Source organism: Brachyistius frenatus, unplaced genomic scaffold, assembly GCF_029030835.1.
Source record: "Brachyistius frenatus isolate BFR_SWC_R1_liver_20210118 unplaced genomic scaffold, ASM2903083v1 Contig_5, whole genome shotgun sequence".
NCBI classification, from domain to species: Eukaryota; Metazoa; Chordata; class Actinopteri; family Embiotocidae; genus Brachyistius; species Brachyistius frenatus.
In genome coordinates, this window is record NW_027210604.1 from 5,592,606 (window position 1) to 5,736,784 (window position 144,179).

The window sequence follows — 144,179 nt, forward strand, 5'->3', positions numbered from 1 at the left end:
ATGCTTGAAGATACGACTGAACCTCATTAAAGGCCTGGAGTGTCGAATTGAATTGAATATAACTAAACTCCCAGGAAATGAATGCTATGTTAGTACTTCTATTAGGACACCCTAGCAAGCATCGTTCTGGGGATGACCATCTGTGGTGAACCCACCACTCAGGTCTAGACTGAAACAGTGTCATGGATTACTGTGACATGTTCCCCACGGACATCCCCAAAGAATGAATTGTAAACACTTTTGAATCCCTTAATTTTTCCTGTATTGTCGACATCAAGTCCAAATTTGACCTGTGGTGTATGTCTACATACTTGCAAAATCACAAACATTTCCATCAGCCTCAGCTGTACTTTGAGTTTAGTGGCATTTAACAAATGTCATTTTAGACAAAGACGGTGAACATGGCAAAAATTATACCTTATCTATTAGCAAGTTAGCATTGTCTTTGGGAGCATGTAGGCACACTGACACTGCTTTGTCTAAGACGCCAAAACAATTTGAGAAAGCATTTTTGATTCACCTTCCATTGATATCTGGTCAAGATACGTTTTGGATATATTTGGCCATTTTTAGGTAGCTGTCGCACACAGTTCTGCCTCTAAACAAAATATATGTGTGATATTAATTGCAGCCAGATCTAACCATAGCTTTTCTATAATCTATGACAGTTTCCATTGAAACTACCTTCTACCAAAGGCATGGTATCTATGGGAACGGGCTCTGAACCAAATTAGTCCTCAAGTCACTGTAATTACCTCTTAGAGAACACGTATAAGGTTTATGAACCTTTAAAGGCATTTGGATTGACTGAGGGAGAAGAGTGAGAGATAGGTGAATAAGAGGAGCTTGTAGAAAACTGTGAGGAAATTTCTATGGTCATATCTCCAAGTGACAACTGTGACAAGCAAAAATACACACTCATCTAGAGATGTGTGATAAGGTAATCCATTTACTGGTAGGGGCTGGGATCCTGCTATCCTGCTGAATGATGGAAACCAGCTCTCATCGTTCAATTCTCCCCCTCTCGCTGCCTGTAACTCTCCCACACAGAGACACATATACCTTATCTTTTTAAGGATCAATCAGTTTAGGAGTATATGTAGGTGGTGAGAAGAAAACTTAACCCTGCATATATAAGCAGTTTAATTTCTTTGCTTGAGCCAGTAGGTTGCTATGATGTAATTCATTCACATATTTGCGTTTGAATAAGAGCGATCCTTTTCTAATTGAAGTGTATACATTGTGATTCTACAGAAACATCAAACTTCTCACCAGGTTAAAATATAATACAGAGGTTTGATATCGAGACATTTTAAAACTGCATGTTTAACGCATGTGCAGAAATACTAGCTCGACGACAACACTGGTTGATTGTTTAAGGGGGTTAAAATGACCAGTGTTTGTGGAGGCGACCTCTGGCGGTACAAGTGAGCAACTGAGAAGGGATTAAATACTGGACTTACACCCAGGAGACCAATGTTAGTGTCCCGTGTGAAATCTAGTCAATATTAAGTAATGTATGTTAACTTGTGTCACGTACGTACAGTTCTCCTAACTGTAATCACATGGTATTTCACGTGTAGGCAAGGAAAAGCTGTGGTACTGACACATTGTCTTCTAGTGGACTTGCAAGTGTATTACACACTTTGTACAGAGCGTAACTGACATCACATATAAAACGGACATTACGTCGCCACTGCCGTCTCTACTCAAAAGTTGCGACTGCAAACAAAACTCGGCTAACAACGGTGGGTTTGTGCAGGATGTCCCGTCTCATGCATACGGTGAATTTGATGATTCTCTCTGACCAATCTGTGGTCTACAATTTTTTTTCAGCTTTTGGTATCAGCTCAGATGGCTTGGAACTGATGAAGCTGTTACCAGAAAAAGAACCAGGTGCCAGTTATTTTCCAAAACTTTTGACAAACAGAAATAAAGCAAGTCGAGTTGAGCCGAGCAGAGCCGGTACTTGCAGTGGAAGAGGAGCTCAACATAATTGACATACTAATTTTTAACCACTTATCAATTGTTGTTACCATGATGACAAAGGTCTGGTACGCCTGTCACTGGAATTGTTCTGTTATATAAGTAATTCTAAAAAATTAGCTATTGCGTCGTTTATATGGCAAGATGTGTTTGTTTTGGGAGCAATTGGAAATGAACCTATTTTGTTGTTTAGATATGAGCATGTGTTGGAAAGACGGTTCACTTCTGGTGTTTGTAATAAGAAAATATTTAAAGGAAAGAAAATGCTAATTAATATGATACTGCAGTAGTACACAGATACACACACTTTGACACACACTGCAGTGTGTGTGTACTGTCTCGCACCTGTCACAGAAGTGGGACTTCTGATGTTTAGTTTATTAAAAATTGTTTGTCTTAATGAGCTCCACAGAGCTGCTCAGTTTTGATGTTTTATTCTTTTGTTTATTCTATTGAAATCTAGTGCATTTGGCACCTCGTGGTTTTTTTTTTTTTCTTATTACCTCATTTCTTTTGCATATTTTTTCTTTTTTGGTGCTTCATCTATGTGTATATATAAACATGCAGAGAGACTTGCTAAACAATTTTTTTTTTTAATGTTTTGACATGGAAGGTGATTGACTAATGTTCCAGTTATATTACAGTCCCAATGGAAATTCAAATCAACAAACAAGGACCTTACTCCAAAAAAAACACAGAAAAGGCAGGCTGCAACTTGATCTCATGGTAATTCTTATAAAATCCTTGAAGAAGCAGTAAATCTGGTTTCATCGCTCTGTATGAATATTTCATTGGAAAAATCCACATCAGCAAATATGAAGCACATCAAGGAATGGTTAAACAGGCCGGTCAAACAGTGACTGTCAACACTGAATTTAAACAGAAAGAAAGATATTCAGTACTTGAATTAGTTAATAATGAATGGGTACTTTTCGCTTTAAGAAGATTTAATATGGTTATAACTTTATTTTATGAAATACATTGTAAAAGATGTTCTGCTTGCTTGAACATTTCACTCAGTCCCTTACATGGTTTCATCATCACTCTCACTTCTTAAAGCAGGGCTATGTGGTGGTCACAGGAAACACATCTTTGTTCGTGCTCCACCACATTGAGGCTACAGCAACAATATTGCAACATTCATTAACGCCACAATGTTTTATATGCGAGGCATAATGGGAGAAATATTTGGGGGTTGAATACTACAGTACCATTTAGACATTTTAACTTCACGTGTAAACATAGATGTTAGTTCACCTTGCCCAAATTCTTTTTTCAGTTTCCACCATAAGTAACTGGATCTTTAAGACTGACTACGAAGAAAGTGAGCCACAAGGAGAAACTAACACAAGTGAATGTTGAGACGGATTAAAAAAAAAAAAAAAATTAAATACTAGATACTGTCCAAAATGGTACCGGAATAAAACAATACAATTCACTGCCCATACATTTATTTCCCTTACTTATGGGATTTTTTTTTTTTTTTTTAAATAGAAATGAATGCCAATAATCATACTGTGCATTTTTCTGATAATTCTTGACTAATTAGATTTGCATTAGAAGTAACTGAACAAACAAATGTGGGAGGGAATAAGATTGGTGCGTAAAAATGCTCTGTTGGTTTCTAGAAGAGTTGGATGAGATCATCAATATCTGTCTTATCTGTCTATATCATATGAGGCTACTGCCAGCAAGAAGTTAGCTTAGCTAGAAAAAAAAAAAATTAGAGACAAGGGGGGAAATGTTAGCCTAGGTCGGTTTCAAGATTACAGAAACAGAAATCACTCATGGTGTGGTCAGATTTGGGTGATGTTAGGATATTGCACTAGGAGCTCGTCAAAATGAAAACTGTTAGATTAGAGGATGTAAATAACTTTGAAACATTGTTGGCGTAAGGTAGTATCTTTTTGAACTTGAGAAACAGCAATGCCAGTTGTTACCGCGTCGTCTCTTTATGCTAAGCTGGGCTAATGGCCTAACTCTGCAAGAAACTCAAATGCTGAACTATTCCTTACTGGCTGTACTCACTGAGAGAGTGGGGAATTCAGAACAACTCTATTTTGAAATGACAAGCGACACATTTTGCGTGTGACACACCAATATATAAATATATACTGCATGTATAGCTCTATAAATAATAACACTCCCACGTGTTGCCTATTCCTAAGATTTCTTTTGTACATCATTTTGTTGATGTTTTAATTCAGAGTGACATTCTGTCTAATGTGAATGACAGTGATAATGGATTGAATACGTCATGTGTGCCAGTTATTAGCAGAAGGAGCAATACATCATCAAACCAAGTCATTCATATTTTCAGTGTTTTCTTGTGTGAAATCAGTTGAATTAAGATGTGTGCTGCAGACTATTATAGTGTAAATTCCTTATTACTGGGATGTAATTATCGTAGAAGATGTTGCAGATAGGAGCCAGAAGCTTTTATAGTTTAATCGTCAGCTGATATGTTTGTTGTTAAGATCGGAAATGTCTCTAGGCCACATCTGAAATTTAGCACGAGAGGAATGAGGGCGGGAAGGAAGGATGGAGGACAGCGAAGGATGAATCCCAAAGACTTCACTTCATTCACACTCTCTCTTTTCCTCTCTGCACCGTTGCAACTGCCTTCGCAGCGCACACCTACACATTTTTCCGCACTGCAGCCTTTTGACATGTAGTAATCACACACACACACACACACACACACACACACACACACACACACACACACACACACACACACACACACACACACACACACACACACACACACACGCATACAAGCACACACACAGGCACACACACATACACACACCTTTGAGGTGCCAGCAGATGAAAGAACACCTACATCAATGGCAGGACTGTGGAAGCGTGTGTGCCACTGAGATAAAAACATTATGCAACACATGCCAGCCTGCAACAACCCTTCATGTCATGTCAACTATGAGGCACCCTACACACACACATGCATAAGGTATCTACGCACTTATCGATATTAGATCTGTATGGAAAGACGTACAGTACAGAGAAATTAATGTGACAAGACTGACAGATTAAAAAAAAAAAAAAAAAAAAAAGGCCTGTAGGAGTTTTCTCGGCCCAACGGATGATGATGGGTGACAGCAAAGCGGGGGCTCGCCTCTGTGTCTCTTGCAAGAGAAACATTTTTTTTTTTTTTTTTTTTAAACAGGAATCTTTGCAAGACACAATTGTGATGCAACTAATTTACAATGTGAATTAAGTATTAGCATGTTTGTTTCTCATGCTAAAGGTGCATAAATAAATAGCACAGGCTGAGTAAGACTGAGACCGAGAGGTAAGTCAGCATGTGGTATTTCCTATAAAAAAAATTTAAAAAAAATGCTCTCAGTTCTTAGACGTTCCTTTCTTGCAACAGCATGCCGACCTGCCAAATAAATAAAATGCCCCTTTCCATAGTCGAGGTCCTGTTCAACATGTAGATTGGCAGAGTTATTGTAAAGCTTTTATTTATCAAAGTTGATGCAGCACATTTGACCTTTTCCAACAAGCACTCTTCTACTGTTGCCCACTGACCGCACCGAGACACTACACAACACAAGCCCAAGAGCTAAAAGGGAAGCATCATTCTGTCAGAGCTGCTTGCCATCTACCCTCACATGTCACATCATCCAGCAGGAAATAGAGTGGATAATGTAAATGCCTTAAGACAGCATGGGGTCTTAACGTCATCCGGATCGCAAGTTACGAAATGACTCAATAGCTAAAACATAATTTATTTTACAATTATCAAAAATAAGAAGTATACAAAGTTTAAATTGTACATAAATGCCTTATAAGTCTTAAAAGATTTGCGTATTATTATAAAATGTTACCACTCATTTGTGTCAGTGCGTTAAGTACTGTATACTGGCGCCAGGAGGTGATTAGCATCAAGACTTGAAGCATATATCACAGACAAACACTATCGTCTCAGTACAGAAGCCACCATAGCAGCAAACAGGCCTGTTTCCATAATATGGAACTGTTTCTTTAAAGAAGATTATGCAAATGAGGCCCTTAAAATATATGTCACTGTAGGTTTTAGGTTTATGAGGACTTGGATTGATACGACTAAAAATAAGACAAGTTCATCCCTTTTAAAAGAGAAAATATGTTTACATCTGTGTGGTCACACTTTTCTACATACCATCATGTTATTATGCAGAGTAATCACATATACGACAGCTGGCGGTACACAGTGTGCCGAAGATTTTTTTGAAATGTTAATCTGCCATTTGGTGAACAGATGAATCATCGAACCACATTTTATCGTTGCTCTCAACTTCAGGTTTGCGCTTTTCACATCCATAGATTAGACAGATCCATGCACAGGCCTACCACCCGGCACAGAGGCCCCGGAGAGGTGAAGGGGCCCCTGCAAGAAAGGGCCTCTGTGGGAAGTGACTGTTTTTTTTTTTTTTTTAAGATTTCTCATGGCACAGTGAAATGGCAAGAAGTCTTTCTGGCAAACTAAACATTTACTTTGAAGTTGTCACAAGAAAGAAGCCATCATGCCAACTTCAAAGGGAGTGTTTATCCCCCTCAGGCAATCTGCAGGATGTTAAAGACCAGTGCTCTGAACTGACATCACACAATATGGGTCCTCTGAGTCCGCAGGGAGAAATCAGAAAAGGTGACCACACAGTTGCAGCAGAGGGAGGTCGCTGAGAATCTCTTGCCAAGGATCCTCATCACATCAAATATGCATGTTTTTGCAGGAAGATTTTTTTTTTTAAAGAAATGGTGGCATTGGGAGCTCTTTGGTGTCTATATTGGAACTCCACAGGTGCTCAAAGAAATATGTGAGCATGTTGGAAAATTACACTTCGACAAAAAAGACCAAGAAGAGCGGTATGAAAATCAGCATCCAGACACATTTTGAGCATTAAAAAGAATCTCTGCAAGAGCCCTTTCTCTGCGATGTTCAGACAAAAATGAGTGACATTAATTTACATTCAGCAGAGAGGCATTGCCGTTTGAAAAATAAAGGCATCCGGCACTCAGAGTTGTGTAAGGAGGCCATGAATTGTTTTGCCTCTCCATTGTGTTTTTTTCTTTGAGGAAAATGAATGTAGTGCAGTTGGGGTTTTGATAATGATAAATTATCCTGATGTTTATCTTTTTTTTTTTTTTTTTTTTTTTGTAACCCTTTGGGTTTTATTTGCTATTTGTTTGCCCTGTTGTGTTTGGTTTTTTTTTTTTTTTGACTGTGGACAATGTTACACAGTTTGTGAGACTACACTTCTTTCACAGTAATTTATTTTTCTGCAAAAAGCTTGTTTGACCTCATTCTCTTGCCTCACTTTGCTTCACGCAGAAATATGGTTTAAAGTTGACACTTACCTTTTAAATTTTAACTTTAAAGTTATATTTAAAGTTACCATTTAGAAATCCATTTTTTTTTTTTTTTTACCATTTGGTGATATGTCACCAATACTAATTAGCAAATTTGGATAAAAGTACTGCATTGTTGTTACTGAATTCGTCATTAGTCTAATCATTTCTAATATTCACCCACGTAGTTCAGAATCAAAATTGTAAACACGGCCCATATTTGTTTATTTAAAAGGATCCATCGCATATCCTCCTTTTTCTTGTCAGGCAACGAACATGAGGGTAAATTCTTCCTACAGAAGAACAAACACTGCAAAAGCAGGCAAATCTCTAGTATTATAAAACCATGTGTGTGACAGATTTTTCTAGTCAAATCCTTCCTACAATAAAAATCCTTCTCCTGTCGGTCTTCGAAACAAAACAACAAAGAACAACAAAAAACAATAAAAAAAAAAAAAATCTATGGTTTACACTGAGGAGTGGATCGGTGCCAATAAATTCCAAGTGTCCATCCATCTTTACACACAAACACATACAACCCAAAACAAGACAACTCTGCTCAGCAGCAGAGCACACAGGATGCGCTACAAACTGCCAAGGCTTCTGGCTTCAGGCTACACACCCCCTCCTCCCCTTCTCCACAATGATAATGTGTGTGAGACAGAATGAAAAACAGAGGGAGACGGAGGAAGGACAAGGATGAGACAAAAGGGTATCAGAGAGAAAGTGATATAAAGAGAGTATGTGAGGAAGTGTGCGTGTGGTGTGTTGGTGTGTGTGTGTGTGTGTGTGTGTGTGTGTGTGTGTGTGTGTGTGTGTGTGTGTGTGTGTGTGTGTGTGTGTGTGTGTGTGTGTGTGTGTGTGTGTGTGTGTGTGTGTGTGTGTGTGTGTGTGTGTGTGTGTGTTATGTAAACCCCAGGTGGTGCTTGTTGTCCTGGATAGAAGTATCACCAGGGGAACGACTGCTCCAGCTTAGCAGGTCTCTCCACACCTCTGGCTCTCTCTCTCTCTCTCTCTCCTCTCTCTCTCTCTCTCTCTCTTCTTTTTCCCAAACACACACCAGCAGGATTCAGGAACAGAAGGAGAAGAAGAACAGGAACAAATAAATGAGAGCAACGAAAGGAAAGCCACAAGAGGAGCTGAGATTATTAAGAGGAAGGGGGAGAGAGGGGGGAAGGGGGAGGGGGTGGCAAGAGTGCAGAATCCAACAGAGAGGTAATATCTGCAAGAGGTAGAGACAAGTTTGCTGATCGGAGAGGTGGAGAAGGGAAGGAAGTGAGAGGTGGAAAATATGCGCCGGAAATGTATTTAGCGAAAGCCCCAAACACTCCACCTTTAGCTGCTTGCTTGCTTGCTCCCCCCCCCCCCAGTGCTGTATTTTGCGCTGGTCTGTACGAGTTCATCATCACAAAAGAGCTTCTCGTAGTACATCTGCAGATATCACACCCATTTCCACGTCCGCCCACACACAAACGCACGCACGCACACGCACCAAAAGATCTCCCTGTGGGGCTGTTGTCAATAACAACTTGATGCATCTGTGGGGGATAGTCGTCTTCGTGCTGAAACAGCAGGAAAGAACATCAGCAGAGGTATTTTATGGTCCCCGTCCGACTGAGGAAGAGCTTCACTGTTCCAAATCGTGACCACTACTGATGCTGTGGAAATCCCAACTCTGACCCCACGTCAGCACTTAAAGGACCGATTTCGCCCCACGGGCCGACTGGAGGAGTCCAAAACATACAGCGGCGCCCAGCTCTGGGGCAACACTGCCCCCTAATGGGACAGACACGGGGGTGTATCAGGTAGAGATGACGTAAGTCCAGGCTCTGTGTCTGTGTGTGTGCGCGTGTGTGTGTGTGTGTGTGTGTGTGTGTGTGTGTGTATAGTAAAAAAAATTACAAAGTGTAAATTAGTTGGGGTTTAAGTGACAGCACAAACACTTGATATCATTTGATTTTTTTTTTTTTTGTGATTTGTACAGTAAAACCACATTAAATCATAATTAAAGGAACAGTTCACCCTAAATTAAGAACAAACAAATGTTCAGTTGGCGGTTTATTAGGTACACCTGTTGAAACTAATGCAGTCGAATGAAAATGTCCTGCACTAAACTTTTCGTTGAGGTTGTATTGATCAGTGTTTTTTGTGTGTTTTTTTAAATAGTACCGTGTTGATTCAACTTCATGGTCATTGAGGATGTATTTTGTGTTGCTTTGTTGGATTACACAGAGACGTGCTTCTGATAACATAAAATCTGTACCCGGTTCATTGATTTTGGAAAAATGATGTTGCTGTTGAATGTTTTTGGTAAGAGGAAGACATCTAAGAGCTTTACACGGCTGGATACTTTTTTCAGGGAAGTGATATAATGTGTTTTTTGGTTAAACTGAACCTTTAAAACAAACTAAATTGGTGCTTTGGAGAACAGTTAAATGTCCCTTATAATGACAGCCGGAGGAGAAATTTTGCAGCAAGGGGAAAGTCTATTTAAATTTGGATGAAGTTGAAAGGATTCAGCAGGACGTTCTGTGAGTCTGTTTGAACCACAAAGCAAATAGATTTCCTATAGATTTACCAATCCAACTGAGAGCTACTGAGGCTGAAGCAGCAACATTAGCAGCCTGGTCATTGCACAGGGAAGGAAAGATGTTACCACATGCTTGAATGCAGGTCTGCTTGAGGGAGATCCCGCTCACAGACAAACCCCCGGTAGGCAGCAAGCTGCTGGGCTGCTGAGCTGCTGGAGGATATATCCATCTGGGGCTGCTTAAGAAACGACGGAGCCTAATACAGACATAGGTAAGTAAGTGAGGACATCATTACTACGGTGACAATCCAAGCCGCTAGAAACGGCAATGCATATTGTGAGGACTCAAAACCATGCATACAGATCAGAGTAAGTCCTGTTTTAACATTGTGGAAAAGCACCGATTGGAGTTTACGCTGGGTATTTTTAGAAGCACGATTAGAGTCTTTACCAGTATCGAATATTTTAGGCTACAAAAATGTGGAACATATTTTAAAGATATTTGCAAATTGAAAAACGTCCATCTGTTTCTTTAATGTGCTTTGGTACACAGAGGAAAGGACAGGCTGTTCTTTGGTTTTATGTGTTTATGTTTATGCGAGTAAAAATTTATCGCAGAGACATACTGTACTTCAAGGGGAATCACAACCCCCAACTCCACCCTCCACCTCCTCCTTTAAAAAAAATGCAAAAACAAATATGTTATATATGCTTTCTACTGCTACTGGCATTTATAGGCAGAAAAGGTACGCATACACACCACTTTGTTCAATTCGTGCAAGGCCAACAATCTGAAATCATTTTCAGTAGCAATGTACAATCCTCCTGTTAACTATCGTATGGTATTGAGGAGGATTTTTATTAATATTCTTATAACCAACAACAAAATAATCCGATAAAAGAGAATTGCACACTGAAGAATCGCAGCCGTTTAAAAAAAGATGTATTTACATTTGGCAAATTAACTCATTAAAACAGGCAGTCTACTGTATTAGATTTTATTATTCACGACTCTCTCCTTTTTGACACAGAACCATTTTCTTCCTTTCCGTATTTCATCGGAGGCGGCTGCCAGGTGGGAGACCACATCTGGAGCAGTTAACAAATTACATATTTGCCCTTTGAGGACCCATCTGTTTTGTGTATAAATAACATTTTCATACCCGTTCTTTCTGGTTGGCATTTCAGGTTTGGGGGAACTACAGCAATCAGGACTGGAATTGATAATATGATTGAATGCCTGGGGGAGAGTGCATGGATAAAAGAATAACAGAAATATGGAAATCTGAGTTATTATCACCGATCTCGACTTGAACTGCTGACTGCAATCCGAGCTACGCCGTGGCCTGTACGCCTGATGATCAGACAGGTGGTTCTGCATTACGAATGAGTTTAGACACTTGCTTCATCCCATTCATATTTTAAAATATTACTTAAGAAACCAAATAACTTTTTAGGTTCAACTGAAGAGTCGTCGCGCTTTTCTTTTGCTTACCTACTTTTACTTGGATCTAATTTCAAATGTGACATTACAGGTGATTTTTAGATATTGTCCCTAATAATGACTTGTGTGCTCATTGCGGGTCCAGAAAGCATTCTGTTTCTTCACATCATCAGAGGGACACTGAACACATTAATGCGTCTGGTGACCTTTGGCATGCTAGACAAAATTAAAGGGGTCTGCCACACAAATTATAGGCACAAATTATTTCACACTCACTTCACTTATACAACTTTCTGACAAAAAAAAAAAAAATCTTTATAGACTGTTGTCAGTGAGCATAATGGAATTTCCAATGCACAAGGGTCATTGATTTTGTAAAGACATGATGCCTCTGAGTTTTCTAAATCTTCTTTGTTTTGATCAGCACAATCATTCTCAGGGATGTTCACAGAGATTGACTGAAGCTGTTTCTGAGACCAATAAGTTGGAACTTAGCATGCTTGAATTTGTTGGGGGTGGTGAAGTGTGGGTGAACAAATCTTTTATATCTTTATATAACAAAAATGCCTCAATAAATCAAACTTTTCAGCAGTATTCTATATGTATCAAACTCGTTTAATGACTTTGATAATGGCTTTGTCCTGATAAACAACTAGTTAAGATGATATTACATGTTTCAATAGTCGGCGTTGTTCCTTGTTTGGGTTAAGATGGAAACAACTGAATGGTAGGAAAACATTTAAATATTAAAAAATACTGACGATAAAATTTTGTTACCAGGTTTATTCCTAAGATTCTCTCACAACTGTCCAGCAGCAGTTTAAAGGTTCAGTGTGTCGGATTTAAGGGAACCTATTGGATGAAATGGAATACAAGATACATTTATATGTTTTCATTGATGTATCATCATCTGAATCTACAAATTGTTACGTTTTCCCTACCTTAGAATGCGCCTTTCATATTTAGGTAGGGAGGGTGTCCCCTTCGACGGAGCGCGGCATGTGGCAACGACAGGTTTCTACAGTAGCCCACCTCACCACTACGTGCCACTAAATCCTACACACTGCTCCTTTAAAGCTGGATAACTGTCGAAAAACCTGAGGCAGCTTTAAGCTCTCCTGGTTGGACACCAGAGTCGACACATTGATTCAGACCTCAAATGACTTTTCTCATTTACGTTATTAATCAAAATTTGCCCTTTCCAGGCTTTTTGGAACGTTGCATGATAAACTTTGAATTATAGTGTCAGGATCCCTGAGAGGCATTTATCATTTATTGCTATTCATACAACCAATTTCTGTTGCATTGCCAAACGACGGGACTCCTTTACCGTCGAGAGTTTCTTCAGGAGCTTTCGAGAGCAGTGGACACATGATAAGTCTGCGTCTTCATCCTCCGCTTCATCTCTCTTATCATCTGACATACAGCCAGAGGGTAACAGCAATGCACTGTAGTCCAGTCCTCACACACACTTCCCTGTTGGTAAACATGCAGGACAAATCGACGCATGCATACATGCAAGCACGAAGGAAGCAGACACGACAATGCAGCGGGAACACGTCCAGATCAAAGGGTTTATGCACATGAAAACACTTTAAAATATGAACACAAACATTCCTTCACGCGTCTCTAAGTGAACTTATCACTTAAAACCATACAGTAATAATAAGGCAATGTTTTGCAATTGGTAATCAGTTTGGCAGGTAGCTGCCGTTTACTGTGGAGTTTTAAACGTGGCTGAGAAATTACCGCCTTCATTTTCTAATGATGGATGTATTGCAATGATATTATGACCGGGGACGATTTTGAAAAGTCCACCCCACCCCGTTGGTGGAGGCAAAGACGCTGCAGTACAAATCTTAACACACTTACCCGAATCTTGTAACGCTCCCTGATCCCAACTCGCAGGGCAAAAGTGGATCCTGGTAGCACCGACATGCACAGAAGCTCCCCATAGTGGTAAGCTAAACTCAGATCTAAACAGCACGGCGCCACAGCCCCGAGCATACCTGCAAGCACAGGAACAGGGCAGCGCAGTGTGTTATTTAGTCATCTCTAAGTGTCATTTGGTAGAAACATCAACAATTAGAAATAATTATACACTGGGCTGCAAATTGTTACGCAAACGGCATTTCAGTAGGATTTCAGAATAAATAAACATTGACTCTTTAGCTTTTCAGCGAAAGTTTTTGCTTGTTTTTTTTTCCTTCTATCTTATCACAGATCACAGTGCTCTGTTCCTTACGAATGCATCTGACCAGTGTCTGCAGAAGTTGAATATCATTACGTTTTAGTACTGGCTGTGGAAAACTCATGCACTACTGATCTCTTTATGCTACCGCTAAGTGGAAATCTCTGGATGTTTGCAGACTTTTGCATTAGTCGGCTTTTATACATAAATCTCTCTTCGGGCGGGTTCCTCCTTATCTGTGTGCATACATGTGTGAAATCCAAAATCACTCTGGTCTGCGCTCCAGCAATATTCTGCAAATATTGGTCCTCAGAGTCAGAACAAAATTAGGCACAAAATTTAGCTTTTAAATACGCTGTCTCTTCTTCCTGGAATAATGTGCAAAAGAACCTGAAAATATCAAAACTAATTACTGTGGGGGAATTTAATTCAATTTTAGTGCATTGTACTCTTAGTCAATGGGATTGCTCCTACCTTCTCAATAGTGCATTGTTTTGTAAGTGACATGAAACCCACTGACATTTCAGCAAAGCTGAACTGGGGTTATTGAACTTTGAATAGATTTGTAAGTGATTCAGTTATTAAGGAAAGTTTCTTAGAGAAAAAAAATAAAGGTATTAAAAGTCCTGCTGTAAAGAGTTGTGCAGCAAGTGGGTATTTGAAACTGCCCGTTTCTCTGGAGCCTGGAGGTTCACAAAGAAAACCAAATCTGCAGTGGGCCCCAAAATAGAGTCATTTTCAAACTGGTAAGTTAAATGGTGTGTCCCTTTATGCTCCCTGGGGGTATCAATATGACTTCTACAAGATATGTAGGATTCTAACCGGAAATTTCGAGCCGGGGTACAAAAAGAGGAATTGCTCCTCCCAGAAGAAAATGATTTTCCTGCAGAACAAAACACCATCACATGCTGCATAAAACATCATTGCTCCTTGGCTGCCAAAGGAATAAAAGGAGGAAAGAATATCATCCTCTGGCCTCAACCTCATAGAAAACCTGAGGAACATCCTTTAAAGAAAGGGCAGCAATACACCTCCAAACACGAGCTCGGAAATACTGGCAAATGAAATACGGGCAAAACGGACACCTGGATCTACAAGTTTAATGGATGAGAGAGTTTTTCAAGTGATATCAAAAAAAGGGCTCATACATCACTGGTATATATTTGTGGTAATATTGTTTTTACAAACCGCAATGAATATTCAATTCATGCAACAAATACAAAAGATTCTCTGATCTGTTTTGGATTCATTATGACCTCTTAATTGTCTTCAAACTGAATTCAGGAGAAGAGTTTGAAACGATGCATTTTGTGTTTTAAAATCACATCATTATTTCTGCTGGTAATAACATCTGTTGTAATATTGTAATATAACTATAATTTATAACTGTTGAGGATGGAAAAAGAAACCTTACTGTTTAGGAAAAACAAACAGAAGTGGCATCGGAGTCATGATAATAAAAATGCATGAGAGCAAAGTGTCTGGTTGTGTGTTGGTCTTACACGTCGTCTTGTCTCCACAGACATCAAACAGGCCAGTGCTCCAGTCTCCTCCCGTCTGTGTGATGGTGGTGATGGTTGTCGTGGTGATGCCGAGGCCAGGCTGCGTGAGTATTGGGTCCATCACTGCGGGGACTTTGTTTGACCTCCAGTTATCTTCACTTCCCGTGGTGACACCCACCACTTCCTCATCTTGAAATGCTGATGCTGAGGTTTTGGTAACTGACAGCCCTGGTCTAAAATTAAATTTAATAACCGTCTTTAGAAAGATGGTAGTTGAACTAATCATTACTTGTCAAGCTTCAAAACTTCCACTGCTACTCAAGTACTAAAGAAACAAATTCTAGTCACAAATTAGCAAATCATCCTCTGTTTTGCTTTCCTGTAAGATGGAATTGAATTCATTTCATTTGTTCACTCTTTAATGAGAGAAAATTGGAGTGAAGGCAAAAATCTCGAGTTTAACATTCTATGTCAAGAAGAGCAAAAGCTGGAGTTGCAGGAGCAATAGATGAAAAAGAAAAAAAAATCCTATTTCTTTTGTTTCATTATTTATCATAGAGGCATAAAAGAATAAACATAGCAGCAGAAAAAAAAAAAAAAAAAAGAAGCAGGGTAGATAAAAGAGCTGTTGGCTGCAATTCTACTGTGTCCGGTGGTGACAGCAATGTGTACTGGAAGGGACGAGAAAACACTTACTGGTTTGTGACTGTTGTCTCCTCCATGACTAGGAGCTACTGGCATCCAGAGAGAGGGTGAGACGACGAGGCGAGAAAGGAGAGTGAGCGGGGAGTCAGCAGGAATGAGGAGGTGGAGGAGGGGGCGGAGTGACACTTTCCCAATGAGAGGGTGTGTGTCAGAGCAGATAAACCAGCAGTCAGATGGCTCAGCCAGAAGCTGTGTGACGGAGATAAGTCTTGTAGTTTTCTGTCTTCCGTCTGAGAGTTTGCTGTTCACACTGCTAATACAACAAATGGAGAAAGGTCAGATACACATCAAGGTGCATGAACATAAATGGCTGGCACGAAACAATAAACGCACATACTTAATACAAACACATCAGCAGGTCAAAGGTGCCTCAAACCTTGAAAAAAAAAAAAAAAAGAAAAAAAAAGAAAAGAATGATCTACTGTATTTCTAAAATAACTAATAGTATCACAATTAATTACTATTTCCGTCAATTTGCACCCTCCAAAGTGGTAATATGTAGATTTAAGTCCCATCTTAATAAAAAAAAAATTATACAAAGCCTCAGTTTGGTAGATATAGCTAGATGATGAGCTAATAAATATAAAATAATTTTAAAAAAAGATTAATAAAAAGCTGGTGCTATACAGCTAAACAGCTCCAACTCGCTAAAACGCGCAACAACAGACAGCTAACCAAACGTATTGACACTGCCGGTAATGACACAAATAGCTACCTTTAAGAAAGCACTACATAGTTAAAATACAGCTGTCTACTTTACCAGGCGATAAAAAAAAAAAAAAACGTTACGCACTTGGCATCAAAACTTTACAGCTTCGTTTGCCAAGTGTGTCCAGCAGCGGAAAGCAGCGCCAATGCGAACTCTCGTTTTGCGTCGGTTTAGATTTGCAGCCATGGCAACAATACCCGACTTCTTTCACTCACGTTGGAATGAGGGCAGGCTGGAAACTCTACTCACTATCGCCCCCTTCAGGTGTGGAAGGGTATTACGAGAGCCGACGGGCTCACAAAAACTCAAAATCTAACAGCTTGTTTGACACATGACATTTTCTATTAAATGTGATGTATTTTAAAAAAAAGATTACAGTAAATGTTAGACTTACCCTTAAGGCAGAAACACAGGACCAAACATTCAAGAGGTGGGGAAGTGAAAGATGTATTTTAGAACCAACAAAACAGCTGTGGTTCATGTGTGTAGACCAGGGGTGTCAAACTCATTTTAGTTAAGGGGCCACATACTGCCCACTTTGATGTCAAGTGGGCCAGACCAGTAAAATCATAGCATACATAACGACAATATTTCTCTATGTTTAAATCATTGGTGAAGGTTTTTGGATGATAAACCCTGTTTTAAGGTCTTTCTACAATAAACCAGAAACATAAAGAGCAAAAACTCAAGACATCAGCCCACTGTTTATCTTCCCCGGCTCTCCTCTGCAGATTCCCTAGCAGCGAGCGCTTCTGCCTCCGGAACAGGCGTCGCATTTACGCTGTTTTTGAAGCAATTACTGGATCGATTAAAAAAAAAAAATTACAAAACGTTTGTACTCATGAACCTCCATATTTTCATAGAAATGCAATTTATGTGTTTCTGTAATTTTCCCACTTAGCAGAGTCATCCGGCGGGCCGAGCTGGACCCCCTGGTGGGCCGGATCCGGCCCGCGGGCCGTATGTTTGACACCCCTGGTGTAGACAGCACTCTTGCATTGCCCGTGTTCTGACAGTGACTTTTAAATTTTGATTGATGCACGGTGTAGTGTGTGTGTGTGTGAGAGTGGTTAACCTAAAGTAAGTGAAAGACATAAGTACAGGGAGCTTTATACGTGCTGAAGAGACACGTAGTGAAACTATCAGGTTTGGAAGCTCAGAGTTCACACATTCACACACCTATACTTAATCCCAATTGAGAGAAATGTAGTACATGAAAAGTTAAAGAGTTTTAAATATGGTGTAGCATATTTCCAGGTTGATGACAATGTGCTATGGTGGTATTTTATTAAGCATCATAGAAGAAGGCATCAGAGTAGATTATTTATGCACGAGGTCTCCAGAGATTCTCCAAAATGCCTTTAAATCACAGAGCCAACCCCGAGAGCAGTTTTGAAACAAGTCTATTTTGTGCTGCAATAAATTGTTGCTTAAATTTTGGCAGATTAATTTTTTTTAACTCAGGATATAATTAATGATAACCACCTTTAAACAGCATTTCACTAAAAGGCCTCGAGCATTTACTGACCTCTTTTTTTTTCCATGAAGCACAGCAATCTAAAAATATTTGGTTCAGCTGCCCTCTTACCTTCAGGTTAAAAGGAAGAAAACATGCACATTTGCTTTTTTACTAAATGATTATTTGTATGACGTTGGGCGGTTGCAAGGCAACCAATAAAAGTTTGACATCCCCCCTGCCTGCCAATATTATTTTCAAACTTACACATTTGAAAACTACAGCTAACACCTGTCAAGAAAGCGAATGAGATTTTCCTTAAGGTTAAAAGTTTTCCTTTAAAACATCTCGACCCAATTTATCATAATGAATTACATTTAACGAAGATTTCACTTATTCAGGCAACTGAAGGCGTTTATTGGAGCAAAACCACAACAAACACTTGAGCCGAGTCCAATCCTAGTAAGGCAAATGTGTCTTATTTAGCTATGCTTAGTAGATATGAACCAGCACACGGGGGGGTAAGAGAAACAGCACAAAGGCTTAATGTCTCAGAGGTTTTATTGTTTCTCTGGAAAAGCCAGACAAGCACCACCAAAGGCTAGAAAATAGGAAAGCTGTCTGATAAGATGACAAAACGTAACAGAACAATATGGCTCACCTTCAATGTATAAGACAACACAACAGACACATTACCGTCTATATGAAAACATCCGGCATTCAGCAGGGCGCAGGAGTCGTCTCACAATGTGATTACGTAAAAATAAGCGGCTGCCCAGTGATAAAAATCGAACATAGTGACAGACGTTTGTTCGATGCCTCTCCAAAAAGATTTGTTTTAAAGCTTCATTACACAGATAATTGCTTATTTACTGTCCGTCATATCAGACAGAAAGAAGAATGGGAAAGAGAAAAATGACAGGATTAAACTTTACAGACGATGAAATTACTTTTGACAGTGGCGACCGGGGTTCATGTCCCGAGTCCTGCAGAACAGAATACAAATTCTGGTGTTATACTCACACTCAACCATGACGGAAAATAAAAAGTCAAAACTGCATGGAAAGGTTTAGATATTGTCTTTTTTTTTACAGTGCTGAACCATTAAGCACGGAGTTGTATCAGTGGGATAACCAAAACCGGAACCAAAACCCAGATCTGAATGTACCGCAACTGCGTGTGTGTTGTTTTAAAAAGAAAAGAAAAAAGGAAGATAGATGCAAACTTTTCAGGTCACATTAGTTTAAGGGCAAATTCAGCAGTTGAAAAAAATTCAAAACCAGTGAGATGTTTCAAATCCCCACCACCAGTGGCTACAGGTTTAAGAATAGAGGCGTTGATTATAAAACACAAATACACTTCAGTGTTTTGTGGCTTTGAGTCAAAGTAACAGATTTTATGTTCACATTTCATGATGAATCTGACTCTTTAACAAACTATGCACTGCTGAATATGCCCCCAGTGACTGTTATTCTAATGGACCAGATAAACCAGAGTGTCCCCAATCTCTACAGTGACGCCGTTATCAACCAGGGTGACCCTCTTCTCCTCCAGATTGACGTTGAACACGGATTTGTTGGAGATGGGCAGTTTGCCTTGTTCCTCTTGTCCCAGCACGGGCACCTGGCGAGGCCCCAGCACGGGGTCCTCGTACCTCATCAACTTCACTCTGGACAGATCTGGTGGAAGTAGACGGAGTCAGAGGTGAGGCAAGAAGAGACAAAGATATGAAGGAAACACAGAATAGGTGGGGGGGGGGGGTGTTGGTGGAGGTGAGACACAGCAGAGGCATTAGGCAGTAAGAAACAATGACAGAAGAACAGAGAGGGAAAAGATGAAGTTAAGGAGTGAAAATGATGAGAGCAATTGAGAAATCAGAGCATAGTGGGGAAGGAGGAACAAATAAGGAGGAGAGACAGCAGTGAAGAGGGAAAATCAGAGATAAGACATTATGGACAAAAAGCAGAGGAGTGAAAGGGAAAACTGACTACAAAGAAAACTGGGTCACATATCGAACTGCTTTTTCATAAGCTAATGCGTTTAAACATTTTCTTTTCAAATTTGGAAGCATGTTAAAACAAAATACAAAACTAAAAGCAAACATGAAAGACAATAGAGAGCAGCTAAAACAGCCCATCATAGAAGGAGGAGCGCCTCGTGTTGAAATCACAGCAGAATGCTTTCTGAAGTGGTTCACGCAAATATGATGAAAGATGGGTGATGCTGGTTACCATGGGCGTCAACTGTCATCACATAATGCAGAGAGCTTCCTTTTAGAGGTAATGACGGTCAAATGAGAACCATTTTCATGGCACCAATCGAACAATTTTGTGCTCCGAGAGCACTGGGAATGCAAAGTGGGCTCTCGTTGGCCACCACCCTAACCAAGGCCCTTCCCGCTCAGTGATTTCAATTTGCAACTTTAGGAAGAGTCCCCAGGCTTCCAAACTTCTTCCGTTTCACAATTAATTGAAGCCTCTGTGCTCCTGGGAACACTCAAAGCTTCAGAAATAGTATTATCCCCCTGATCTACGCACAGTCCTGTTGCAGTGATCTACAGAGTTCCTTGGACTTCATGGCTTGCTGTTTGTCTTGACATAAAGAGTGAATTGCGGGTCTCTCTAAACTACATCCAATCAATTCAATTTGTCCCAGGTGGACCCTAAGCAAGTTGTAGGCACATCTCAAGGATAATTAAAGCAAACAGGATGCACCTGACCACAGTTTGGAGTGCCACAACAAAGAGTCTGAATTATGGATTTTTCCTGTCACTGCCTCACTGGAGCCACTCCCTTCTGTAAGTCCTCCTGCACAATGATGGCAGATGAGAGAGAATGGAAAAGAATAGGAGGGCTGACATTGGACAACAGACCCAGTGAAGATTTGGCTGTTAAAAATCAGCTACATAAATATGTGTCTTAATTAGCTGAGGCACCGGGACATGTGATGTAACATTTTGTACCAATAGGATGAATAATCTGTGAGCATCCTTATCAGTTTTGACCCAACGGTTACAAAACACTTTAATCTAAACTGAGTGACTATTTTCATTCTCTTTAGACAATAACATCATTTTTTGTATATTAAAAGACCCATTTGGGGTTCTTAATGTTAATTTATGATGCATATCAATATTTCTTACTACCTTTAATGATCCTGTTGACCTTGGCCAGCCTGCGGATGATGCCGTCTCTGGTGTCTCCCTGTTGGATGTAAACCTTTATGGAAAACAGGCCGCTGGACGGCTGAGGGTTGACCAGAGACACACACACTCCAGGCTGGAGAGACAAATGTACAAAAACAAAATTCAAATTCATTGTCGAGTTAAGTGTACAACAACCATTTTGTTCATCACCGACACATAAACGATGCTGTGAAAAGGCATAAAGTCAGATAAGTACCAACAGAGACAAACACGCACACACATACAGGAAATATTAAAAAAAAAAAAAAAAAAAAAAAAACAGAACAAAATGAGGACAAATGAATGAGCGAGAAAGAAGCTCAACATTATCCACCAACTTTGAGCAGACAGCATTTACCTCTGATCTGAAAACACTGAACGGTTTCCCCGGGCAACACTCCTCCTTCACTTTGTCATCAGCTTCAGAAGCAAACAAGATGTCAATCTGCTCCAACTGTTGAGGAGAAATGATGTGGAAAAAAAAAAAGAAGAAGACAATTAGCTGAGCAATGTTGTGCATGAGATAGTATGTACTCAGGTGTGTTTGGTATGCATGCTGGCAAGTGCTGGTGGAGTTAACCAGGGCCCAGAAGTGATCAAAGACTTAACATCCGGCTTTACACAAGTCTGTCACATATTCCCCAGGATAGTATTTCAGTGAGAGCCTTACTAGAGTCAGTCACAGAATGGTAAACTAGCAGAGAACAAAAAGACTATTCTGGTATATATTATATTGAAAATGCATTAAAAAAAAAAAGCCTGTTGTTTGGTTCCTTGCGAACCATGCTGGCTAACGTTGGCGTGAATTCAACAAAGACCATCTGGTATTAAAATACCATCACAAACGTTTGAAACCACACAAACCTCTTCTGCTGCTCCTTCTTAGGAAAAAACATTTGTAAGGTAAGTAATATATCACCCCGTTTCAGTCCTACTTGATGCCAAGTATTTCTGTGTCAAGGCTTTTTTGTTGAAAAATGTTTGTATTTATTTATAGCTATAATTTATCAGAACTACAGGAGTTTCATTCACACTTTTACTTTTCTGTTATATATGAGCTGGTTTCCCCAAAGTATCTTTGGAACTTTGGGTTTTATTTTTTGACGAGGCTAAGCTTTTGTGCAGACAAAAGTATTAAGGGATTTCCTGACTGACAACCGAGCTCAGGATTATCTCAACTTCCTTTTGCAGAAGTAGTGAAACTCAGATTTAAAGCCGAGGTATTTGAGAAAACTGAAATGCCCCAACTGCATGTTACAGTTTGACATTCATGTGAAAACAAACAGAACCGAACCAAATAAACTTGTTCACTTTAAATTGTGTACTTTGGAAGGACCCGAGACGTTGTCTTTGCTGCTCAACACTTTTAGTATTATATTTCCAGCATTGTTTAATAATTGGTTGGTTGGAACAGACACTTTTGAGTGGGGTTAAGTGACAAGTCTGATTTGAGCATCCTCTCATCTTTTGAACAGAGTAGTCCTCAGGACAGTGGCACAGCAATTGTTATTGATGATGAGATTTGACAGCAGTTAAGGTGCCTGAAGGCATCAGGCCGTCATGGTGTCCATCTACGCACCTGTCACTTCATCCAATTCTCTCTATGTCTTTATCTGCATCAAAAACGGTCACGCGAAAAACATGCTGTCTTGTTCCATTTCCAAATGTGTTCTTCACAGCATTTACAGCCACCTTGAAACAGATGCCAGCTCAGTTAAGATGATTGTTTTCTTTTTTTTTTTAGTGCTTTTAGTGAAATCGAATCACACATTTTAGCTGAATGAATGTCAGACTGAAAAACATAAATCACTTGGGTCATAGACCGTCTTTTTACTTGAATTCAGCTTGTCAGGTTGGATAACCAACTGCCAGTATCTTAACTAAAACAGGAGCCTCACAGGACCTGGCTTTTATCCCGCTTCTTTTTTAACACCCCATACTACTGAATATAGGCGCGGCCACGTGTCTTGTCAAATCCAAACGTTTTCAGATGACACCTCCCTAGTGGGTCTACTTAACCAAGGGAATGAACAGCCTAAAAAAAGTGAGATCAAATTATTTGTCGGCTGATGTGATGTCATTTTTGAAAAACTTTTGTTTTGGGAAAACCAACAAGCTGTCTAAGTCTCCAAGTCTGAGGAGTGTTGGATCCCAAAGCATACCTCCAGAGAATTGGTCAAGTAGACCAGGTTCTCCATGAGAACTGCCCGCTCATCAAACTCCAGCTCCAGATCCAAGACTCTCGGTCCGTTCTTCTCCAGGTTCTCCTAAACAACAGAAAGCAGAACCCATGTGGTCAGAATCACAGATACAAACGTAAAAAAAACGTTCCCAAAACTAATAATAAATGATGTCGATTCTTATAACAAATAACCAGGATTTTATTGATACATTTTTAGCAAACCAGCAGCTGGAAGAAAAATAGGAAATGCAGCGTTTCATCTAATTACTGGGAAAAAAAAAAAAAATCCTGTTTTAGTTTATAATTCTGCATTACACACGAGGTTCGTTGTTATGTTGATGCTGCTGCTATGAGATTAGTATGGAGGAAATAAAGCTCTGTGAGAAAAAGATGCTAAAACAAACCATCAAACAAGGAGAGCCGGGAAGAGAAAACAACTTGAAAGCTGCGAGACCAGCTTGAGAGACAAACCGTGAGCGAACACAAAGCTCATCATGACTATTTATTAGGTTCATTCTGTTTGATCACTGCAGTGAAACAGCACCTGAACACAGCCTGGAGCACCTGAGAGATATGACACCTGGAATTTTAATGAGCAACGTGCTTCTGATTATTTATTGCCTACTTGACCTTGAGTGAATATATAGCTCGATATAAACAGAAACAATAACTGCGTTGATGCTTTATTTTTTTATGCAAACATTTTCATTTTTACCATCTTGTAATGCCCAGGTGTATCTGGTGAACACTGCTCATAGATCAAAAGGACTCCTTAACCTTAAAAGTGATGCACTTTGCAGTGTGATGGGAATTTAATCTGAATACAATGCAACCGAAATATGAAGAACTGTGAACCAAGACGTACAAACCTGCAACCGAGTTGTTTAATAAATGTTGCAAACGAACAGGAAGAGACTGGGAAAGTCTGGAAAAAAAGTGTGTTTTGTACTCTTTCAATCAATAAATTCATTGAACTCTGTGGACCTTGTATTCCTGGAGTTTCTTTGTCATGTCAATGTAACACTTATTCAAATTGTTTCATCATATTGGGGACAATGTTGTTATTGTTTGAGCAATAAAAAATAAAAAAAATAAACTTTTGAAGATGCAACATCAAATCTTTCAATCGAATAACCAGAGCAGACTTTAGACTAATCTGGAGCGGTGTTGTGTGCAAACACAAAAGATAAGCCACCTCAGAGAGACATTCTGTAAACAGCCTCTGCAGAGCAAACAACACAAACACAAATGAGGGCAAATTTATCCTGAATTGTGGTATTAATTTCAAAATTTATAACAAAAATATAATAAATCTGTATAAAAATTGACAAAGGTGGAGAGGGGATTGGATGTGCCTTTACACAACGTCACCGCTTCACCAGGTTTACCTTGATCATGGCTACAAAAGGCATGACTCTCTTCATGTATTTCTTCAGCTCAGGCAGGGCTCCCAACTCGCTTGCTATCACTTTGTTGTCTGGAAGGACTCCGTCGTTGCTCTGGAAAAAAATAAAAACAGAGGTGAGAAACTGAGCCAAACAGGAACACAGAGAGAGAGAGAGAGAGAGAGAGAGAGAGAGAGAGAGAGAGAGAGAGTGAAAAGAAACATAACATTATCTCACATGATCATTTAATACGCAAATATGAAGTTTGATTTACACCTTGTAGTGCTTGCCGAGCAGGGATAAGGCACTGTGCTGCCATGGAGGGTAGCTCTTGGCCACGTAGGTGTTGCAGTGGGAGGGTTTGGCCGGGGGGATGGAGTCACCTTTCTGTTGGAGGGAAACCGAATTACAAAGAAAAGCATTTCAGATTCATATTCGTTTACTCGTATGGTAAAGGTACACAAGGCGATATAACCTCAATGGAAAGCAAACTGTGTTTGGATTATTCAAGAAGCCAGCTGTTTGTGTATGTGCGAGATCTTCTGCAGCGAAGATGGGGATCTGTGAACTCATTTTACATGACAGCTGTCAAATCGACTCTAGTCCTGATGACACACTTTATTACACTGCAAATAAATATTTAATAAAAATTAAAAAAAATGAGATAAGAGCTTTTTACTACTATACTTGGCATATTGGGCAGTAGGGGAAAACTGCTGAATAAATGCATTTGTAGGGCTTTTTTATTTGAACTATGTCACTTGAACCAAAGATGAATATTGCATGTGTTGGTAAGGTTAATAAAAATAAAATCACTCTGATTATTATTTGATAATCAGCTTTTTTTTTTTTTGAATGGACTGGTACACATTTGCACAATTTTGTGCTGTGTGACATTGTGGTCAGATTTCCTGTTCCACTTTTCCTGGCTGAATTCAAACTCCTTTACCAACATAATATATCTGCCTCTTTAAAATACATCACATATAAAGACATTATTATAACGATAAAAAGACAGCCTATGCTGTCTTTTCTTTCCTTTTCTTCCCCCCCCCCATCATTCTTCTGAACCTGCCTCCATAGCAACAAAACATTTCCAACAAATCCATAACAGTGGCCTGAAAGCCTGAGATATCGGCCGTTTTAGATCCCGTCAATACTTGTTTTGCTTTCTTCTCAGCTGCCTACAGCCACTTATTGAGGTGCTGAAGTGTTAACAAACAATAGATTAACTTTTCTGCTGTGAACAAAACAGACTGAAGTCTTCCAGACGACACAGGATGCTGCTGGACTGTCACAAGGACACAACATCAATAATCCACCGCTGCTACATGACAGATTAGGAAGTGTGGACCATGAAAAAAAATAAATGGATGTAATTCCAAACTTGTAAAATACAGGAGTTTGTTAAGCAAAAAGGCAAAAACAAATCTTTAGTAGTAGAATATGTTATTTAACAAAGCTTAACTTTTACTTGTGAAGTTTTATTTGGAAGGATTCAGATGATAAATGGCTGGTAAACCTAAACTCTACTTTAGGCTGCTGGTGCCTGATCTTTTCAGGGCTTCTTATTGTGCAGTTTTATATCATTTTCTGCATCACTGTGCTCCACATCAAACAACCATCAAACTGTTAAACAACACCTGAGGGAGAGAAAACGCTGACAACATTGCTGCCTGCTATTTAATTACAATTAAAACTATTAAAAAGGAAATCAATTCTGAAATCAATGTTAATTTTCAGTTAATTTAAAAAGCCATTATATGAACAGTGAAGTACAGTGGCAGTGAAGCTGCATATGTTACCTTGGTTTTGGGGGGAATCATGTACGCTTTGAGCCGCAGACGGAGGTCGTGTGCCGTCTCCATGAGGTACTGAGAGGAACGAATCAGGATCTCGTCAACTGGCCCGGCAACAGGCCACACAGCTTTCATCAGAGAGCCCGTCTACCGGGGAGAGAGAGCGAAAAGGAGGCGTGAGGAGGCAGTGAGGGGGAAATAAGTTGTTTCCGTGATTTAGTAAAAAGGATTTCTTTGTGTTAAAAAAAAAAAAAAACAACTACAGAAGTTTGAGGCTCACTGGAGCTTTGGAATCCTATTAACGACACAGCCAGAGGTCACACTGCCATCACAACAAAACTAGCAGACACCACATTAACTGGGGATGTGCACAACTCCCATATGTGATGTGTGCACCTCTGTCTCTACTGAGTGCCTCTCAGCTCTTTACCTAGTGGTGCTAAACACATGGTTGAGGGAAAAAAAAAAAAAAATACTGGTTGTGGGGTTTTTGTTGTTGCTAAGCGACAACTGAAAAACCTCTAGCACAGCAGCGCTGCCTCATATTAATAAATTTCAGTGTTAAAAATATTCAAGGCTCTCTGTGCTATTGGAAACGTGGAACTCTGCAGCCCCTTTTCCACCGACAAGGAGCTGGTGCCTCATCTCGAACCGGCTCCAAGCATTTCCATTGAAAAAACAAGGTGCCAAAAAGATGGAACCAGCACTGCTCCAGAAGACTGCTGCTCCAAAAACCGGAAACACTGATTGTCGGTGGCTGTGGGAGGGCTAAGGGCCAAGAGGAGAATACTCAGTTAGTCTGAAATGCAGTTGAATCTGAACGAGATGTTCGGGGACAATTGGAAATTCCACTGTTAAATACTCAATGCTTTAAAAATGTGACTATATGGGAACATATTATGCAAAGGCAGTTTGAAATACAGAGAAACACAACTGCTCAGCAAAATCATTGTAAATTTTGTCCTGCAGATTTGGAGGAGATTCTGTAGGAGATTCCCATGCTGCATCAATAGCACAAATATATTAGTGCTAACATGAAAATTCAACATGCCACTTCAGTCCCTACAGCTCCTCACACTTAAGTTTCTTTGTCTACAGAGCATTTATGCAGAATATATTTGTTGGAGATTACAGTTAGTCCACATTTATTATTTTCATGAATATTTCATAACCCAACCCAATGTCCAGGTTCCCACCGTTTATCACGCAACGTTCGGTTTCCAAACCTTTCCAAATGTGGACAAGTTCTCCAACAGTGCCAAAGCAGAATTGGCCCTGTCCTCATGGAAAAGAGGTTTAATAATTTGCTTCATACTGCAGTGAGAAAGAGCCGGCTCCCCGTGGACATGTACATCAACGGTGGGAATATGTTAGTAGCCATTTCGCACCAGTAAATGAGCGCTGGGACCATCGCTACTGCAGGCCAACATGAACCTGCAACTTTCAGCTTCTCGCTCCCGGGTGTGCTCATGAATGTAAATGAATAAAAGGAAGGTAAAATGTTTCTTTTGACTGTATTTCTGGTTTACTTGAAAGTATACAGGTGAGATAAGAATGAAAGACAGAAGGGAGGAGAGGATCAAAGTCAAATTTGAAACCATTCAGAGCCCACAGGCAGCTCAGAACATGAAAACCACAGCTTGATGCTAAATCCATATGTTTCTTACCTTGCCCAGCAGACCCCACGTGTATTCACAGAGGTGTGGGCAGATGGGGGCCAGCAGCAGAGTTTGTCTCTCTATGAATTGGAAGACAAGGTCTCTGTGCATGCCTTCGATGGCCAGCTCCCGATATTTATCTTTGGCTGCCTGAATACACACATAAATACACGTTTCAAGGTTAATACGCATGATCACGGATTTTTAGAAGATTCTTTAACCATCTCACATGCTGCCTTCAGATTAGCGAATGGAGCAAATGTACAGGATAATATTTGAATCCCAAGTTATGTTATGCTACCAATTGTTTTAGCTGCTACGGCACAACAAAATCGCATAAAATGCTTAAGGAGCACATCGGTTTTCAAGCTCTAAAGATGATCAGAAAGATGTTTTGTTAAGGTCTAGGAGTATGTTTACCTGGAACTCGAAAAAGCCGCTCTTCAGAGCCTCTTTGTACATCATCCTCTCAAAGTGCTGCTCCGTCTTCAGGATGCCTGCGTTCATCTCACTACAAAGGACACAAAATTCTTTTAATCAGTCCATAAAATCTGTTTACCTTCACTTAACTTATCAGCAATGAAATAAGCAAAAATATAACACCTAATTATTTATGGAGAACCAGCCAAACTTTGAAGGACTATCTTACTTCTAGTTACTTTCATTTGAAGGCCAAAAAACCGCAGCATCTTAATTTCACCTAAAAGAAATTTCAAATTCACATGAACTCGAGATAAACTCCCCTAACTTCAAAAACTTTGTACGCAAACCTATATATTGTATCCGGCTTGTAATAAACATGTGATCAATATTCTGCTAAATATAGAGTAGAACTGAGATGATGTGGAACCACAGAGAAGCTGACCAAAAATGTACCGACTACAATTTTAGCAGATGGCAAAAGGCTAATTGCCTGATCAATTCTATAAAATTCTAAACATTTATTGGTCTCAGTTTTATTTATGCAAGTATTTATAGCCTTTCTCCATCTCATATAATATGAATAAATAAATCATTTTGGGTTTTAAAAGATGACACTTTGGGGTCTTTGTTTTTAATGATGGGTGTTCACTTTGTAGACGAAACTACTGACAACTAATAAAAGAAAAGCCAAAAGAATAACAACGGAATACTTCAGGCTCAATTTTCTCCCAATTCAACAACCAAACCATGCTTGTCACGTCTATAATAACACCTACAGACAACATGGCATATATCTTATTCTTCAAGGGCGTTGAGTTGTCAAGGTTGAAAAGCAGTTCTTCATTCCCTGTCTCCATAATCTAAAAAAAAAAACCTCTCTATATGGGCTTGCTTCATGTGATCATTTTACTTTAATAATTTATTCCAGCTATAGATCTCAAAACCTGTCAATCCAAACCTAAAAGTCTAAATGAATTCCTCCGTCTACCTGGCAAAGACCCTATCGTTGAAGGTGTCTGCAGGTCCCGTCCTCAGGTTGTTCTGGTTTGCAATCATCTCCTTCACCCACTCCACCCAGGTGTAGAGTCGCAGGATGCCGGCGTCAGCCATGGTCTCGACAAAGTTGGCGTCCTCCACTGTGTCCCCAGCATCGGCGAGAGCCAGACGCATACCTGAGTGAGGAAATGAAGAGGTGTGTTAAAACAGCAGGCAGAACAGCGCAATATAGAACAAACACTTCGCACGGCCAGGTGCTTTTCTATTTGGGTCCTCTATTCATTTGATATACATTGAACACAGCACTTCTTTTTCTCTTCTGCAGAATACTTTTCGACAGGTAAACTTCAGAGGCTTTTTGGAAAATTCCTCAGTCGGAGAAAACTTCAGATACCTGGCAGACATCACTCCAAGCTCTTAGGCAGGAAGTCAACTTAATGCATCTATCTGCTGTCAGACCATGAAGCTGTCTACTCCCAGGGCAGTACAGCTTCTAGAGACATGTCGATCAATTCATTCAGCTCAGTCAAACCAACAAAAAAAAACACAACAAAGGAGGAAATAACAACCAAAAAAACCCAAATGGGACGGTTTGACTAGTCCTGAGGTACACTGAGGGCAGGTGGGATACCAGGTTAATCTGTGTACCACGCAGGTACAGATGAAAAAGATCAGAACTAAAGACATAAAAGCAAGTAAACATCCAGAGATGAACAACACGAGACTCGAATTCTTCAAATAGATAATCATCATTAATTATGTCAAACATAACCGTTTTAAAATTATATTTTCAGAAACAACTTCTGCCACTGAACATCGAGTTCAACTCTTGGTCTCAGTGAAAATATGATCTTCCTCTCATGTTCCGATACATATTTGATGTTAAGAGTCCATGCTTTTGTTCCGTTCTGTATTTTGTTGACCGATAAGGAGCTATGGCCTCTCTGGAATGAAGATTATTCAAATACATAGATATAAATGATTGATTCGAACACTTCTATTGCAATAACAGCATCAACTTGTCGGACATTAATGTTATGCTTGTGGTGGATAAAACTTATTGAATATAAACTCAAATTAAAGCCTGCATAATAAACTTACAGTACACTATAATGGTTCTGACATGTGCAATAGCTCATACCACCCAATACCAACACTTTAACTTTCTTATGAAGATGAGGATAAAATATGTTTATGGTATAATCAAGTGTAACGGCCCGGGCACTGTGAAAACACGTTGTAATCCGTTCTAAATGTACAGCCGGTGTGTTTTTCTGTCACATTTTAGCATAGCAGGACAGAAATATTGAAAAGAAAATCACACGAGATGAGTAAAAGATAAGAAACAGAAGGAGGAAGATAAATCAAAAAGAAACTGATGTACCGTCTGCTGAAAACTTCTCAATGGCTTCAGTGAGAGTGAGGAAGTTTCCTGTTGATTTGGACATCTGGTGAATAAAAAAAACAACAACAAAAAAAAACCCAGACGTTAGCAGCTGGACTCATTCATGTCTGCACACCCACACAGGTTCATTACATAGCACACGGCAATAAAACTATAGATTTACACTGTGTTCAAAATTACAGAAAAACAAGTGCACAACAGTAAAAACGGCAAATGGTTCTTCAAAGCATCGAATGCGCATTTATTACTGACACAAGAAGATTCGTTTTTAAACACAGCTTGCTACAAAATGTTTTAATACAATGTTGTAAATCAGTTAGCAGTAGTACAAGCAAAAGCAAAAGAAAAGACCTTTGTCTCCTAAAATGATAATCTCACAAACAAATTATAATGTAAATATAATATATACACATTCACAGTTTACACCATTCATATTTGACAAACCTTTTCAGAATTGAGAAGCAGATGTCCATTAGCTCGCACTGCTTGTGGCCACTTCCCACTGTACACGAGAGCAAATGTTCTCATTAATATAGTCATACATGTATATACAAATTATTCCTGTGGGTCCATAACTTCAAATTCGATTTTGAGTGAACACAGAAACTTTCCCTCTTCAGCAGCTGAATGTAAAAACAGCCTTCGAGTTTAAAACTCCGCACAAACATCCTTCAGCACAGAGAAGCTCAAACATTCAGCTGTCGGAACAAGAAGAAAAACACATTTCTGAGTGGAGACGGATTTCAATATAATTTAAGAGCTCCGGCGAAGTAAGCTAGACGTCCCTTGACATGTCAGCGCTTCTGGTGAAAGGCAGGAATGTACTTGTTTTGAAAATAAGGTGAAATATCAGGACATGGTTAGCCTAGTTTGCGAGCGATGATAAAGGTTAAAAGCGGGAGTACATCAAAACTTGCAGACTTCTTGTGTTAAAACAATGATGGCCGCCTGAGCTCCGTTTCATCTCTTTGTTAATTAATACGAAGGATTACGAGGTGTTTGTCACTTTTCTGTATCCTGATAACTGAAACGGAGCACATTTACTGGGGGCCGCCTAATTGTTTGTTCCCAGGCAAGCAGCGGAGTGTCCCAAAAATTATTGGTCCAAGTTAAAAATTGATTCCAGCCCATCAACCATAAAAACTGACTGACACTTTGGTTTATGCATGTTTAAAAAAAAAAAAAAAATTATTAATGAGCTTCAGAGATGCTGGATTTTGTTAAGTGCTTTTGCCAAAATGTCAACCGACTCATTTTACAGTCAATCAGATATGTGGAAAATGCTTTAATCTAAATTAAATCACAATCATGCTAAAAACATGTATCCACACTTTTTCCCCTAAACCCTGACAGTTGTGGATTATAACATGAATTTAGCCCTTCACTCATTTGCTCCTACTCTCACTACTGGTCAGTAAAAATGGGCGAACTCACTTGTCTTTGGGCCAAATAGCCACATGGTTGTACAGGTAGTAGGACAGGTGGTTGGGCACCAGGTCTTTGCCGGACACACGGACGTCCACGGGGTACCAGTACTCAAACTCCCTCCTCATCCTCTGCAGATGCTCTTTGGGGATCTGCGTCTTGGGGAAAGGAGACGTCTTGAAGAAGATGAAGTCCCAGACCTCTCTGGTCATCTGCTCTGGCCTGTGGGACAGAAAACAAGGAGCGAGAATGGAAAAATAATAGTCAGGGTTAGAAAGAAGGATGTGATGGCTTGAAATGAGGTGAAAAGAAGTCATTAAACTTGGTGTGAATGTGTCTTTTCATAAATTTGTATTTGCCATTGTATTATTCCCTCTTTGCTGTTATATTTCAGTGCTGACAAAGAGATGAGAGTACTTAAATAAATACTGAGCTATGAATTTCTTTGTGGATGAAGACACGGCAACAAATCCACTGAAAATAAATTCTGAAAAGCAAAACCTGTTATCTAAAACGATCATATTAATGATTATTAATTCAGATACATTTCTTAGAGGGATTCTTCCCTCCTTCAGTTGACTCATGTGTATGTTTGTTTGAAGGCAGAGAGAGACAAAGAGGCAACACAAACAGATGCATCGTTACGATTTCATACTTGTTTCTTGTAGTGTGCGTGTGTGTTTTGTGTGCATGTGGGAGTACTGAGTCCATACTTGATGCCAAGTGGTGAGGGTCCCTGTCCATTGAGCACACCTCCCTGGAGGAGGTGGGCTACAGTGTAATAAGCCATGTAGATGGTGGAGTCTGATAGTGACTCAATCAGCCACTGCTCGTCCCAAGGCAGCCGCGTTCCTATGGTAACCGGGGAACGTGCACGCACGCGTGCGTACAGACAGACAGACACACACACACACACACACACACACACACACACACACACACACACACACACACACACACACACACACACACACACATTCAGACAGGCAGAGAAACACACACACACAGACACAATCATGAACGTGAACGAGGAATGAATTATCAAGGAAGACAATTGCTACCTCGTCTGTATTGACACAGCGTTTTGTTGTATTTGCCATCTTGTCGAGCTGGTTACACAGTGGTGCCGAGAAATACTCTAATGGAGAGGAACGGCTTCATTGTGTAGCTCATTGTGAACAATCTGAGATGTAGCCATTGTCACAAACAAAACAAAACCACAAGTGGCTAACCTGTTGTTTTGACAGACACTACAGCAACTTCAGCTTTCACTCACTGATTTTTGCCATTGTTTTACTAAAATTGTAATCTTCAAATTTTTTCAAGTTATAAAAGACAAAAAATTCAACCATGTTAAAAATTGCAAAGCTCATGATTTCAGGATCTTTTAACAATTTTAAATGAAAATTAAGTGAAATTACTGCAAGATTGAGCAGTAATTTGTTTTCATAAGCAGTGGACACATAATAATGACATTTGAGCAACATTAAATATGACATTTCGATAAGATCAACTAAAAAAAAAGAAACATCCCTACTCTTGCATGACCTATTGTTTTATGCAATTGAAGTTAAGAACAGAAAAAATATATTCTTGGCAGAATACACAAATAAAGTTCACAAATACTTCACTCTTTGGAAGTTCGGGAGGTGTTGCAGTGTGTGAATACTTTAAGTCTGGGGAACAGTAGATTTTTCTGGATGAAAGAAGTGAACCTGTACAACTTACTTTTGTGAACACATTAATCCAAACACAAATTTTGCTTGCATGTTTGCACAACTGCATGTATGTTCTTGTTTATCTTTCCTGTGTAATAAAAACTTTAAGTCATATTATGGGATTTACAGATAGATTTAAATTGTGCACTCTACTTTGCTATAATAAAGCTGCCTGAGAATAAAACTTTTCAAGCACCTACTAGGTTTTTAGGCAATGACCCTTCAAATTCTCTTGCAAATCATACATTGTACTTTTAATATTTTTTTTAATATAAGACAAAAAACTAAAATCTTGAGGCAAGTGAAACATTTTTGAAAATGCCCTTACAGTAAGATATCTGAGCAGTGTATCAGACAACTTGCTGTGGTTGGAGAGACTTTGTGCTTCATGTTCTCAAAATGTGTGGGGAGATGTATACAGTGGGAGTCTACAACAGGCCTAGACTGTACTGCACTGTCCTGCACTGTAATGCCAGCTGGCCCTCAGTCTGCATCTATTGTGTATGAAAAGAGGCGGACTGTTGCTAGGTGCTTTATTATTAGTCCTCTGTCGCCATCTACAGACCAAAAACATCAACACTAGTTCCAGGAGATTTAACTCTGAGTCATCTTTACCCATCAAAACTAAAAATATCTTAAATATCCACTGTAATCCTGCCACATTGTAACGGGAACCACTTACCAAGACCGTAGGTACGAGAGCAGGCGTGCTCCTGTAGCCAGGCCAAAGTTGCCTCAAAGTTTCTCCGGGTCTCCTCGCCAAATCTGGTTAGAGAATTTAAAATAACATGAAGGACTTATTCATCTTTTTAGATGAATTGTAAAGAAAAATTAAAAATGTCACACTTACAGACAATAATATAAGTAAATCTTTTTTCTATACTTCATACCAGATATTCCGAACCCTCACAGGAGCCCTGACAAGCCGGCACAAACACTTTAAAAAGGCTAAAATCTGACATGAGCGGTCAGTCTTACGTCTCCAAAGGCCTGAGGGCTTCATTGGTCTGCTGCTTCCACTCAGCATCCCCATAGTCTAAATACCTGGAAGACACACAAACAATATTTGCTCAAATCTTATCGGTCACTGAAAAGAGCATCAGATATTCAGTGCATAAAATAGAAACGTCATCATTATTTATTTAACTTTTGTTAATAGGATGAATGAAACCCATTTAACATAATTATGAGCCATACTCCAAAAAAAAACTTGAGTTCACTTCTCTTCCACTCGTATCTATAATAATGCAGTGTAACTTTAGATCCACTCAGTTCAGACAAGTTTGTTAAAAACACTTTATGGTTTATTATTGTATTCATTTGATTCTTGTGATCAGAGTTTCTGTAGCACTTACCATTGGTCACAGAGAGCCACCACACACACATCAACTGAACGTGATATGACTGGTTTCTCTGGCTCCATGTAGATCATGGCGTCACCCTGTGATAAATAAACACAGATCCAACATCATTCAAAATAAATATAAACCAAATTCCACACCTCAATCAAACGGAGCACGTCGACTCTCCGTTAATGCACGGACAATAAATATTAAACATAATATAAATCTGAATTTAAAACTGTACATAATATAAATCTGAATTTAAAACTGTACTTTATCTTTGCGTGTTAGAAACAGAAATGCCTCACCCTCTCCACCATCATCTTCTGGATGGGCTTCTTGACATCCTGGACCTTCTGCCCCTTGTAGCCGTCAACCAGCATGATCTGAGACAGAAATTCATTCACAGAATCTTTCAGACTGAGGTCATTCTTTCACCCTAAGAATAACTGGACAACGCATCTGTTGTGTTTTCTACAATCAAAAATGATTATAACCAGCTGATTGGGAGGACAAATACTCAGTGTACACATAAGCAATGTATGCATGGCCCCTAGCAGGTTTTGCATACCTTTTAATTCTTATTCCTTTCAAAGTCACAGTGTGCTGACAGTAAGGGTCGCTGGTAAAGTGGATTTTAACATTACTTATGTCATGATGCCGTGACAGGAGGGAACAGGGGCTTAGCAGGAAAAATGCTAAGCCTTGTCTATATGTGCATCATTTTGTACAAATTCAACCTGCTATGTGAGAGCAACACATAATAATAAACTAATTAGCCTGTCCTTAATTTATGAATTACTTAATTTGTGCCTGAGGGATATATCATATAAGCTTCAAACCAAAAGGTAAATGCACTGGGGGTTTGCAGAGAGGTAGCTTTCTGCTGATCTGTGCAACAGCTTGTTGTGGGTTTTTTTTTTTTGTTTTTTTACTTGTTCAGCACTAAGGGCACTTACCCCTTCATAAAATCCCTTCAGGTAAACCTTCTCCTTGGCCTCAGCCAGTCTCTCTTTGTCATTCTGGCTCTGGATCTTCAGCTCATCACACACCAGAGGAGCAGACAGGTTCCCGTAGCCTGGGATCTCTATGATTGGGACCTGACATGTTCAAACACAAGTATACAAACACACATTAAAGACACATTTCGAGAGTGAATTGGTCAGTTTAGTGCAAACTGAGTCAAATCAAACAGACCTTTACTTGATAGGCTTACCGGCTCAAAGGGCAACACCATCTTGTCCTCAATCCCATACTTCTCCCGGAGAGCCTTTTGGAAATGGAAGAAATAATAGTGATATAAAATTTTTTTTTAAACATGCTAAATGTAGCTTGCGCTTAAAAAGAGATGTTAGTGATCATCGGATGTCCTCAGAACCCAGGGTTTGGTTCACTTGAACGGGCTGTGTCGTTTTCTGTTTTCTACGCAGGGGAATTCTGTTCGGGTAAAAAGGCTCGCGGGACAGTAACACAGTAGCAGTTTACTTATAGGCCTGTGGAATCACCTGTTTGTTCTTGATGTCCCTGAGAGCAGCAATGTCATCCGGAGCATCAGAAGGGACACTGGTAACTATGCCAGTACCTAAAGAAAACACAGACAAGGCACAATGATATTACTTCATTCAAAATATGATCAAAGCTGTAAAATGGCCGATGCTGCCACATTTCTTCAGCTGCCACACAGCTTCAGTGGAGTAATTGACTGACTGCAAAAACTGGACAATTGGAACCTAAGATTTACTGTCACTCATTACCCTTCATAACTTTTAGAAACAGGGTGACACACTGAGCATGAGAGAGTCATTCATATTGAAAGTCTGACATTTCAACTTATTCATTCAGAAATTCCAATTATTACTATTTACAGAAATTCATCAACAGGACACATGAATATGAAGAGACAAACTACACACCTCGAGCAAAACGGATAATACTGACTCGCAACAGAAGAGAGGCACTCTGAAAGTAGGTCCATTTCATATGTTTGCAAACATTTCACCCCAGGGAAAGAAAGCACCCATTACTTCCATCCTTTGATATCACAGTACAACTCTTTTGAATTCTACTGCTATTTTAAGACCCTCGTACTTTTCCATACATCTTGTTAAGAACATAAAAAAACCAAGATGTAATGAAATAAGGGATAAAGCTCAGTGAAGATTCTTAGCAGAGAGTAATACCAACAAGAGCTGGAATGAATTATCTTTATAGAGACAATTAATACATTTCAAATAGCTTGTGCTTAGCTATTTAGTGGCTGTCGGCTACATAGGAGAGGAAGGTGCCACAGTCAAGGATATCCCTATTGCTATGAGCAACACTGGCAGAGGGAGCCCAACAACGACTACAGCACTTTCACCAAAGTGACAAATTTCTGTGTTGAAGAAACATTGAATGGTGAATGAGAACAGTGAAACAGCAGCGGACCGTGAAATGTCTCCAAAGAAATGTGACCAATGAATCTGATTTAAGTTTCTTGACTTGTACCTTTGTCCTCCTTGATGGTGAGCATGGGCAGAGCGTAGATGACCTTGTAGGAGGTCAGAGGAGCACTCAGGGCACAGCCAAGGATGTCCTAGAAGCACAGAAAAAACATTAGAGAACCTGATTTGTTTTACATTGCAGAAACAAAAGCATCCTACTTTATGCTGCTTGGAAAATATGACTAACTTGTTCCTTGTTTATAGGAACATATGGAGTACAAACAATATATATATAATACATGTAAATGAATATTCTCTAAATGCAAACTGCTTGACTGGTTTTACATCATATTATATAGCAGCATAAGCCTTATACCATTAGACGGAAATAAATAAATTCAAAATAAATTAGAATGAATTTGCTGTGGTTGGGAGAAACAAATAAACAAAAGTAGTACCTGTCCGAGTATTTCCATGACCACTGGCACCACTCCATTCTCCTTGGTGAAGCCCTGGAAAGACATGTTCCTGGCAGACCTCCTAGTGCAGATGAAGATGTCTCCACCGGTTGTCTCTAAGGCGACATACTTTATGTCAGGGCTCACCCAGCAGTTGGTCTGACCAAACATGGTCTCTGGTCTCAGAGTTGCAGCCACCAGGAAGATGTTTTTGCCTTTCATGGCACTGTGGGGAGAACAACAAGCATTAGGTGTTTGCTTCTATCTCAAATGAAGATTTAGTGGTACAATTTATCACGATGAACATAAAAACTTGTTCGTTTAATATTACAGAGTAATAAGTACTAAGAGTACAGTGTTTGTGTCTTATTACCTGCTAGAAAAGACCTTGGATTTGAATTTTGCAGTGTACGGTTCAACTATCTTCATCTTGATGAGCGTGTACTCCTGAGGTCCAACTCCCTGTAGGGGTAGAACAAATGTTGCCAAAGAAAATCAACTAATTACAGCTATTCAATCACCACAGTTTACACATTAGATGTTTTTTGTGCAACAGTCAGTAAAACAAGCATTTGTAAAATGTTATATTTGGAATACTGGTGAGTCAGGTGAAATAATTTGGTCACTGGAAGAACTGAAGTATTGTGACAAATCTGTGGTTCAATAATTATCTTTATTGTACAAAATGTAGTCTTGTGCGTCAAAATTATGGCAAAATTGATTTGAATGATCATCCAAAATAATATTACAATTTAGTTTTTCAGATTTGATCAATTCTTCTACTGAGCTGGGTGAGTCTACCTCTCCTGTTTGCCTGTCATGGTCCATGCACGGCTGTCCATCCTTGGGGGAGAAGATGGTGTACCTGCAGACGAGTCCCAGAGAGCCAAATTACACAACTGAAAGAAAACTCAATCCAACATCAAATGAATTTATCTGAGGCTCAAGACAAACTTCAAAGTCAGTTATCTATCACGGACTTTATTCTATTATTTTTACTTTGCTTTTACACAATAAAAACAAATGACAATAATACAGGACACCGATAGCATATGATTGATAGTGATCGCAACAAATATAAAGTGTTCTTACTTTCCTCAGGTGATCCCTACATTAAGAACTGTATCACAGAACAAGTAAAAACAAAAAAAAAAAAAAAAAAAATCTTGCAGAAAGCTTGATACCACTTTACCTTTTCCCAAACTTGATCTTTTTTCTCTCTTTCAATGTGACAAATTGCCACCTGACGAAGGAGTCGTAGAAGGGGTTCACATCTGTGGTGATGAATGAACGCCTCCAGTCCACCTAGGAGGTAATAACATAATACCCGGCTTTAAGCACTGCTGACAAACACGAATGACTTGCAATGGAAATATAAGTATGTGCACGTCTCTGTGGTTTTCTAAACTATGCCTCTTCTTTAAATGTTTAAATAATTTTGGCCCATGACATTGAATGAATTGTAGTTCACTCCTAATGAGAATCAAAGCAAGGTTCAGACAAAAGCAAAGAAACACAACCGGCAAAAACAGTTGTTTGTAAGAGTTACATTATTATAATTAGTCACCTTGACCCCCATCTGTTTGAGGTCTTTGACAGCAAGAGGAGGGAAGTACTCCAGCCAGTGATCAGCATCGCAAAATTTGATAATCTCCTGGTCAGTCAGACCCAAAGACTTCATGATGTCCCACTGGGAAGTGATGGGTCCAGCCTTGGCCGCTGCTTTACTCTGAGAGATAAAAGAGAGTTAAAAGCATTGTAAAAGTGATGCCAGGTGTTATGTGGGTAAGAAAGTGTGGAATAAATCCCCAAAAAGAAATGCTCAAATCATCAAAACATCAGACCGACCCCGTATTCTGTTCAGTAGGTTTGATGATAATTTATTTCTTTAAAATTCAAGCTAATAAAATCCATGAGTCAGGTTAAGTTTTTAATATGGTTGTACAGACAAATATGATACAAAATTATCAATGAAAATGTTATTTTGACTGCTATTCAGTTTATATTATGAGGTCTCCCTCATAATTCATTTTTAAACCCAAATGTTACACATACATGGGTTACTGCTTTTAATCCAATTGTCACTTTTTGTAAAAAAAAATTTAAAAAAAATCATCTTCTAGTAAAAAGTATCTCAATGGACAAAAACACACAAAATTCACTGTGAAAATGCCAACAATCTCGTGATGTTTACCTTCTTGCCCTTTGCTTTGTCCTTGATGATGATTTCATCAGCTGCCTGTGGCTTCTCCTTTTCTTCTTCGTCCTCATCCGGAAACTGTGGAGGGTTTCCATACAGCTCCATCTCTCTCTTCAGCTTGTCTGCACAGGCCTGATGGATACAATATGGTTTTATGAATAAAAGGAAGATAAGGCAAGTGTGTGACAGTGCACTAGTAACAGAGAAAAACTATAACGAAACTAAAACTATAAAATGTTGGCCCTGGTTAAATGAAAACCGGTTCTCATTTTGTTTGCTTTGATTGTGTAGGACATTGAGAAAAGAATGTAGTTGGTGATGTGTTTGATGAAAAGTGATAAGATAACAAAAGAAAAATATGTATACGACTTTTATGGCAGATAGCAACAATTATCATACCAACGAAAATGATTTCCAGCCTCTTGCAAATACAGAAACTGCACAAATGTAAAGGACTGTAAAATTTTAAAAAAAAATAAAAAAAAACTCACTTTGATTGGCATTCCTGTGCAGTGCAAACCGAATGGGAAGAGGCATTTCTTTCCCTTTAGAGACTGATAACCAACAGCAAACTGCAGGAACAAAGCAGAACATCAACAGCTCAGAGCAGCAGTGATCTCAGTCCATCCATCAAGAGACAATAATATCTCTGTTCACCTCTCTCTGCGTCAATATGCAGCCTTACCTCACACTTTGACAAGCTGAACGTATGGCCAAGATGCAAGCGGCCATTCATGTAGGGATATGGGAAGGTGACAAAGTACTTGTTTTTGCTGGAAGGGAATAAAACAAAATAAACTTGTTAATTTGAGTCCAGAAGGGTTTTGTATGTGGTATCGCTATCAAAGTACAGTGCTGCAAAACTGGGAAATGATCCGGGGCAACCAATTGCTTGGAAGGTGCGTCCTGTGTATGTTATCTGCACCATCTGACCTAAACTGAAAGCTTCACCCACACATGCAAAAAGTACACCACACCTTTGATGCAAGGATGATTAAGAACAATAAGTGTATTGCAGTTAAGTCGTACCAAGAATATTTTTGTAGAAGGAAGTACATCTCCACAAATCGCTGACATGCCCGAGTCGTGCACTCTATGTGAACTGATTTGTTTACAGATGTCCTTGCAGGTGAATATTTAAAAGTACCTTCCTGGATCAAATGTGTCAAAGACTATGACTCTTCAGGTACAGAACACTGGGTTCTTTCTGATAGTAACAGTGGGCAGCTACTCACTTTGTACTTTCCCCCACTGTTGTCGGCACATCATTCTCAAACGCTTTATCCTTCTCCCATTTCTCCTGGATTTCGAGTTCAATCTTTCTCAAAAAGTCCAACTTTGCTGTTCCTTTCCGCTCCTGGAATACAACGTTGAACAGGTTTATTAAAAAAAAAAAACAATATGTACTGCGATAGCTACAAGTGAACTGAATACTAATTATTTCAAAGCAAACAAGAAAGCAGCTGGTGTCTCTGTGATTTCTATTTCTGTAGTTGCCTCGACAGCTCGTGTTAGCTGACTAAGCTAACAGCTACAGTAAGTTAATGTACAAAGATAGAAAACGAGCACTGACCATCCTAAAATGTACATAATTCGTGAATTATACATACCGCCATGCTGACCAAAAAGTACGAGCTGCTCACTGTGTTGTCGTCTAGAAAGAAGATGCAACAGAAGTAGTTTCCAGTTTGACGGGATACCCACGCCGCCGGTGCCTGGCTGATGACGCCAGCAAATCAGCTTCCCGCGAGGGTTTCTGGGAAACGTAGTTCGTATTTACGTTTCAAGCGTCGTATTGTTGGATATCTGGCAAACTGGTGAATTGATTCGTGTTATCAAGATTCTATTCATCTTGAAATTTTAATCCACAGCTAAAAAATAAATAAATCCGTCGGTGTGAACTTTAACGAACCGCTGTTTTAAAAAAATAAATAAATAAAAAAAAAAGGGGCAACGCGTGAATATAATGTCCCGTCGACAAGAGCGACGTTACGACAACTCGACTTCTGTTGCCATGCCGTAAAACATTTTGTCCGACCTGCCAGTGAGTGAAGAGAGACAGAAGGCCTTAAAAGCTTATAAATTTATAGACGATGAAAGTAGGGATATCAAGACGCTCTTTCTTTTTATAGACAGTATTGTAGTCTTTCTCACGATGCTCATACAGAATGTGGAAGCCCTGAAGTCGTGGCTGGCCAAACTCCTGGAGCCGATGTGAGTGTTGAATTGAAATGACATTTAGCTCGCATGCTACGTAGCTGCGTTAGCCGTCAATGGGGACTTGCTCGAATCTGTGGGGTGAATTCTTTGCACGAGTTAGCTCGCCGCTAGCCCAGCCCGGCCAGCCCAGCCGGGCCAGCCCCTCACAGCGACGAGAGGCAGTTTCAATTAGCGTAAACAAAAGAAATTAAAATTCTGCAAGACGCAGGGTGTTTGTCCGCGTTTGTTGCGCTTGTTATTTCAGGGTAGTTGGCACGCAGTCGGCCCACGATAATGTAACTTTATCACAGCTCGGTCGCAAAGCCATTAAGCTTCAACGCAGCTTAACTTGCATTTTATTAACCCGATTTTAAAATAACTTGAATCTCTCGGGCTATATCCGGCCTCACGTTACACAGTTGGACGCGATTATTATTTAAACATTTATTAATGGCTAAACGTGTAACGTTTGATCTTGTGAGTTACCATAGTTACACACGCACTCTTCACGCTTTCTCCGTTGTTTTTTTCGATATCGTCTTTAGATTTTTGCATATATAATGATGTGGCACACATGCTGACTGTTCCTGGTTTCTAAAGCTCCCATCGCTTGTACAGTGAATTTACCAGACTGTTCTAGTTGTCCTTGTCTTTTGACTTCACCCTTGTTGTCATTTATAGCCACATTTACTGCTGATTATTTATAAAAATTTAAAAAAAAAATCATAATATAAATATTTTGTGAAAGCACTAATTGTGCTATGTTTGTGCAATACTTTGGCACATCTGTTTGGTGAGGATTTTAGGGGGGGGGGGGGTCCTCCCCACAGCAAATTCTTCCAGTTTTTCAATGAAAAAAAAATATGCAATGAACAGGTTTTTTTTTTTTTTAATTTTATCATGATTGTTACCATATCTGTGTAAGATGTCCCAAAATAAATGGAAAAGCTAGAGCAGATAATAAACAAGCAATACCCCCCTCCCCCTCCCAAAAAAAAAAATCCAAGACAAAACTTGGTGAAGTCCAGCAGGGAACAAATACAACCGTCAGCTCTGGGAAAAGTCATTTAGTTCATTTTGATGCTCCCCACAATAATTTGGCTTCGGTGGTGGCCAAAATGGCTTGCGTGCTGCACCTAAGCCTTATAATGGCAGGGAAGCCCCGCCAATAGTCATCCCATATAACATCATTGCAATATTGATATTGAGGTATTTGGTCGAAAATATAGTGATATTTGACTTTGTTCACATCGCCCAGCCCTAGTAATTAAATGTGGATTCAGATCTTGCCAAAGAGTGCACATACTGTTGCCAAATGCGTTATTAGATTCACGTATCTGAAAAGTGATTAAAGAGAAGTTGATGTGTGACGTTCACCTTCCTCGCATAGGAAGGAATAATTAGATTCTTCCCGGGGCAAAAAAATTGAGGCAGCCTTGTTAACTAAATGTTTAAGTTATGATTGGCTTAATTTCAAGCACATTAATCCGCCATTTGAAGCAAAAATATTCAGCAATGCCTCTTTTTTTTTTTTTTTTTTTTTTTAATCTTTTGGTAATTTGTAATCATGGGGTGTTTGCCTGGTCATTGTTTTGTCTGTTAATTATGAGATACTCTGTTGGTTTCTTAAGGTCTAATGGAAGTGAGGGCAGTTTTGAGAATTTATAGTTTTGCCTAATACGCGAGCTGGCTGTTATTTAGTGAGGTATAAATGGACTCGGAGTTGTCAAGTGTGCTTTTCTTCTGTGTTGTTGTACTCTTGTAATAGCCCCATCACTCGTTGGCTGAGAAGACTTTTATCTTGATTTTTGTGGGGATTTTTTTTTTTTCTTTGGTGATGTACTGTCTCACAAGGCACTGGTTTGGTTCGAAAACGTTTGCCTACTTTGACATGCAGTATGTTGCAAGTGATTTAACTATAAATCTGACATCTGTTTTCTCCTCCAGTTTTGCCTCCTTATTTTCACTCATTAAACACTTCCTTGCTTTTTCCTTTTCCATTGTGTAATTGAATGAATGTACTGGGTGGCTGGACCTGAGGATATGTATTTTAATCTGCAGATGCGATGCTGACCCTTCTGCATTAGCTAACTATGTGGTGGCTCTCGTGAAGAAGGACAAATCGGAGAAGGAGCTCAAAGCACTTTGTGCCGATCAGCTTGATGTCTTCCTACAAAAAGGTATGAACTCCACATTCAGCTTTTCTGCCAATGTGACAACATACCGTTTTGATATTAATCCGAGTTGTTCGTGATCAAGAGAGTGGGGCAGAGGGTTTTCTGCCATTGTTTATTTTACTCGCACATCTCGCGGACAATAGAGGCTTTGCAGTTATGTCACAAATCCTCCGGGACTCACAGCTTGTGGCGGTGTACAGCTCAATGAGTGAACTGATTATTTGAAAATACCGGCTAAATCTATTCGGGTCAGGTTGGTGTTTTGCAAATATGTTGATTACAAACAAAGAAAAGCAGAATTTTTGAATTTAAAAACATAAGGTGTGATCGATATATACCGGCTTCTACCTTAATAAGTGACAGTGGAAATTAAAGTGGCAGAGTTCAGATAGCATCAGAGAGCTAACTAGTGCTAATGTAGCAAAGCAAGCAGTGTCTGGCACTATATGTTGTGTGTGTGTGTGTGTGTGTATATATATATATATATATATATATATATATATATATATATATTTACATCACCTTAATGGAGCAGCAGTTTTATAAGTGGTGAGGCAGCCAAAATGTATAAAAATAAACTATCTATTAGGATTCATTTCAGGTCATAAACTTAAGTTGTACATTCACAGGTGCAATCAGCTGCGCTTTCCCCATCTACTGCTTGTAAGTCCCTGATTTGGCCACAAGAGGGATTGTTACATCATTTGAAAGCACTCTACTGCATATTCTGTACGATGTTTACTTGTGTTACATGGAGCATCAAAATATTTAACTTGTGCTGCTCGCTTTCCATACATGGTTTGAATGATATAATCGCTTTATTTTTAATTGTACTGTAAAATCACCGTGGGACAACAATATGTTTTCAGGGGTTTAATTGAGCTGGTGATGAATACGCGTGTCAGCGATTGCTTTATTAAGTGTTGAGAATTCTAGGTTTGGAAACTACTATTTGGTTCCAAAAACAGCTGCTGATTGGGTTAAACTTTCCTGATACTTTAATCTTTACTGAATAAAATCACAGCACAAGGCCACAAAGGAAGGTACTGCTAAGTGTACAGCCTGTCAGAATTTTACTAATCCAGCTCACAGTCTTGGGAATAACACGCCTAACGATTGCACTCACATAAAATGGTTTCAATTATATCCTAAAAAGTACATTTACAGTATTTTTGTGTAATAGCACTCCTTTTTATGTTGTTTTATCATGTTATATTTTCATCAAGCAGCCTTTCCCTGTTTCATGTCTGCTGTGTGTTATTCATTTCATGCTTTTTATACTTTTGGATATATTTAGCGGGGGCACAAGAAGAGAATATATTTAGTGTGGGGTTATTCAGTACAACTGTAAGTACATTTCATGCCTGAGGTCCTTTTTGTTCTTCGAGGGAGAATGTACACCAAAAAAAAAAACTGCACGCAATTTTAGTGAAGATTAAATGCACTCACTTGATTCATTTTGCTCTTGCAGAGACAATAGGATTTGTTGATAAACTTTTTGAATGTCTGACGACCAAGAACTACCTGGGAAATCCAGCAGCCAAGGAAGCTCCTAAAGAGGAAATCAAACCACCTGCAGTCAAGTCTGACGTTGTAGAGGTAAGAATAGCTGATGGGAAATTTACTGGCCACATTTGGACTCCGAGAATGAATAACATTGCTGTGAAAATAAGTCTTGTTTATATAAAGCATCTTTAATGTGGCTTTGTATAGAAGGGGATGGAAGGATTCTGTTTTCTTTTAAGGCTTTGGATCAAAGAATTTGAGAATGTGTTCTGATAAAGCCTTTGTATCTCTAAATCTCTTTACATTTTAAAGCATGGAAAAAGAGGACAGCTTCAGTTTTAACTTTTTTTTTTTTTTTTCTCCCCCCTCAAGGCCGAAACTCCAGAGGAGAGAGAAAACAGGCGAAGGAGAAGTCCTCTGAGAAACCGCCCCGAATTCAACGAGTCCAGGTGCGGTGAATGCGTTCAACGTAGTGCCCAAGCATGAGGCATATGTTCATAGATGTACACTCACAGTATATGTCCTGTCTTATTATCAAATTTCCACAACACTGGGCCTTTTGATTGATTTGATTTGACTGCATTAGATTGCATGGTGTAGTTGCATAGAGATCTCTACATGTGGCTGTAATTGCATGGTTAGTTTGAAACCCCACGAGTCCCGCTTTTAGCTTGATGAAGGCCCTGGTGTCCAGTAACTTGTCCCTTGGCTGTGGTGCATCTAGTTACAGCAACAACTGTTGTACAATGATTCAAAACAGCAGTTAAACTGTTTAATGGGCTTTAATGTGTCATTTATATTTCCTGGCATTTATTCATTTGAAGAACATAACCATGCCACACTCACCCGTGGCTTTGTTTCTTTTTATGACAGAAATAATGTTACTTGTCATTTGGATAAATTTCATTTTCCTCAACTTTTACTGTGAAAGCTTCTATTAATGAAGCTCATTACTTCCTGTAGATTTTTTTTTTTTTTTTTTTAACACAAACAGCCTTTTGAAAATAATCAAATTAAAACCTCAAATTATTCCATTGATTTGGAGCAGATCAAAAGGAAGGGAGGCTTTTTACCAGACTATAATCAACTGTATATGTAAAACAAGCCTCTATCTAACAAGATGTTTCAAATAAAAGCATTTTTGTCTCTTTAGTACAGTCAAATTAAGGTCGCTGTGTGACAACTGATTTCAAATATTGCAGCCTGACTCTTTTGTGTTCACAACAGGTATAAAGATGGGAATTCAAACGTGTTCCCTCTCACTCATCAACCACCCAGAAGCCGCGACGACAGGAGGCGAGATGAGCGCAAGCGCCGTGAGTTTGATCGGCACGGGAAAAGCAGCAGCGACTCCCACCGCGAGCGGGAGCGGCACGAGCGCCGCAGGGGGAGCCCTCGCGGGAGGAGCTACAGCCGCAGCCGGAGCAGGAGTGGCAGCCGAGGAAAGAGCAGGGACAGGGAGCACAGAGGAGGCAGAGGTGAGAAAGTCCCCCCCACCCCGCTACACACACACACACACACACACACACATAATAACAGCACAGGGGAACCAGACCCACGAGTGTTCCAGGTTCCTGAAGCTCCTCCATTGAGATGAGCATTAGTGACACAGAAGTGCTGCAGGAGACATCTTGGATGTGACTTGCTGTAGATTGTTGAGAGGAGACCGAACGAAGTTCTGAATGCAGCCGATTGTATCGTTTTCTGTTGGATTGTTGATCAGTCTCGCTAGGAGTTGTTACGGAGGAGGAAACAATGTGGACAGCTTTGCAGTCACACCAGTGGGGATCCAACAACATGGGTTGGACTTGGCCTTATTTCCCACAAGGTTAATGTGCATAATTTGTTTGCCATGATGAGAGAAGTAGCTGTTTTTTTTAAATAGCTCAGAATTTACATTTCTGCTGTGGTCGATTACTTAACTGTAAAGCATTTTCGTGTTTTGTTAAAAGGATCTTCCTGCTTGTCTTCAACAGACTTCAAATCAAAGTTTGAGATGGAAAGAAAGGATACCGACGGCTACAACTCCACCACGTCTGGCCCCCAGCAGCAGCAGCAGCAGCAGCAGCAGCAGCAGCACCCGTCGCCTCTCCTGCCCTTACCCACACCCCCTCACCCCTTTTCCTCAGTGTCCGCTGGAGTCTCGGGACCTGGAGGGGTTACGGTAGTGGCACCTGTTCACCTGCCCGACAGCACCACAGACAGCTGGTCCGGCTTCTTCAGCTCCCAGAGACAAGATGGTGTCGGCAAGCCGTTCGGCAATAAGGTTGTGTCTCTGAAACAGCGCTGCAGGGATTATGATGGTAGGAACAGAGCTAATAATTGTTTCTCCTTTCTTTTGAATCCTGCTTTCTAGCAGTTCTTCTGCTCTGCAGAAACATTCATTTCTCCGTCACTGAGCCATTTATCTGTTAGGGCCCAACAGTAGTTTGCACTGTATCTTATTTGGAAGATACAATTTATGCATTTCAAAAAGGCGATCACAATAAAGTTAATTTTGTTCAAATTGAAAGAAAATGTTCATCATAATCTTCAAGTATGTGATATAACTATTGTAAAGTTTGCTCTGGCAAGTGTATAAACTCATTATCTTGCCACGAGGGGTTTGCTTAGTCTCTTCACTAATGGCCACTGTTTGGCTCTGTGCCCCCGCCTCCCCGGTGTCCCCAGTGAAAGACTGGCAAGCAAGTACGCTTGCACACACCTCAGTACAGAGACACAAGAGGGTTTAAATTTACCCATGGTCCCTGAAGCACACCGCTATCAGTCACAGTGCTCAAACCCAGCCTGTAGAGACCCAGGTCCTTAATGAGACTGTGGGGTAAATACAAGTACATACGTTGTTTATGTTTTAGCGGCTTTGGTCCTGGACATTTTGTTCATCATTTTTTTTTTTTTTTTTTCCTCTCATTGATTTGTGAATCATACACACCTGTGTGTTTAAGAGGAATTGTTTTGTTTGTTTTCTCTCCTTCGCACAGAAAAAGGATTTTGTGTTCGAGGTGACCTTTGCCCATTCGACCACGGCAATGACCCTCTCATCGTCGACGATGTCAATCTACCGAACATGATTCCGTTCCCGCCCCCGCCTGTTATGCCGCCGGCCGGCATGCCCATGCCCCCGATCACTGAGCCACCGCCCCCCCTCAGGATGCCTTCAATGCCACCCTACGGCCAGCCACCACCGCCAGGCGTCTTCCCCATGACAAGTAAGTATTACCACCACTTTGATGCTTAAACGGCAACTTCTAGAAATTGCATTGCTTTGAGCAGTAACGCTTCCCCGCGGCTAGTGCAACTGGTGGCCTGTGATTTCTACTAGCCACAGTAGCCACAGAAGGAAAACAGTTTATTCTTCTCTTAACCACTTTGTTGTCCTAAAAGAAAACATATTCATTGTGGTTACATTCTTGTTTTGTCAGTTATGGTCACCTCTAATTTGCAACCCTTTCTCAACCAGTTATGTTTGTGATGACATGTTGGGTTGACTGTGCAGTGGTGCACATACCAGAAAGCTCAATATTCAGGTGTTGCCCTTAATTTTATGTGACACTGTATCCATAATTGTGTGTGTGGCTGATCTGAAGACATCTGACATTATTGAAATGCATGTGATGGGAGTAAATGGTAAATTTGAATGATATGATTTCAGTGCCTGTGTTGGTAGGAATGCAGAAGCTATACTTGAAATGAAGCTTTGCTTAAGTGTAGAGTTGTTTTCTTTTTTTTCTTGTTAAATATGTCATATGTTATAAAGTTTAAGCATTTTCATTGAGCAGATGTTTCAACTTCCTTCCACCTCTCCTGTTTTATTAGAGCAGTCTGTGTAGCATGAATAAAGTTAGCATTTCAGACCAACGACTCACTGTCATACCTGCGATATACACCTGAGACATTAGCTTGGGCTTGTGTTTCCCTCAGGACCCCCACTGATAGCAACCAGTGGGATCGATACCCCCAACCACCAATCTGCAATCACTTCTTCTCCTCCTATCGGACCGCCTGGCGTGGGGCTGCCACCTACTCTTCCTCCTCCTCCTCCTCCTCCACCCCCCTCCTCGTCTTCATCTGTGTCTCTTCGTCCGCAATATGTCCAGTCTGAATGTAAGCAGAGATGCTTTTCCTATTCAGATTGGCACTGTGTATTTGGAGGCGACATGACTGTGCCTTTTCACGTGATTTTTTTTTTTTTTTCCTTCTATACATTTTTTCTTTCCTTTCCACTTCCTGTGTTCTCAGTTTATTACAGTAGAACAAACTTTCTAAAGTTTACCCATAAAATGAGAACGTGTGACATTATGTGTGCAGTGCGTGATGCTCATTCATGTCTTCAGGCTGCAGTAACAATTGTGGACCAGAGGGTAGCGCTGTTTATCAACCTACAAGACAAAGTAGCTGACAAGTTAACAGAACTCTGCTACGTCTCATTGGGTTGAGTGCTTCTCTCTCAATTCTGCTCATGAAGTAGTTCCAGTCATACAGAAAATTTAAGGCTGAGTTCAAATGGAAAGGGTTTATTTTTAGTTCATTACAAAGTCACATTTGTTTTACTTAAATTCCAATGTGATATCCAAAATATCCTAACTGTCATTAAGGCTTTTATTTTGTTAATTTTGTATTTGTGTTACACTAAGGTGGAGCTCAGGATATATGATCATGTTTGGTGTTTCATCTTAATCTATCTTTTTTTAATTTATTTTTTTATTAATATAATTATTTATTATTCTTCCTTTATACATTTGTACACACTTTGTCAATACTGAATATTTATATTGTGCTCTGCATCGAGCTGTGTTTAACACATTCCAACTCATTTAGGGGAATTTTCTGCATTTTTTTTCTTTCCCTTTTTTAATTTATGTTTTCAAGGCTTCATATGTTTACATGAATGTTTCATTTTCCTTCTAACAACTTGTGTGTTTGTTAATCTGTACACAATAGATAACTACGATCCAGAGGGCTACAACCCAGAGTCTCCAGGCCTGACCGCAGCAGGTCGTAACCCATATCGTCAGTTCATTCCCCGGGTGCAGACCCAACGCTCCAACCTCATCGGCCTCACCTCCAACGAAGGACAAGGTTCCAGAGGTAACAAACATTCAATTGTTCCTCCCCCAAATTGATCATGGGAACGCTGAATGCTTGTGTGATTAAAAGACAGCTTTTCTTTGAATGTTAAAGCTTCTCTTATTATTGTATCTGTGTGTGTACCCTCCAGCTGCCAATATAGTGATCCAGACAGAGCCTGCCATTGCAGCCAGCACCCCTGGGAGTAACGCTTCCCGTTTCAACACAGAGCAGGACAGCAGGAAGAGGACCATGGGTCCCAGTACAGCTGAGGGAACAGCAACTAAAAAACCCTGGATGGAGAAGTAAGGACATGCATATTTAAAAAGTTTCAAAGGTTAAAACTTGGAAAGGAAGAAACTTTCACACATGAAGCAACATCTTAAATGAGGATTGCACGTGTTGTGTAACAGCAGTTTTTGTTTTGTGAAGAATTTTGAAGAAACATGGCAGCTGAAATTTGATCAAATTTGTGTCTCACCCCATTTCCCATTACTGCTAAGGGAGCTTTGTTTCAAGCCAAGGTGACTCAGGCCAGCAGCCTATCTTTTGTCTCACTTGTGGGAAGCTGTTGCACACAAACAACACCCCCATGACTAGGATGCTATTCCACAGCAAAGACTCGCCCTGTAATCCATCTTAAGTGTCAAGCAGGTTGACATGTAGCCGTCTTCTACAGGTATAACTTTTAAATGGCCTGTAGGGACTAAAGTATGAAGGCAGAAACTTGAATCTCAGGTCATCAATCTTGGTTCCATTACACTGACTATCATTTGCTGTGAGCACAAAATATCGATTAGCCCGTCCGCTTATTATTCTCTGTAAGCAAATGTGGCAAACTGAAGACGCCGACATCACCATGTCCCTCTTGTTTCAGGCCTGGCTTTAATAACCAACATAAGAGCGTTTTTCCCAAGAGGAACCACTACGTCAACACAAAGTTGGAGGTGCGCAAGATCCCACGTGAGCTCAACAACATCACCAAGCTCAACGAGCACTTCTGCAAGTTTGGAACCATCGTCAATATACAGGTAAAATGCATCTTATGCTGCTGCAAACCTGCAAGTGGCCACAGTTCTCATTTGTTGAAGGGATCATTTTGACAAGTGTAGAGCAGATTAGTGGTCATAGATGTATTTGAGTAAATTCAGTCTGTCTAAACATAATAGAAAATAAATTCTAGACTAAAATGTGATAACTAACTTATTGAATAGTGGTCATGTTACTTTTAATAATGTACTAAATGTGTGTGGGTTTTTTTTTGTTTTTTGGGGGGATTGTGGCTTTGTTTTGTTTTTTGAGTGAAAGTCCACCAAGTTCTGCAGAAGATCTTTGTTTGGTCACATGACAGGCGACTAACCTCGACACTCTGCTCCGAATCCAGGTTGTGTTCGGCGGCGACCCGGAGGCAGCATTGATCCAGTACACTAAGAACGAAGAAGCCAGACGGGCCATATCCAGCATCGAGGCGGTCCTCAACAACCGCTTCATCCGGGTGTACTGGCACCGCGAGCCTGGCACCAACACTACAGGGCTTCAGCAGCAGGAGCAGAGTTCAGGGAGCCAGGTGGCCGGGTCCGCGCCCACCCAGGCGCCGCTGCACGGCAACATGCATAAAGTTAGTATAGAGCCGAAACATACAAAAGTCATTCACATATATATATATATATTTTTTTTTTGAGGCTGACATTTTAGTCATTTAACTTCAGTCGACTCGCTTCGTTTTAATTTGTCCTTCCATTTCTTTTACCAGCAGGGCATCAAGCAGCACAATCCAGCTGCCTATGTGTTGAACAATACTGTGCCCAAGCATCACCTGCCTGCAGCGGCTGGGACGACAACCACACCCAAGCCAGACAACCTCAATCCAAACACCGACTCGGTCGCTGTACGTTTCAGTCCATCTTTTGCAGATTACAGAGAGCAGGCCTCTTGGCTTTCTGTGCAAAGTGGAGCAGATTGACCAAATTTGCGCAGCTCCGTGAGGCTCAAAGTGCTCTCAGCTACATGAAGGGGCCAAAATACGACAACGCTAACATGCTGATCTTAACTTTCTGAATGTAGCATATTAGCATATTTTCTTCCTGATGGTGTTAATCCATCCAGTTGCTGAGATTGTATAGTTGTTGAGTAGAATACACGCTGTATTGTATATATATATTCTATATAGATGTATATCATTAGGAATTTCAGTGCGCCAGACCACACTAGTCAAAACGGACCGACTAGCATTTGTTTGCATGTGTCCCGAGATGGGACATTGAGTTACGAGGTAACTGGTTGGTAATTAGCAATGCATTCTTGTGTAGGTGTGCTGCGGTCTCTTTCTGATGACCTAAATGTGTCTTTTTTCGTCTCTCTGCGTGACTTAGGTGGCGCCTGCACTGACAAATGCCCAGAGGGGCCCCTACACTTCCACAGCCCTCAAGTCATCCTCAAAGAGCCTTGGGAAAACGGGAAAAGCACTGGAAGCACAGGAAGCTCTCAAGAAGAAACAGGCACGCTGCTTAATTTGCTTTCATATTTTGACTGCGAAAAGAATAGCGGCGCTAGGATTAGCCATTTGTTTCTCTCAAGGGCCACCAGTGAGACGAACGCTACTATTGAAAAATAAAATGTCCACCGGCAGCAAATGGCGTGTGTTTTTTTTGTTTTGTTTTGTTTTTTTACCTCTGTGAAAGTTATTGACTCGTTGTCGTTTTTCCATCTAGGAGGCAATAAAACTCCAACAGGACATGAGGAAGAAGAAGCAAGAGATGTTAAAGACACAGATTGAGTGTCAGAAAGTAAGACATTCATCTCTTAAACTATTCTTCATCCCTTTTTCCTATTTTCTGTCCTTGTGTTGCTTTTCTCTCACCTTCTCTCAGGTCCCCATCCCTCCTTTTCTTTGCATATCCTTTTAAATAGATGGATATACTTTATTGATCCCGCAAGGGGACATTTTTTTTTAAATTTTTTTTTTTTTTTTTTTTTTTTTAATGTTTCCGCCTTTTTCGCTCTCGTTACTTGTCCCTGTTCCTCCAGGCACTGATAAACCGCCTGGAGAAGAACCGAGGTATGAAACCTGAGGAGAGAGCCAACATCATGAAAACCCTGAAGGAGCTAACGGAGAAGATTAACCAGCTTCAGAGTGAAATGTACCCTGCCTCCCAGGTCTCCAGTGGCAAAACCAACCACAACCAGCCCAAAACCAAGACTGATGTAAGTTTGGGCCCATTTGGCTTTGAACATGACGGAGTGTTTACCTCTATTTGTGTCGTGAAATTTAAATCTGGTGGTTCGATTTTTAGTAGTCGGTACAGGTTTTACCAGCTCACAAGTTTATGTTTTTCCATTGATTGACTTTGTTGGTCACAGAGTTCACAAAAGTTGATCTGAGGATTATTATTTTCACCTGTGGGTCTCTTTTGAAATGGTCAGTTTTATTGCTTCTCTGGATTTAGTGAAAATGGTTTTTAATTTGATATGGCGTGTTCTCCAGGCCCAGAAGGAATTGCTAGATGCTGAGCTGGACTTTCACAAGAAGATGAGTTCTGGTGAGGACACGACGGATCTCAAGAGAAAACTGGGGCAGCTACAGGTAGAGGTAAGACACACACACACACACACACACACGGTACATAACCATGATGAATGATCTGAACAGAAAGCAGACACGCCGTACACAAACGAAGCAATAGACAGTGACAGCATCTTGCATCATCAACACTTTTCTTGAGCGCCGAATTAGAGGATGCGATACCAAGAAATGCCTCAGAGGAAGTTTACAGATAAGATTGTTGTCGCGGGCTGTTCTGCAAACGGGGGAAAGAACCTGCACACATGTAAACGTTCACCAATAAAAAGAATATAACACTGTACTGTGCGAAAGCTCTTATTTTATAAATGCTATGGGGCTCCAGGAGTCTCTACAGACTTTAATGCATTATTCAACTCCTAATGATTAACTTTAGATGTCATCGTAACAAGATGATGGATAGTTAGTCCGAATTGAATTGAATAGTCGGTGTGTAATTCTGAGCATGAAGCATCTGTTGGGACGTGCTGGAACGACAATTCTGATTCATGTTGGCTCCGCTTCACATTGCGAAGGACGTAAAGAACCTGGTGCTCCAAACCACAGGACACCTTCAGAGGTCTCTGTAGAGTCCATTCCTTAGCGGGCTGTCCGGCATATTAGACATCTCATCAGTGTGTCGCTGCTTATTAATAACAAAAGTCATTTCCGAATGAGAAATCTTGGTAGAAATAAAACTGTTAAGAGATCGAAGTGCCTTTAGAAATCCTCAGAACTCTTCTCCGTTTGTGCCACGAGACACCAAAAAAAACATGCTGGGAAGCTCAGACGTTGATATATCCCTGTTCTTTAAATTAGTTAGGACGCCCACTCACACCTTAGTATCGTCCCATTGATTGAAAACACCTGATTTATATTTAACCATAAAATGAACTGCTGATCCTGGAGGTTCGCATATGCTCACAGATATGTGAAATTGGATCATTTTCCTCAATAAACAAATGACCAAGTGAAAATGAAACGGAATAAGCGTTAACTCGGTTCTCCCGATCTACATTTAAGACCCGTGTGAAACTCCGATGACGTTTAGGTCATATTAATGTTGAAAAAGAGAAACTTCAGCTGGAAGGTCTGATGACCCGACCATGGAAAGTGCCCCGAGATGACATGAGTTGCAATTTTAGCAATATATGAATGAAACTGAAGATAATTAACTGGTACAAACCCTGAAGGATGTTAACTGTAAAAAAAAATTAATAAAAAAACATTTAAAATAGAAAGTCTTGTTTTCTTGTTCATTTAGATTTAGTTCACCCCACTCCCACCCCCTCAAAAAAAAAAAAAAAAAAAAAAAACTCTTAAATTGGCATCATGACAGGAAGTAGTTACTCAGCCCAGCCTGGCCCCACATCACCTCGTCACTTTAATCCGCCTGTGCACTCCGACACAGACGAGGTCGAGGTCGGCTGTGTCTCGAGATCAAGCAAACAACACAGCTTTCGGTAGCAACACCCTCCTTTGCATGTTTTCTTCTCTTTTTTTTTTTCTTTTTTTTTTTTCTTTAACCTCGGGGCCCTAAATTAGCTTGTCGTTAAAATATGCATAACCCCCTCCCCCCTCATGCATCCAAACCCAACCCTCCTTCTGCACATTAAACTGCAGCCACTTTAGCAAGCCCAGAGGAACAGCCGCTAACGTAGCCAAATCAGACACAAGTCCTACACTGATGGAGCCCCGTCTCATTAATGTTTGAGTCGCCGCTCCTTGCAAGAAAATCGCAGGGATGACAATTAAAAGGGGAGAAGTGAGGGAGGGACAAATGGAGGGGAGAGCGGCCGTGAGGTTGCGGGGTGGTTTAAGAAGCGAGGCGATGTCGCTTTAAAAATGGAGGAGCGACAACCAGTGGTAAAGGGCAGAGAAGTGACCGAGTATGGAGAGAATGTTTCGCCTCCTGAAGATGGATGGTGTTTGTTTTTTTTTTTTTTTTTTTTGTCTCGCCTGCGCGGGTTGTGATTTTTTTTTTTTTTTTTTTCCTTTGAACGTATAGACGGGGTTAGATTAGTTCACGAGGCCAGATTTTGGGCGGGTGCCCCTTCTGTTCGCGTCTGTGCGCACCGAAAAAACGCAGCGTGCGGTCAGTTGTCGTGTAACACTGAACCGCCCGGTGTGTGTCCTCCTTTTCAGGCGACGCGGTTGGGTTTGATCCGGCCTCCAGCGGGTCGAGGTCGCGACCGAGGGAAGATGGCGCTGGAGCCCGGCGCCATGCACGTGAGCCACGGCAGGAGCAGGAGCCGGGAGATGATGGGCCGCGGCAGGGCCGTGAACCGCATGGTGGTCGACCACAGACCCAGAGCCCTGGCCATCTTAGGGGTCACTCAGGAGGAGAAAGAGGAGCTCATGCCGCACTTTGTGGTGAGGACATGGAAGGACTTGGCAAGATTTGTCCTCCTAAAATATTTGAAATTTGCAGTGATAAGCACAAATGGATTTCGAGTGAGCAACGTTTTCAATCAAAATGTCGCGAGGACAGCTTCTGCTCAAGTTCAATCACACTGATCTTTATTTATTTTTTTATCATTAGAAATTTGGTGAGATCGAGGATCTCCGTGACCAAGATGCCACCAGCGTTGTCATGACCTTTAAGACACGAAGTGAAGCAGAAAATGTAAGTCGCATGACTCCCGAGTAGCACCAGGCTTTCTCTCCTTCTTTCTGCTTTCCCTCGTCCGATCTTCTGAAATATTTCATACATTTTTACTGATGTCAAATCAGTGAAAGCTCTAACTTCACCGTGCAATTGTCTCCGCCGTTTTGTTTTCTAGGCTGCCAACCAGGGGGCTAAGTTCAAAGGTCGCGTTCTGCAGATTTCCTGGTACAAGCCCAAGACGCCGGCCGTTCCAACGGAGGCAGAGGAGGAAGAGGCTAAAGACGAGGACAATACGGTACGACGACACACTCAAACCCGCTTGACATGACTCCCGCGGCTTCACATTTTAGTTACACCTAGTCTGATGAGGTGTGTGTGTGTGTGTGTCTGTAAGTTAAAATTCAAAGTGGGGAAACTTTTGGAAGTTTTTAGTCTCATCCACAGATTTTACTTGTACATTTCTTTCTGATACGCCTAAATTTTTCACTGCATCTCCCAATGGCAAATCAGGGCAAGCCTCTCAGTACTAAGAGCATCTTAACCCCCCCCCGCCCCCCAGAGTAAAACTGCATTACTGTCAGGTGAAATCCTTATACTGTATTTTTATGTTTTAAGTTGCATTTTGGAGAATGCAGTCTTCCTTGCGTGAGAATAAGTTATGCCTGCACTTTAATATGCTTCGTGTACATTTTTTTTTTTTTTTTTTTTTCTAAGGGTGTGATAACCATTCTAAAGGTTCACGCACGGTTAGAAATGAATATTTCCTGGCCAGGGCTGATCCACTCATAGTCACTTGATGTCCGCCATATTTTGGATATAATCAGCCTGTTTTGTTTTTAATGAACCATCTCCCAGAAACCCAGAGTAACCACTGAGAGCCGAGTTTGTGACGCTGCCAGTCCTCACCGTTTTTAGAATGTACAACCGCATGCATTACAAATATCTGACACGGATGATTGGAAGGTTTTGTTTTCCGTGCAAATGTGTCCAAATCGAAACAGCTTCAAGACGTCACAGTGCAACGAAACAGACCTTAGCTTCTAAGAGCGCTAAATACGAGAGTGGTGTTCTTTGTTTTGAATAGAAGGAGGCTAGCTCTTATTTGCCTGGAGAGGAGGAGGAAGAAGAGGAGGAGGAGGAGGATGACGATGAAGACGACGAGTACGAGAGCCGATCTTGGAGGCGATGAAGAGATCGAGATTCTCCAACGGAATCAGTGGTTGTTTTTGTTTTTTTTTCTCCCACATAAAATCAGTACAAAGGAACTCACTTCTTTTTTTCTTTTTTTTTTTCCTTTCCAGTATTTTCAAACTAAGTGATTTTAGACTCTAATCAAAATAGAAGCGTCTTTACTTTATTGTACATCAGAAGAAGTCTAGAGGGCAAACGGCTTTTGTATCCCTCAACTAAACAATTGTTTAAAACATCTCACTTTTGCAGAGAAAGATAAATGTTAACTTGTTCTTATAGATAGAAGAAAAAAAAAAAAAAAAAAAAAAAAACCTATGTAAGTTTCGGTGTGCTTACGAGATGATTAATATCAGTAATGCACAACATTTGTGTCTACTGTGAATAGGTATTTTTATACATACTGTATTTAAGCTCTTTTTCTCACCAGTTTTTGTAAAATCTTGTCCTCTGTTCAGGGACAGTCATTCCATCACCAATAGGACGTGCTCTGTTGCTACCAGAGAGATATTTATTTATTTTTCCACCGCATCAACACACTGTGCCGTACCGATATTGGCACAGCAGGGTATGGTTTTCCCATTTCACTTTGCTCACCGTTTGTTTTTGTCTGGCTAAGCCCTTCCACCGCCCCCCCCCCCCGCCCCTCCTCCCCCAAAATGTTACGTTTTCCCCCCCGTTTCTTCTCTCTTTGACAGTAGATTCGTGAGCACATGCCAGTCCGTGCATGACGGAATCCCCAAACAAACCCATGCCCAGCACCCCCCCCAACGGTGGCGATACTGTACCGTGACCATACTGGAGGTATACAGACTTGTATTAGCACTGTACGTGCAGGTACAGAAGGATACCAGTGCAATAGGAAAACCCAAACGACGTTTACAAGTTGACACAGTCTTGAAGTAAATATTCAAATTCTCCCCGCTTGTATTCCATTGCTCACTCAATGTCCAGTGCCACTCTGTGTAAATACACACCCAAGACAGGTGTTCTCCATTTTCTAAGAGTGTGCAACATTTTCACTTGTTCTATTCCGTCCCGCGGTCACTCAACGGGCCCGACGGGACAAAGATCAGATCACCAATTTCAAAAAATGTGAGATCCATAGACAGGTGTTTGAATGTAATACTGAACAGTTGATTTTAATATATAGATATATATATATATATATATAATTTCTTTGCCTTACACAATCAGCGGATTGCTGAATTTTTACAGGATTTGTGATTTACTTTTGTAAATTTTGTAAATGCTTGAAAGAGAAATTACTGTTTTACTTTGTTTTCTCTTTTTTTTTTTTTTTTTATATATATATCATTTTAAACGAATGACAAGGTTGTATCAGGTAGACAAGGTCAAGCAAGAGTGTTTAGCGTCTCTGCTACTTCGAAAGAATCTTTTTCATTTGTGTTGAACTAGTTCACGATGATATTTCAATAAATTTGTCACCTGAGTAGCACATTTTATTTGAAGAAAACACTGAGCTGCTATGAGCTGTGAAAAAAAACACACAAAAAAAACACTGTTGAAAGACCCAGAGAGCCTCCATCTGAATATTGTCAGACAGTGCTCAAAACCAACTCTACAAGTACAAACCCAATGTGCGAGTTTCGGTGACAAAGATGTATATTCTGTGCTTTGCCTTCTTTCCTCAGGGTGGGAGGAATTACATCCATCGAAATTGATAAGAAAATGTGCTCGACGTGAAATGGAAACATTTTTCACACGTCACTTGCTGCCATTATCATAACTCAACCAAACTGATCATATCCAGTTACGTAACCGGTTAGAATTAAGCATTAAAAACAAAGGAGATCTTAACTCATTAGTTTGTAGCAGCCTTATTACTTTACCTACACATGCAGGCAGACGTATGCGTATAAATATTTACACGCACATTTCTGCCTGCGTGCGAATAGAGTCGGTGACAGAATTGATTTCCTTTGTTCCCTGATGCACAACCCTTTGCAACGCTTACCGTGACTTCCTCCCACCTCCGATGTTGCTAGTGCTTTTGTCTGGATTGCATAGCTCACTGTTGATACTCCTGCCAGCGACCTCATTGTCCCACTGAAAGGTGACATTTTCGGCCCCGCCGTCACCGCGTCGGTCAAAATGAGGCGCGTGACGGAAGGCTTAATCCTTTTCCCTTTCGGCACTTTGTACTTCATTCAGATTTTCTCGTGATCCTTTTTATTTTTTTTTAATTATTTTTTTTAATGAGGTCACCGACATGTTTAAGGGACAAACCTACACTGGCAAGGATCTTGCTTGTGTAAGTGAGGATTCAGGGAAGGTCTCTCTCCCACTTTTTTTTTCTTTTCTACTATCCTCTGTATGCTACCATCACACAATAGTGTACAAAATGTAAAATGTTTATTGGATAATAGTTTTGGATTTGTTACTGTTTATATTTGCAGGATGTGGATGTATTTTCTTCATGTATTTTGTTTGTAAAAATGGATTTCTAATTTACTAGCATGTTTGCTTTTGCCAATAAAGATTGAGGAATGGGGTGCTTGTAAGAGGATTAAAAAAAAAAAAAAAAAAAGAGAAGGAAAAAAAAAACATGAATTGGATCTTGGAGGAAAAAAAAAAAAAAAAAAGTTTTAATTTAAGGAAAGAAAATTGACTCAAAAGATGTCGGCATTGGCGAGGGGAAAAAAATGCAAGCAAAAGCATTCCAGAAAATATTACCCTATACTCTTGTGTGGTCTCCTTCATTTTCCGAGTTATCATAAAAACACATGGATGCCAGATCTCCTCAGTTAAGTATATATATATATATATATGCATATATAGTGTTCACATTTCAGTATAAACACTTGCATTTAAACATTCTTAAGATACGATCAGAATTACCTGTAATTCAAAAGAGTCTCAAACGTAACTGAAGACTCATCTGACTGAATCCACAGCTTCGCTACTTAAACTCACCTAATTCTTCATTGTTACAAACCTTTGAAGGAAACGAGTGCATTAAATCCTTCTTAAACGGGAATTAACTGATCGTGGAATGTACTTCTAAATGCTTCTCCGAAAGATTAGTTGTCAATATTTGCTTTCCATCACCGATTCCCCTTTAAATTGCACATTGCGTGACAGGTTATCTAATACAGGCCCGGTTTAAAGTTAAGAGGAAGTTGCCCCCCTTTCCGTTTTATTGACTCTCAACATTGAAGTTTACGCTCAAAAAAGTGACAAGTGACTAGGTGGAAGCCACTGAGTCCTAATATACAAAAATAACAGCCTCCGTCTCATTCATTATTTTCATATAATGGGGCGTCTTGGTGTCCACTTAGCACTGACAAAAAAAAAAGAAGCTGTACTCAAACTGTCATTCATTTTTTTTAAATGTTGTTTGGTGTGATGGCTGGGTTCGGTTCACCAGAGAGACTCGGCAAACTGTTGCGGGGATTTTATACGGACACCTCCCAGCTGATCCGAAACAAAGCCGTGGGACAATCGCACGCTTCAAAACAATCATTCCAGGGGACTTGGTTTACACAGTTATGACAAGTGGAAACAAGGTGAAGCTGGAGCTGATTTAACTTTGCAACTTGTAAAACAAGGTTGCAGAATCAGAATTACACAAATATAGAATCAGTGGAATTGGGTAGTTAGAATTCAATAACCCGCCTTCTATTGTGTTTCGGAAAACAAACCAAGCTGGTGGTCATGATGGTCATTTTGACAGCCAAGCCCCCAAATGAAATCCCGCCACATCACAGCGAAGACGATGTTGCTCAGCGAATGTGGCATATTAAAATATCACTGAATAACGCATGAGTGCTTCTTACTTTAGGAAGTCAAGTGAAAACACTCAGAATCTGTTCAGCTTAATGCAAGAACTGTCGGCTGCTCCCGGGAGAGGCCCTGACAGGAACTGGGGCCCTCGCAGCGTACTGTTCCTGGTGACCTGATGATTGAGAGGTAAAAAAAAAAAACAGTTGGAGAATGGAAACCATTTAAGGTCGGTATGATATTTTAAAAGGTATAGATACATAAATCAAATATAAGACAACAAAAAAAATGTAATATTTTTTTATATAATGGTATAATGAAATAACATTTTAAAAAGCGATGTGTACATTTTGAAAAAGGATTAAAGTAGAGAGTCATTTTCAGTTTGGGCTATTTTGATGTTTTCACTAAATGCATTAAAGAAAGGCATTCAGCATTTATTTGGGTTAAACTTTTTCAGTAATTTTATATATGGAATATTACAAAATCAATCAGCTGAGTGAATAAATACAATATGATGGCAGATGTAGTCTTAAGACAACAATTTAAGTTGGGGTGAATGGGACATACTGAAAAACTCGGAGGCAATCAATGAAAGTAAAACTTTGTTGCACATAAACAAACAATCGTATCAATATGTGTGAAGTACAAGATGATGTTGGAGCTTAATAAACTCAAAAACAAGAACAACAACAAAAAAAAAGTTAACACTTTTTGATCAACTGTATTCCTGAATGTAATTTCCAATATCATAAAAAACTAAAAAAAAAATTAAAAAAAAGCTGTTGATTGGTAGTGAACTAAAGTTTTTTCTAAAATGACTTACCACAGCGTGTAATAAATGCTGTGACAGCAGTCAGGTCATCTGGTGGAATGGAGCTGCAGCTGCACGCCGTCCAGATGGAAAAATGAAAAAAAAACAGCCACATCTGGCTGCAAATATGACAAAGCTCTTCATAAAACATGTCAGATGCAATCATCAGGATGTGAAAAGAACAGGGACGGCAGAGTTGTAAACAATGACCAGTAAATTATGAATGATCTCTGCCATATAACTACTTGGGGAAAAAAGGGGGAAGGATGAGAAAAGAAACTTCACGCTTTGTTTAGAAGTCTGTCATATAAATTATGTGGGATCTATATGCACAGTTTTCAGACTGCTTCATTCATGTGACTATTTTTCTATATAAAAATTAATGGATTTAATTGATTTAAAAAAAAAATGTAGAAGTACTTCTCTTTGATGTAATTGCAAAGCTGGAAACTTGAATGCTGTTTTCTTATGCTAAAAGGAAAACGTTTCTCTGATGTTAAAGGGATACAGCTGGGGGCCCGTGCTTGTGACATCACAAGTAGGTTGGAGACCAATGCTGGTCCAACAGGCAGCTTACAGTGTGATGTGGTGGAAACATGACGCCTGCATTGCACGTACAGTAAGGATGTTCTTTCAGTGATGAAGGAGAAAGGTTGTGCCTAGTAGTAGTATTTTTTAAACTATTTGCATATTCTAGGGAGGAGGCGTAGGTGTAATTTTAATCATTTCTCATTTTCTCACACCATATCAGACAAAAATTATCATTCAAAGCTGTTTTAATGTCTTCAAACATTCATGGAGCGGCTCTCGAAAGGGATCTCCATCATCCGCAAATCCGAATACTGTCTATGTGTGCCTCCCGTCCCTTATGCCCATGTTACTAGTCACTTTATACAGGTCTGAAAGTTTGGCTGCAACAGGTTTGCACGGTGAGAAAAGATCTTGGCTGTTTTAATCTGTGTAATGAATAAGAACATGCCAGCATGGTAATGGATGCCTGCCACCGCGCTGCTAAATTATTCACAGTCTGGGGAACCAGAGAGGTGGCCAGCAGGATCAGATGGACCCGTTGTGTCATCAGCCCGCCTCCGACCGCCTGGCTCCTCTTTCGGCCCGTCCACCTCGGCTTCATGAGTTTTAACCAGGCAGCCACATGAGAAGCAGCCCGAGGATGGGCGTTCACATGGGACGGAAGCAGGCCAGCCAAGGCTGCCGGGTCAACTGGTCAGCAATCTGCAGGTCTTAGATACAGCTGGGAGCATGTGGGATCAAAAAGTAGTTTTCTGTTGTCCATCCATTCATCCATTCATCTGCCCGTCCGTCCATCCATTAATGTACACAGGTTATGGTGCTGAGCAGTGCTGCGCTGTCCATGGTGCTGAAAATGACTGGAACACGGTGGTGGCTGAATTCATGGTTTCTCTGCATGTCAGCTTGTACATTGTTGACATTTGAACCTACACTGACTACAAAGTTGTGACAAGATGTGTGTTATCCTGCTCAAAACTCATGAAGAAGAAGTGATAGGCCACAAATGGTGATGTGATGAGATGTACTGGAATACATTTTTTTTTTTTTTTTTTTTAATCTCGCTTAACAGTGCAGCAAAATTGTATGAATGACAGGGAAAAACATTTTTAAACTATTATTTCAACGATCTCGTGAACTAAGAGCTTTTTAATATGAATTTTAATTGAGTTCATTTTTTTCGACACTTGCGCACAAAGGACACGATTTTGCAACTTGTAAATTGAGCATAAGAGCAGGTGGGAGGGAAGAGGAGGAGAGAGGCTGAAAGAGGAGGAGGAGGAGGAGGAGGAGGGGGGGGGGGGAAGAGGGAGAGAGGGATGCCGGGAGGCGCGGCCGATGTTAACAGTTCAGTCTGGTGAAGGAGAGCAAAGGAGTTCCGCAGCTGTCCGCCACCCCTTCTTTCATGTCAGGGGCCACACTGCTTGCGAGGTGCTCGCAGGGAGGATGATGATGACCATGAACGGCAAGCAGCATTTCTCCATGCACCCGGCTCTGCACGAGCCCAAGTATCCCGGCCTGCACTCAGGCTCGGAGGGCATGCGCAGAGTCTGTCTGCCCGCCCCGCAGGTACGTTCAGGTCGGGGGGGGAGAATGGCTGGAGTGTACTGGGTGAGAGGAGAGAAAAATATCACACTGGAAATGTCTGTAAAGTTGATTTGACAGGACTTTGTTCTATCCGCTATCTCTCTCTCTCTCTCTCTCTCTCCTCTGTCTGTGTCCCCCCCCCCTCCTCCCCTCCACCTCTCTCCCTCCCAACCCCTTTCCTCCCCCTCTCATCCACATGTCTATTCAAGCAATGCTCTTGCTTTCATATTAATTTTTATGACCTGCGCTTTGAGGAGGGTTCTCTCCTCTCCTCGGTGCTGCTTGCCTTTGGAAAATGTTTTTTAGATCCTGAGCGCTGCCTGACAGAATTCCCCACTGACTCCAGTATGCGCACTCTTGCTTGCAGCTGCAGGGCAATATATTCGGAGGCTTTGATGAGAGCCTGCTGGCACGGGCAGAGGCTCTGGCGGCTGCTGACAGCATTGTCTCTCACGGCAAGAGCCACCCGTTCAAACCAGACGTGACTTACCATACCATGAGCAGTGTCCCCTGCACCTCAGCATCCTCTTCTTCCTCCACCACCGTGCCCATCTCCCACGTACCTTCCGCCATCGCCTCTCACCACCACCACCACCACCACCACCTCGGACAGACCCTGGAGGCCGCGGACCTCCTGGACCACCTCTCCACCAGCCTGGCAGTGACCGGGATGGGTGCTCCAGAGCCTCCAGGGATGACTACGCCGTCGCACCACCACCAACACCCTCACCATCACCTGCAGACCATGGGGCAGCTGCACCAGGCGATGGCCACCATGGCCCACCCTCACTCCCTGTCGGTGCACGGCGGCATGGCGTGCGTCAACGACGTGGAGTCGGATCCCAGGGAGCTGGAAGCCTTCGCCGAGCGGTTCAAGCAGAGGAGGATCAAACTTGGGGTGACCCAGGCGGACGTCGGGTCAGCGCTGGCCAACCTCAAGATCCCCGGAGTGGGGTCTTTGAGCCAGAGCACCATCTGCAGGTTCGAGTCCCTCACCTTGTCCCACAACAACATGATAGCGCTCAAGCCGGTTCTCCAGGCCTGGCTGGAGGAAGCCGAGGCTGCATACCGAGAGAAAAGCACCAAGCCGGACCTTTTCAACGGGAACGAGAGGAAACGAAAGCGCACTTCCATTGCCGCGCCGGAGAAGCGATCTTTGGAGGCTTACTTTGCCATCCAGCCCCGGCCCTCCTCGGAAAAAATCGCGGCCATCGCCGAAAAACTGGACCTGAAAAAGAATGTGGTTCGAGTGTGGTTTTGCAACCAGCGGCAAAAACAGAAACGAATGAAATACTCTGCGGTGCACTGAGTTTCACACATCATGAATAAAATAGCCTACTACATTTTTGATCGAGTGATTAATAATAGCCTAAGTAGCCTAACTAACAGGGATTTATCAACAGCTCTTCACGTCTCTTCTGGGATCGTCTCCAAAAAGACTTTTTAGTCCACTTTTTTTCATTTCGTCTCTTGCACTCACTCTTCATCGTTGCACTTTTTTTTTCTTTTTTTTTCCCATTTTGTTATTAATATGGGACTCACACACGTGTTATAGAACTGCGAGGAGGGTGGTTTTGATGTTGTTTATCGTGAATCTTGCACACACTGAATTTTCAGTCAATTCACCCTGACAATTTGTCACATTCAGGGAATATTAACTCGTTTTTATTTTTGAAACCATAACATGGAGTTTAAAGGCGACATTTATGGGCTGTTTAATTGTCAGCGGTGTGAAACTGATCTTTTAAAAGAGAAAGATGACTTTCATGAAAAGATCATTGCATTTTATTTTTTGTAACATTGGTTGGGATCAGAGTTTGTCCTCCACATCACTGGCTCTTTGTGCAGAAGTACACCATCATATCTTGAACTATATGTTTTCACCTCTTTTTTTCTTTCTTTCTTTTTTTTATATGTGGAGACTTTAGTGGAATGTGAGTTCAAGGATAAAATGTTCAAACGTTCACTTTTTAAATCACTATTTTTGCAAATGAATCTGCTCTCTTCGTGAACTGTGTGATCGTAAATTTACGCACAAAAACCAGTAAGTCTTTCACCAGGTATGACACTTTGTTTGTCTTGAATTATTCAGAAATCGAAACGACACCTTCTTATATGAGGCACATCCGTGTGGCTTTGGCTGCTGCTATATTTTAGTATTTTGATGTGAACATGTTTTGGAGCATTACAGGTGAGCTGTATATATTATTTTATAGCTCGGATATATAAAGTATATATATATAATACGTCACCTAATTTAAGTATTTATTTTTTTCCCTCACTCTTGATTTCACTTGAAAAAAAATGTGTGAAATTTAAACTTAATAAATTATTGGTTATTTTCTAAAATTCCTATGAAGCGACTTTATTTTTCTGATTTATTAAACTGTACTATTTTAATGTCGAGGCGGAGGCACGAGGCCTGTAAATGTGGCGTATACATTGAAAAATATCCAACACACCCTGAGATGCACCAATGGGCTATACAATCTTTGTAAACTGTTTGTTTTATGGGAACTCGCCCGGCTGTTTTATTTATAAATCCCCAGACCTCTGCTGGGATTAAATATGCATTGTTTTATATGATACAAGCACCAGAGAAAACGCAGGGGCCTCCATTTTCACAATGATTTTCACGCCGTGGAGCGCAGAGCATGTGCCCTCCACACGCTGCTAATGGCCCCTTTCCCTCTTTAATTAAAGCAGGTTTAATTATGGATGCCTTCATGTCACCGGGTTATGTCGTGCGTGGGGTTTGAAATTATTAAGTAATGACGATGCAATATTAATTATATATTGGTATAAAACGAAGTAATGTGGAGGAGTTGGGAGTAGAAGTCTGACTGGGAACTCTGGTGACTCTAGGGACTTACTGGATGCACCACAAATTGACCCAGGGAAGAGGGAAATTATATGTTTCTTGTTTTTTTCTCTCTCTAGCTCGGCTTTAAGTAAGTATTTTATTCCCTTTGATATGTTTTATTCTATTTTTCTTATTTTATTTTTATTTGAGCTATTTGCTCAAAATTGGAAAGACGCACAACTGTTACGCGTCTCATATAGCCGTTAAAGATTAATCTAAAATTATTCATATTTTTATAATTAGATGATTATTTGTTCTTTCCGTATATTTTAGCTTATTGACTGGGAACCAATTTTTTTTTAATGCTAAAGTTAAAATGTACTCAAAATTATTGATTATTTTCTGTGTATCCGCTAATGTGGCCACTTTCACCTGATGATAATCAAACGCTTCCCACAAAAACAAAAAACAAAAAACTAATTTAAAGCTAAATTTAACAAAAGCTTCTGCCGGAATCCAACATGACCTGCGGTTGTGTGATTTTCCCTGTGAGACTGTCGGCCGGTTGTGTTTCTTTTTTAGGCATGAAGGAGATCAATACTTTACACGTTATACGGAAACGTTTGTGGGCCTTATAAATATTCTCTTTGATGATGAGAGGCGATTAATGGAAGACTATAATTTAGGGAAGATAAAGAAGGTAAATTGTTAACCCTAATATAGTTTTCAAATTATGCTTTTCTCTAAACTGTGTCACATTTTTCTTGACGTTTTTATCCGGATATATTTCAATTTAGCCGTCGTTAAAAAAATAAAATTTAAAAATGTTAAAAAAAAACCATCAAACTCTAAGAATGAAAACGAATAAAGTCCAGTTTCTCTGTGCTGAATGAAGCCATTTCTGACGTAAATGTAAGGTTAAACACGAGTTGAATAAAGCAATGTGAATAATTGATCTTTGTAATGCCAGTATTGATATCATAACCTCCTACGTGGTAAGTTGAGCTGCAGGCTCGTGAGCGTTCGCAAGCAGCATGTGGCGACCGAGGGCACTTCAATAATTCAGCAGCAGCTGAAAGGTATATTGCATTTTCTCATGCAATAACTGGAGGTGTGTTGGGGCCCAATGTGTGCATTATCTGCATAAAAAGCCGTTTTGAATCAAACTGCAGATAGTGTACTGTTCAACACATGGTGGAACATTCTGAAATACAGAGTTAAAACCTTAGACTGGTGTTTGAGACAAAAACAAAATTAAAGAGATTTTTTTTTTTTTAAATGAGTTTGAAAGAGAGAGAAAGAGAGGAGGGTGTAAGAGAAACAGAGACAGTGTGTTTACTTGAGATGTCTTCATGCAAGGAAGACCATTTTTGACAGAATGAGGATGAAAGATATGTTTAATTGCTGAAGAATGCACACGCGTGCGCACGCACACACACACACACACACACACACACACACACACACACACACACACACACACACACACACACACACACACACACACACACACAGAGCACAGGGCTGTCATCCATGGGAGCAGACTGGGGGAATGTGAGGGGAGCGGCGGGAGCCAAAGACACCCCGAACTTAATAATTCATCCGATGCCAGTAGCAACAAATGAGAATGTGACCAGAGGGAAGGAAGAGAGCTTCCACTGCGCTCTCTATTAGTCACCTTCTATTATCATCAGAAGCCAAACCAGCGCAGGACCAACCTATACTGCTCGTCCCTATGCACATACAGTACCTGTGTGCGCCCCGAGCAGGTCTGCACACAGTGAGATTGTGTTACTCTCTAGAAACTTGAAGCCAAAGTGATGGATGTCTTTTACAGGTAGAGCAGGAGATGCTGTCCATCTGCTGTTCCCCTCTCTGTCCTCTACACTTTGCTGTGAGAACCCGCATTATTTGTGTTTCTATTCAAGTTATGGCGAACAGAAAAGCAACAACTCCTGAGAAACTGAAAATAACAGAGTACTGTAATAATTCGGAGGTGCTTTAATTTGACACTATTAAAATTGAAACGGAAGGGCGACGCACCCAGTTTGCACTTGTTTCTTAACAGATTAAGACTTTAAAAACCTCTAATGAGCATGTAGAACACAATGTATTGTTATAAGGAAAATGTAACTACACAACAGTATATAGCAGCTCCACCTAGGCCAGTTAAAGCCACATCAGTAACGATTCATCAATAGTTTACTACATGCAGCAATATAACTTTTACAAGTTATTTTGCCTGCATTATGGTGCACAAGTTCTCTGCACTTTAGAGGTTTAGACTCTTCTCTACCATACAATATCATTAGGGATGCATCTGAGAGTTTAAGAACTGTCTTTAGCAAAAAGAACAAGGAGTCCTGCAACAGATGGAAGAGCCCCGAACTTAACATCTGAGATCACACGAAGAGACAGAGCTGCAACACAACCTAAAACCAGATGAACTGTGGCAAGTTCTCCAAGATGACTGGAACAACTGCCAATTACTTTGAAATGTTGGAGCTTGGTATTGTGACCAACCTTTGTCTTTTTTCTTTTTTTTTCTGATTCATGCACAAAACAGAACATTTATTCAATAACTATTCCGATAGGAAATTAATTCCAGCATCTTAACTATGTGGGCATCTTGCGTTTCTCTACGTGAAATCACTGTAGACGGACTATTTCAGGGTTTTGGGCTGCTGGTCAGAGAGTTTGAGGACATCACCTTGGTCTATAAGATGAGCCTGTTAGTGCCAATTTTTCACTCTTTTCTAAAATTTGACACAGTAAATGACTAAATCAGTTAAATCATTAAAAAAAGACTAAATGAAGAGTCACAACTAAAACAACCTTTCTTATAGTATTTTTAAACGATTATAATGATTTGTACATTTAAAGCAAAACCTTGTCCGACGGTGATTTTTGCTCACATTTTATTTATCAAATCAACCAAATCAGTGATAACACTTAAAAAAAAACACACATATATGCTCTGATTTAGCAATAACATTATTATGCACAAAATGATACATCTAATATTGTATGAGCTGTGCAGAAAGAGCGAGGGAACGTCTGAGAAGGAGAAGCATTTAGAGTCTCACTGTGCTTGAGGTCAAACTGCCTGCAAACTAACACACTGTGCATTGTGCTGAGACTATTGAGAAGTGCACACACACATGAAGAGATGGAGCATCCATCCACCATATCAGATAAAAGAGGCAAATTTAAATAGTGTTCCAATTTCCTCACTGAGCTCCGCTGAAGTGTAAATTTATGTTCTGATTCCCAAAATACAAAATAAGAGCGTGGAATTGAAAGGACAACAGAAGGGTGTATATTAGAGACACTCACAGAAACTCATTTACATGCACTTTCTTAATTCATTCAGCGGTCTGAACAGTATTATACACCCCATTCATTATTCAAGTCTTCTCCATTATAAAAGTGCCCAGAGAAATAAGACTAACCCAGCCAGAAATAACTCACTGTGGCGTGATTTCTTTCTCCTTCTACAAAGCACTTAGCTGGTCAGGTGCAGGTCTGCACACAAACTCAGATTAGACTATATGAACATATAATCACCATACAGTCTGCTGAACATAATAATCCTCTCCAAGAAAATGCGGCTGTGGTGTAGGGAGACAGAGGGAAGGCAGACAAAAGGAAGAGAGAGAAAGAATTGTTTAATGGAGAGGCAAGAGTAGAACAACAGAAGAAGAAAGAAGAGTTATGACAGTCAGAAAGAGAAGATGAAAGACAAAGGAAAAAGAGGAGACACAGGATAACGTGACAGGAAGTGCTAGAGTAAAGAAAGAAGAAAATAAAATAAGAAAGGGGGGATTTAAGGAAGAAAATGAAGGGAGAAAGCAAGAAAATATGAACGCGAGGAAGGAAAGATAGGTAGACGGTGACTTAAAGAAATAACGTGTGACAGTAAAGTGGGAAAGAATAACAAAGAAAAAGAAAACAGAGGATAAGACGAGTTAAAAGAAAGAAAGAAAGAAAGAAAGAAAGAAAGAAAGAAAGAAAGAAAGAAAGAAAGAAAGAAAGAAAGAAAGAAAGAAAGAAAGAAAGAATCTCAGACGTCTAACAAGTCTGTTATCCTGACTGACTGTCTGGATTTCGTTTTTTTCATTTCCAAGTTGATCATGTCAAGGTGAGTGCGTCCCTGCCAGCTCAGACAGTCTGACACTAAACCCCTGTGACAGCAGGAGCACCCGGAGGACCGACTGCCGAGAGGACGGGAGGCACGAAGACGCTCCACCATCCTGCAGTGGAGACACCGTCCAATCAAAAGCCTTGTCCATTTAGATTCTGAAGGCTAATTTAATTAGGCTAATTACTCAATTGCGTCCTCCGTGTTCCACGTCTCTGCTCCATCACAAAGCTCAGAAAGTACTTTGATATACAAAACGTCTGATGGAAACTGCACATGTAAGCAAAAGAAACCGAATTATCTCGTAAAACGCACAGTCTCTAACTTGAAAATCAAGCAGGAAGCTGTTTATGACCTGGAGTCATGAGAAAGATTTACAAATTCTTAAAGTAGAGAAAGCCACGAAAACAACAAACACATACTTTGCAATATAGCTACCAATTAAGACTCTGCGGACACCAGATCTTAAAATCTGTGTTTCCATTTTGTTAGTATTAAACCAAGATGAACAACTGGCCCTTCATGAATAATAATCCGGTTGCCAGCAAAGTAGGCTACATACGCTTGAAAAACCATACTGCTGGCAGGAAACACACGTATCGACATTCCTGTGTGCATTCTGTATTGCTGATCGTCTTGAGGGTGAAAAAACATGTAAACAGGGAAGTGAGATAGCAGCTCAGTGCTGACATGCTCCGTCACCACTGATCCTGTCTGCTGATGGAGGGCACATGGGAAAATAACAATGGCTGTGCCACTGTCTTCTCTTCTCTCTCCCTCCACGGAGCCGTGCCTTTGAAGATAGACATGAAAACGGAGCCAGGCCACAGTGGGGCCCCCGAAGGAGGTCCCCTGGCAGATGCAGACACCCGCCCTCACCCCCCCCCTCCCCCTCCCGCCTGCTCCCACCGGCCCCAGGCCCCGAAGACAGGCCCGAGGCTAATCGACCAGGAACACAATAAAGAAGCAGCAGAGGCAGCCGGTGCTGAGCGTGCACGCCTCTGTGTGTGTGCACTTCAAATGGAAGAACGTAACGCGACCATATTTATCAAGCCGCTCTGAGGACGAGTAAATGATCCAGAATCAGCTGGGCCTTTTACACACTTAAAGAGATTTATGTCTACATGAGTCCGGTCAATGAACGCAGATTAGAAACTCCTGTTGTGAGACGTTTGACACAGACAGTATTCCACGAAAGACCCCATCAGATTAGGTGGAAAAACGAAGCTGTTGTGATATGTTTGACTAACAGGTCAGGGTGTACGAGTGCCATGAGGTTAATCGAGCTTACTGCATACAAGCAAGCATTCCCTCATGGAGTTTTAATTTGGAGCCACTATTATGCTCTCGGTAATCTAAACCAATAGTACTCAAACAGGCCTAAAACTAATCTCGCTTTATCTTTTGTTTAAGGCCACATGATGGCAGTCATATAGATTCACATAAATTGCTGATTTTGATGTTTTTGAGACTGAAAGTGATCATGATTTTTGTGTATAAATATGAAATAGTTTTTTTTTTTTTAGATTTTGTAGAAACACACCACCCTAAAACTAACAAGGTGGGTGTACTGTAAAAAAAAAAAAAAAATCATAACGTAAATAGATACATAATTCAGACGAAGGATTTTACAAATAATAATCACACTGCTGAAACAGTAGATGGGTCAGGGTTTCCCAAAAATGTTTTGAATTATATGATAGATAAAACTGATTCTAGAAATATCTATAAAATGGTCATATCATTAAAATGAAGACATTTTTATATAAAATGTCAAAATTCTAAACAAATTTTCTAAACAAAAATAAGATATTCAACTATATTGTCATGGCTTTGACAGGGATTCACAAAGAGCTGCAGTTAGCCACATAGACTCTATTCTGTGTGAGAAATATAAAGCTTTTTTTTTATTTAGATTCAGTGCCGCAATCATAATAATCACAATTCTTGAAAGGAACTATTTAATCCTCAGGCAGGCAGCTATTTCTTTTCCTAACAGGGATTTAAACCTTTACCTGCAGGTCCAGGTGCATCCTATATATATAATTATATGTCACAAATAGGTATCTGCAGTGGTAGAATATATCTAAATACCTTTATTTATTCCCATATATTTGTACTTTTTAATCCCAAATATGCATTTCGCTTATAAAATTACCCAACAGTACAAACAACTGTTAAAACTAGCTTCCTTTCGACCTGCTACAATATTAAATATGCCATAATTTGCCACATTTTGCTGGTAATACTTGTCTGTTTGGCTTCATTAACCTGTTCAAAGGCTCTGGACACTTCTTCCACCACCGTTTGTGTTTATGGTCCACAAGAGAATGATTAGTTTGGTGACCCGCTGAGCATATAGAGGATTATCTTCTCTTTACTGAATCGATCCGAGAGTTTATCTGTCCTTTGACGTCCTTGAGGGGAAAAAAAAACACAGGAGAGAAGGTTTCACAAAGTATCGGGAATATTCCAACAGTGCTATAAAAAGCACTGTTGAAAAGAAGAGTGATTCTCTCTTTATTAAGTAATGAGGGAGCCACGGTTCAGTAGCGCACATACACACAGCCGAGCGCCACACAGAGACCCAGCCACCACCAAGAGTAAGCCTCCTCATAGCTCTCACATTGCATCAAGTCACTGAGTGACGGGTACATTGTCCAAGGCAAGGGGGAAAAGAGTGGTGAAACGTGTTTCTCTCAGAGAGGGAACTGGCTCACCACAGCCAGCCAGAGCATCTTACACAAATGTATTTCTGGGGCGCCCCGATTAGCTGAGTGCACTCCACGAAAACAGGGTTCTTCAGAAGTTCTTTGTGGGCTGAATGATTTACAGAAGCGTTCATTTTTGAGCAATCCTTTGGAACTTCTAAACGTTTCTGCATTGCATTTTAAGATCCTTCAACGGTTCTGCACACATACACATACTTTATGTTACGGTTGACCTGGTTGAAAAGTAAGTAATCAACTGTATGCCCTAAATTGGAAGTATAATGTAATGTTTTCCAGTTTTCATTTCATTTTCATGGTTTATCTATTTTGAATCGGGGAGGGACTGTTTAAAGTGTTGTTGCCATTTTGAATGAGATAAAGATTACAAATGAAATGTATACTTAAAAAAATGTCATTATTTGCCAAAGATGTTAGTCTTTACTCATCAAACATACAATCATCAAATTCTTCAATTAAGTTTTAACCAGCTAATTGGGGGCAAATCAGAGTACATCCCATCATTGCATCATGATAAACAACACAACAAAACAGTGAGACGAGAAATTTGTAGCCATTTCAATCCACCAAACACAAGTTTGGAATAAAATCGAGATTTCGAAAGATGTTCAGCTCTCACTGAAGGGTGAACATTACGAGGTCTAATCTTCCTCGAGTCAGCTGTTTTAATATTGTTTGTTGTCAGCTTGATACTTACAGTAACTCAAATAGGATTCAACTGTGTACCGTCCTCCTTCTGATAGTTAAACCAGATGTGTGGGAGAACACAGGTTTCATCTAATGCCATTAAAGGCCAGACGAACCCACTAGGGGGCTCACTGACCCATGTTTCTCTCACTGTGCTTTCTCTGTGTATCAACATGCCTACCATGCGTTGTGTCTCCTATAAAACACCATACAGTTTAATTTGATCAGTACTTGACTATAATTTCACCTAGAAATATGCACGAGTAATATCAATTACAATATTAAAGGTGTTTAAACAGAACTTTTTAAAACATGGGGCCTGTACAAAGTCAGGTAATAATCAGTCAAATATAACAAAACACTGGCACACAGTGAATGTGAGGCATTTATAGTCCCAGGGCCACTGCTGGCTTCGCATTGTAGGTAATGCTACCATGTTCTGAGACATACGTTAAAACTGACTGACTCCGACAATCTTAAATTGATGCAAGACGCACACATGAATAGATATAATAAACTTATCCGAGAAGCTGCGTTTTCCTGAATACTAAGAAGCATTTTGTCTTTAATCTTGCCAACTGACGAGAAACTGTTATGTGGTTTGAGAGTAGAAGAGTGATAACAGTGTAACCAAAAGATAATCTTTTGTGAATAAAACGCTCCTTAAACCTGCCGACCTACTCTTATTTACACGATTTTATATGCATCAAAGAAGTCATGGCTTATGACCTCCAATATCAGAAAAATTATATTTAGATAACACCATGTAATACAATGTTTGTAGTGACTAATTACAGCTGATAGACTAATTCAAAATACCTTGGTTTAATGCATCTTCCCATGAACAGATATCCAGTTAAAACTGAAACTATCAGAGACATTTTAGAATATAGGATCAATGCTGTAAATACAGACCTAAAAAACGTGGGGTCAATCATCTCTACTCGACACACTAAAAATTAAACAATTAAATTTAGGACTAGGTTCAACTATTGTTCCGCTGTATTCATAATCTGCAGTTATAATTGTGATAAAACAACAACTGAAACCAACTAAGTAGTTTGAAAGTCTTGGATGACCAAAGATCAATTCTCAAAACTACAAGACCATTATAAATTAATAGGACGGATAAAAATGTCCATCTGTTGTTGCTGATTAACATAAAGCACAAAACATTTCCATATAAACTCAATTCATGGGCAATAAGATTTATTGTTGTGCATGAGAGAATTACAATACACGATAGAAAAACACTCTTAACTTATTAACTTATGTTAAATAAAATTTAAAAAAAATAAATAAGCAGATGAAGATGTAGCCAACAGATCTGGGTCACAAAAACGTCAAGTTGCTAAAGTGACTGCTGTGCTGATGAAAAACAGCCAACCGGACATGTAAATGTACTGAAGATAACTCAAACCAATTCAATCTCTGTAACCGTACTGTATATAGATGCTACAACATAATCCACAACACAACAGGAAAAAAAAATTCAACTTAAACTATGAAATAAATTATACCATGAATCAATCTGGAATCGTATTGCCAATAAAATGCTCTTTTTCATTATGAATTTAAACTGTTTAGAAAATATAAATATCCAATGTTCGAATTATCACAAGTTATGAATCATGAAAAACATTTGAACAGAGACCTTATCAAATGTCAGACAGGTGCACAGATTTGGGAGGTATTTAGGAGTTGTGGCTTTTGGGTCCCCTGAAGTTTCTCTGCTTAATACAACTAGTGAGGTTGTTCAGCAAATACAGTATTGGCCTGCTGATGCCAGTCTTCGTCACCTCCTTGAGCATCTCTGTACAGTTAATCTGAAAGACAAGAAATCAAGAGGGCTCAGTGCACTAGTCCTCATTAATGTTCTTCATCTGTCACTTCACATTGCAGCTACGTTAGTGCATTGTCCTCTAAATTCAGAAAATAGATTTGACCTTCCCATTTCAATGTCAAAAGGAGTTCTTACATTTGTGATGTTGATGTATGTACTCAGGTTTTCCAAAAGCTCCTTCCCGTGCTTGCTTTTATTAAATTCCTGATGGTCATGCAGGATCTGATGGACTTTGCAGAAGATCACATCCTGTATACAAGAAAAAAACACATCTTCAAAAAAAACAGACCGGGCACACGCATACTTGTCAAATTATGCAAAGTGACGATTGACATTTTGTCTTAAGTTACAGGATCACAGAGAACAGCATGGAAGACCTGAAACTCTTCTCACCTCACATCCAGCATCGACCAGATGCTTCACATCCTCCACAAACGGACCCTGACACGCAAAAAAAAAAAAAAAAAGATGGATCACTTATTACAGGCAGCTTCTTCCCACATTAAAATTAGAATAATGGGCCAATAAACTGTTGCAAAAACAACTTACTAACAAGCAAGAAAATTGTTTAGCTCATCACATGAGCTCTTACCTTCGTGAAAGAGTCATTGTATTTTCTCGACAGTTCGATGATGCGGTCGAGGTTGTCATGTCGGACAGGACTGGCAAAAGCTGGACTGACCAGCAGAGCCGCAGCAGACACCAGAAGAAGCATCGTCATCTCCATACTTTTTGCTCGGTGGCCGACAAGAGTTTGGAGGAAGCTATTTCAAAAAGCCCTTCAAGTGCTTGAGTGTTCAGTTGTCAAATGACAGTTCGTTATGAGTTCCTGGCTGAGGGCACAAGCTTTATACTCGTTTTGCCCACGCCTTAGCCCCTTTACAAAAAAGAAAAGAAAAAAAAAAAAACAACGTATTCTGCAGTGTGTTTGTGATAAGATTTGCACGATTAAGTTGTGGTTGATGAGCAACTTCACAAAAAAAGCTGCTTTTCTTTCTTCCTCTGAAGTTCATCTATGGTTTTTGGTTGCAGTATTAGTAAAACAACAAAACAAAAAACAACAACAATAGTACCAAGCAGTCAATACAGTAAAAACGACCGCATTGCTGTTTTACAAGAAGTTTAATGACAAAACGTTGTCCTCGCAAAGAAGTGGAAACATGATAAATATAACTGTAAACTTCAAAGCTACCGGAAACTTTCAAGCAGAACGAGTCCTTGTTTTGCCACCGCTGGCCACCGGTCACTCGGTGAAGACTACAAACGCCAAAGCAATTCAAAAAAAAATGCCGAAGCAGAAAAGCTTTAAATCGGAGCAGTTTTCTTCAATATGTTTTTAGTTTCATATTTCTAAACAGATCTACTGATACTCGTTTCGCCCGGGCTGACATTCTAGTGTCATAGCGTCACATGATATCAGCTCGCGCTACGGATTGGGATCATAACCTTTAGTGTCACTTTGTCTTTACATATTTATTTGTGATGTGATGTGATCCAAAGAACCTTTAAACGCAACTTTTTTTTGTCTTCGCATGTCCGACATTGTTAATGGAAGATGTTTGAACAGGAACCTGAAAAAGGAACATTATCAACAACGCATGTTTCCGAAGAGTTTCTTGGATTTTTTTTTTTTTTTGCAGGTAGACGAGAGAATCAGACAGAATAGAATTTGTTCTTTGACTTGAGTTGGTACTGAAAATAATCTTACACACAGTATTGAGTTATGGATATCTTTGGTTGGTGCATGTTTTGTGTATTGTGCATGTCAGTTATTTTTCTGTCAGTTAATAGAAGGAGTGATCTGAAAGGGGATTTTTTTTTCTTTTTCTTTCATGCTTTCTGAAAAGTGAAACTAAACTTTGCAGCACTTTGCTTTATTGAGATGAAAGCCAGAAGAGCATCACTCTGCATTTCCAAAGGAATGTTTGAGAGTCACTTGTCTGCTTAGCGGACATAGGAGGAGAGTGAGGCGATGGTGCACTTGGTGATTTCGGAGTTCTGGTCCCGGTCCTTACGGATGCGGAAGAAGTGTTCGATGTAGCTGGACCGCCCCAGCAGCTCCACGAAGTCCTCGTCGTGGGTGATAATGAGCAGCTGGAAGTTCCTCTGGCGAGAGCGACTTTTAATGATCCTGGGAGACGAGAGAGAGGAGATAAAGAAGCACATTACATTCACATAGATCGCACTGTAGTAGGTCAAATTAGACATTGTCTGCCGAGTAATGGAACTGGTAAAAGATAAATTCAAACTCTAAGAATTCTGGAATTAGTGCGTGTATTATAATTGATCTTCCATGCTTTTATTACAATCCCACATGCAGCTAATATTTTAGAACTTTTTGAAGCAACATGATCAAACGTCAACCTGTGTAATTTCTTAACACTTATCACTGAACACAGTGCCTGCCAATCCAATATGCGCGGACAAACATGTGTATGTGGCCGCTGCCCTTTTTACTTCCTGGTTCGTCACGTCTCCTCACCAGTATCTATAGCAACATGTCCACATCAGAGCAGCCTTTTGTGGGTGCAGAGATATCGTGGGTCCAATTAAGCCCTTAAAGTCAAAGTGCGGCTGGATGAGGAGGCAAATAAATACATAATGTGCACGTAATTTTGTACTTCTAATCAAGTGAGGACTTTGAGGCCTTGAGGGTGAGAACATTTAGGTCAATCCTTGCTTGTTCAAATGTCTGTTTAAAAGACAACGACTTGGTTTTACTGCTACAATTAGTTTCAGGCTTAAAGTCGGGGTAATGGCATCAACATCTGGCAGTCAGTGAAGGTAAGGGGTTGGGTAATGAGCATGCCAATGTGGGTCCTCTTAAGTATAGTACCGTAGTAAAAACACTGCATGTGTGTGTACTAACTCGATCAGGGCGTGTGCCAGCGACTCGATGTTCTCCCGGTCCAGGTTGGTAGTGGGCTCATCCAGGGCCAGGATCCCACAGTTCAGACAGAACGTCTCGGCCAGAGCTAGACGGATGATCAGGGATGCCAACACCTAGGAGGGCATGAAGGGCGCCGCATATATCACAAATCACCGGAAAATAGTGTGTTCTCATTACACACATGAAATAGAAGTTAGAAAGGCTTTTGAGGAGAATAGAGAACAGAAATAAAGTAATTATGAAAGTATTTTTAGGTACAAATAGAGAGACATTATTTTTCTGGCACCTTCTGTCCAGCGCTGCAGCGTCCCCTCATGTCCAAAGCGGTGTCTCCTTTCACCATAACTACTCTGTAGTTGTAAACTCTCCGCTTCGTTCCAGCGTACGAATTCTCATCCACGTCGGATCTGATCTCCACGTACTCGATATCTGGAGAGTAAGCGAGACACAAGGACCAAACACTTGAGTGAGGGAGGACTATGGACATACACAAATACGACAAAGACATTATTTTTGTTTCATAGTGAGATGCACCTTGACCCCTGTAGGTGCTGCGCCACAGGTCTCTGATAATCTTATTGATCTCATCCATCTTCATGCTGTGGAATTTCATGATGGTTCTGTGGAAAACACAAAGAAAACAAAGGTAGAAACCCAATAGTTTTGTTGGACATTTCCATATTGACAATCAAGTGATAAGATGAAGACAGAGGTGTGAGTGATTTCTAAATAAAAAAATAGGAATAAATAATTTTAACAAGTAAGATTACACTATTAAGTGTGATAGGGCTCGTCAAGTCAAGCCGAGTCACTTTTATTTAAATGGTATATTACAACAAAAGTTGACCAAAGTGCCGCACAACAGCAAACAGGATCAGAGCAATCAGAGAGACTTGAAACATTTAAGCCACTTAGGACAAAATATGCAATAAATCCAAATTTTCAGAAGTTAAAAAACAATATTAAGCCAAAACAAAACATGAGGACATACATGGGCAGTAAATAATGTTAATGAAAAAAAAAAAAAAAGGGGAAACAAATACATACACTGTCATTCCAAACTGAAATTAGTTGAAAACTCATTGTTTTCTGGGTTTTCACCCTGTTATGCAACCACAATTTGTTGCAAAGTCAGTGATTCCTTTTTATAATCTCGTTCAGTCCCAAATCAAATAATCTCACCAAGAAATCGTTTTCTGTGTATTCAGACAGAAACTGTGACCTGGATATATGCTCTGCTGGATGGCTGAGACTGCCTGCTTTCCATCTTGATAACACTGCAGACAGTGATGACTTAACTTACCCACACATATGGGTAAATGATGCTTTACAGCTTTCTTATCAGATGGTATCTGTGGAGATGACCTCACACTTCCTTACAGAGGCATTTCATTCTGAGTTAGTATGAGTTACCCACATAACCAAGAATACAAATTACCACCATTAGCACACGTGGATTTTGATAATTTTGTAATAAGTCCATGAGAATTAAATGGAGCGGGGGCGGGGAGGGGGGGAGTTTGGGGAAATGAAGTCGCTGAAAACGCATAATGAGCAAAGGCCTGATGCAGGGTCTTTTATGGTAGCAACCTATTAGAACTTCATTTTCAATCAAACTGTTGCAATAAAGAAGACAAAAAAAAACCTCATATACGAAGTGCGTTGCCCAGCTTTGTTACCCTGCTGATCATTTTCTAGCTCTTTGCACATTTGTATCAGAACAATCAACACTGGAATTGCAAACTTTTAAAAAAAGATGCGGTCATATTTTGTGAAAACAAGCGCTCTATTCCGTGATAAAGATTCTGCTTGTGAGACATAAAATACATTAGAATACAGTAGATTAAAAACTGTGACATCCTGGGGAGATATATAAAAAAAAAAAATGTTGAAGGACTACACATCAGCTAAACTAGATGTTGTCCACCTACACAATAGAAACTCGACGTCTGCAATACAACGTAATCTAACTGCCACAAATCTCGCCATTGCTTTCCGTGCTTTAAAAACGTGCGATTAACATTAATTCACAGCAGGCCAGCTTTGCTTGGGGGAGGGGGGCGGGGGAGGAAATAACGCTGATCGATTTAAGTAAAACATCTAAACTCAGTAGCAGTTCATTCGGTACATCAGACGACATCGTATTCCAAAGTACTGTGTAAGTGACAGAGCAGCAGGACGTCAGTGAAATGACAACAGTTTCAGACAGGGTTGTTAATTAGCTTGCCAAGCGATCTTAATTAAAGAGGTTGTTCCACATTATTAGGCCAGTCATAGTTCTTATGCAATATGACTAACAGGAAAAGATCTTTCTGAAGATAAAAAGCACGGACTAGTGCAACGTCTTGCAAGAGGCATGAAAACCACTGATATTTCACAAAAGCTGAGCAGAGATCATTGAACTGGGAAAATATTTGCGGGTGATTCAGAGCCGAGATGAATTCAGTCAGATCAAGGCTTATTGAGGACAGTTTCCCCAAGATAAATTGAGTTTGAGTTGAGCAGCAAAGGTATTTGAAACTGCTCAGGTCCCTGGAGTCTCAAAAACCTCTGTAATGCTGAATCTGCTAGACCTCGGTAGTTCACAAAGAGAAACAGTTGCAGTGGGCTCAGAAATCCTAATTTATAAAGCGTTTCATTCATAGATGAATGCTGTGCTACACTGGACGGTTGGTGAATGGGCAGCCAGTTCTAACAAGTGTGTGACGTCAGCAAGAGGGCGGCTGAAATAAAACAGTAGGTCCCTTTAGGATCCCCGAAGCTGTCAAAATGACCTCTCCGAGATATGTGGAGTTCCTAACTGACCATTTTAAGCAACGGAATAAAAAGAAGAATCGTTGCTTCTGGAATGAAATTATTGTAACGTAGGACAACGGACCATCCCGCACTACACAAAACAGCATTGACTCCTTGGTTGTCAAAATATAAAAGCAGAAAATAATCATGGTGTGACTGCGAAATACCCTTAATGGGAAGATCTATAGGGGTGGACGACAATATTCTTCAAATGCATCCTAAAATGAACTTCAGACAAAATCTAGACGAGGTGCGATCAAAAAGCTCAGATACCGTTTCTATTGCGTACCGGGAAGCGATAACTTTCATAAGTATTTCAAGTTTTGTCGCTTGATCAACATCGGCACCATTGACATCCACATTCTATGTGGAACAGAAAGAAGACGCAGGGTGGCAGATCTGGTGAGTAGGGCTGGTGGGGAGCGACAATTGTATTGTTAAGGGCGAGAAACGTTACCATTTTGCATAATAATTTGTCTTTTGTGTTGTATTTCAATATTACTTCTTAGATTTTGTGTTAAACTGACAGATGTTCAAATGTTTTTTTTTTTACTCCCCCATTTATATCAGTAAAGGTGACTAAATCACAGAAACCCCTCTCAGTAGAATAGCAGCGCGCATCGGCTCTCGGCTCTCAGCTCTCAGTAACACTGCGTCGAAGAATTACAAAAGAATTTACATCACTTCCCCCCTGATGATGTCACAGACATTTTCGCTGTCAACCCTAAACTCCGTGGCCTGTGACGACCTAACTTCAAGGTGCCTGATAAGGAAGGCAACTGACGGATGTCATATGACGGGAAAACTACAAACGATATGTAAAGGATGTGCATAAATCTAGCCCACACAACTTCCCACATGTAAAAACACCAAGCTTCCTTTTGTAATGAGTTTGAGTCTGAAATGTCCAGCAGAGTTGATTCAGGCTTCATTCTAAATAGCAGGCGAAGAAATTTCCACATTTAGAAGTGATGTACTCATATATACGTGCTCACAAATAAGTAACTAGATAGTTTAATATGGTAAATGTCTGATTCCCAACATGTTAATGGCACCATGTATGATGTGGAGAGAAGCTTTATGCTCTATGCGTTAATACAGTTGTGTGTAGGCGTGTGTATACATGTTAGGGCAAAACTTACTGATCAAGAGCCTTGTAATAGAGATCCAGGTCTTTAATGACCAGCTCTGTGGTCCTCATCGCAATCATCTTGTTTTTGTAGCGCTCATCCGCTTTGTCATACTGATCTTCTCGCAGTTCTTTTCTGTAAGCAATCAATTCATAATTATTATTTTTTTAATAATAATTGCTTGCGTAACATTGTGTAATAATAATAATAATAATAATAAATTTAAAAAAAAAACACAGCTCATGTCTAAAGCAACATTCTTCTTAAAAAATCTTTTGGGACTTTCCAGGTTTTTCTAATGATAAAAACCCAGAGTATAGTTGTAATGACACAGGTCAGCCTTAGACACTAAATTGGTATAATAATGACCATCTTGGCTGGTATTGGTTCAGCTCTGTACTGTGCAAACATATCTGCATATATCACCTGTGTTCCAGTATCTGCTCTTCAAAGCCTTTCTGACGACCCAGTGCAATACTGCGGTTCTTTTTCAAGTCTTCCAACTTGCGTTCCGCTTCACGACGTTCTCTGGACAACGGCGGAAAGAGATGAGGTGAAAACATTGTGTCCGACTTACTCGCATTACGAACAGCTTTGCCGTTAAGTAAACACGGGATAACGATGCAGTGCTCTTACTGGTGTAGCTGCATGACTTGCATGTTGCCCATGTCTTTCAGCAGAGCCTCACGTCTGGCCACCACATCCTTCAACTCCTCAACACGCTTCCTCAAGGTCAGGTTGTCCTGTAACCAGCGCTCCTGGACCTGGGACATATTAAAAAGTGCAAAAGATGTAAACAAAATGTGTGTAAAATGTGGGTTACAAAGTAATGACAGTGAAAGAGTAGGTTCGGTGTTGGTCAGGTCAACAAACAAAATGTCAGTTGATGAAAATAAAAGTTGTTTTTAATGCTACAAGGGAGACCGGAGACCCCTTCAAGACTGCTCCTTCTCCATGCAACTTGGAAGTGAGCCAGAAACCCAAGATTCCACAGCTAAAGAACATACAGCTCAGTGTGTCACTACATTATTCTCAAACGGATGCAAAAGTGGACGTAACATTGACAGTTAAAGTACAAAAACGGAGGATTTATTTGCACCAATCCTTACACGGTGAACTGAACTTAAAACTTTCCTTTAAGGGTTGTAAGTTGAAAAAGACACTGCGGAGCCTGTACCTTTTGAGTGTCTATGTCCTGACGAATGTTTCCCATCTCCTTATTAATCTTCTCTTTATTCTTCTCCGCCTCATGGAGCCGAGTGTTGGTTTCTTGAAGCTCGGACTCCTTTTGCTGCAAAAATAAACAGACAGTGTCAATAAAGTTGTTCAATACAATCAAAAATGAAGAATTCAGTATGATTGCAGTCAAGCTTCTGCAGCTAATATCAAAGGAAATGATGACAAAGTTGCTCGAAGGAAAAGGACAGTTGGTGTTTCAAAGTAAAACTAAACATCATTTACCTTTTATTCAATCACAAAAGCGGATTTATCATGTATGATGGTGGCAAACATCTTACCTCTTTGTATTCATCTTTGCCCTCATTGACGTATGTAGTGACGTCTCTTTCCAAGCTGGTGATCGCCTTTACTTTCTCTTTAATAGAATTAATCTGTCAGGAACAGAGTTACAATGGTGGCTACATTAATATGTGTCGACATCGAAAAGTCATTTGTAGTAAAAAATCATAGTGTTAATGTAAAAATGCTCTCAGAAAACAATGCACTCTCCTCCTCTGACTTCAGTCATCATCAGGAAATGCGACTTGATCGCGTTACGTTAATCGTTAAGTTGGTTTTAAATACGGAGCCACAAGTGTCTCTATTTTTACAACTGTCTGCGGTTTTCTTTCAAATAATATACATTCATTGTTGAATTTTAACATTTCTATAACCCGCGTTTATGTGCACGAGTCAAACAAAAACAACAGGAAGACCCATCTTACCACTAAAAGCAGAAAGAAAGCAACAAGGAACGGAGAAAAGAACGTGCTTTTGTCCAGTCCCATGTACGTGAAAGAAGAGTCTGATGGGAAGTTTTCAGTACAGAGAAAAACTACAGTGAAAAAGAGAGACTGCATCCACCTTCTCCTGCCCTTCTTCCTGCCTCTGCCTCTTGCGCTCCACCAGCTCCTGCTTCTCCTGCTGCAGTTTCTCCAGAGCAGCAGACAGAGGAGACAGCTGTTCCTTTGCCTCCTGGTTGACCATAAAGTGGGAGAGGGAAAAAAAGGGCAACATACAATATTAATACAGGACAGATTGTTATTTGTTTTGTTACTTAGCACCTAAATAAGAAACAAGGTCAATTAATAACAACACATCAAATGGAAAGAGATGTATTATCATTATCAAAAGTACAATTTACCGATTTGAAAATGAATAACTGCAAAGCATACACAATGAAAAGATACACCAAAAAAAGGATCCTGTTTGTATTAAAGGGGTTATGCTAGATCACGTGTATGGACATGTACAATGTACCCTGATGTCCCTGGTTAAGGCCTGTATCTCGGTAGTGAACTCGACACACTGCTCCTCCAGCTGCTGCTGCTTCTGCATGTCACTGCTCAGCTGGAGCTTCTCTGCTCTCGTCTCATTCACGGCACTTTTCAGCATCTGAATCTGATCCTGCTGGTCCTGGATCAGCTTACGTTTCAGCTCCATCTTGCTGGAGGCTGAGGAGACAAAGACAAAGGCATCTTGTTCACACTCCTGATGTGAGGTCAACAGTGTAGAGCTGAGGGGTAGCAACCTACTGTTCAGCAGGGTAATAGAGCACATTGTGAGACAATCTGTCCAGGTAGACATTTATACTTTTGCACTTGGTCAGTCACATTAAAAGCTCCACAAATAGTTGTGACAGGCCTCAAAAAAGTGAGAGAGGAGACAAGTATTGCTTCAGAGTTGCAGTTTTGGACATTGTTCTTCATTCATCTCTTATATTCTTTAGTTTACTAGTCTGTTTCTTGTAATATAAGCATGGGCTGTGCTGCAGTCAATATTTTATCGATATTGTGATGTTGAGACTAGATAACATTAACTTTAAGATTTTGGATGTCGTAACATCGTGATATGGGATAACTCTTTCTGGTTTTAAGGCTGCATTACAGTAAAAAGTTAAGTCATTTTCTAAAGTTAAATGACTCTTCTAGATGTTCTATTATTTGTCGTTAGTTATTTTACCTGTGTTACTGATGGATATTTATGAAAATTCTCCTTTTGTAAATGTTTAGTGAAAGCACCGATAGTCATCCCTACAATACAAAATCGACGTTGAGGTATTTGGCACAAAGATATTGTGATATTTAATTTTGTCCATGTCACTCAGCCCTAATTAAGGCTTTAGAATTAAATCCAGGAGACATTGCAAAAAAAAAAAAAAAAAAAAAAAAAAAAAAAAGGCAAAGGAGAGATTTGTCCGTGGGTATCTGTGATTTCAGAAAAGGAACTGAAGGTCAGTGTTGAAATTTGGACCTAAACTGCTGGTTGTAAAAGTCTGTTGAGTCTTTGAGAGCAAATAAAACAAATAATACAGGATTATTAATGAAGCCAAAGTGAACTTGTTTGAAGTTGTTCTTGTGCATACTGTACTGTTAAGGTGTCATCTTACTAGTGTCCAGCTTGTGCTGAGTTTCTTGTTTCTCCTGACTGACTTGCTGGATGGTTCTGGTCAGGTCTACTCCCTGGAGTTTAGCTGCCTGCTGAGCTATTTTCCTCTCCACTTCTTTAAGGTCCATCTGATAAGGAAAAAAAACACAGTGACGAAAAGAAAGATAAGGGGGGACGAGGAAGGGGGGTGGTGGTCTATATCAATTTCTATTACTTGTGTCTCTTTGGCACTCAAAAGCAAATTTAATCCATTTTCCTTTTTGACAAACATATCCAGGTACTGGCCGTGTCTATATTAAACAGTGTGTGCAGGTTGGAAGGCGTTCAGACTGAGACAGACGGGAGGCTGGTACCAGGTATCTGTCCATGAGAGATATGTCCTGCAGGCAGGCCTTGGCTGTTTCCTCCTCAGACATCAGGGTCCCAAGCAGAGTCTCCTGCTCCTCCACGTCACCCTTCAGCCTCTCAATTTCTCTGTTCACAGTCTGCAGACGGTTTCTCAACTCAGGCAGCTCATTTTCCTGAAACTGAACAATGGACTGCCTGGAAGACATGAGAGAGAGAGAGAGAGAGAAAAAAAGGAAATATACTTTGAGACAAGAGGGGGAACGTTACATGCATTTCAAAACTGTATACATATATATATATATACAGGTTTTAAAACAGACTCTCTTTCAAATTATCTGGGATTTATTTCCCACATAGTTCACTCTGAATAAGACTATTTCACTCGAACTAAGAAGACCTTGTATGCACACTCGATTTGGTTTGAGACTGAGCGGTTAATGTTTTGAATTTTTGTTTCTCTGAACATCATCTCACTTTCTAAAAAGGTTGTTTAAAAAAAAAAAAAAAAATTAAACAGTGGCTGCTGCTGGGTCACTACACAACGATGAGGCTCTGCTCAGATCATGAACAGATAGTGGAGAAATGGCAGAGGTAAAATCTGTATGAATCTAGCTCCATCTAGTGGAGAAGACTTCATTAAACCTGCTAACAAACAAACAACCTGGAGAGAAGGAAGGACAAGAGAATATCCACGTACTAACACCTTCGACTACTTTGGTTTAAACCTATCAGAAGAATATTAGTCATTAGTGCATCAAATTTATCCTCCGTATCTGTTTTTTTGCATACCGTACTGCTTGAATGAGCACAGCCAATGAAAGCTGAATATCTATTTTTACGGTCTACACTTACACGTTATGTAACATGCTATAGTTGGATGACGGGACCGAAACATCAGAGACTTTTCTGTCAATATACACTCGAAAAAAAACAACCCGATATTGATAAACTGATTAAAATGTATTTATGGAGACAAAAGAAGGTAGACATCCCTGAACACAAGCGACATTTTAGAATGTGCTGGTTCAATCTTCTGTCTTTTAAATTGTTGTCGTTCCCCTTCAGTCATGCAAGAATACATGTAAAACCTCTCTTCTTTGATAAGTACGTTGTGTTTTGTCACTTGTACTGGTATACGTTACTTGACAGGTCTGAGGGCCATCATGTCATCTTTCTTCCTCTCCTTCCTCTTCAGGTCCTGCTCTGTGTTTTTCAGTTTGTCCGGCACCAGGCGCAGCTTCGACTGCATGTCGCTGATAACTTCCTGCAGATCGGACTCTGAGGGGAACGTTCGCTGGCACACGGGGCAGCAGGGCTCCCTCTCCTCCGTCAGCTGACTGATGAACTGGGTGTACACTGCTGTGGCTCCAGCGAGCATGGCTAGTAGACCGGCACAGGGGGAGAAACAAAGGAATCATATGTTCATTTGTACTTCGATCACTAGGACAAGTTTTACTAGACACGGAGCCGACCAACCAGAAGGTTTGTGAGGCCTTTTGCAGAAAAAAAAAAGCACATGCATGACCTCTGCAGCGGATGGGACTGTCTGTGTTGTCGTCAATGACAGTTGTAGTCTCACATTATAGATTCATCAAACGGAAATAATTGTCCGATGTATAGCATAAAGTATAGATACTACATTTTGGGTTGGTTTTTTGGGGGGCATAAATGTCCTACTAAGGACATACTTCAGCCATTTTTGGAGGCTTTAGCTCAAATGGAAGTTTATTCTGTGACAAAATAAAGATGTCAATTATTCCATTTATCCAAATTGAGATCAGAAGCAAAGGAGGGCAATTTTGTGAAGCAAAATTGTGGAGCTCCTGGATATGTTTAGGACTAGCCCTGTCATCAAGAGGGTGCTTTGCTTAATTTTGCAGGGAGAGAGGGGGGTTGTTTTTTTAATTACTCCAAATGTCATGTCATATCTCTCTGCATCGAGGTCTGCACCACACTTAGTAACCACGTCAAGTCCTAAGATGCTCCTTCTAATTTGTATTTCAGACAATTTACCTCTTTGTTTGGATATCTTCTCCAGATCTTCTTGCAGCTTGCTGAGATCCTGTTCCAGATCCTGACTGCCACACACGTTGAAGAACTTCTCTTCATTGCTGGTTAACTGCTGCTCCTTCTTGCGCAGTTCGGCGGAAATGTGGCTTTTATTCTGCTCACTTGATGCCAAGTCCTTACTGAGATTTATGAAGAAAACACAACATAACAGCGGTCAATGCCACCGAGAGATGTACTTTTTCGTTATGCGTGTGATTCACTGTAAATACATCTCACTAACTTGAGTTTTACAAGTCTGTCCCTGGTGCTGTTGATCTCCTTGGACTTGGAGTAGATCCAGTCCTCCAGCTCTCTCTTGTTGGGAAAGTGGCCCAGTAGGGACACCAGATCCTCGCTGTGACGAGACTTGATCTTACGCACCTGCTCCTCCTTCTCTGTCTGGAAGAACGGACGAGGAAAGATGAGAGGAGGGCCGACAGAGAAAGGTAAGAAAGCCGGGGGAAAGACGGCGAGGGCAAATGGAACAGCGGAGAAAATAGATGATCAGACACGGTTAGATTACCGGCAAGGGTTACTATGTTTGTTTGTTTTTCGGAGTGAAGGAGCGAGACGCAGACTGAGTGAAAAACTGTATAGTTGACTTTCTGTAACAGTTTCTATAACATTTTGAGAGGTGGCAGGGAGTGAACATCCAACGTCGACTCCGTTCCAGTGACTGCGGGTTACACTACCTTGTCCTTTTTCAGCATGTCCATCTGCGTGCGTGCAGTTGTGTGCGTGTTGAGTGCCTCCATCTCCTGGTCGAGCTGTCTCTGCGTGCGGTCAAGCTCGGCCTTTTCTCTTTGGAGCTCCACAACCTCCGCCTTCAGCTCCTCCACGTTGGAGCTCTGCACGGCGCTCTGCAGCTCACGCTCCTGGAGAGGAAAGCGCACGCGTAACAAAAATGTAGCGAAATCAGAACACGCAAGAGAGGGAGAGAGATATGCTTTCTGTGAAACCTACATATGGAACGTCGGTGTGTCTGTTCTCACCGCTTTAGCCAATTCATTTTCCAGCTCTTGCAGTCGACTCGATGAACCCTCCAGCCTCTGCAGGTCCGCCCTGATGTCCCTCAGCTCCTGCTGCTTCTTTCCCTGTAGGTCTCTCTTCAGCTCCACTGTTCTCTCCAGGCCAGTCTTCTTATCCCTCATTTCATCAATATACTGCTGCTTCTGCTGCTCCTTTTCATGCAGGTCCGCCTGATTGCATAAAATAATAAGGTGGAGGAATCAAGACATTTTTAAAACGTGAATAGCAAATGTATTAATGCTTTTATCAGACTGACTGAAAATCTCTTTCTGAAGGGATTTTAAGTTAAAAAAAAACTGAATTCTGTTTTCACAGTCATCTCTTCTCATTGTAAAGTTTATAGCTGGCTGGAGTCCACAAGTCTGACGTGGAGAGTTCTGCAGATACACCGAGAAGTAGGAGACGTCTTGAGTCAAGCAGTTCAAATATTGACAGAAAGCACTTTCATGTCTTTAAAGCTGTCTGCTGGGGATTTTTATGAGATGTATTGAAAAATGACACAGTTTAATAGCATTGACTGGGGATGCAAAAATAACTACATCATGATTCATTGTTATTTTGTCTGTTTATATGCCATTAACTGACGAGGATTGTTGCTGCATTTCTTACCATAACCTGACTAACTGTCTCTTTTTCCTGCTCCAGTCTCTGTGTGGCTTGACGATGAAAACTGTCGAGCTGAAGAGTGGTGAAGGGCGGCCGGTCGTAACCCTCCATCTCCAGATAGGATGACAAAGACCGAACCTGCGACACACAGCAGTTGTATAAGGAACAACATTTAATATAGTTACTGTACGTGAAAGACAAGAGAGCAGCATTAGACTGACATCGTTGGCTGCGTGCGATGAAGCTCAGCTGCTCCTTGTCTCTCATTACATTACATTCATTGAGAGCCTCTGTGCGAACAACAGCAAGTGCATCCTTACAAAACAAACTAAGCGCATTTGGTGCTGCAGCTCAAGTATGCAGAGGGTTATTTTCTCACCTGAGTGTCACGGTTCTTGATGTTTTGAGTGTGATGGTCGGCTTCCAGCTGAAGACGACCTGGGAAATAAAAAGAGGTGTTTCAACAGCTACTTTTGTATTAAGGTAATACAACTCTAGTTGTAATATTTCTGCTCTTAATAAGTCTCTAGGGACTGATTCTGATATTCTGCATTCGAGTACATCAACATGTAAAAAATAATGCAACAAAAAGAGATCAAGAATGGAACATATGCAGTTATACACGTGGCTGTGTGGCATGCTTTCCAATTCAGGAATTGTTCTGTTGCTGTTCTGGTACCTTCTGTGTTACGTAGACTGATGATGCATGTGAGCAAGTGTGTGTACCTTGTTCTACCAGGAGATCAGCGTTGACCCTGTTGAGTCTCTGGCACTCTCGGCCAGCTCTCTCCAGCTCCTTCTGGCAGTCTGTCAGCCTGCGCTCCTTCTCCTTTACCGTCCTCTGGTGGTTCTGGTAAATCTCCTGTAGCTGTTCGTCTGAACCCTGGAACACCTGCCACACACACACACACACACACACACACACACACACACACACACACACACACACACACACACACACACACACACACACACACACACACACACACACACACACAGTTCACTGACTTAGAGCGTTTCTGAAGCTCGATGAGTACAATGAGCAGCTTAGCAAACTGTCAGGGTGAGGTTTGACTCCAGTGGGGATTTCCAAGATAAAAAATATAAGCACAAATTAATAATAAAAAAAAAAAAAAGAATATATAAGATACATCACACAAACAGAAAAAGCACTGCTAGATTACTTTTGAGGCATTAATGCTAAAAATAAAACAAAGTCTACTTTTTTAAATAGCTGCAATAGAGACAGGAAATGTGGGGAAAGAGAGCAGATGGATGACATGCAGCAAAGGTTGAGAACTTCTATAATTTAACATCAAGTGGGACAAAGTTGGATTTCGCAGGAAATTTGTTTAACAGCACAAAACAAAAACCACCTCAAGGTGCAAGTCGAAAAAACCCCACTTAAATCCACTTCTATAATTCATACTTCCATCAAGAGGAGACCCAAATAACTTCACGACCACTTAGCAGCTGAAAACAAAGCAGTTTGTAAAATTTTTTTCACAATTCTGACAATTTTTAACCAAGATATGTTTTCATACTTAAAATTCCCCTCTGAGACTCTGCCACTCGCAAAAAAAAAAAAAGCAACTCGTACATTACAGGATACTCAGTCACTGCAGCTTTAACACTATCACACAAACAAGTGAGAAGCAGCGAGCAGATGGAAGGAAGAGATTCTGGCAGCCGACAGACAGAGGAGGAGAATAACATCTATATCAATATAAGGAAGTGATGAACTGGCCTGTCATTACAGAATGTCAACACCTCATTCACCATCTGCAGTCTTTCTGCTAGTTTCTCATTTAGGATAATGACACTTCGTTCCAAGTGGAGTCTGGAGTACGATGAAGCAGGTGTTAAGCTCAATAAACCCACCGACAGAGAGACGAACAGGAAGACTCTCTGTGTGTTTGCCTCTGTACAATCCCATCATCTTTGCTCATTCATTTCCTTTTCTGTCTGATGTTTAATTATCTTTCAAGCTTCAAGCCCCAAAGTATTTCAATTGATGTGTTGCCTCCACAATCGTTGGCATCGCTTTATGATGAGTGGTGATTTTGATGCTTGGAACCGGTGTTTCCTCCCGTCATTGATTAGTCAACCCTCATTTCATTTCCGATTTGCGTTTTTCAACGTGTTTACACATTCATTTATTAGATATTATTGCTTTACCTGCTCCATGGTTTCCTCCAGCTCCCTGTTGTCCTCTTCCATCTGTTTCTTCCTGCTGTCCAAAGCCTTGATATCGTTGTCCAGCTTCATTACTTTCCCAAGTTTCAGTTCAATAGCTACCAGTCGAGTCTGAAAAGAATTTTTTTTTAAATTACAAAAAATAAATTAACATGAGCCTCCAAGGGTTCACAGTGTGTTTAGTTCTATTCTTGTGATTTCAGCTGCTGGGCTGAAAATAAAACATTAGTTCTACCAGTATTACCTGTTTTAGAGTGCACATTATTATGTACTGCTGCAAGAATCTTCCTGAACCTGAAGACTTGTTTGCTTGGTTTTTTTTTTAGACATGCCTCTCCATCTGGTTACATTTTAAGTAGTGAAATTGACAGGTTCTTATGAACTCTCAGGTACTGTATTTGCCTTGAAATTATGGAGTAAAACACAAGTTTATCACTCCGCATGTTCAAAGCATCCTCATAAATTCTGAGTATGTGACATGAGAAAAATCCTTCATCTACACCAGTGGCTTCATTTTTAAATATAGACAGTATATAGTGACATCCATACAAACACACACCATCAACCCACCTCAAGTGGATCAATCTGGCTATCTATCTGCTGCACACTGTCTCTTGAGGCTATCAGCTGAGCCTCCTTGGTGCCCAGAGTCTCTCTAATGTGCTGGGCCTTCTCCTTGTTCTGCTTCAGGTAGCGCAGCTCCAGCTGACACTCTTTGACTGTCTGACTTTGTTTGAGCCGGAGCTGACGCATTGTATCCAGAGCTTTGATGTACCTGAGAGAAACACAGAGAGCGAAACATATATTTTCGCAATATCTGAGTTATGTTTGATTTAGATCAATTTTAGGTAATGTGATGCTTTGGCATTAAAGAAACAGACAAACATGAAAGAATGTGTTGAATTTACTTGGTTGCAGAGAAGATGGAGTCAAACTTGTCTTTGAGGGCTTTGCCCTCACTGAGAGGCCAGTTAGACTCTTCTTGGTGACAGAAGATGACGTTATTCAGCACAGACTTCGACACACCCAGACAAGAAATCATCTCCAGGTCCACGTCACAACATTTAGAAGACATGCTCACTTTCTTCCCGTCTCTGGATGAATTATGGTAGAGATCACGTATGAGTGAAAGGGGCTGTGTAACCTTAGCGTCCATTCCCAAATTGAACAAAACACAAGTAAAGAAACTTGAGATCATGACTCACATTATTCTGGTGATGACCTGCTCTAAGCGTTTGAAGGAGTTGTTCTTTGCCTTCTGAGTGCAGGACATGGAGCGTTGGACGGTCACTTTCTGTCCGTTGACATCACAGAATAAGAGACGAATCTGTGCTCGTACGTCCGTCTCATGGGCATCCTGCAATCATACAGCATCACTTTTATGGAGATGAAAGCGCATAGAAAGCTTCAGAAATCCTCAATCCTCACTAATTTTATATTTGGAGAAAACTCAGATACTGATGAAGATTTGTTGCACAGGTATAGAGAATTTAGGAGTCTCATTCTCATCTCATCAATAGTGAAATTTACAGACTAATCAAATCAGAACTTCAAACTGACATTTGAGCATTAAGACAAACAAACCTTTGGATCATGAACAAAAGCACCTCCTTTTGATCCAGGTGGAAGTTCTCCTGATGTTGCATATTTAAGGCATTCAATAATAGTCTGAAAACATTCAAAAGCAAACACGTGTCAGATTGCATTAGAATGAATGCATGAGAGAAGCATTTATCAGTTTGAAATATTCTTTCCAACTTTTGCTGTCGCCATTTGTAAAATATGATAATGCCAAGTCATTTCAAAGGAATACTGTCAACTTTCTTGTTCATTCTTCACTGGTCACGCTTCACGGTCGACCTTTGCTCGCGTCTGAATGTTCTCATACCGTTTTCCCTGCTCCATTGGGTCCGACCAGCACAGTTAACGGAGTGAAGAACGAGATGACTTGTTGATCTTTATCCTCGACCCCAAAGCTCCGCACCCCCAGGATGCTCATCTTGTCTATCTTTGACATTTTTGTTTCTGAAAGAGAGAGAAAGAGGGCACAAAAGTTAAGCCAACATCAGTGATGAAACTGGAATACCGCGTGCCAGTTCATTTCACTGTGAGATCAACTAAAGAACATCTCAAAACTGTGAAGGATTGCTGGCTTCTGATTGGCAGGCGATGCCAATTTAAACTTAAACTGAAGCCACTCTGACAAACGGGTTTCATCATTGGAGCAGATAGTATCAGATGACTGCGGTATTTGGTTTTTGAAGCTGCTGTCTCGTTGCGCTGTGCAGCTACTGATCTGCACTGACAAATCTTTAAGATAATATATCATGTTATATGCCAAAAGTACTGCGCCAAGAAAGCAAACAAAACTTTCAGCTGTCTCAATAAGAAAAGTTTGACCTACATCCACGAAAAAGTCAAACTGTGTGGGATACAAAATAATTAAAAGATTTTTTTTTTCACCATGCAACGTAATATTTCTGCAAACAATCCATCTTCATGTTGACTACTCGGCACAGAAGGCTGTTCTATTGTTTTATTAATACTTATGGACTGCCGGTGGTTTCTAAAAACCATGTGGTTACTTTCAATTTGAATGTTTCTTGAGAAATTTAAGGATATGTTCAATTTAAATGTTGAGAAAATTAAACTTCTGAAGATAGAAAAAAAAAAAACCTCCCTCGGATTAGCTGGAAAATGTAATCGAAGAGCTGAAAAGTTGACTTTTTAAAGAACATTTTGCTGAAAATACTGACATATTTGACCTTATGGAAGGTTTTAAATGCACGACCTGTACTTGCACCAGAGTATGTTTACAGTGTTGTATTCGTATTTTAAGGTACGTAATGGATCTGAATAAACTAATACCTCTTAAACACCCTGCTGTTCTTGTGTTGGATATGTCTGGAAAGCGAACTGTGTTTACATGTTAACTCGACAGGCTAGCTAACGATGACGTCTGGCTACCATGCTGTGTTGAGTGCTTAAAAAACATTTAGCGACACGCTGTCCGACAACACTGCGTCACCGCAGAGTAGCACAGGAACCATCGTCGCCAGCAGCAGCGATCTGCATATGACCCTTACCTACCTTACTTACCTAATGGAGAGGTTTTCCTTCTGCCGCTCAGACACGAAACTGCAGTTTTTCGCGCTGTTGGGGAAATGTGACGTAGGCCCACTTCCGGGAGGAGGAACATAGAATATCAACGTATAGAATGGCAATTCCTGTTCGACCATAGAGTGTAAACTATACAAAAGAATATCCAAAAAAAAAATTCCCCCACTGATCTTCTTCCTTTTTCTACACACTGCACGAGTATTCATTTACACAGCGACTTTTACAATTATACAGCGGAGGCTATTTTAACCCTATTACAAAATAGACAACAAATACAATTTCAAGATACCGTACTATTAATTCCGAATCTACATCCAAGACTCGCCTCGGTTTTAAACCAGTCTTCTGTGGTGACTAGTAAACTTTAACAAGTCATCTCTAATTAAATGACCTTTACTTTCGACACTCTCACTCTTCTTGCTGTCTGTTTTGGTTTGCCCTTTTGCCCCTGCTCTGTATTTATCAATATCTGTTTGAATGTTGGCGACACTTAAAGACTTTTGAGGAAAGTTTTCTGAAACTTGAACTTCTCTTAAAACACGTGAACGCTATACCACATCCCCTTTATTTACACTCTTGATTTGAAACCGTTAAAACAAGACACTTGTGTAGAAATAAGGTCTGTCCCCCCCCCCCCCCCCAAAAAAAAAGCAACCTTTCTGTCGGCTCTATTGCCGTGTTTTAATTTGGCCACAAAAGTGGTACGTTGACGCACAACTTTTCTTCCAATCAGTTTTAGTTGGGTGAACTCCTGTAATGATTTGTAGTACAACTGCATCGTGGCTGACGTGATTTTGGTTATAAAAAATGTGCAAGTTAAGAAAGTTGGCAATGATGAATCAATTTGAATTCATGTCAAAGTGGCACATTAAAAAAATGAGGTGTCAAAATGCTGAAAATTGGACATTGTGGGAGCTATTTATTAGTGTTTGTTGGCTTTTCTAATATTTATCTAATTTGCTCTTAGTTTAGTTTACTTTAGATATTTGCTTTAATTGGCCTAGATTTGTTGTGGTTTTTTTTAAGTAATTATTTGTTTAGTGTTATTTTTTTAGTTTTGGTTAACCAGTATTTTATACAGGGTGGGTTTGTTTTGTAACTTAACTCTCTTACAATAAACACTACGGTGTATCAGTGCCCCTTTTCTTTTATGTTTGATTTAAGTTTTGTTTGAAGATGAGTAGTGCATATTGCAATTAAAAAGCAGAAAGAAAGATAATTAAATCTTATGTCAATGCTAAAATAGCAGTTATTGTGATGTATGGTAATTCTTTCCATTGCATTTCCTTTATTAATGCAAACCTTTTTTTTTGTTTTGTTTGACTACTTTATCATTCTGCACTATTTTTGTTGTTTGTTTGTTTGTTTGAACTACCAGAGGACTCCGTGATGGTGAACTCAGACAAGTGAGACTGTGGACAGTCGTGGAAGCGATGTGGCCTACCGCAGGATCTGAAGAGCCCGATTGGCTTATCCCGACACCAGTTAAGAACTTGGACACACTTTTAACTCACATACCACATACATCAGGACAAAGAACTGAACTCTTTGGATCTAATTCAAAGGAGTGGTAGTTAAGGGTCACAGGTTGAGGAGGACTATTTTTAGGTTCTTACTTCATTTGTTAAAGTGCCCTATTTTAATTTCATTTCTTTCCCCCATACAATGTTTAGCCTAGAAGATTGTGTTATTGCTGAGGCAAAAAAAAAAAAAGTCCGCAATTCAACTCTACTTCAACTCATGTACAACATAGCACTCCTTAAAACCACTCTGCAGTTATAATTTTACACAGTTACTCTTTGCCTCAGCAACATGTTAAAACAGCAACAGTAAATATTAAAATGGATAAGTGTTCTTTCAAATATGCTGCTCCGTGATAGTCAAAACTTCTTCCTCTACAGCATAATTAATTAAAAGCATTTGTATGTCACTGTGATTGTAGTTTTGGATGCAACAAAAAAAAATGTTTTGTGCTTTTGTTCAAATTAAAAAGGTTTGTCTGTTTTTACATTGATACATACAGTGGGTACGGAAAGTATTCAGACCCCTTTAAATTTTTCACTCTTTGTTTCATTGCAGCCATTTGCTAAAATCAAAAAAGTTCATTTTATTTCTCATTAATGTACACTCAGCACCCCATCTTGACAGAAAAAAACAGAAATGTAGAAATTTGTGCAAATTTATTAAAAAAGAAAAACTGAAATATCACATGGTCATAAGTATTCAGACCCTTTGCTCAGTATTGAGTAGAAGCACCCTTTTGAGCTAGTACAGCCATGAGTCTTCTTGGGAATGATGCAACAAGCTTTTCACACCTGGATTTGGGGATCCTCTGCCATTCTTCCTTGCAGATCCTCTCCAGTTCCGTCAGGTTGGATGGTGAATGTTGGTGGACAGCCACTTTCAGGTCTCTCCAGAGATGCTCAATTGGGTTTAGGTCAGGGCTCTGGCTGGGCCAGTCAAGAATGGTCACAGAGTTGTTCCAAAGCCACTCCTTTGTTATTTTAGCTGTGTGCTTAGGGTCATTGTCTTGTTGGAAGGTGAACCTTCGGCCCAGTCTGAGGTCCAGAGCACTCTGGAAGAGGTTTTCTTCCAGGATATCTCTGTACTTGGCCGCATTCATCTTTCCTTCAATTGCAACCAGTCGTCCTGTCCCTGCAGCTGAAAAACACCCCCATAGCATGATGCTGTCACCACCATGTTTCACTGTTGGGATTGTATTGGGCAGGTGATGAGCAGTGCCTGGTTTTCTCCACACATACCGCTTAGAATTAACGCCAAAAAGTTCAATCTTGGTCTCATCAAACCAGAGAATCTTATTTCTCATAGTCTGGGAGTCCTTCATGTGTTTTTTGGCAAACTCTACGCGGGCTTTCATATGTCTTGCACTGAGGAGAGGCTTCCGTCGGGCCACTCTGCCATAAAGCCCTGACTGGTGGAGGGCTGCAGTGATAGTTGACTTTGTGGAACTTTCTCCCATCTCCCTACTGCATCTCTGGAGCTCAGCCACAGTGATCTTTGGGTTCTTCTTTACCTCTCTCACCAAGGCTCTTCTCCCACGATTGCTCATTTTGGCTGGACGGCCAGGTCTAGGAAGAGTTCTGGTCGTCCCAAACTTCTTCCATTTAAGGATTATGGAGGCCACTGTGCTCTTAGGAACCTTGAGTGCTGCAGAAATTATTTTGTAACCTTGGCCAGATCTGTGCCTTGCCACAATTCTGTCTCTGAGCTCCTTGGACAGTTCCTTCGACCTCATGATTCTCATTTGCTCTGACATGCACTGTGAGCTGTAAGGTCTTATATAGACAGGTGTGTGCCTTTCCTAATCAAGTCCAATCAGTTTAATTAAACACAGCTGGACTCCAATGAAGGAGTAGAACCATCTTAAGGAGGATCAGAAGAAATGGACAGCATGTGAGTTTAATATGAGTGTCACAGCAAAGGGTCTGAATACTTATGACCATGTGATATTTCAGTTTTTCTTTTTTAATAAATTTGCACAAATTTCTACATTTCTGTTTTTTTTCTGTCAAGATGGGGTGCTGAGTGTACATTAATGAGAAATAAAATGAACTTTTTTGATTTTAGCAAATGGCTGCAATGAAACAAAGAGTGAAAAATTTAAAGGGGTCTGAATACTTTCCGTACCCACTGTACATTAAGAATATTTTTGCAAAGTCCATAACTGGACTTGCATAATGCTACGCCCTCCAGATATTTACTATCAATTGGATGATCTTGATAGGCTCTTCTCTCAACACATTTACCACAAGGGGACAGTATTTCCCTGTGGAAAAGTCAGCCCTGCTAAACCTCAGATTGCACCCATTTTTTTTTTTTTTTTTTGGGGGGGGGGGGGGGGTATTGCTGTGACAGTTCTTGTGAGGCTGCAGTATCTCACCCAGTTAGATCAGATAAGATACCTATTCCACGTACTTCAGCATTAATCAGAATTTTTTTTTTTTAACCCCTACCGCTTTACAATACAAGTATTACTTAATAGAGGATGAGAAGCCGAGCATTCTTCCTCGTTCCACGAGAACAGAAAAAAAATTAATAAATAAGTGATGGTATGAGCAAGAACATAATACTTGCAAGACAGCAGAGTCGCTGTTTGTACGCGTCATAGAGATAATGGATCTAATTGGAATAAGAAGACAGGAGTTATTTTGAGCCCGTGTTTGGGGTTGAAGAACAGTTTGCAGACAACCACAGGGACCTGCAGCACTGGTGTTCCCCACCTGCAGCTAACCCCCTAAAAATCCAAGAACATAATTTCTCTGATGTCTTCTCTGTTCTCTCCTCATTCAAAGTCTGCAGCGCACACACACACACACACACACACACACACACACACGCACACACACACACACACACACACACACACACACACACACACACACACACACACACACGCGCACACGCGCACATAGGCTCGCTCCCACAAACTGCCTTCTGTTTTCAGCCCACTGATTCAGTCCGTCTGTGTTATCAGCCCAATGACTCATTGTGCCTCAGTCTGTCCAGCTCATGGCCCTCTTTTTATTTTCATCCTGTCCTGACATGAAAATGCCATGACCTTGTGTCTTGTGTGGGACCACTGGAGGTATATGTGTATGTGCGTGTGTTATCATGTGCATGTGTTGGTGTGAAAGCCTAATCCCACATGCCCACGGTCACCCTCCCTGTCTAAATGGCTAATGGAATTGGTTTACTTTGCGTTTTTTGATAATCACACAAACGAACGGGGAACCAGCTGGTTCTCTCCGACTTATCCTCAAATTATGGTGGGAGAGCAAGCAAGCGTAGACGAGAGAGAGGATGTGGAGAAAGGAGGGAGCACAAAGAGGCAAGGATGAGAGGTTAGCGATGCAGATAGCAGTGATATAAAATAACAACAGCTGTATTTTTCTTCAAAATAAATGAATCATTGGATGTTTTGGACTGACGGTTAAAAGCGGTTATCAGTTGCAGACACAGAAGCCGGACTGACAGACTTACCTTTCACTGAACTGTCGGTTTTGTGACATTTTAGAAAGTCCTCTCTTTAAAAATTGCATCACCGATATTGTATTGAATCTTCGGGGAGTGTTTGGATGGCAAATTGGCCTCGATGCTGCCCACTCATTGAAAAGCACCTTGAGAAAGAGAGTGTTGACAAAGAAAAAAGATTAATATCTCAGTTATTTGATGGCGAGTCAGAGAGTCCAATCAGTCCAGATGCTGTGTGACACACTGAAATTAAACATTACATGCATATTATACATTTTACAGCAAACTAACCAGCAATAATGTTCAGAATGATAAATAATCTTTTAGAAGCAACTGTTTTTTAAAGAGTCTTCTTTAGTGAATTGCTGGACTCACTGAGTGCTCTTAGGCAGGCTCACTTTGGTCAGTGGCCTTAAGAGGATTCTGATCTCAAAATAGAGAAAGACCAAATTCTGAAAAACAGAATTTAACCCTCCTCTGACTATCATCCAATAAATAGTGATGTGTTGTCTTCTTGCCTTTTTAAAGAATAAATTATTTACTTTGTCGGTGGAATTTTGTCAAGAACCGAACAAAATATACTAGCATTTAAATTGAACCTCTATGGTGCCACATCTGTTATATTATCAAGTACACATACATAACCATCTCCCAGCATGCTATCTCCAGTACACTGTAGCGCTGTCATTGGAATCCCTTTTTTTGGTGTAGTTTCATTTTTGGCTGGATGACTTCTTATTTCTGATGTGCTCAGGGCTTTATGGTAGAAGAAGTAATACAGCTCAGAATTTATTTATTTTTCCTTCTTTTTCATTTTAAAGTCCTGCTGTTTGTGCGTATCTAGCCCAGCACCTCCCACACAGTCAGGATTTGTCAAAATGAGTTTGAGTTTTGGTGGAGGAGGCTGTCTCCTGCAAAAAGCACTTGATAAATTTCAGGTCAGGGGTAAGAACATAAAATAGGACAGGAACAAATAGCTTTATGTTTTCCTTCCTACGCATTAAGATTAAAAAATAAAGTGAAAAATAATCGAATAATCTCTTACAATATTCCATCAACAGGACCTCATAATATTAAAGTTACAAAATAATGTATTTCATGTAAAAAAAAAAAAAACTACAACACTCCATTGACATTTTGTGTTGCATCTCTACCTCCTTTGTACATTTTTTTGGACATCACTTTACTCCTATTATCTAATATGAACAGAAATATTTCAGTGGCATAACAGGACTTTTTTTTTTTTTTTTTTAGCTGCTTTTAGTATGTCCTTCAGAAAGACTCTTTGTCTTCATGCGTGGCTACACATTTATTTACTCAGTTTTGGTCAAAAAGGCAGCAAAGGACATGACTGATGACAGGATTATATATTATGTAAGATAAAAGACCGAGTACATCTACTGTTCCCAGCTAAATAAACATTTGCCAACAAAGACGGTAAAGATCGAGGTGTTTGATTGGTGAAGATAGGTAGTACAACAAATACAATTTCAAGATACCGTACTATTAATTCCGAATCTAGGTAGGAAGATAGGTTGTAACATTGAGTAGTTCAACCTCAATGTTGACAGTTGTCAACTCTCAAATGTATGGTTTTTTTTTGCACACCTATGACCGGGCTACTATGTGACTCAGATTAAGCCATATATTATAAATCAATTGCCTGCAACCTTTCTTCGGCATAGAATCGACATTAATAAACACACAGGGCAACCTAATTGCCACATGGTTATAGTGCACATACCACGTTGGCTAAAACGCCCTGAGCAGAGGAGTTCACAGTTTGTCTCCTATCCAGCTGGATCTTTATGACACGTCAATCTCCCTCTGTCTCCAGGAAATCATTTGTCTTTTCATATTTCTCAGCATATGTTTATATGGTCTCACTGCCCAATGTAAAATCTCACAGTGTAACAAAACCAAATTAGTGCAGTAATCCACTAATCCCAGTCACATGCTTGTGGTTGTCACAGCACGGTTATTGTGCAAAGTACTCACCGCTCCACTGTTTTGTGGTCGAGCGTAGATGGACAGATGTGTCAGATGTGTTTTTTGTGGGAACTTTTTCAGCGTATGCACTTCTGATTCTGGACTAACTGAAGACTTGAGATCAGCATATTGTCTGATATGAGCTCTAAATGGTTTGAAAAATGTCCTGCTCCAGTTTTGCTTTTAAAGGATGCGATTCATGAGTCATCATCAGGAGCGTCCGATTTATCTTCATTTGCAGAGCTGAATCTCAAAGAAAATGCTGTTCCGCGCAAAACCTGTAACCCAGCTGCAGCAGCAGATTTAGTTTGTTAGTTTGTTTTTGCTGACCTAGTTGTTTTCACATAGGCATCCGAATACTGTTTCAAGGCAAACTTGACAAAATGTGAATCTGTCTTTTAATAAAGAAGTCCAACTCAAGGATAAAAAAGAAAAAGGTGTGCCATTATTCCCATATTTCTGTTGATAGGCATTGATCGATACCTAGGCCTTAGTGACCCTTAGTGTTTCTAATTCATTGCATTTACTTTAAAACAAACTGGAAATGAAAAATAGATTTTGGGATTGTGTGGTGTCACTCAGAAGGAAATCATGGTGGAAGAGGAATTGCACTTTGACACAAGACGAGGAACAAGATACAGCAGCAATGAAATGTTGGCAGGAGAAAATAAAAAGGTGAACATGAAGAGTTCATACAGAGTGTTTGTAGTCATAAATATCTATACTGAGCATTAAATGATGCCATTCATACCACAACTTTTTACCCACTTAACATATCTAAGTGCTTTAATTGAATCGACGTACTTCAAAGATGTCCTTTGCATCCAAATCAAAGCGAATCCATAATTCAACAATGAATAGCTCTTGCAGGAGCATTTGTTTTGGTCTGCATAGCAATTACACATTTTTTATGAAGCAACTGCTTATCTGCATGCTTGATTCTATGCCCTTGGGTGTGTTTCCACTCCTGGTGACTTTCTAATCATGAGGACAAGTTGATTTCACTGACTTTGAAACAAGAGATTTCGTGAAGGTAGAGCGACAGTGAGTTTGTTGGATATAGACAAGTGAAATGCATAAAGACATGGAGGAAAATAATGAAAACTCAGGTTGTGGTTGTCAATGGCACCAATGAGGCCATTGAAATGTCCGACTTCTCTGTATGTCCAGTTTGCTGATTGTCTTTTTTTTTCATTCTCTAGAAGTGACTGGGCATTAATAACAACACAAATGGAAATCCGCGCATCCACAAATAATGGGCAGTCCTTTCTAATAAATATAATGAGGTGCATGCTTGATTTAAGTGAGCCAATTATCAGTATTTGCTTCACAATACAATTGACTATTGAGTGCTTGCATATTGGCGGACCTGAATCAGACAGCATCATTATTATGTATCACAGCTGCAGCTGTTGCTTCCACTATGACACTTCTGTGAAAAGGGTCTGTGGAAGCTATTCTGTGCTCACACAATAAGCTTTGAATATAACCTTCATGCCAAAGCTGTTAGCTGCAAAACATTATCCATCATTCGCATTTCCTTTGTGTGAGCCTGTGTAAAAGGCTGTCGTTGTTGTTGTTGTTAGAAACTTATCAAGTCATGAACTACTCATAGTTCTTTCCAATAAGGCGAGCGTTTGTCGCTTTATTTATGTTTGTTGGATGAGAATGTGTTTATATGCTCAATATGAAGCGAGAGCCAGGATACAAATAATAGTGAAATAGTTCCTAGTGAATATGGAATAGTATTTTTACTTAGTGCTCATCCCTAGTCAGTATGATTATGATAATATACACATTACTTGTTGAATAAGGAAAAACAGGGTTGAAAAGAGATATGCACACACTTGCACAAGAAAAACACACACACACACACACACACACACACACACACACACACACACACACACACACACACACACACACACACACACACACACACACACACACACACACACACACACACACACACACACACAGATCTCTCTGCCTTTATGGTAGCAAATGCCTGGCAGAGAGCGAGTCCACTGCAGACAGAGATAGAACAGGTGAAGCAGACTCGAGGCTGTGCCTTGTGCCGGACTTGTAATGGCACATAAATTTGCCTCCCACCACTGAGGCGTAGCGGCGTCAGGTGATACACAGCGTGACGATTTAGCAACCAGACCACATCAGTGAAGAAAAGGAGGATAAGAAGACAGAGGGAGGAAACATCGTGGTTTTTACAATAAACATATTATATACTGTCGGATTTTAAGGCTCAGCCGGGTGGAGAAGAATGTCTGGTTTGGGGGTCTCACGATTGCTTCTCTGCTATTTGCAGATGATGTGGTTCTGTTGGCTTCATTAGACCGTGACCTTCAGCATGCACTGGGGGTCCTTTGCAGCAAAGTGTGAAGTGGCGGGGATGAGAGTCAGCACCTCCAAATCTCAGACCATGGTTCTCTGCCAGAAAATGGTGGATCTCTCCCTTCAGGTTGGGACAGAGCGCCTGAAGAAGTTTGAGTATCTGGTTCTCGAGTGAGGGTAGGCTGGAGCTGGAGACTGAGAGGTGGATCGATGTTGCGTCAGCAGTGAAGCAGGCCTTGATCTGAGCATCAATAGGAGCCAGTTGAAGTAGTTCATGCATCTGATGAGGAGGTCTCCGGGGTGGCTCTTATTGGAGATTTTCTGGGCAAGTCTAACTGGTAGTTGACCCTGAGGTAACAGCCTGGAGGGATTATATATCTTATCTGGCCTGGGAACGCCTTTGGATCCTCCAGGAGCTTGAAAATGCTGTTGTGGAGAGGGAAGCCTGGGATAAGTTGCTTGACCTGCTGCCACCATGACCTGCATAAACCAACGAAAATGGATGGATTAGTGGATGGGTGGATATAAGATTTAGATTAGATAGATAGATTTGTACTTTTTTGATCCCACAGTGGTGATAAGATATACCATTGTATATGACCAGTCCAGATTTGATCGATCATGTTTTGTTTTTTATATCAGTGCCAACTACTTTCTGAAGTGTTACAATTTTTGAAAGCTGACAGCCTTTACCTTCCATTTATTTTTGTGTATTGTTAAAAGGGGCTGACAGAGAGCAAAATGTGGTTAAGTATAATAATCTGCTACTGTAGCACTAACTTCAATCATTGTCACAGCTTTAGCTTTGTGCTGATTTAAAGACCAGCTCAGAACATATGATGCGTTTGGATGTACAGTACTTTGTTCCAGGCCTAGTACATTTTGCTGAATGAAAGTGCCCTTCGGGGCGACACCATTGCAGAGTGGTTAATGGCTCTTACCAAATGGGCGCATATTCCGTCAGCAGTGAATCTCCAGTTCGATTCCTGGCTGGCTGCACCTGCATGTCATTCCCCTGCTCTCTTTCCCCACATTTCCTGTCTGTCTGTGTGACTATCCAAAGGAAACTTTACATGCACTGCTTTTCTGTTAAATCATACATGTGGCAAATGATAACCTTCAGGTACAGTGATAGCTCAGATAGTGAAGGTTTGGTCGAGACCTTGTGTACCTGCCATCACATTTGTGGACATAACGGACATTTTTCTACTTCAGAAAAACATCTTTTCTAACATGAAACCGAGCAACAGATGATTGGATGCTGACGACCTTTCATTTAATACGGTGTTGAAGATCAGTTTCTGCAGTCAACAGAAGGATATGCGTGAACAGTATAGAGATATGGACGTCTCGAGCAGATGCAACACGACCCCTGCATTGTTGGAATCTCTCCTCGTGTTGTTTGGTCCCTCCATCTTATCTCAGCTGTGAGCTCAATGCTCCACTGTAGTGCAACTTGTTTGTTGGAGAATGAGCTGGTGTGTGAAATCAGGAGAGGTAAAGCCAAGTGAGTTCACCCAAGACAGCCAGCTGGGAAGAGAGCAATTACTATGAACAAGAGAGAGGTGACTATGCTGTCTGGTTTTCTGGCTCTTACTGTTGCTGATCTCGTGCTCTTATTTGTTCTCGGTGTTTTCACGAATTGTGTTGTATGAAACTTTGTGTTTGCTTTTCTTATTACTCATTAATTCTTTGTAAGATCAAGAAAGGGCACTGATAACACTGTAATATGTTAAAGAATCAAATGCAGTTTCACTGGAAGAAGGGATACTTGCCATTAGTAATTAATATCAAGAAATGTGCAGCCTATTATCCTAAATCGTGGCAATACTTGTATTTTAGGTCACAGATGTTAACTTGCTGTCAAAAGACCAGTTGAAAATACATTTGAACTCTTTTTTTTCTTTTTTTTATATATGTATATATATCTCAGATCCACAGATATAAAAAAAAAAAAACAAGCATGGCTGTGGCTCAGATGGTAGAGTGGGTTGCACACTAATCTGGAAGGTTGGTGGTTCAATCCCCAGCTCCTCCTGTCCACATGCCTGAGCGTCCTTGAGCAAGACACTGAACCCTAAGTTGCTCCCGATGGTGTACCATCAGTGTGTGAATGTGCTCCTGAAGGCAGCACCTTGCATGGTGATCTGTCTCATTAGTGTGTAAATGGGAAAACCATGTTAAAGTGCTTTGAGACCAAAAGGTGATAAAGCGCTATACAAGTACAGACCATTTACCATAATTCAGTAACAAGTAAATTTTGGTAGGTCTGTTTTGAATAACTTTTGATACTGAAAACAAAACTACGACCAGTATAAACTAGCTTCACCAACAGCAGAAGATGTGAGGCGACCCTCACTATGCATTGAAGATAAAAGGGTGTCAAGCTTTGTCGCTCTTCTGATTTTCCACTGAGGCATTAAATTACTGTCTGTTTCTCATCATCTCTCTTGCATGTATTAATTACTTTATGGTGGGGTCATGAATTTCTCTCAAGCGCTAAGCAAATTATTTCTATTTCAAGTAACTTATTTAAGTGATTCCAAGGATTATTGGAGACTGGATTTATGGATTTGGGATGCTTTGATATCATAGTATGACTACACTCCAACATTGCAGATATATTTGACATTATTGGCATTTTCTCAGTGATTTCACCAGCCTTTTTGCTATTCATATCAATCGTACTGAGCATACAGGTGTCGACAGCTCCCCTGAAGCTTTATTAAAGACAATACTCCAGGACATCCTGTGATGGCCGGGAGAGTGACAACAGCATTGATGAAAGTCTGGCCTTCACAGCAGTAGATGAAAACGGCTCTATTGATGTTTTTTTCTGCGTGATGTTTTGATCTTCAGTACTCAGACAGGTTTTTCTCCCTTTCCCAGAGTCAGTTCAGACCAGATAAGAAACAATACAACCATTGTGATGAATGAATGCACGAGAAAGACAAGCTCACCCTCCGCATATATTGTCAGGTCTCAGGATTAATTCATACGAATAAAACCGATCGAATTGTTGAATATATTTATACAATTTGCTTTCCATTTTGAACTTCCCTCAATGTGTTCAATATTTTTAATCATAATAAACACTGTAGAATTTCAAAGTTCAATCTGGGTAGCGAGTCGTTGCAGAAAGTCAGTCATGATTTCATTTAACAATACCCAAATGAATGTGTCTGTCTGTGTGCTTGCTCCGTGTAATGACGGCATGCAGATGAGGGTTTTCTCTACCAGTATAACACTTAGGTGCAGCACACAAGTGTTTTCACACAGCACTTAAGCCACTACAGCTTCACTATAAGCTTTGTTTTAACAGTGTTTGGCGGCTATTATTTTTTTATGGCAGACCGTTCATTTTCAATAAATATTTTGTAATGATAATAGTCCAAAATTATATGAAAATGCATAGCTTTTAATCAAATGACTCTCCAACACCCAACACCACCAGGTAAAACCCTGCAAATGCTGCATTCTTGCAACAGCTTGTTACTAAAGCTGATTTGCTCATCCAACTACCAGCTCCGACTACCAAATGGAGCAGTGATTCTCTCTTTCTCTGACATAGTCCCAGCTACTAATAGCACAAGTCCTGTCTATTTTCCTATTGTAATAAACTATCATTCAGGATAATCATCTCTGAAAAAGTTATTCCCATTCTCTGTCATTTCCAATTTAGCATTTTCCCTGCAAAGACTGCCCAGTGTTGCCTTTTCTCTTGTCATTGCTCGCTGCTGATTACACCCCGTGGCTGTTTCTCTACAGACACCCTCGGTGTGAGCCTCAGATTTCATAAACTTTATTTTGTGCAGCAAGCGGCCACAGTGCAGGATCCTCTTTTGAAATAAACATATTAAGCTTGTCAAGAGGCAGAGGTTTCAACATAATAGGGTGTTAGGATGCTTCGTTCGTCATTGTTTTCTGTGTAATGCCTTGTTTCACACTGCTCCACGCTTGTCGCCTTCATTAGTGCTGATATAGCAAATCTCTACCTAAAGTAGAACATCCGGAGCTTCGAGTTCAGAGAGGTTAAAATTCTGGTGTTCTACAGCGGCATATAAACTGCGCTGAGTTGGATTTAAAGCAATGTGCTTTTAAGCTCCTCTGCAAAGCCTTCTTAATTAAAAAAAAAAAAAGGATGCAATACTTTGTGAAGAGTCTGGTGAGGAGCAATATGCCGTATGGCATATGTGTGAATGTTTGACGAAGAACAAGAGAGATAGATAAAAGGTGGCTGACACAAATTAATCAATTGTTACTGCAATTTTTAGCAATTAAAATTCACAAGACGAAACTTGAATTAGTCAAACAATCTCCAAGCAGATGTTGGTGTCCTGCCTCGCTGTCACAGCAATGCCAAGATAAAAATGTTTTTCTTTCAGCTGCCTGATGTTTTGGTGAACTCGACCAGCATATGGCACGCCTTAGGACATCTCTGAGACAAACTGACTCTACAAACAGTCAGCACAAGTGGAGTCAGTGTGGACTAAACTGTGGCTCACTTTTCATTGCTTTGACGCTGAACATTTTTATGCTTATGCTTAAAAAAAACCTTTTGTGTGTGTGTGTGTGTGTGTGTGTGTGTGTGTGTGTGTGTGTGTGTGTGTGTGTGTGTGTGTGTGTGTGTGTGTGTGTGTGTGTGTGTGTGTGTGTGTGTGTGTGTGTGTTTTACATCTGTAGCTTCATAAATTAACAACACAACAAAATTGTTGTAATGTAGACTGTAATTTGTGGCACTGTGCTACATCTACATCTAATGAGAAATCAAAAAGTAAAATCAAACCACATTGAATGCATATTTTTGATTAATGGACTTATCTCTGAAACATTGGCAACCTGTGGCATGCATATGGAAGCACGAGCCATGAAAAAGTATTTATAGATAACGAGAATAGTGATAGATATTGTATAATACCTGCGTGTGTTTTCAGGTCATTATGTAACGAGTGTTAGAGTGGTTTTGGGAGACACATGTTGTGCGTTTTGGTACGAGTGGATCCTGAGATGTGTATCGAGTGCTTTGGATGCATTAATGGATTTTGGATGCGAGATTAAATGTGGTGCTGAGCTGCTTGTTTGTAAAGAGTCCTTTGTGAACAATTTAGGAAGAAGTCAATTGACTACAGAGAAATGTCATGTGGAACTGTAAAGATGCAAAACATGTTAAATTTTACTAAAATTCAAAGCACCGATAAATGTGACTCACAGGTGGACGAAATAATTCTTCAATAAAAAAAACAACTTAAAGAATAGTAAAAATTGTATAATCATAATATCTTGACACAAATAAATATGTACTCAAAGTAGTTCCATGAATGCAAGGTCCGTGTGTCTTAGATTTGCTGGCCAAAAAAACCCAAATAACTACTGTATTATTACTAGGTTAGCAAAAAAAAAACAAAAAAAACATATTTCTGAACCATTATGCTAAACACAATTACATATAATATATAAAAGACAAGAAATGTTTCTATAGCACTTTAGAACAAACTAATAAAGGGAATATTTGCCAATCACAGTATTTTTTTTTTTTTTGTAGTAATGCTTTCATGGACATTTTGTCTTTGAGTGTTTTGCACAAGCTCAAAATGTAGATATCATTTGAAATGACAAACAACAAAATGTGCAAAAAGTGAAGCATCACATCCTTTTTTTGAGTCACTGCACCGACAAGACTGCATACTTCCTAGAGACACTTTCAAAGAATATTCTCTAGTAAATCTTGACTGCCGTGAACATACTCACTGTAATGGTGTTAACGTGTGAAACTTGTCACTGCATGAAAAGAAGTGAAAAACGCTTAGTGGCACACACATTTGATTTGTGGATATTACAAGATAAACTCCATAGGTAATTGATTTTGATAGTTGCTGTTGAGATAAAAGCAAAGCTCACTGTCAACCCCACTGGCATGTTTGAATACAAAATGTACTCCTGCATTGTGATACCTTGTGAGTTAGCTACATGAAGAGAGATAGACAGGGCTTTTGGAGGGTGGACAGATAAGAATCAGGTTGGTGACAAGGTTAGGATAAAGGGCTACTGAATATATTATATCAAGAGAGTGTCCCCACAAAGACAGAAATATGAACATATGTGTGTGCAATATGCTTAGAGATTAACCTTTTTGCGTGCCTCCACTTCTTTATAAACCTACTTTAACAAATGAATCTGCAGACAGATGGTCTAAATAATAATAGAGAATTCATTATCCCTGGATATAGAGGAGGAGACAAGGGAGAGTGAGAAGAAGATGGGGAGATTAAATCATGACAGGTTGCAGTGGATGTGTGGTTGTGCATGACTGAAAATTCCCTGCAGTATGTGCACGGGGAAGAGTAAAAAGGTACACTTTGAAACCGTTCCACCAAAGTCAAGACTTACTTTAAAAAGGTATGAAACTTCTCGTGGTTGTTTCTGAATTTATACTTCTAAAGTAAACTTTTGAAGCCTGACCCGCTTAACCCGACCATCTTTATTCTTTAAACTAATGAAAAACATGTCTTTTTATCCCCATCCAAGCCTGCCGTCATTTGACTTTGAAATGCTTTTACCCGTGTCCCCATTATCCTATGTAGTGTAAATAAATACCCTTTTAGCTCAAAGGGAATTCAAGCAACGCGGTAATTAAGAGGCCTAATGGCTCAATGAGATGAATCAGAGGTCTTTTTGCACTCCTGCTGCATAAAAAGCTGTCGCACACTGCAAAAGCAGCCAATGCATGTTATGATGCACACGTACACGTACGTAAGCTAGGCCCGTAGGTTGATTACATTGCCTTAGATTTCCACAGCGAGGATAATTCTGTAGTTAAACGTAATGAAAGCTGTTGCGAGTGAGCGTGTCAGCTGGTAAATCTCAGTGGTGGGATTCGCACACCATATTTCCTTCATGCTGGGCGTCTGGAGGTTAGAGGCTCCACAACAACAACAACAACAACAACAACAACAACAACAACCTGGGACCTGACGGATGTCACACTGACAAAGAGGATTTAGAAGAGGGCAGAGACACAGAGCGAGAGGAGGAAAGAGTGAGAGAGTGTGTGACAGAGAGAGAAATGACTCAGTTTGCAAGCTGAGGTCTCTTTTTTTTTTTTTTTTTTTTTTTTTTGGGGGGGGGGGGGGCACATCATTGTTGTGGATTAGTCTCTTCTCTCATTTCACCTGTAACATATGAACATGAACACACACACACACACACACACACACACACACACACACACACACACACACACACACACACACACACACACACACACACACACACACACACACACACACACACACACAGAAGCTCCTCTATGCCCTGCAACATGTCGCTAAAATATTAATTAATTTGCACTGATGTTTTATTTTCGCCATTCGAATTAGATTTCTTGTAAATCTTGTCTGAAAAAACAGTATGCCGTCAAATAGCAATCACTTGTGACAGTAAATGTCTGAGAAGAGGCATAGACGTCGTTGCTGTTTTTAAGATACTTTGTTGCCAGATGGCGGTTTGCAAAATGTTGTCGACTGGTTGATAGTTTAGACTTTGGTTACAGATGGGAGCCATCCAAAGCTATTTTCCTCGAAAAATTTCAAACACTATGCTATGCAAAAAAACAACAACATATAATCAGTACAGCTGATTACATATTTACACAGACCGATATTTATGTGTCATTCGTGATTCCTCTCACAGAGGGTAGAAAGATCAACATGAACACACACTTGATTGCTGATAAAACTGCATTTCTAGGCAGATTTGAATCCCAATATTCAGAGTCGTTTTGAGATAATTGCTGCACCTATTGTGGAAGAAACTAACCAGGCTCAGGCTATTAAGAAATATTCGCTGCCTCTGGCAAATGTAAAAGAGTTCTCATTATAATTGGATTCTCCAACTAAATTTACACCACCAGACTTGCATTTCAAATGAAGGCAGAACACCAAACATTTGGTAGATAACGCAGGAAAGTCTCTAAAACCCTCTAAAACCAGCTCTGTTTAAGAGGAAGGGGCTATTTACAGCATGGATGTATTTTTTCATATGCATTCACCTGTGCAGTGCTGATGGTGCAGCTTGGCTTTACATCTGTTCTGCCAGCTGGTTTAAGGTAGGGCAGTATTAATATAAATTAAATGGTGTGTTTAGATCATTGCTGTCGGACTCTTATTCAATGTTCATATTACAAAACTTGTGATGAGTACCAACAATGAATATTTGAATGGTCCGCCTGCAGATTTTACCCCGCTAACCTTAAATCTTTGGCATTTCCGTATAAGTTTAAATGGATGAATCCCTGCTTGTGGTAATATTTTAAAATTGGACTGGATTTAGGCTGAATCCTTGAAAATGAAAGGAGGGCACGTTTCCACCCCGCAGACATCAGCACAGACCATACAGTCATGGTGAGAAACCTTTCTGGACAGTTTTTAGATTATCTCTTCCAATTCATTTCCTGTAGGAATAAACGAGGGCCAGCAGAATGGCAAATAGAGTATCTTGATTAACTTCCTGGCGGGAGGCAGAGCTGCGTTGCTTTTCGGTGTCATTTAAAGTTATAGAAAGTTTGTCGACACCAGTTCATTGGCAAACTTGCAGTATTAATTTCCCTTGAAACCAGCAGATATGCGTTAAAAGACTTTCTGGTGAATTCTAAAAGGAGAGGACATTCAATTAGACACGGAATTGATTTGCAAAGCCTCGAACTACAGGGTGTGGTGCTGTATCTATTTTTATGTAGAGGAATATCAGAGACAGCAACTGTAAACTGTACAACAATGTAAACAGCCCTGCACATTATGTAAATAGTTTTCCTATCGGCGATATGTACTTAAAAAAAAAACACAAAAAAACCCATCCAAAAATCATTTCTTGGACCGTATTCTATTCTATTCTATTCTATTCTATTCTATTCTATTCTATTCTATTCTATTCTATTCTATTCTATTCTATTCTATTCTATTCTATTCTATTCTGTTTTGTTTGCTTTTTGGAGCAGACATAAATTACCCTGCATGGCTGGTTGTGTGTGCGTGTGTGTGAGTAAATGAGCGAGACCGTGTGTGTGCGTGTGTGACGTGGTCTTGTTTTGAACTTTGTCGGCTGCACGCACACCCTGGCTCTGTGCTGCAGGGAAATGTGGGCGTTGTGTCTGCCAGGCCTCTTACACTTGGCTTGTCTACATGCATTACTCACAACACAAACACACACACACACACACACACACACACACACACACACACACACACACACACACACACACACACACACACACACACACACACACACACACACACACACACACACATCAGCAAACACAGATGTGCACAGTCATACATGCACACATGCATAACAAAAGCCGCGCGCGCACACACACACACACACACACACACACACACACACGCACACGCACGTACATATACACATACAGGAAAACAGAGTCCATTGAGAATTTCATCTCACTAAATAGTTAATATTCAAACTGGCCAGGCAGCCAGTGGCATGATAGCATTAGCCTCTGTAATTCACATCTACCTCTCTCTCCCTCTTTCCCTCCCTCTCTATCACTGACTCTCACACACACATGGTGTTGTTTCCATCGCTTCAGAGGACATTACATTCACTCACGTTCATTTCTTTGAGATGACCACAATCACTAGATACCCCTTACCTTAACTTTAAACCAAGTCTTCATGCTAAAATGTAAGGATTTACTTTATGAGACATGCTGTTGTCCCCAAAATGGAGGCATGTTCCCACAGTCTCAAAGTGTCCCCACTGTGAGTAATATAGACCACACCCACACACACCCACCCACACACACACACACACACACACACACACACACACACACACACACACACACACACACACACACACACACACACACACACACACACACACACACACACAGATAGACACGCGCATATCTCAGCACTCAGTATCTTAATTCCTGCTGCAGCCTGGCTCATGGGACTCTAATTCCGAGTTGGTCAGTCATGTCTTATTGAGGTGACGTTAATGCAACAACGTTGCGGCTCAGTCTGTCCGCTCCCACTCACACACAGCCTCCTACAGTCCAGCATCCAGTAGATGGCCTCATTGGGCCTCTGTGTTCATGCCTGCTGGCTGCAGGTTCATCCCAGGACATCGCGACACCTTCAATTTTAGCTCATCTTTTCTTCTCACGACTTGAATGCAGTGATATTCGAGGTTTTGTCTGTATGAGTGAAGTGCAAAGAAATAGGGGAATACAGTCATTTTTGTATCTGTGATATAACACTCCAGTCAGACTAGAATGGAGCCTTTAAAATTGGGTAAATGAGAGTCACCAAAATCTGACTTTAACTAGTGTCAGATAGAAATTCACAGCATTTAAGGAACAGAAAGACAATGATTCCACCCCCCCCCTCCCCTTTATAGTTTTTGCCACAATAAATTCCCCACAATACATCCTCCTATCAAAGTTGATACTTTTGTGACAATTTCAAATCACCGAGGCGTTATAAACTATGCGTCTGAAGTCTTCAGCAAGCAAATGGTGTGTTTTATGGGGTGAATTTGTACGGCTTTACCCTTCCCATTCTCCTTGGATAGATGGAACAGTTGTGGCAGAGACCGTGGCGCAAAGCAGCAGGCAGCAGCTGAGCGGAGAGATAGGAGCGCGCACGGAAACGCTCTTGGAGAGACCAGAGTCATTCCCATCACTCTCCGCCGGCCGGTCACACCGCAGACACATGACCGTGGAACTGAATGTTGCACAACAAAAGGATGACCCCCCCCAAAAAAGCATAAGGACTGCTAAAAAAAACCCAACAACACCCGGGGACCGTCGCAACATGCACGGGGAGCGTGACTGACTTCCCATGGAGGAGAGCGCAGAGAGGGTGAGCTCCTTCTCCTTCACTTGGTACCAAGATACAAGTTGGATGTATGCCGAAGAGATGTGGATTTGGGACTGAATGTTTTTTATTTGTTCGTGAAATTAGCGGTTGATTTCGGATTCAGTTATTTTCAAGCCAAGCCGAGACGCCTCAGCGGGTCCAGGAACTGTTCACATCCACAGAGCGAAGCGCACGCTATAAAATCGAAAATAATAAAAAAAAAACATTATAAATAAACTGCGCGTGTATTTTAACGACGTCAACCCCGGGATCACACTGCCAGAGACAATTTAGGTGGGTTGCCAGAATAACCCGAATGTTTTTTGAAAGGAGAGCGGTCGTTCTGCTGTGGTCGCACAAATGGGCACACAAACTTAACCAAAAGAGACCACAAACGCATCTGGATTAAAGCATCAAAACAGCGGCGATCGGCTATCGATGCTTTTTCCTTACAAATTTGACATTTCATGTGTATCTCTACTCTTAAAATGGACTGTTGGGACTTTTGAGTGCTGTGTAATTTTTTTTGCCTCAGCGCTCAGGTGGAGATTTTGTCTGGAGACTGTGCCATTTACTATCAGAGAGCCTCATTCAAAGAGAAATGAAAAAGAAAATAACATTAAAGACAACACCCAGCAGTCGGGGTGGATCAGTGTCAACACTGGGACCAATATAATCACAGGGACACGCCTCGAAGATCATTAAACAAATCAGATAAACGCAGCGAGAAAACCATCAATAGAAGTTATTGATGAGGTGGTATATAAGCATAATGATTGGCCAAACCTCTGGTTACTCTAAAGCTCGGTGACAATATGTTGTGAAACTTTTGCTGAGGGCTTGACAGCTGAGGTATACAATGAGAGGAGAAAAAGGAACAAGAACTCTTCTTTAGAAATAATTTTTCCTGCTGCGTTTAGACTGATTTGTGACTACAGTGCTGACTGGAGAAAGAACTGCAAACAACAGCTGGAATAGTATTCCTCTTCCTCTACAAACTAGAATGTCTGCTGTCTGTACTGCGGCTGCAGGAATCTATCAATCCAGCATTTTTGGGGGGCAAATTTCTGAAAAGGAATTTTTTAAATATTTATAGCAGCTCTTGTACAGCAATGGTGTTTGTGACCAGGAGCCTATGGATGACCCAGTCGGTGGGAGAGCTGGTGCCGAGACAATTTACCTCTCCACCAGCTACGCTGTCCGTCTAAAACTCTTCCCCAGAGAGGCACAGCTGCTGCAGGCTGGGGATGTGATGGGGTGACTGTTGACATTCCCCTCGCCCACCCCCTCTCTCACTTTATTAGCACTGTAATATAAACAATGGATCAGAATTTCTCATCGGTTCGAGATGGCAAGCAGCTCATGCCAGACAGAGACTCATCGAAACGTGTTCTGACAGGATGCTTCCTCTCCCTGCTCATCTTTACCACACTGCTGGGCAACACCCTTGTGTGTGTTGCCGTCACCAAGTTCCGACACCTGAGGTCGAAGGTCACCAACTTCTTTGTCATCTCGCTGGCCATCTCTGACCTGCTGGTGGCTATTTTGGTAATGCCGTGGAAGGCAGCTACAGAGATCATGGGGTTTTGGCCATTTGGAGAGTTCTGCAATGTCTGGGTGGCGTTCGACATAATGTGCTCCACTGCCTCCATCTTGAACCTGTGTGTGATTAGTGTCGATCGTTACTGGGCCATCTCAAGCCCATTCCGCTATGAACGCAAGATGACCCCTAAAGTGGCGTGTCTGATGATCAGCGTGGCGTGGACCCTGTCTATACTTATCTCCTTCATTCCTGTTCAGCTTAACTGGCACAAAGCTCAGACCACCAGCTATGCAGAGCTAAATGGAACATACCCCGATGATCTACCCCCTGATAACTGCGACTCCAGCCTTAACAGGACCTACGCCATCTCCTCCTCCCTTATCAGCTTCTACATCCCCGTGGCGATTATGATCGTCACCTACACACGGATCTACCGCATCGCCCAGAAACAGATCCGGAGAATATCTGCCCTGGAGCGAGCAGCAGAGAGTGCCAAAAACCGTCACAGCAGCATGGGGAATAGTTCCAACATGGAGAGCGAGAGCTCATTTAAAATGTCATTCAAAAGAGAAACCAAAGTCTTAAAGACGCTCTCAGTCATCATGGGTGTGTTTGTGTGCTGCTGGTTGCCCTTCTTCATCCTTAATTGCATGGTTCCGTTCTGCGAACCGAACTTGCCGGACGGGTCCACGGACTTCCCCTGCATCAGCTCAACCACTTTCGATGTGTTTGTGTGGTTTGGCTGGGCCAACTCGTCACTCAACCCCATCATCTATGCCTTCAATGCCGACTTCCGCAAGGCCTTCTCCATCCTCCTGGGCTGCCACCGGCTCTGCCCGGGGAGCAACGCCATCGAGATCGTCAGTATTAACAACAACATGGGTGTCCCTACCTCGAACCAGAGCTGTCAGTATCAGCCCAAGAGTCTCATACCAAAGGAGGGCAACAACTCAGCCAGCTATGTGATTCCCCACAGCATCCTGTGTCAGGAGGAGGAGTTACAGAAGAAGGACGGATGCAGAGGGGAGATTGAGGTGGGTGTGGGAAACAACGCCCTGGAGAAGCCCTCCCCGGCCATTTCTGGGAATTTAGACAGCGATACTGAGGTCACACTGGAAAAGATCAATCCCATAACACAGAATGGACAGCATAAAGCCGTGTCGTGTTGAGAAAAGGCAAGGATGGATTGAAACACGGCGAGACATGCATGTACGCACGAAGGGAGGAAAAGCTTACGTGGGAGGACATTAACGGAAACTTCAGAGACAGACAAAGAACATGCATGACAGGGAACCAGTGAGTGCGATATACAGACCTTAAGACTGTCAAACAAAAATCTACACGGAAAAACCTACAGAATGTTTTAAAGTAAAGGCACTTTATCCTGGATATAACTATCTGCAAAATACTGTCAGCATTTATTGATGAAATTGACACATTTGATGATAAATGTTGACTGTGAATATTAAAGCAGAACACTAGCAATGTGCACATGTATACATTTTTTTGAATACCTGCAAAGATGTATACATCTGCATGTCTATACTGTACAGTACTGACACTATTCTGGAAGGACTTCAACACAGTATTTACAGTGGAGGAAAATGTAGTATTAGTAAAATATCTTGTAGGTATTTAGGTGCTTTGTATGTGTTTCATGACAGAGAGAACATTATGGGTAAATTGGTTTTGGTACAGTATAATTAGTTGTTTATTGCAATTATTTCTCTTCAGTACATTTCTAATGACCATTTTATTGCAAAATGAAAACACTTGCGTTGCAGTGGTAATTTATTTTAGTTCAAATGACCTCAGACACCAAAGTAAAACATTCTCGTTCAAACTAAAACAAGCAGGGGCAGGATAATGAAGCTTGACTTTGTACGCCAAGATGTCCTTTATCTATGAATATTACATTTTTTTATACCCCTTTACCCAGTTTATCTTACTGTATCTTGGGACTCTCATGGAACCCTTATATTTTCAGAGGGTCAAGTTGATGTGTATGAGAGGGAGAAAGAGAAGGGAAACGGAGAAAGTGACTGCTGTGGTTCAGCGTTCCTTTCCCTTGTGTGCGACTCTTCTCCATCCTCGGTCAGCTGGGACTGAACACACTGGCTCACCTTCTCCTCCGTACGCCGTACTTTCATTAGCTTTGTCTCCCCCCCTGCCGCTCTTCAACAAATCTTTTCTAGAGCCCGCCAGTCTCTTTTCTTCTTCATTTGCTTTCTCTCCTTTCATCAGTAAGCAAATCCCTCTTCCTCCTTGATGCTGCCCTTTTTTCTTGAGCATTGCCAACCTCTTCCCTCCTCTCTCCTCCCCACCACTCTGTCTGTCAGGCTGGTCCTTCCTTGCACACCATCCTTTTAATGTTTCTTTTGCTGTCTGTCCCCTCCACGCTATCCTCCTTTGGCACCCCTCCATTTTAAGTCCTTCCCCTTGCCGACTTTTAAGTGCTGCTAATGATTCTATTTTTGGAAAATGCCGTCAGTTCATTATTTTAAAAAAAAGAATGTAAATGTGTAAACAAGAACTCCTGCACTTGGACAGAGGAGGCAGAGCGGCAGCGGTTCACTCAGCCGGAATGCAAGTGACACTTAGTGACCTTTTGCAAACTTGCAGATATCTGTATTTGTAAATTGCTCATGCTGGGAGCCATACTGGGCTGTAGTGGTGATGTGAGGCATGCAGTGTGAGAGTCGCTCTGTTTGCAGAGGTGGAGTCAAAGGCAAAACACCATGATGAGGATTACCTTCAAGATATTGGACGTGCTTTCTATCTTTGGACAGTTGCATTTAAAAAAAATATATATATATACACACGATTAAAATATACAATTACAATTTGAATGCATAGATGTTTCTCAGAATAGAATATTTTACAAACGGCAGTTTCGAGAGAGAATGCACCTGATGTGTTGCCACTGATTTCACACCACATATTTACTGTTAATGTGCTGTCTGACACGTTATAACCGATTTGGGATCAGTTCTACAGTTTACACTTATTAAACTGAAACTAATCTCATAATGTCTATTTTATGGTGAAATCGGTCTAAACTTTGTGAACATCAAATATGTGCTAGCATTAGCCACCAAAAGTGACAGCTCTGGTCATGCCAAGTCCTTCATTGCTGTAGCAGGAAAACACCTGATTTTATTTAATTGAGCCATGAACTATTATTGATTCAACTTTTCATTTGTAAATGTAAAATTGGTGTTATTGCTTCTTTCAAAAGTTTCCATAGTTGTGCCTGTTCAAAAATACAAACGAGAGTAATGGATATAAAATATATATTTGTAGGGAGAGAAGCCTCAAAGTGGCCTACTCATTACTTTTACCAACCTAATATAAAACAGAATCCATATTCATAGCCATACTTGAATGAATTAAATCAGATTATAAATTGTTCCAGAGTTTAAATAGATGCAATATGCATAGCAAACACAACTATCAGAGCCCCGGAATAATTAGCTCTCTTGTCGACGTCTACACAGAAACTCTTTCTTTGCTCAATGCTCTTCAGCATTCTTTCTGACATCGTACGCCGAATGTCCACCGCATGCTGTTCGTGTCCGTGAAGGCGTGAAACTGTTGCACATCAGAGAAAGGAAGAGCTGATCCAATAGAAAGCAATTGGTCTTGAATGAAGCATTTGATTTTCCTGCTCTGGAAAATCCAATGCTATCTAGATGGCAACAAAAGGGAGGGGGAAGCTTTTAGCTCAATATGTGGCTTGGCTTGTGACACAAAAGTGACTCATTGTCCTCTCTACCTCCCTGTCCTCGGCTCCTGGCTCTTGCTGCTCTGTCAGTTTTGATAATTTTGGAGTGCAACTTGGATTAGCGAGTTTTTATTATGTACTCATTTTAATTTTACAAGTGCTCAAGCTATTTCTAGTCCAACAATATACTGCAACGTCCCCCTCTTACTCTTTTCCCCACACCTTATACAAATCATCATCTATATCATCCGTTTCCATTCGTCACCGTTTACGCCCTACGCTAACACAAGCCGGCTCAAACATGCGATATAACATGAAGTGCACATAATCTGTCAGGATTGGACATGGAAGGAAACTGCCTCGGGAAAGATTGCCCTCTCCCACTCCCACACACACACACACACACACACACACACACACACACACACACACACACACACACACACACACACACACACACACACACACACACACACACACACCTCCTTTTTCTCCATCTCTTTCTCTTTTCTCTTGGCTGCCTCTGTCGACTTGATGAGCGTTCCCGATGTTAGCACAGATTGAATTTATTATTAAACAGACAGGGCCCACTGTTTCCTTTCTGTAATTCAAGTCAAAGCGTAGAATCAAAGCCCAACCTGGCCGTTTTATGATGATAGTATTATACTGTTTTTGCCAAGATTCTTATTTCTGGCTGAATGTGGCTGTACTGTAGCATATGCTGTGATATAACCAGTGTTTTATAAGATGAAATCTGTGGGGTGGGTGGGTATGGGTACTCTTAATGATACTGAGATTAATCTGCCATTTTCTTGTGACATTATTGGCATTCACAGGTGTACCAGATGTTTTTCATATATGCTGTATGTATACATTTATTGAAACATACCTCCAGCAGAGAGCTGACATGATCTCTGCTGTATTATGGCTCCATGTAAAAGCCCCCTGAGCCTTCACCTTGTCAACTCGGTGAGTCATCTTTCCAGCTGCCACTGCTTTGATTTTGGAGAAGGACGATGTCAGGCAATAGTCCCACAGGCAAAATGTTTTGTTTGATCTCGAGCATTTCCTCTAGGCTTCCCTACAAGTTGCTTTGGGGAGCTATGGTGACAGTACACGGTCTCTCAATCAGTGTAGTTACACGACGTATAACAATTTAAGCAAATCTGACAGTGCAGAATCCCTTGTCGCCATCGTCCTCCTCCGATGACCGGCCGAGGGATGCAACAGACTTACAGCGGAGGGCTGAACAACATTGCAGGCCTTGAAATGTGGAGCCATTTTTTAATGATGATGCTTCATCTTATTTAACTCTCGAGAATAACAACGGAGTCCCTACCTCGACCTCAATTCAGTGACAGAGCTTCATGTAAAAAGAATTTTATGGCAGTATTTGGGGTTGGGGAGAGTATTGTACAATGATGTTCAAAATGTAGTCGTGATGAACACAAGTGCTTTTTATCTTCAAAAATCCTTAATGTGTGTAGCATATTTACATGCTGTATGTTTTCTCCGGTGTGGGATTATAATTTACAGTAAGAGGCAACGGTCACTGACTATTTATATATTTATTTATTTACATGTTTCTGGTGTTCATTCATGAAAGTGATGTCAAAGGTTATAGCCCTCTGAATTATTACCGTATTTAGTTTACAGTTTGTACAAAAAAAAAAATGTGCCCTTCATGTAAAATAAACATCTATGTATTTTTTTTTTCATCTGTGTTCAGTGGATTGTGTTTATTTGTGTCTGAATGTGACACTCGGTGGGTATTGGAAGATCATGCCACTGCAGTGGATCAATGGGGATTGATTTTGAACAGTGACGCATATTTTTTTTCCAGCTCCCTGAGCGCCGTGTCCTCGCTGTGTTCCTGCCTTCACCCTGCATTTACATAACCTGACAGCCACTTGACAGTTGACATGTCCTCTTCCTCTGCTCTCTCCCCTGCCTCATTTGTTAACTTAAATGTGGGTGCAAACATGCACACTCAGACTCACTAAGATCCTGTTTAACCCACTACAAAAAAAGAGAAAAATAGACAATTTTGGCAAATCTTTGTTGGTAATCAACGCTGAAGGGAAGAATACTTTTGTTGAGGGTGATCCCCTAACAAAACAGAACATGTGGCACTTTTAGTGCAGTCCTTTAAACAAACAAGCTTTCCTTACTGCTTAGTCTCAGCAAGTTTAGATTGGAAATGTGTAAAAGTGTGGGAGGCCCCCGCCATTTTATTTTTCATGCCTTTGGAAAATGGAAATGATGATCAATAATCTCCTTTCAGCTTGCTTAGTTTGAACTTGTTTCGTCAGCATTTAACCTGAAGGCAAGAAATGTAAATGAGCGTCGCTCCCTGAGTAAGATTTGAGAAAAACCCATCACCTCACAGTTAAATGGTCTGATTGAACTACCGTTCAAAGCATTGCTTTGCATAACAGTGGTGATTTAGGCAAGGTAAGAATCAACAGTGTGCAGATTAATCCACTACATATATTGCTCCATATATATATATTAAGTAAGGATGACTATATCGTAATTGGGAAATGTGCTTTGAGATTAGTCTGAACTATACAATTGAGAAAAAAAAAAACTGTCAAAAGTTTTAGCGGTCTACGATATCATCGATAAAGTCATTTTAAAATCAAATTGGATCAAGACAGTAGAGCTTTTACAAGGATTGTAGTCAGCGGGGATTTTGCTGAGAAGAAGAGGCTTGCTGCCTACATTAGAACAAAATTAGAATTTAACACCTCAGATGTTTGGCAATCAGTCAAGTTGCAGTTTACATCCATGATTTGTAACATTGACTTGAATTTGTTACGCTTGATTGTTCTTGTTCTGCTGTATGTTGACTGTATTAATGTAGACATACAGCCCTGTTCATCAGTTATGGCTCTGAATATTTGCCAGAAAAGTATTTTTGCAAAACATACATGATGTAACTGTAAAATTGACATTTTTGTTGTGTTGTTTTTGATATAAAGTCATCACTTGAGCATTTTATTTCATGAGATATGTGTGAAATTTGTCTTAATTCTTGATTAATGGCCACAAACGCGATTGTACGCTCACATTGACCCTTGACCTTTGTCGACTGAATTCTAATGGTTTCATGCTGAAGTCCAATTGAACATTTGTCCCAGATGTAATGCAATGCCCTCAAGGCAATCCTAAGGTGTCAAGCTCATGAGAATGAGATGGAAATATATACAGACAGATGGACAGAAAACGCCAAAACATAATGCCTCAATGCCCTGAGGCTTAAAAATAAACAAAAGGTATACAAAGTGTGTATGTAATGCAAAGGTTTGCTTGTGCATTGACCAGATTGATTCTCTGAGAGTGATGTATGGGTTACACTCACTACCCAAGTTCACCAATGGGATTCTCCAGACTCTCAAGCTGAAGCTAAATTCATCCCCACAGTTTCATTCTCGGCTGCCAAACAGCCCTGGTAGCATTCGTTCAGAAAATCCATTCAGTGTCAGATCTTTATACAAGTTGTTTCAGTCTCTAGTTTCCAGTTTTGTCTTGTTTCAAAATAACTAGTAAACTCTGAGAATGTACCAAATAAAATTTTCAGTGTCTTTTGAAAACACTGTTGATACTTACACTTCACTGGTCTTGTGCACTGGCGCTTTTTAGAGCATTTACATGGTGCTGTTTGTTAGTCACAGTGGTCAAAAAAGTTTACATGCATTTGCTGAAAGTGGCTGAAGATTAACAGTCGAGGGTCGATTAAAGAAAAAAACAAAAACACCCTTATTTAAGAGAGAGCAATTTCATAGTGAAGCACCACTTAATATTTAAATAATAGGTGCAACATCCATCAAATACAGAATCATGGGGGCAATCGTCAAAGACAGATAAATCTGCTTCTGAAAATAAGTGCGCTGTACAGAATGTTTTTTAACATTGGTTGCAAAGTATTGTGTAATTAACTTTATTTGCACAACCTCTCTTAGAGGTGAAGATAAAAGACTTAAAATTCCGCAAAACCTGAAACCAGAAAGCACGTTTGTGTTCATTTGAACTGTTGTGTCTGACTACACTTGAAAAGGAGATTTATCATGGTATTTGAAGGCTTAATCGTCCCCCCAGTGAACTGTGTTTAAGCCCAGTGGGAGGCTGCCACAGAATTATGAGAACTAAGGTTATCAGTCAGGTTATGCTGCAGTGCATCATGCATTAATTATATTGGAAGCAACGTTTTATTAAAACCTCTATTAGAAAAGGGAGAGACACAAAACAATAACCCTAACTTTCAATTTAGGCTCTTTCTGACACACTGGCAATTCCAATATCAGTCTTTTGTGTTGATATTGAACCATCCTGATCCAGCCTGAGAGGCAGTGAGGGGCAGTAGTGGGGTCACGGTGGAAAAACAGTCAAAGTTAATGATAGACTGCAGGCAGCAAAAGGCAACATGGTGTTGTTCTCATTTGTGTGTGTGTGTGTGTGTGTGTGTGTGTGTGTGTGTGTGTGTGTGTGTGTGTGTGTGTGTGTGTGTGTGTGTGTGTGTGTGTGTGTGCATGCACAGTGCTGTAATGTGCTTATGTAAGCACACCCGCACTCATTCAGCTCCTCTGCACAGTCCCAGCTTAACAGAAGCAGCAGCCAGCATCCAGCATCCAGAATCCTTTCTGAAAGCCAAAGCCATCCATTTTCTGATGAATTTGATAGAGATCAATCAAAAGGCTGAACGGAGACATTTTTTTATTTTTTATGTATAATTTTTGGTAATTGTTTTTTGTCTGGGCAGTATCCAGCAAGTATCAGGGTTCAAATATTTAAAATGTGTTCATCAATTTAATACTGCACTCCCCGTTTCAAATGAGTTATCTGACTCTCAAATTGCTAAATGAATTGCCTGCAATTTGATTGGCGCTAGCACCACCGTTGCTACTGCGGGCGGATTGGGAGGAGCACCCAGAGGATTAGCAGTAGACTAAACACAGTCACTCAATTTACCCCATTCCCCTTCCTGCTCCCTTGCTCATATAATTTTGATGCTACTTTAGATGTTATTTCAGGATCTCTTTATTACTCTTTGCTGGGCTGCTTTTGGCTGCTTGGTACACATGCTGCTGCATGCAACTATCGATCTACAGGCCATTTACCACAGGTATATTTGGGACTTAGATATATGGACATACTTTAGATGTTGACAGCTAAACCCAAAGTTGTGGTATCACTGACAAATCTCAAGGGAGATTTAAACGGCTAAGTCTATTTACTGGTCTTTAAGTGCTGCTTCAGTGACAAAGTTGTGTAGAAGCTTTTGTCAGTCCAGAAAGAGCTGCTCAAAGTCTGATACTATTCCCTGAAGTGATATAATTTCAGTCATGTGACCCCACTTTATGATGCGTGACGACAACAGCTCAACAAATGGAAAGAGGTTTCTCAAGGAAATTATGGGAAGCATATGGTGCCATGTTGATGAAGCTGTTTATATGAGCACATCAATCAGAGCTATTTCAATTTTATTTCTGCTGTATCCCATGTCATATATGGTCATATTATACTGTGCTGTGACACAGCAGCTAATGTATGTTAATTTATTTCAAGACATAAAACATGAAATGTAAAACTAAGTTGCATTGTGGATACAGACACTGGTTTTTGACAAGGAAGAGCAATTCATGCAATGAAAAAAACAATATCTCTAGTTCTTCATTGGTTTTGATACTTTGTAGGCCCTATTGTAGGATTGCAATTCCGAATTGGTGGAGTATGACAGATTGTTTTAAACATGCAAATATGTAACTGGAGGGCATACATTTTTAAATCTTTGTGAAATTTTATAAATATACAAAAAACATGTCTCACACATCCTTTAACCTTGCCATATTTCTTTCACAGTTTGCTTAGTTTGAGATGCTTTTTGTCTGTGATCCTTCACAGGCACGCAAGGCTTCTCTGAACTGCTGTTCTTGATTATGCTAAATATTTGTGATATTTGTAACCACCCATTGGCCATTAAACTTGACTCTTATTTTTATTCATCTTACTGCATCTTTTCACTCAACTCAATTTAGTCGAGTATCCATTTAAAGGAATGTGTCCTTGAACTCGATCTTTCCTGCTGTCTCAGCCAAAAAAAAAAAATTCTCCAGGGTGTTATTGACAGCTTCTTGTCATTACTCAAGTGCCTCTGCTCGACACTGAGGAGATGGGCAATTTGATCCCTTTTATAACATCTGCTTGACTCCTTTGCTCCCTTGAAGACCAAAAAGATGGAAGAGAGTGTTCTGTTTCGATGACTTTACAATGCTGTAAAAGGTGTTGCACTGATACATCATAAATTCTTAAAGATCTTAAGAGAACCATCACAATCACACCTTTGTTTTTAGTGCTATTGATTCATGTACAAGCAGTGATTGTGTTTTGAAGCTGTGCACAGAGTATCCTCTTCCTCTGGCAGGATCCCATCTGTCACTGTTAACAGTTTGGCTAAGATAAGCAGAAGTCATGAGTTCTGGGTGTCTTGTATGAAGACCTCCACCTGTTCACTTCATATTGTTTCTGTGTTAGCTGTTAAACTCAGGTTTATGTTCTATTTTTGTTTCCATGTTTCCTGTTTTCAACCTCTCCTTAAAAATCAATTTTACAGCTCCAAGTTCATTTTCAAACAAGTACTGTATCTAAAATTGATATAAGTTGACTCTAATTTGACACATTTTGCATGGCATGCACTTTGGCCAAGATTAACTTTTTCTGGCATCTTGTTTTTCTAACCTGTGATTATGTTTTTTGGGATTTTTGTATGCCAATAGCATAATAAGCACAGAATCATCAGTAAACAAAAAAATGTCTCACTAACTTTATCATACACCCTTTTAACTCGATGAAGATGAGGAAAATTGTCTTTTTTTCTTGTGCCAACTCAGTCTGGCACTAACTTTGAAAATTGTGTCATTGCCTTCACATGTAGGCAAAATTACATTTCATGGCTTCCTGCTGACATTTAAAGCCTTAATACTAACACAACCTGTTCTATCACCTGCTTCCTTCTAGTCTCCTCCCCTCTTCTCTTTGCTGAGCATACCCTTGACTCTCTTCAACCCTTTTCTTAAAATAATCTCATCTCCTTTCTGAAACCAGCATGTAACTCACACTCCTTGTGCTGTGAAGTGCGTTATCAAATTAACATTAAGTAACATATTTCTTAAGAAAGTTGAATTAAAAAATGCACTCTTTTAAAATAAAAGGATTGTTGATGTCATTAATATCAAAATAAATGTAATGATAATAATACATTTGGACATATCGCCAACGGGGGGCTAGTGCATTGCTGGTGCAGAGGATAAAGTGCTACTTGAAGAGTTTCAGTAATCACAACATGGAGAGTTAAGAGCATGTGATTAAGCCAAGTCGAATCAAGTTAGTTTTATTTAAATAGCATATTTAAGTCCAACAAAAGTTGAATAAATGCTGCACATCTAACAGAATTAAAACAACGAGATAGACTTAAAATGTTTAGGCCATGAAAGAAAAGTAAACATTGAAACAAAATGAAAGAAACTGAAAACAATATTAAGCCAAAACAACACATGGGGACATGAGTAGTGAATAATACTTAAGAAAAAATTAAATAATAATCAAATTGGGCCTAATCTGGAGATAAATGTGTTTTCAATTGAGATTTGAACACTGCTGGTGAAGATGATGACATGATCTGGAGGAGAAGGCTCCAAAGATTTGGAGGTGCCACTGAGAAGACCTGTCGGCCCTCAGAAGACCAGCTGGTCCGATGACCTGAACAAGCGATGAAGGGTACAGGAGGGCAACAGGTCAGAAAGATAAGCCAGAGCTTCTCCATTTAAGCACTTGTACAATTTTAAAATTAATCCTATGCTAAACATGTAGAAAATGTAAGGATGCCTGGATAGGAGAAATGGGCTCACGCTGTACCAGTCAACTGCAGCCATGTTAATCTACTGCTACTGGGATGTGAGTGTTTGACCCATTCCAACATACAAAGAATTGCAATAGTCTATCCTCAAGGTAATAAAAGTGTGAGTGACCTTCTCAAGGTCTTTAAAAGAAAGGAGAGGTTTGACCTGAACTAAAATTCTTCGCTGAAAGAAGCTGGTTTCGACAACAGATTTAATCTGCAGGTCTGAGTTAAGAGTGTCCAGTTCCCTTCTGACGAAAAGAGTGTGCGAAACACTGTTGCCCAATGACTTTTTCTTCATTGTTAAAGTTATAAAATTAGTCCCTTAAAAAAAAGGATAAATAACAAACAAACTTTCTTGGTCCTGAAAAACTGAGGACGAAATGAAGCAAAGTTACTCAGGTGTTGTGATACTATGTTTTATTCATAAACAGATTCATCTGCCTTTCTCTGTTGTGTCTCGGTTATTTCCTCACACTGAGTTTGGTATGCATGCAAACCCAGGTTCCTTTTCCGCCCCTCATTGTCATAATGCTAATTTATAGTCTTTCAAGTCACATCAACTATTTCACCTCTTAGTTCTCACCAACCTTTGTTGCATTGTCACTGAAATATAATACTGTGTAAGAGTGAGTGTGTATTTGTCCTCTATGCACACTGGTTTATTTTCTCTAACACTGCATAACAATAAAACCTGACCTAATTTAAAAAGAAACTGCTCAGGCACAGACTTTAATTTAAAGTTTTAGTGCAACATTTCACTTGAAAATGCAGTGACTTGTCTGGGAATAGACCAAAAAGTGACTGCTCAAACAAATAATATAAAACTAACGTAATAAAGAAATTAATAAAGCCACATTATGTATAGTTATGTGTACAAGTCTCACATGAAAAATTGTCATGTTTGAACTTGTGCTGACACATGCGTAATGTACTGGGCCTGTTCATACCTCTTTTATTCAGTGGCTCTGACTGTGCACAATCCTCCTGCTGATATCACTTTCAGTGCAGTTTGTCTCTGCTATCAATTTTGCAATAGTCAGTATGGACTGGTGCCCGCCACTGTGTACTTGAACAACAAAGACAGACAGTGAGTTAACGTCTCAGACCTAAAAAAAAATCAAAGGAAGCAAAAATCCAAAACTTTGTAGAACAAGTAAAATACAGTTACTGTGGTACTGTGGTCTGGTTTTGTAAAATTTTCAGCAAAAAGATTCCTGTTAGGGTTTTACCTAAACAATCAATATCACTATTGTGATATTATTTGAATTAAGTAGAATCCATACTTCTATATCAATAATAGATCACTGGGCTACATGTATACGAAAGTGTTCGATCACAATGACAAACCCTCAAAGAAAGATTAGCCAGTGCAGTTCTTTTCAGCTCTATTCAGCTTCACAGTGTCTTTCATCTGTTGATCTTGGTGTTTCAAGACTGTTTTGGTTGACTCTTACCGCTTTCATCAGTGTTGTTTATGGCTGCTCTAATTTTTTTTTTTTTTTTTTTAAAAAGCACTGCGCCTAGCCCAAAACAGTAGACAGAAACAGTCTAGCTGGTGAACAAAAGGGGGTCATTTGGCATATAAAGATCCAGCAATTTCCCTCAGGAGTTGTTGAACATCAACGTAGAACTGAAAAGGAGATTGAGATACATTATCTTTACCAACTTTATCCTGTAGAGGGAAAGAGGAGGACCACCAGATTATAGCTTAGCTGACATTGGGTGAAAGGTAGGATACACCATTTAGACTGCATATTGGACATAAATTTATTAGGTGGCCAAAAGTAACCATTTGCTAACTAGTCAACCATATGAATATGCGTTATATTCACAGCTTGTTTCTGCATTTGTAATGTGACAGGTATCTTTTTACAGTTCTCAATTCATCAGTTTGGGGATTTTACAAAGATTTGAAAGCTTTTTGACTGACCAACTAACAGGCACTAATGTTTCCGCTATTGACAGCTGGGGTATTGAAAGTTTACTTAAGTTCAACAACCAAACTGAGCCAAGTTCATTTGAGCCATTGATTCTGGTCCAGGCTCTCCTTTCCCCTCCTACCCTTTATCACTGCATGTGTTTGACCTTCTGTTGTGTCTCTTCCCATTCATAAACTTGGCATTGTTCCTCATCATGCGTGTTACTCACTTGTGGTGGCACTCACTGCCACCTCCATTACGCCCTCCGCCAGAGGTCTCCAGACTGCTAGACGGCCTCCCACTGAGTGCTCTGTCAGGATCTCAAGATCTCATATTCATGTGTGGTGAAGTGCTTTCTAGTTGAATTAAAGATGAGATCTGTCTCACTCTGAATGAATAGATGTAGCTCTACATGTCTTGAAGCTCCTCGCAGGGGTACATGACTGGCCGTCATGAACGCAGGTTTTAGTCAATCAATTTCACAGAATGTGATTTTAATAAGTCCATAGTAGAAAGAGAGTTAGAGATAAATCACATTAGGTGCGTGACTGGGAAGGAGGTTGGCGAGGTGGAGCAAGACTGTCCAGCTTCTGATGCCAAAATTAGGCCAGGACAGTGGAGGATGACCTGTGATTAAAGTCATAGGAATAAAATCCTCATTTTATATATACTGTAGTTAGAAGGTTGGATTTGTGTGTGTTCGGGACTATAAGACATTTGAAAACACCAGTGAATCATGGAACACGAGTGTCTTGACTTGCAAGACATAGTTTTTGTTGTTGTTGTTTGTCATTGATATATTTATTAACTCATTCAGTCTGTGTTTTTTTTTTTTTTTTTTCAATGATGTACTCTATACACAGTATTTTTAAGAAAAGATGGATGTAGCCTCTTTTCCTGAAAAGCAGTTTTAAAGCTTGGTTCCAGTTGGCTATGGTAGGTAGGTAGGTAGGTAGGTATATACTTTATTAATCCCCGAGGGGAAATTTTTTCGCCACAACAGCATACATATAGGAGCAATAATAGAAACAATAGAATAAAATAATAATAGAATAGAATAATATAATAGAAAAGCAATAAAATAAAAAATATAAATATAAAATATAAAATGCACAGTACATACAGTATATATACAGTACATTAAATATCTATATATATTATATACAACAAACCAATAAACACAGTCAACATATATATATATATATATACATACGGTACAGTATATATCTATATATATAATATACATATAATATACATATAATATACAAGCAAGAAACCAAGAATCACAGTCAACAGTGTTATTGTACTGTGATGGATTTTGCCAGAGGTGAGTTATTGTAAAGTCTTATGGCAGTGGGCAGGAATGATCTCCTGTATCTGTCCTTGTGACAGCGGAGCTGGAGGAATCTGTTAGAGAAAGTGCTCCGCTGTCCCTGCAGCAGGTGGTTGAGAGGGTGGACAGGATTATCCAAGATGGACAATAGTTTGATCAGCGTCCTCCTCTCCACCACCTTTTCCAGACTATCTAGTTTGTAGCCGATGATGGAGCCGGCCTTCTTAACCAGCTTGTTGAGTTTGTTGGTGTCACCGGCTCCAATGCTGCTCCCCCAGCAGACCCCAGCGAAGTACAAAGCACTGGCCACAACAGACTGGTAGAACATCTCCAACATCATGCTGCACACATTGAAGGATCGAAGTTTCCTCAGAAAAAAGAGTCGACTCATCACCTTCTTGTAGACAGCATTGATGTTGGTCTTCCATTTCAGTCTGTTGTCGATGGACACACCCAGGTACTTGTACTCCTCAACCATGTCCACCTCCTCTCCCAGAACTCTCAGCGGTTGTGGAGCCGTCGCCTTCCTCCTGAAGTCGACCACCATCTCTCTGGTCTTGGCCACGTTCAGGAGCAGGTGGTTTCTTCCCGCCCACTCCACAAAGTCCTCCACTACTGCCCTGTACTCATCCTCCCGTCCGTCTCTTATACATCCGACCACTGCAGAGTCATCAGAGAACTTCTGCAGATGGCAGGACTCTGAGTTGTACTGGAAGTCAGTTGTGTATAAGGTGAACAGAAAGGGAGACAGAACAGTTCCCTGAGGAGCTCCAGTACCACTGACCACCGTATCAGACAGCACACTGCCCAGACGGACAAACTGTGGTCTGCCTGTCAGGTAGTCAGTGATCCAGGAGACGGTGGACGCGTCCACCCCCACCACCCGCAGCTTCTCACTCAGCAGCAGTGGTTGGATGGTGTTGAATGCACTGGAGAAATCAAAGAAAGTGATTCTCACAGAGTCACCGGTTCCATCCAGGTGAGACTGAGCTCGTTGCAGCAGGTAGATGATGGCGTCGTCCACTCCCACACGAGGCTGGTACGCAAATTGCAGAGGGTCCAGAGAAGATTTCACCAGCGGCCTGAGGTGGGCCAAGACCAGCCTCTCCAGCACCTTCATCACATGAGATGTGAGGGCAACCGGACGGTAGTCGTTGAGGCCAGATGGAGTCTTCTTCTTGGGGACAGGAACCAGGCAGGACGTCTTCCACAGCACCGGGACCTCCTCCTGCTTCAGGCTCAGGTTGAAGAGGTGTTGTAGGACCTCAGCCAGCTGGGCGGCGCAGGTCTTCAGGACCACGGGGCTGATGCCGTCAGGTCCTGCAGCCTTGCGCTGGTGGATTTTCTCTAGCTGTCTCCTAACCTGGCCAGTCGTCACAGAAGGGCTCTATGCAGTTCACCAGGGGGCGCAGAGGGGAGAGGGGGAGGTAGCAGAGGTGTTTTGGAGGTGTGAGGTGTGGAGGAGACAGATGAGGGCGGTGAACTAAACCTGTTGAAGAAACAGTTTAGTTCATTGGCCGTCATCATCCTGGTCTGGTAGCGCTTGACTTAGCTATACTCTTGGTCTGATCCGAAAACGGGCAAAAAGCTGGTGTGTGACTGGAGCAGAGGCAGGCCGGATGAAGCATGGTTCCTGAAACCTGTAAAGCTGCTTTAATTTTCTGTAACTTTAAGCTTCAATACAAATGAAACGGTTCAGACATGTAAAAATCCACTTGCGTTCAGTTGTCATTAATGGGAAAAATTATTTTTAGAGACCAAAATAGTTTTTGTATCAGACAGTAAACATGTTTATTTCTGCTGTAAAGTTGGGCATTTTAACAAGGGGGTCTTTGGCCTCAAGTGGCCAATCGAGGAACTACAGTGTTTGGTACTTCTGTGTTGGCTTAATTTTCCCCCGGAGTTTGCTGCTTAATCTACTCTCATGTCTCCTTAGACTAGCCTCTTCTGTCTCGCCCCTCTGCTAACCTGATTTCCTTCCAAAAATCAGCCCCTGTATATACAGTATCCCCCCAGCTCACCACTACTTGTCGGATTGTCTTTGTGCCTGGTGCCATATCTTTCTAGAGTCCCGTTTACCTGCTAGTATCTTGCTTGTTTTTTGACCTTGACTGAATCTGGATCCTGCATCTGCCTGCTCCCCCTTGATTTGTTGCCTGCCTGGTTCCACAACCTTGCAAAAGCCCTTTTTCTAAAGCTCACTTTTTGCTTTTACAACCTGCCTCTTGTGTCGTGCTTTTGGGTTCTCAAACTGAACATACTTCCTTCCATATGTTGTCGTCTTCATGTTTTTGGTTTTGTTTTGTTTTGATTTCACTTATACTTTCAAGACAAAAATGGTGGGTCATTGATTAGGAGATATCCGGTTGTACTCCATTGTCTCATCAGGCAAACACACCCAATATCCAAATAGTTCAGTAGGTCAAGTTTAGTTTGTAACAATGGATTATAGTGGGATAATGATGTGATCATATACATCTGCGTGTTTATTGCGTCATCTATCCACTGCTGTGTGAGTGTTACCTGTGTGTGACTGTGTGCAGCTGCTCCTGAACAGTGCTGTGTTTGCTATGTTCTGTCCTACACTGAGCACCTGTTTCCTCTTTGCTTCTCTTTATTTGTAATGTAATGATCTAACCCTAATGAGGCATAGCTGCTGTGCCCTAGTTCAGACAACACAAGGATGGAAGAAGGTTTGAAATCATTTATTGCTTTTATGACAACCTGAAATGACAATATTCACCAGCTTTTTCCCAAGACAATATCTTATACATTATATGACTTAATAAATATGGTTTCTCTGAGTCAGAAATGCCGTTTCACATATTTTCATAATGAATCATTCAGACTATTCAATGCCCAGTGATATGTATTCATATATTAACAGACTGTACAACAGTGTTTGTCTAAACCTGAATATGAAATTGTCCTGTTGCTTCTTAAAAGATCACTTTAGTTTGCATATTTAGTTAATTTGTGTGTGGACAGTAAGTTTCCCTACGCAAATGCATTCTGATGAGTTTCATTCTCCGTTGAAATCATATTTGGAAAGCTATTAGAATAGGATAATCAGTCTATTTTGGCTTCCCACACATGTTTCTACCAGAAGGGGCCTGGACTTTCCTCATGGCTTCTCCCGGGTAAAGAGAGTAGGAGGAGCAAGAGCTGTTGGGGGAAATGTAAAGCCAGAAACTGGGAAAACTATGAACTGGCTAACATGAATATCACAAAGGAAACATTGATGGAGTTTTTCCTTATGTTCCTCTCAGCTTGTTGTTTCCTTTAGGCAAGGTCACCAAACACATCCTCCACTCATCTGTCTGCCTTCACATTTTCAACATATTCCTGTTTTTCATCAGTAAAACCAAAGAAATCTGCTTTATTTTATTTTCTAAGCAAGGAGTTGAAATGCTTTCTTACTGTTTCAGAGAGATTTTATTTTTGCATTATAATAATGGTATTTACAACAGGCCCCTACTGTAAAGGCAGTAGTGTCAGGTCAATACAGTTACAAGCTGCAAAAGCAGAAATATTTAAAATTAAAATGATGGTTGAAATATGGCCTCAAGTCACCTGGTTGGTCTATAAAGGCATGGTATCTTAATCAAGATCAATTGTTGATAATCTAATGATATTGCTTGATCGATTGCTGACATGCAGGGTCAACTGGCTGACAGAAAAAACTCCTCTGTCTATTGACCATTTATATTTCATTAAGAGGAATAAAGCAATAAAATATTGAGAAAATGTTTTTTCCTGCTATCTGCAGGGGAAGCATCCATATGGATTTTTAAACCCAATAGGTTGAAACTGCTACTGCCTTTGTCAAAGCACATTGCTTTAATGTAATACTGTAAAACTGCAAGTCAAGGAAAATTGAACAAAAAATATATATATATATATATATATATATTTTTTTTTACAATAACAAGTTTATATATCTTGGTATGATACCTAATAATACCACTGTACTGAAAGCAGCAGATGTAAATAAAACATTCTGCTTTTTCAGTAGTCTTTCTTGATCCTGCAATCCATGAAGAGTCACTGGATTCGCAGGATTTTCTGTCTTGCTGCATTTTTGTGACAAAGACTCCAAATCATATAAAAAAAAAAATCTTGGCAGACACAGCAAAGACCATGTTTAATTGCAGTTTTTCTCCCTCCAAGTAAATCTTGCCCAGCATCTTTTATGTCCGTATCAAGTCTCAGCAGGGAAAGAATGAAACAAGACTCGTGTCCAGCAATCCTACTGCTACTGTTACTGTTTTCCCTGTGCTTCAATTACATCAAAAGATACAGTAGTTGTTGTTGTTTTTTTTTTTTACCTTATTTGTCATCTAATTTGTCAGTGTGAATATTTTGAAATAAACACTGTCTAAGAGAGCAACTTTAAGTTAAAAAGTGCATTCTATTTGCAGCTTTATTTTGAAGTTGCTGAGAGAATCTTGTGTTGGTTTCGATAGTGTGATCTATGAAGCTATCAACTCCGTTTGCTCCTGTCAAGATGTTTGCAATTTTGTTCAACAGCTATGAAATGAGATTCAGTACTAACATGACAAGCTAACATTAAACACTGATGAAATAAAGCAGAAACATTATAGAGGAATTTCTTTTTCTTTTTTTCTTTCTTTCAAAAAAACTCTCCTTTCCTTGTTCATTGTGGAAATATTGTGACATTGTGTTGCGATATGGCCACTATATAATAAGTGTGTAAGAGGAGTGACATATTTGATATTATATCTGAAATTTGTCAGTATCAGTGGGATCAAAAGACAAAGAGTGACAGAGAGTGGCTTTGGTCCTTTTCCGTGCGTGGCTGTGTGTTTTGGGCGCTTACTGCACACTGTTTCACAAGGTGATGAACATGACTCTCACCTGAATAATTCAAGACGCTTGAAGAGCCTTTGCTCTCTGTAACACACACTTGACCTTTACTCTAAACTCAGAGGTTTGAGCAATAGTGCTGGGTTCTTTGAAAATGCATACGTAAAACATAGAGTAAGTGCAAAAACAAGTGCACCCATGTGACTAGTTGAAATAGGTTTGTTTATTTTTTATAGTAGAGGGAGATCCTGAGGTCCAGCAGCTCAGCTCCACATGGTCAGGTTGGTGTTGAAGTTGAAATGGAGGTGTGTGCATGCCCTCTGTAAATGTCTAATCAAAGAAAAAGAAGAATTGAGTCAATGTGTGAATTTACAGTTCACTGATAAACACGTCACTGATATTGAGCTATTGTATTCTTGAAAAAACATTGCTCAACTTTCGGTTCTAAGAATACGGTTTACTCCTATGTAGGCCGAATTCAAAATCTTTTATTCCTCTGCTACCCACTATAAACAGGTTGTGTAAATGTCATTCACTATTTTTACGCCTGGTCTCCAGACACCTTAAGCTTTCTGAGATTGTGGCCACACACATAAATAACTAAGGTAACCCAGGATTTGTGGTACATTTTGCACTCAGATGCACAGACCAGTGTGCTCTTCACACTGCTGTCAGAGCACCTTTTCTTTGCATGATGATTTATTATCTCAGGGACTTATATTCTCTGAGGAAGGAATGGCCTATATTTGCAGGCTTCCGGGGTTTTATGTCGTTAATGTGGGTTCCCACAGCTGTGCTTATGTTTTGTGAGACCTTTACTTTGCATTTGCACGGCAGATACTTTATGACATCGTTACCTCGCGATGGCTAGAGTTATAACTATTTTATTAAACCAAAATTAGCACCAAATGCAAATGAACAACTTTCTAATCAGAATCATGCTTGATTTTATCAGCCACATTCAGAATGAATTCAGAAGAGTTTAAAATATTAGCTGAACTGAAGGGGTAGCTGCTAAGCGTTGCTTTCTGAGACCAGTTAAAGCCAATAGCCTTTTCTTTTTTTGTAAAGCTATATATGAGGCACAGTACTTCATAACTATGCAGGTACTGGTAATGTACATTTCATTCCTTGCATACCAGGCTGGAAATAGACAAGAAATATACAGTATTATATAATATTGATATTACAGTGAGTGCACTGAAGAGATGCAGTAAGGTCTTGCATAGTCCCCCGCTCTGTTATGCAGAAATGCTATGTATTTTTATTTAATGTATATTGATTACTATTCATTGTTTCACCTGTACATTTTGTATATTTCTTATATTTTTTGGGGGGGGTAAATTGGAGGAATGCCGCAGTTTCTTCCCTCCGGCTAAAATTACCCAATTTACAGTTTCTTCCCCTGTACAGTAGACTTTTCGTACCCAAAACAATGGGGTTTGTCGATTTGGAGCTTTGGTCTGTCATGTGAGCCAATGCATCAACCCTATATCAATCCTATCATGGGATCTCTTCTCTGGCTCAACAGCCGGCTGCAGCGATATCGACAGTGCAGGAGGACGGCTTAATGGAAAGCCGTACACAAAAAATGGCGATCATTAAAAAACGCAGAGAAATCCCCCATGTGGTGACTCCGCGGACATTAGCTGTGGGAGAAGTCAGAGACACAATGTAATTAGTAATATCATTATCCTCAATGAGAGACTAAGTGATGTCTTTACAGCAGGTAGTGGTTCACATAGAAATCACGTATATAATAAATATTGACTTCAGGTTATTATATCAACAATAAAAAATTCCAGTAAAGTCCTAACTCTAAGATGTCATTTGGAAATGAAGAACTTGCCAGACACAATGTGAGAATACAGTATGTGCTGCCCAGGAATCCAGTCAGGACACTGTCTCCTGTGCCTACTGCATATCTGTCTCTGTAAAAATAAAGAAATAATACTTGACAAGTGCAGATTGTCCGTTTTCCTCAAGGAAAAAAAAAAAAACCTTAAGAAGCTGGTTTGGAATGTTAATCAGAAGAAGACACAGCTCTGAATAAAGGGCATGAAAGCCCACAAGGACATGCATCAATGACTAAGACTGTTTGTCTGCCATCTGTCTCTCCTTTCTGATTTGTCTCTCATGTTTTTTCTCTTGCTCTGTGTGTGTGTGTGTGTGTGTGTGTGTGTGTGTGTGTGTGTGTGTGTGTGTGTGTGTGTGTGTGTGTGTGTGTGTGTGTGTGTGTGTGTGTGTGTGTGTGTGTGTTTTTGTTAACTCAATGGGACCTTTTCTGGTATAACACGGCCATTATAAGGACCAGTAGTTCTCATGGGGACTAAAGCTCAGTCATGGTTAAGGTTAGGGTTTGGTTTGAATTAGTTAAGACCAAGATTAGGTTTAGGATTAAGGTTAGGTTTTGGGTTAGACTGTCCACAACAACTGGTAGTCATTGCAATGTCCTAACAAGGATAGCAGCACAAATGTTTGTGTTTGTGTGTGAGGTTTAAAAGATTAATTAAAAAGACGTGTTCAAGGAGTGGCCACAGTCATTGGAGGAGACATGAATTACTCAGCAGCTCACCACTGCAGAGAGAGGAGACAGAAAGGAGGGATGCAGTGGAAGAAGAAAGAAGGGCAATTAAAGGGAGAAAAATATAATAAAGGGGATGTTAGAAATAAAGAAAGCAAATGTTATCGGTAGATGGGGACCGATGGTGATGAAAAGATGAGAAACAGGGTTAAAAGGATCAATGCAAGGAAGAGGAATGACAGGAGAGCAATTAATGTCAAATAATTGACATTAATTGACATTACATGCAGTGTTTAAAACCCTGCATGATGCTGACCTTTTGAACATTGCATACGGTTTCTCCCTCTATTATGCACACACACACACACACACACACACACACACACACACACACACACACACACACACACACACACACACACACACACACACACACACACACACACACACACACACACACACACACACACACACACACACACACACACACACACACACACACCAGCTTTTCTCATTAATGCTCAGACCTCCCCTTCTTTTGCTTTACGCAATACACCCTGGTGTTGTGGTCAAAAGTTCACTCTCCGTTGCTGTTGTCGCATTTAGCGATTTAGTTTCAAAAGCCCCTTATTGGCTGTAAGGAAATGATTGTTAGTACGTGGGCAGAGACTGTCAAACCACTTCACCATTTTGGAAACCTATGGTGCAGAGAGAATATAATGCTACTGGATGTGCTGTGACGATATGTTTTGCAAAGCTGCGTGTACGTGTTAACTTATTTATTCTTGATTCAATAATCTTGCTCTCTGACTCGTTTTCTATCATTTCGAATGTCAGATATTTTTCTTTTATTATGTTATGTAATGATGGAGAGTTACATAAAGGGGTGAACTAGAGAATAAAGACCAGGTATCAGAGCGATAGAAAGATGAAAAGAGTGATAAATGAATGGAGGTAGGGAGAAATAGATTTGAAAAACCTCAGTGGAAAACAAATGCAGCTTTCGCCTGAAGGTTATACCATGTCTGTATATAGCAAAATCCCAGGTGATCTAATGAAAGTTTAATAAAGAGTGAGTTTAACCTTCCCATTGTCCTAGGGTCAAAATGACCAAGTTCCATTTTATTTTTATATTTGTTATTTTTAAATGACAGCCTCCTTGTCACCAATGATCCCCAAAAAATATAAAAATAAATAGAACTTGGTTGAACACAGCTGCGGGTCATTTTGACCCTAGGACAACGGGAGGGTTAATGAAAGAAATTAGAGGTTATGTAACGCATAATCCATGAGTGCAGGCAGAGCTAAAGTATTTAATGGGTTCAATAAAGCATTGTAATTTTCAACAAAGCTCCCAAACCTGACTCTTTTTTTTTTTTTTTTAACTCAAACAGTAACCGTTCTCCAAACCAAAATTAGAGGTTGTTGTTTGAAAACCAAAACAAAGTTTTACCAATGTGCTGTCATATTATAGAATATATTTGTATGCCTCTGTGTTGGCTACAGCTATGGCTGGAGGTATCATGTTTCCATCCATTCTGTCCATCTGTATGTCCCATTCTCGCAAACATGATATCGCAGGTACGCCTTGAGAGAATTTAGTCAAATTTGGCACAAATATTCACTTGGACTCAGGGACAAACTCATTCGATTTTGGTGGTTAAAGGTCAAGGTTAATATGACCTTACATCTGTTTCATTCTTTATACTGCAATATATACTTTCATGGCTACCTGGAACTCAGCTTTATTGTTCAAGCATCTGAACACATACAAGGACCCGTGTATCACACCGAGATGGACAAAAAAGTTTCTTGGCATCATGAATTTGTTTTTGTCCAATGGTGTAATTTTTTAAGAATAATAAGGAACGAGATTGAGAAATGTGCGGACCTACGCATGCTGCACGTCAGGGAGCCGGCGGCCCCGACCCGCTAGATCCCCGACTTGCAGCGTGCGAGGGCCCGCATGTTACTGCTTGCAGTTTTAACTCAGTTTACAATGTGACGGATTTTTCAACGCTGAAATGTAATTGTTTTTGAAGTGACAGTCAAGTTATGTTGTCTTAACAGTAAGGGCTTTCAGAGTAGAAAATGAATCTATGGATCACTCTAAAGGGCTTTAATAAATAAAATGTTTTGTTCAATTTGGAGATTTAATTGTTGGCTCAAGGGCAGCACAGAGGTGCATTGGTTATCACTGTTGGTTCTGTGTTGGAACCTCAGCCTGGATCCTTTCTGTGTGGAGTTTGCATGTTCTCCCTGTGCCTGCGCGGGTTCTCTCCGGGTACTCCGGCTTCCTCCTATCGTCCAGAGACATGCGTCTCAGGTTAATTGGTGATTTTGAAAAAAATGCCCTTTAGGTGTTAATGAGAGCGTGAATAGTCTTTGTCTCTGTCTGTCTCTATGTGTTGGCCCTGTGATAGACTGGTGACCTATCCAGGGCGTACCCTGCCTTCACCCCAAAGTGAGATGAGATAGGCTCCAGCCCACCCGTGACCCTGTTCAGAATACAATGGGTATAGATAATGGCTGGATGGTTGGCTCAATGGCCCACTTACCCTCTGCAGAAGATTTAACTGAAATTTGCATATACTAGTTTCGTCATCAAGTCATTGCAAACAAGAAACTCCTCCTGAAAACGTCACTTTACTCCCAAAGGTGATTTCCTCCCCAGCTTTTCAAGATAAAACTGCCTCACAAAATCCAGTACAAGTGGTCTTCTGAGCAGTTGTAAACACTGTCTGGGCGAAACTTGGTACAGACTGGTAATTTCCACCA

The 144,179-nt window shown here is 40.3% G+C and overlaps 6 protein-coding genes across 8 annotated transcripts; 3 read left to right on the forward strand and 3 right to left on the reverse strand.

Annotated features, from left to right (window-relative positions):
* Positions 1–10,450: 10,450 nt before the first annotated feature.
* plac8l1 (PLAC8 like 1) lies at positions 10,451–15,909 on the reverse strand. The gene is made up of 4 exons (XM_069718593.1): positions 15,702–15,909; positions 15,006–15,238; positions 13,185–13,321; positions 10,451–12,788 (listed from the first exon to the last, which is right to left on the reverse strand). The coding sequence occupies exons 1-4, from the start codon at positions 15,725–15,727 to the stop codon at positions 12,657–12,659; spliced, it is 528 nt and encodes a 175-aa protein (XP_069574694.1). The 5' UTR covers positions 15,728–15,909; the 3' UTR covers positions 10,451–12,656.
* Positions 15,910–18,418: 2,509 nt separating this feature from the next.
* Positions 18,419–42,208, reverse strand: LOC138632570 (leucine--tRNA ligase, cytoplasmic-like). Its single transcript, XM_069718238.1, has 32 exons — positions 42,085–42,208; positions 41,710–41,831; positions 41,160–41,247; positions 40,966–41,046; positions 40,469–40,606; positions 39,842–40,003; positions 39,467–39,579; positions 39,076–39,139; positions 38,648–38,736; positions 38,275–38,500; positions 37,881–37,968; positions 36,899–36,975; positions 36,610–36,663; positions 36,353–36,493; positions 35,702–35,779; positions 35,406–35,491; positions 35,029–35,094; positions 34,733–34,815; positions 33,046–33,184; positions 32,342–32,554; positions 31,352–31,409; positions 30,887–30,950; positions 29,495–29,678; positions 28,504–28,594; positions 28,093–28,233; positions 26,432–26,572; positions 24,903–25,013; positions 24,630–24,740; positions 23,222–23,326; positions 21,418–21,513; positions 21,021–21,153; positions 18,419–19,554 (listed from the first exon to the last, which is right to left on the reverse strand). The coding sequence occupies exons 1-32, from the start codon at positions 42,088–42,090 to the stop codon at positions 19,349–19,351; spliced, it is 3,555 nt and encodes a 1,184-aa protein (XP_069574339.1). The 5' UTR covers positions 42,091–42,208; the 3' UTR covers positions 18,419–19,348.
* Positions 42,209–42,505: 297 nt separating this feature from the next.
* On the forward strand, positions 42,506–59,413 carry rbm27 (RNA binding motif protein 27). 2 transcript variants are annotated; one of them, XM_069718282.1, is made up of 21 exons: positions 42,506–42,688; positions 44,735–44,853; positions 46,322–46,449; positions 46,729–46,805; positions 47,584–47,834; positions 48,333–48,659; positions 49,338–49,565; positions 50,278–50,460; positions 51,298–51,444; positions 51,575–51,728; positions 52,301–52,454; positions 52,808–53,041; positions 53,177–53,311; positions 53,796–53,921; positions 54,135–54,209; positions 54,451–54,627; positions 54,908–55,012; positions 57,128–57,355; positions 57,525–57,608; positions 57,766–57,885; positions 58,675–59,413. In XM_069718282.1, exons 1-21 carry the CDS (start codon positions 42,630–42,632, stop codon positions 58,777–58,779), a joined length of 3,216 nt encoding a protein of 1,071 aa, XP_069574383.1. In that variant the 5' UTR covers positions 42,506–42,629; the 3' UTR covers positions 58,780–59,413. The 2 variants fall into 2 exon arrangements, with proteins under 2 accessions (XP_069574383.1, XP_069574392.1); XM_069718291.1 differs by having other exon boundaries at positions 53,180–53,311.
* Positions 59,414–65,309: 5,896 nt separating this feature from the next.
* pou4f3 (POU class 4 homeobox 3) lies at positions 65,310–66,849 on the forward strand. The gene is made up of 2 exons (XM_069718483.1): positions 65,310–65,433; positions 65,819–66,849. The coding sequence occupies exons 1-2, from the start codon at positions 65,311–65,313 to the stop codon at positions 66,758–66,760; spliced, it is 1,065 nt and encodes a 354-aa protein (XP_069574584.1). The 5' UTR covers position 65,310; the 3' UTR covers positions 66,761–66,849.
* An 11,912-nt stretch (positions 66,850–78,761) lies between these two features.
* rad50 (RAD50 homolog, double strand break repair protein) lies at positions 78,762–96,325 on the reverse strand. Of its 2 annotated transcripts, XM_069718214.1 has the most exons (27): positions 96,193–96,325; positions 95,889–95,972; positions 95,510–95,661; positions 95,213–95,398; positions 94,875–95,079; positions 94,287–94,415; positions 92,835–93,000; positions 92,488–92,546; positions 92,112–92,246; positions 91,466–91,672; positions 91,166–91,348; positions 90,715–90,872; positions 90,438–90,613; positions 89,567–89,804; positions 88,430–88,619; positions 88,078–88,204; positions 86,949–87,142; positions 86,553–86,663; positions 85,988–86,080; positions 85,648–85,761; positions 85,107–85,234; positions 84,897–84,998; positions 84,483–84,605; positions 81,079–81,164; positions 80,831–80,973; positions 80,524–80,657; positions 78,762–79,785 (listed from the first exon to the last, which is right to left on the reverse strand). In XM_069718214.1, the coding sequence occupies exons 1-27, from the start codon at positions 96,319–96,321 to the stop codon at positions 79,599–79,601; spliced, it is 3,939 nt and encodes a 1,312-aa protein (XP_069574315.1). In that variant the 5' UTR covers positions 96,322–96,325; the 3' UTR covers positions 78,762–79,598. The 2 variants fall into 2 exon arrangements, with proteins under 2 accessions (XP_069574315.1, XP_069574325.1); XM_069718224.1 differs by lacking the exon at positions 95,213–95,398.
* A 21,071-nt stretch (positions 96,326–117,396) lies between these two features.
* On the forward strand, positions 117,397–121,684 carry drd1b (dopamine receptor D1b). The gene has a single exon (XM_069718448.1). The coding sequence runs from the start codon at positions 118,952–118,954 to the stop codon at positions 120,341–120,343; it is 1,392 nt and encodes a 463-aa protein (XP_069574549.1). The 5' UTR covers positions 117,397–118,951; the 3' UTR covers positions 120,344–121,684.
* Positions 121,685–144,179: the final 22,495 nt, after the last annotated feature.

Coding starts and splice junctions, on each gene's coding strand:
- plac8l1 (XM_069718593.1), bottom strand. CDS start 15,727: ATGGAGGAGACAACAGTCACAAACCA. Junction 13,322..15,005: donor CTGTGGAGACAAGACGACGT/GTAAGACCAACA, acceptor CTGTGCTTGCAG/GTATGCTCGGGGCTGTGGCG. Junction 12,789..13,184: donor GGGAGCGTTACAAGATTCGG/GTAAGTGTGTTA, acceptor GTTTACCAACAG/GGAAGTGTGTGTGAGGACTG.
- LOC138632570 (XM_069718238.1), bottom strand. Junction 39,140..39,466: donor AAGATCAAGTTTGGGAAAAG/GTAAAGTGGTAT, acceptor ACTCGTCTGCAG/GTACACCATCTTCTCCCCCA. Junction 38,737..39,075: donor ATGACAGGCAAACAGGAGAG/GTAGACTCACCC, acceptor CTACCCCTACAG/GGAGTTGGACCTCAGGAGTA.
- rbm27 (XM_069718282.1), top strand. CDS start 42,630: ATGCTCATACAGAATGTGGAAGCCCTGAAGTCGTGGCTGGCCAAACTC. Junction 47,835..48,332: donor GGAGCACAGAGGAGGCAGAG/GTGAGAAAGTCC, acceptor TGTCTTCAACAG/ACTTCAAATCAAAGTTTGAG. Junction 57,886..58,674: donor CTAAAGACGAGGACAATACG/GTACGACGACAC, acceptor TGTTTTGAATAG/AAGGAGGCTAGCTCTTATTT.
- pou4f3 (XM_069718483.1), top strand. CDS start 65,311: ATGATGATGACCATGAACGGCAAGCAGCATTTCTCCATGCACCCGGCT. Junction 65,434..65,818: donor TCTGTCTGCCCGCCCCGCAG/GTACGTTCAGGT, acceptor TCTTGCTTGCAG/CTGCAGGGCAATATATTCGG.
- rad50 (XM_069718214.1), bottom strand. CDS start 96,321: ATGTCAAAGATAGACAAGATGAGCATCCTGGGGGTGCGGAGCTTTGGG. Junction 92,547..92,834: donor TGATCTCCTGGTAGAACAAG/GTACACACACTT, acceptor TTTATTTCCCAG/GTCGTCTTCAGCTGGAAGCC. Junction 86,081..86,552: donor AGGAAGAAGGGCAGGAGAAG/GTGGATGCAGTC, acceptor TGTTCCTGACAG/ATTAATTCTATTAAAGAGAA.
- drd1b (XM_069718448.1), top strand. CDS start 118,952: ATGGATCAGAATTTCTCATCGGTTCGAGATGGCAAGCAGCTCATGCCA.